Source organism: Salminus brasiliensis, chromosome 1 (assembly GCF_030463535.1).
Source record: "Salminus brasiliensis chromosome 1, fSalBra1.hap2, whole genome shotgun sequence".
In the NCBI taxonomy this organism is placed as follows: domain Eukaryota; kingdom Metazoa; phylum Chordata; class Actinopteri; order Characiformes; family Bryconidae; genus Salminus; species Salminus brasiliensis.
In genome coordinates this window covers 12,869,847-13,014,025 of record NC_132878.1, presented here as the reverse complement: position 1 = coordinate 13,014,025, position 144,179 = coordinate 12,869,847, and the positions used below count along the sequence as shown (strand labels likewise).

General features: G+C 41.6%; 4 protein-coding genes across 5 annotated transcripts; 2 read left to right on the top strand and 2 right to left on the bottom strand.

Annotated features, from left to right (window-relative positions):
* The first annotated feature begins 26 nt into the window (after positions 1-26).
* timm8b (translocase of inner mitochondrial membrane 8 homolog B (yeast)) lies at positions 27-2,859 on the top strand. Its single transcript, XM_072692796.1, has 2 exons — positions 27-251; positions 2,133-2,859. Exons 1-2 carry the CDS (start codon positions 135-137, stop codon positions 2,298-2,300), a joined length of 285 nt encoding a protein of 94 aa, XP_072548897.1. The 5' UTR covers positions 27-134; the 3' UTR covers positions 2,301-2,859.
* A 31,312-nt stretch (positions 2,860-34,171) lies between these two features.
* zbtb44 (zinc finger and BTB domain containing 44) lies at positions 34,172-63,629 on the bottom strand. 2 transcript variants are annotated; one of them, XM_072670041.1, is made up of 6 exons: positions 63,234-63,624; positions 55,083-56,178; positions 53,123-53,207; positions 50,356-50,507; positions 47,751-48,051; positions 34,172-38,335 (listed from the first exon to the last, which is right to left on the bottom strand). In XM_072670041.1, exons 2-6 carry the CDS (start codon positions 56,149-56,151, stop codon positions 37,948-37,950), a joined length of 1,995 nt encoding a protein of 664 aa, XP_072526142.1. In that variant the 5' UTR covers positions 56,152-56,178; positions 63,234-63,624; the 3' UTR covers positions 34,172-37,947. The 2 variants fall into 2 exon arrangements, with proteins under 2 accessions (XP_072526142.1, XP_072526212.1); XM_072670111.1 differs by having other exon boundaries at positions 38,226-38,335; positions 47,968-48,051; positions 63,234-63,629.
* A 5,833-nt stretch (positions 63,630-69,462) lies between these two features.
* adamts8a (ADAM metallopeptidase with thrombospondin type 1 motif, 8a) lies at positions 69,463-81,729 on the bottom strand. The gene is made up of 9 exons (XM_072669928.1): positions 80,663-81,729; positions 77,642-77,881; positions 76,328-76,460; positions 75,571-75,738; positions 73,492-73,790; positions 72,096-72,282; positions 71,720-71,892; positions 70,619-70,794; positions 69,463-70,525 (listed from the first exon to the last, which is right to left on the bottom strand). Exons 1-9 carry the CDS (start codon positions 81,335-81,337, stop codon positions 69,790-69,792), a joined length of 2,787 nt encoding a protein of 928 aa, XP_072526029.1. The 5' UTR covers positions 81,338-81,729; the 3' UTR covers positions 69,463-69,789.
* A 10,198-nt stretch (positions 81,730-91,927) lies between these two features.
* adamts15a (ADAM metallopeptidase with thrombospondin type 1 motif, 15a) lies at positions 91,928-119,316 on the top strand. The gene is made up of 8 exons (XM_072669804.1): positions 91,928-93,059; positions 102,260-102,392; positions 103,021-103,188; positions 106,575-106,861; positions 108,929-109,106; positions 109,898-110,073; positions 112,824-112,999; positions 115,367-119,316. The coding sequence occupies exons 1-8, from the start codon at positions 92,175-92,177 to the stop codon at positions 116,169-116,171; spliced, it is 2,808 nt and encodes a 935-aa protein (XP_072525905.1). The 5' UTR covers positions 91,928-92,174; the 3' UTR covers positions 116,172-119,316.
* Positions 119,317-144,179: the final 24,863 nt, after the last annotated feature.

The following is a 144,179-nucleotide window of genomic DNA, read 5'->3' as shown; positions in this document are numbered from 1 at the left end:
TGCTCTTATGTCGGACGTGACGTCACACACGCGCGCCCGGGATCAGTGGCAGTGTGTGGACGGTGTGGTCTTTTACCCTTCGCGGAGATCTGTCCCTCATATCCTCACACACGTTTCAGCTCCGCACACGAGCGATGGCCGATTTCAGTAGTTTTGACATGTCCTCCTCCGGATCCCCGGACAAGGCCGAGGCCGCGGAGCTCCAGCGGCTGTTGGCTGTGGAGCAGCAGAAAGCCCAGTTTCAGGCTCAGGTCAGTGAGCTGTCTGTGCTCTCACTAAGGTTACTCATCTGACCTCAGTGACCCACAACTAGCACAGCACAGCAGGGCATATTATACGGAGAGAAACACACGTGTGTGTGTGTGTTTAGTAAGTGCATGCTAGACCCCAGAGTAAGGTTTATTAATAGGGTGATCCTGCTCTGTGCTCACTAATTCCTAGAGTGCGTTGGGGTCAGTCGTGTAAAGTGGGACTGCTGTGTGTCCTACCATGACCTTGGACACAGGCAGTTAGCTACAGATGCATCCCCAGAAAGCGCAGAATGGGTTCCCCCATACCTTGCTTGTGGGTTGCTATGGTATACCAGGTGGTTGCAATGTCTTTTTAAGGTGGCAGTCTCGTGTGGTTGCTAGGTTGGTGCTATGGTGTTCCTGTTGGTTGCTAGGATGTTGCATAGTGTTAGATGTGTTAATACCTGCCAGCATTGCACTGCAGTGATGTGGGGAGAACGTGACATCTACCTACCCTTCACAGAGGAATAGCCCAGGGCACTAGTCCTGAAAATTGTAAGATTTTATTGCTCTGAAAGGGAACATTAGTGTTCCAGCAGAGTGCACGCATGACACACACAGAATCCACAGAAACAGGTGAAATAAAGTAAAAATACCACTGACCGGGGGGGTGAAGAACATTACAGTGGCATCTGCCAAGGCCCGCGATATGTTAGGCAGCAGACAACAGTCAGCTCTTGAAGATGATGTGTTACGAGCAAGGATCTGAGCGACATGGGTCAAATTGTGAAGGCTAGACGCTTGGGCCAAGACATCAGGAGGGTCTTGTGGGTTTTCAGTTATGCAGTGGTCAGTTTGTCATGGATTAGCTTGTCTTCCAGCATGACCCGCTTCTCCATGACCAGCTGGTCATACTGGTTGACTAGTTTGGTGAAGCTACTTTATCAGTGTGGTAATGCTGGTCTAAATGTTCCTGCTAGCTGAACCAGCTTGGCCAGCTTCGGCTGTGGAATAATACATTGGAGCTCAGAACTGTATGACCTGCATAAGGGTTTCTTCCTGCAGAGGGCAGGAGCAGCCTGCTGCTCAGTGTACTCCTCTGTCTCTGTAGTGTTTTATAGAACTCTCGGCAGTACAGTACTTGCATGCTGTATGCATGATATAGGGCTGCTATATGACTAAAAGATCGTTAAGTAAGTAATTGATTGGTTGATTAAACATGCACAATATGGACAAAAGTGTTGGGACACCTTTGGGACACCTTGCTAATTTGCAGAGCTCCAATCTGTATAATACAGATTGGTTTAAGTTATCCAATATAGAACTTTCTCATCGCCTGCTGTGATCTACCAAAATAATGCCCTACAATTGGAAACCCTTGATTTTTATACATCTGTAATCTGTGATCAGACATTTGTAATTGATCACTTACTGTCCACATTACTCTGATAGGATGCACCTGGATTCCTTGATGACAGTGTATTACACAAAAGACGTATTACATATTAATATAGTTTATTTCCCTAAATGAGCTACTTGACTCTACATACACAATATGGATATGGACAGAAGTATTGGGACACCTGCTCATTCATGGTTACACAAGTCAGAATGTTGGATGGTCACCCCACCACCCCATCCACAACTCATCTCAAAAGTATTGGATGGAACACTGTGTGTGTGCATCTGTGTCAGCAATGGGTGCCATTTAAAGTAACTGAATGCATTCATTAAAAGGGGTGTCCACAAACATTTGGACATATAGTGCATAAACTAATATGCTTTTTAAAAAATGATTTTTGTAATATGTGCATGAGTATGAGATCTGGCATCATTGCCAATGTATGAGACCTGAGAGATGTCAGTATGGCGTTCCCTCATTAAATACTGGCTGCTTTACAGGTGCACAACTTCACAGACGTGTGCTGGGACAAATGTGTGGACAAGCCGAGCGCCAAGCTGGACTCGCGGACGGAGACGTGTCTGGTGAGCTGCGTGGAGCGCTTCATTGACACCACCCTGACCATCACCAACCGCTTCTCACAGATGGTCCAGAAGGGCACGCACTGACCCACTTGAATGAGGACTACTAGGAGGAGGCATGTCCGTTCATCCACTTCATCTTCATTTTTACCTCAGATGCAGGCTGAATCTCAAATTAGCTCCGTTCTCCTCAGTGTAGTGCACTTAGGTCGTGGGCTGCTCGTTCCAGACTGTGCACTGTATGTGCAGAAGGGAGCCATTTGCGATTCAGGCTTGGGATTTGCTGTTTGGCGTCATGTGAAGGAAAAAGCCTAACCTTCTGCCTGGGACTCAGTGTTTGTGGATGGACACAAAACCCATGACATGTTGGTCATAGTTTTTTTTTTCTCTCCTCCTCGTTTCCTTTATTCATGTATGATGTCCCCAGCAGGACAGCTAGGGGACGCCTCCCAATGGACCCTGCGGTAGTAGTGAAATATGTCTTAAGGATACTCATATGATTGCAGGCAAGGTTTCCTGAAAAACAGTCTACATTTTAAAACAGTTATAAAAGTATGATGATAAAAATAGTGTTAATTATAAAACAGGTGATATGAGCAGTTATACCAGATCAGTTTATTAATAAATAAATGACTTGTCAAGTGTGTGAATTTGTGGATTTTTGCCATCACCCTCACTGTGTTGTCCTGATGCTGAAAGGGCAGTTCCAACAAAATTCCCAGTTTCTACCCAGTTCAGTCACTGAGATTAAACGAATGAATGTTTGTTGTTCTTTTTAGAGACAGTAACAGAGTCCATCTTTACAATAGTGGTGATGGGAACTAGAGATTGTGATGTGTATAAAACAAATTCAGCCAATTTACATTTACAACGTTTAGCTGACGCTCTTACCCATAGCGACATTTAGGTTGTGTTCGGAGTCTTGCCCAAGGACTCTTATCGGTGTAGCACAGCATAGTTACCTAGAACCCCGGCATCCCACATGGTATGGATGCTCACTGGCAGGTAGGGGTGTCATACAGTAATATTGATGATGGTAAAACACATTTAAGCCTGTGACACACACACACACGCACATACACACAAAAGTCGTTGGGCACTATTTGCCCTGCATGTACACTATATTGACAAAAGTAATGGGACACCTGCTTATTCAATACTTCTTCTGACATCAAGTTTATTAAAGAAAGAGCTGATCCTGCTTTTGTTGGAGTAACTGTCTCTACTGCCCAGGGCAGGCTTTCTACTAGATTTTGGAGCATTGCTGTGAGGATTTGATTGCATTCAGTGACAGGGGTGTTAATGAAGCCATGATGTTTTATGATCACCACCCTACCTCATCCAGAAGTGTTGGATGGAGCACCAACACAGTACCACTGCTTCACAGATCAATGCTGGGAGGCTTTATACCGCTCTAGCCCACGCCTAGCATTAGGCATGCTGCCAATAGGTTCATGTTTATCTGCTTCAGTAAGTTTTATTCTATTAGAAATACCTTTTCTATGGGGACTGGACAAACTGTGTGTTTGTATTTGCACATGTGTGTCAGCTGTGCAGCTAAACCTAGCTGAAAGCATTCACATTCATCTGTATATATAAACAGACATGATGAGATTAAAGGATGTACAAGCGAGCAGTAGTTGGTATTGTAGCATGGGGTAGTCTATTAAGTATATAGCATTACATGTAGCAGCAATATTATCAGTCTACAGTAGATAATGAAAGTGGGAGTGTTTTAACAGTGAAAGTGTGATCACATCATAGACAGTTGCTTAGATTTGAACAAACTGATAATTCATTGGTGCATTTAACACTGCAGAGATGTCTACATTTCTCTGTAATGCTAATCTACAGTCGACGGCGGAATTTTGCCTCTACAGTGAAACACACGTGGCTGGACACGTTCGCAAGGCGAACTTGAGAAATTTGGGCTGGAGTTCTGGGGGCTTTGAGCTGATTGGACCCAAAAGCCAGACCCCCCCCTTTGCCAGGTAGATGTTGAGTATAACTGGACCATCAGGAGGAGCAGGGCCGGTGGTGGGGTGTGTGTTTTGGCACCAGAAGGAGAAGGGAGAGCAGTGGTTTTACAGTGCGTAGTAGTGGAGAGGAGGAGTTTGGACGTGGTCCTCCTCCCGAACATTTAGTTATTACATAACTCCATTCATTGAGTGGTGCTATAATCAGTCACATTGTATCCAGTATTTATACAGCTGAACAGCCACCTGCATGCATTAATGACCTGTATGCCCCTACTCACTACAAATGTGTAGAATGTTCTAGATTGTTCTGTTTACAATGGATATTATTATCTAGTGAGTTAGAAAGAACAGACACTGCCACCTTGTGGGCAAATATGGTCATTTCACCAAATGGCAAATCAATATTAACAAACAGTCAGCATGTAAAACACCACCTGTTAATACCTGGGGATAGTTGGCTTTGTCAGGCCCCAGCTTCTGTGTCTGGAGTTAGTACAGTCTGGCAGTGTTACTGAGGACAGATTAATGCAAATTGCACACAAAGAACCAAGGCAGACCTGTCGTGTCTGTGGGTATTTGCACATTTTTCCAGAAAAAACAACAACAAAAGGAAAGGCAGACTGGTTTATGTCCGAACTGTGCCCTCCTTCCCCAGTGGCTGATTCCATTGCCGTGACTCTGTTCCTCCAGACAGTATTGTTCCTGGAAATCAAGACTAGAAGATATTTATTTGAGAAGAGGACCAGAGGCCTGTAGATGATTTCAGCACCAGGGAAATTACATCATCTGTGGTTTCATTAAACATGACTGGATACTGTAAAATTTACGGTTGGGGTTTGCGTTGTTTTTGGGCTCCACTGACTTTGTAAAAGAGGTTCAGTGAACTTTTGGGAAACTACAGAGGGGTCCTATTAAAAAAAGCCTCTGAACACAGAACATTGACAGATATACAGTTGAAAGAAAATGTAAGTGAGCCTTTTGGAATTGCCTGAATTTCTGCATTGATTACTAATCAAATGTGATTCGGTGTCTAGGTCACAATTATAGACAAACACAATCTAACTAAACTAGTAACACTCAAACAATGTTACCGTAAATAGCATGTTAGGGCAATGGTTAGTTCACAATGATTGTTAGGACACACCAGGTGATATAAATTGCAAACCTCCTCAAACCTTGTCCCAACAAACAAGCTGCACAGCACAGCAATGATGGAAGAAATGGAGGAGATTGGGAGGAGGTGTGTGTGTGTATGAAGTTGTCTGACACATGGTTGGACTGAGAAGCGGGGTATATAAAGGGTAAGAAGGAGGATTGTGGGCTGTAGTCCTTCTCCCAAAATGAAGTTACGGCATAACTCACTTAGAGAAGAGCAGAATTGTGTGAAAGAACACCTGTGCACCTGTTAGGAAGGTGGGTTGATCATGCTATGAGCTTATGCTGCAGCCAGTGGCACAGGAACATTTCACTGGTAGAGGGGAAAATGGACTTCTGGGAGCATACATCACCATGTGACACCAAATGACCATGTTTAAACCTAAATGGACTCGTAACTTTCTGCCTATATTAATATTACCACTATTAGCCATCATTACTCTCATTACTCTGACCATCACTACCATGACTATGTTAAGTTATACTACACCATGATTATTATATTATGATTATGATCAGAACAGTTCAACAGTTTAGATGGTTTGGTGACTTTTATCAATAATTTATAAATAGTTCTGACCAGAGGAGGATGGGTCGGGTCTCCCTTGTGAGTCTTGGTTCCTCCCAAGGTTTCTTCCTCCAGCTCTGAGGGAGTTTTTCCTTACCACTGTCGCTGTTGTCTTGCTCACTGGGGGTCATCGATCTTTCAAGTCTTCTTATGTTTTCTGTCTTTAACTGATTATGTAAAGCTGCTTTGTGACAACAACAGTTGTAAAAAGCGCTATACAGATAAATTTGACTTGACTTGATGACTCATCTGTAAATAGCTTAAGATGAACAGAGGGCTTCTACAGCAGGATGATGAAAGCCCCCTAACCTAAACATTATCAAAATATGTAGCTAGCACTGTATGCAAGGTGGCATAAGGATCTTACTCCAAATGTTTTGCAAGGAAGAACAGGTGAAAATTGAAAATCCCCCCAACAAGAACTGAAATACTCTTACCAGGGGTGTTCAAACCTTTGCACGTCATTGTGTATATAAAAGTATTCGCTCGCCTGCCTTCGCACGCATATGAACTCAATGAGTGGCATCCCATTCGTAAGCCATATGATGTCGGGCCACCCTCTGTAGCTATTACAGCTTCAACTCTTGTGGGAAGGCTTTCCACATGGGTTAGGAGTGTGTTTGTGGGAATCTTTGACCATTCCTCCAGAAGCACATTTGTGAGGTCAGACACTGGTGCATAGTCATGTTGGAACAGGAAGTTGGGAGCATGACATTGACCAAAAATCTCTCTGAAGCATTAAGAGTTCCTTTAACTGGAACTAAGGGGCCGAACCCAACTTCTGAAAAACAACCCCACACCATAATCCCCCCTCCACCAAACTTTACACTTGGCACAATGCAGTAAGACAAGTACCTTTCTCCTCGCAACCGCCAAACTCAGACTCATCTATCAGATTGCCAGAAGGAGAAGCGTGAAGCTTCACTCCAGAGAACACGTCTCCACTGCTCCACTGAGTTCAGTGGCGGTGTGCTTTACACCACTGCATCTGATGCTTTGCATTGCGCTTGGTGATGTAAGGCTTGGATGCAGCTGCTTGGCCATGGAAACCCATTCCATGAAGCTCTCTACACGCTCTGTTCTTAGGCTAATCTGAAGGCCACATGATGTTTCGAGAAAGTGACCTCCCAATCATTCCCAATTGCTTCCACTTTACCACTGCCAGTTGACTGTTGCAACATTTAGTAGCAAGGAAATTTCATGACTGGACGAATGGTGGCATCGTATCACAGTCCCACACTGGAATCCGCTGAGCTCCTGAGAGCGACCCATTCTTTCACAAATGTTTGTAGAAGCAGTCTGCATGCCTAGGTTTTATACACCTGTGGCCATGGAATTGATTGGAACACCTGAATAAAATTATTTGGAGGGGCAAGTGAATACTTTTGGCAATATAGTGTGTCTATATATATATATATATATATAGACATAATAAAATATATTTTAGCAACCAGTCCTACACAATCCTATGCTCTTCATTTTACATAATGCTCCAAATAGCTAATATGTGAGCTGTTTGCATTTCCTCCAAAATCAGAGCCACCCACAATATTTGAGGGTAAAAGTCCAGAGTGACGACAGATTAATACACAAATTTTAAAAGTATTCAAAGATTTTAAACGCTTTGAGTATGTCTCGACCAGTCAGACTAAAACTGATACAATAGAATTGATAACCTTCATGGTGACTTTATTAAAAGAATGTCATCATGATGCCACACATTTTGCATGGCATACCACTATTGTATTCCCAAAAAAATTAATTGCCTTTAGAAAATGTGACCTGGGCTTAATACAAAAACTTGGGCTGGACAAAGCTGGTTGCCAGGCTGGCAGGACAACACATCCTCCATCAGGGTCCATCAGCCCTCATAGAAATTAGCATATATTAGGTTTAGGTCATTATTAGAGTTCAGTGCTTCTTGTCAGTGTGGTTATTTTCGACCTTTTTTAAGGACAGTGACTGTCACGATAAATTACACAGAAAAAAAAACGTGCAGGCTATACTGGTATCACATAAAAACAATTCTGCAAGCAAAATATGCTCAGCAGATGTTTCCAAGCTCATATAATTCTGAAAAGTATTACATAACCCATAGGTATAATTTACAATCATTCTCAAGGAGGCTGAGTGTGGATTGATGGTGTGGATATACTGTAGCCGAAACCCTGAAATCCCAAAACCCACTGTTCTGAGCTGCATATGCTGCATGTGGATTAGGCCCAGGCCTAAGGAGGTCCACATCAAGGGCTTAGAGGCCGCGTCCTCTTTAGTTCCTTGGTGTGTTCAACACAAAGTGGCCTTTGACGGATTTCTGCGTGCATGTCTTGTAGGCAGGGTGTCTGTCAGCGGGGTTAATTAAAGGGAGGAAGCAGGTAGGTTAGCGTAGCACGCTAAGGCGATCCTTATCAGAGCATGCAGGAAGCTGTTAGACACTGAATCTTCACCACTGCCAACGCTGAGGGTTGATAGAAGCTGGCAAGACAACACACAACTCTTGGCTTTTTTTTTTTTTTTTTGGCTGGTCTTGCCGGCCAGCAAGATCATGAGTAGTTGTGTGTGTGTATGTGTGTACACTACCATTCAACAGTTTGGATCTGTTCTTCTGATTTATTTAAAAGCACTTTAATGCAAGTAAATATAGAACATTATTCTATATTTCATAGAAAGCTTAACAAAACTACACAAAGAACACTATTCTAATGCTGATAGGCCTTTGTTTTGTTCTCAAAACAGCATCAGTTTTTCATGGCATGGATTCCACAAGATGGCATGGATCCCTGGAGATTATTTAGGAGCACTATCATGCTGCAAATCTCATGTTCTGCCACATCTCAAAGGTGTTTCATTGGACTCAACTACATCCGGTGATTCAAGAGGCCACAGAAGAACATTAAACTGCGTCACAGTGCATTATCATGCTGGAAGCAGCTGTTAGAAGATGCTGGAAGTAACTATTAGAAGATGCTGAAGGTAGCTATTAGAAGATGGATAAATTGTGGCACTGAAGGGATGCACATGGTCAGCAACAATACTTAACTTGGCTGTGTGGTCTTACAGCAACAATATATTGCTATTGAAGAAACATTCCCCACACCATTACACCACCCCCCCACCAGCCTGGGCTGTTGACACAAGGCTGGTTGGGTCCAGTGACTCAAGCTGTTGGTGCCAAATTCTGACCCTCCCATCTGTGTCATCAGATCAGGCTACGTTTCTCTAGTCTTTTGCTGTACAATTTTGGCGAGCCTGTGCCCACTGCAGCCTCAGCTTTCTGTTCTTGGCTGGCAGAACCTGATGTAGTCTTCTGCTGTTGTTGTAGCTCATTCACCTCAATGTTGGACGTGTTGTGTATTATGAGATGCTTTGGCTGCTCACTACACTTGTACGAAGTGGTTATGTGAGTTACTGTAGCTTTTCTGTCTGCAGAACCGCTGCTCACTGGATGTTGTTTCTTCATTACATCACTCAGAGTGACTCTAGACAGTGCTGTTCTAAAATCCCAAGAGAACAGCCGTTACAGAAACATCAACAATCTGTCTGAGATCACATTTTCAGGCCTTTTCTGATGGTTGATGTGATTAGACATGATTGGGAGATTAGATTATTGCATGAATAGTAGTAGTAGATGTTTATATATGAAATTTTTCTGTGACATCAATTATTATTAATTTATCATATGATTAGAATATTATTATTAATTATTATGATTATTTATAAAAAAAAAAGTGATCCAGGTAAAATGTTTGATAAGGTTTTGTGGTCAGATGAGACACAAATGGATTTTTTTGCCAAAATTCAAACCCCCTTTTTCTGCTGAACACCTAAGAGCATTAATATGGTGAAGTATGGGGGTGGCAGCAACAAGGTAGGGACTGTTCAAAAACGGAAGGACAGATGGATGGTGCAAAACACAAGGAGATACTGTCAGATAAGATTTCGGTTAAGCTTGATAACATTTACAATTCAGCTGAATATGATCCCAAGCAAGGACGTGGGTTCAGGAAAAAAAGCAATCAGTTGCTGGAAGGTCAACCAGCAGATGTCATCATTTGGGGGAGTGAAGGCTGTGTTTACCTGTGTTTGGTTGCCCTGTGCCCAAGGCCTGGGTGTTTCTAGGTGTCAATTCTGGCAGTTGTTTTTTGCATTGTGTTCACAAATTTCTGATGAATGGACCAATGAATGTTTCACAATGACTTGGAATCAAATCTTTTTAAAATGACTTCCATTGACAGTCATTTGTTTGCGTTTGCGTTTCCTGTAAAGCTGCCATTTTTGAGGTAAGTGATATATTTTCACACTAGCATTTTTTTGAGAGTTTGGTACATTTGGTGAAGTATGAAAGCTGTTTTGTAATCCAGGAGTGGCAACAGGAACCGATCTCTGGTTCTCTTGAAATCGGTGTCAGGGTTTAGGTTTCGGTCTCTGGAGCGGTTAGCTAAACTAACCGCTTCTGCCGCCACGTGTGGGGTTGCCGGATTGGTTAATTTTGTTATGTGCAACATGCTTGTTTGCAGGTGATCCATGCCATGACACTACAAAGCCCTATTCTCCACTGCTTGAGTGTTTAGATGCAAGGACAATAAGGACAAATTTGTGCAAAAGCAAACCAGTGATGATGAGCCTCTCCCCCAAAACGAGCTCAGAATCGGTCCAGGGAGCGGACTGGTGTAGAGAACGCCTTAAATGGTCTAAAGTGGACAGAGCTTATTGATTTAGGCAGTCAGAGTAAACAAAATAATTGTTGTCTCCTGATGTCTTCATCTTCAGATGTACTGTATGTCTGACTGAAGTTGGAGAAGGGCCTATGAAGTTGACCTCGGTCCAACCCTCGGCAAAGATCTGCAGTGTGCCTCAGTTCTTACTTCAAACAATCCTTTCAAAAGAGGAGCTTCTGAAAAAATCATCAGACGCTGTTGCGGCGAGACAGGAAGACGAATGATCAAAGAGGCCTTTCGAAGAAGCCGACAAGAGAAAAGGAGAACTTTCCCAAATTGTTTTCCGGGGTTCTTGTTCTGTCTCATCTTAATCAGATTATGAAAATAGGCTATGCCTTGTATGTTCAATTATGCACTGACTCCTAATGTTTGTCGAAGTCATACTATGGAAACTATTTGCAATCCTTTGATCATTTTTTAAAGATGGCAAACAATATTAGCGACAGTGTTTTTGGGATGATACTTTCTGAATTAAACATGTGCCACATTTGTGGCCCCCTTTGTTGATATACGTGTGTCCGGACTATCCAAAAGATTTGCTTACAAAGAAGCATAATCATAAATGCTGCCTCCTTCACACGATGGCCATCCTGATGAAGACTTGTGTCCATCTTCATTAAGTCCTGGAGGCTTGTCCATTGTGAAATTATTGTTCTTACCTCAATGTAAAGATGGAGTAACATTATCTTACATCTTTCATATCCGTTTTTTTTTTTTTTCATTATAGAAGGAAACAGAGCCCAGAGCCTTTGGCCTTTACAAAGAAGCACTGTAAGCACCCAAGCCCCAAGATCAACAAGCTCTTAATTAAAACCTGAGTATAATAGGATCTAAACCTGGCGCAATATGTGTCTGTGTCCATGCCACATCTCTCTCCCTGCGTTCCCTAGAGAAAGGGCCCAGTGTCTTAAGCTCCAAGCAGATGCCGTGGACTGTGAGACTGACACCTGAGGGACAGTACACTCTGTGTGGGGGAACCGCTACAAAAACGCCGGCGTAGAAATCCAAACCCAACCGGTGGAGCTCCAGTGGCTTTGATTGATTCATGGGATGTGTCCTCTGAAGCTGGGTCAGTCAGAAACGGAGCTGTAAGCCAGCAAGGGCAGCGATTATTAATTAGCACACTGTATGTCTTCATGATGGAGACTTTATGGTGTTTTGGTGAAGGGTGACCTACTGTGTCTATTAAAAAAAGATGACATTAAGGGGAAGAGGTGCTAATTTGCACCGATGGGAGTGGCCAATTGGACACATTACAGCACTTTGCGTTTCAGTGAGAGTCTGGATTACAAATGATACTTAGATATTTTGTGTTGTGCAATATTTTATTTTAAAAGACTGACTCTCAAATCAGTCTTTATAGATGGTCCAACATACAGGGAAATATTGTAGGACAACCTACCTCAGTCTATTGACTGTCTACCTCCAAGCAGTGAAGTCCCTCAAAGTCCCTGAACGTAGCCCTTTGGACCAATTAAAACTGAGCCAGAGCTCCTTGATTAAGGCAAGTAAATAAGACATTACAAAAGTCCAGGCATGATGGCAAAATCATGAACAACGCATGTCCTGAATTGACAAAGAATGTTTCCTAATGGTACAATGGTACAAGTATTTACTATCAGCCTTGGTAAATTGGAACAGGAACTTCATTATTATATTATTCTCCCAGTATTTGTTGCTGTGAAGGGGAAATACTGTGAAGCATGTGAAGTAAGTCTGCAACAAAATAAGCTGCCCTTAAATCTTCTTAGAACTACACTTAAGAGCTAAGACATAGGCCGTCTTGGTAAGGCAAATTTTAAAGACTAGAGAATGAAGTATTTTCATTACCAGAGTAAATCCTAGTCTGCAGCAAACGTCTTAATGTTCTATGGTCTACACATGCAATCCTGAACTTTCATTACCATGAAGAAACCAGGACAACACACAGGGCTTTCCCATCACTGTCAGAACATGAATGTTTGGTACACAGTGCTACACATGATCATTTTTTTGTGTCCTCAGACAGTGGATGAGAGATTTACATCATCATCCAATCTCTCTGTCAACAAGTGACGGACATGACTCTTTACTGGGAGGTGAAGATACCAAAACCAGATGGCACAGATTCTTCGTCTCCTCTGCTTTAACACTAAATGCTAGCAGAGGAGCTTGGCTACAGCCAGCACTCGCTGTTTTTACATCAGCAACAAGCTTACTCACCAGCTGATCACCGTTCCTGTCAGGGGTACATTTGGTTGAGGTTGAGACACCCAAATCAGAAGACAGACACCCTATAAACCCCAATAGTAAACGCTAGCTAACTAGCAGCTGCTGTGTTTACTTCAGGGGCCGTGTCCTCCTAGGTTGTGCATGTCCTAGTATTGCAACCATCCAGCTAAGGGCATTGTGTTGTATGTGCGAGTCGTGTTTGACGTATGCATGGCCAAAAGACCAAGAACAGACTACATAATTCCTCTCCTTTGCAAGCACTGAGTCCTATAAGAAGTTCTTGATTAACTAGGAGTTGCTGTACTTGCCTCAGGCCAGGTGCTAGTGCCAGTTCGCTACCAGCTGATCAGCTTTTTATTCCAGGTGTATTTGCAGTTCATATGACCTCATAAGGGCAGGGAGATGAGGTGATGCCATCCTGAAGTGCCATCAGTTGCTGGAAGGCCACCCAGCAGGTGTCATCTTGTGGGGGAAAGCTGTGTTTACCTGTGTTTGGTTGTCCTGTGCCCAAGGCCTGGGTGTTTCTAGGTGTCGTAATGCCCCTCCCCCCCTTCCTCAGCAATATTAGCGTCATCTGAGATTCATCAAAGGGCAAAATGAGAGCTACTAATGACTTCATGCCTTTATACTTCAAGGGCTGGATGAAACAACCTTTGTTCCAGCCTGCTTTACAAGCAAATAATTAGACAATTTAACACCTTATTGCTTGTTAACATTTTAGTGCTGTAATAGTGCTGCGCAGTAATTAGTGCGGCTGGGAGTCTTAAGAGTTTTTCTCGTTTAGGGGAATCAAGAGTCGACGGTTTGCCCGCACCTATGTGCATGTAGATGTTCTCCTGTCACTGTCTGATTTTACTTTGGACAACATAAACATAAGCTTATGGCTGTAACATCTACCCACCCAAAGGAGCTGACCTGTGAGAATCAGGTAGATTAGTAGTATAGCTGGACCCTGTGCAGCTAGCATTGACTGATTTAGCTGCCCAAATTGTCAAATAGGTCATAGAATTAGAAAAGAGTGGGCAAGGTACGGTCTCATATAGATGACCTATATAGTGCAGTGCCAAGGTCAATAGCCCATTCTTAAATAGTCCTTAGACTGGTTTTATTTACCAAGCTAGGTGGTGTGACCACAGGAATGTTTGGTTACATATTACAATTTATAATATTAGAATGTTTATTTATTTCACATAATAATCATAAACCCAATACAATATAATAATAAAAGCTATGAAATACATTATTGTAATGAAATAACTATGCAGAAAATGAATAATTAAGGAACAGAATCAACGCTCTTCTTGAAAGCCTCTAGATCTACTGAGGTGGGACCACATTAAGTTAATACATCAAGATCCCTCCTCTTTCATACCATCAATCAAAACAGTTTATTATGCACCTAATTAATATTGTGCTTTTTTAGCCCCTCACTCCCTTGTAGTTAAATGTCCTAAGCCTAGGTTTGAGCTACAGTGGATGTAAAACTCCTACAACACCACCTCGGGGCAGCATTTCTCTTTTCTTCCTCTGTATAACAGGCCACCCCGATTGTAAATCCTTCTTCACCAGTTGTGTTGACAACATAATCCACTGAAGTTATGGATATTTAGATGGCAGACACTGCTCAGATAGGGACATCCAAATTGCAGACTATATAAGGCGGCCCATGAATCTAATCGCCATGCTAACATCAATCCCAGCTGCCGTTTTTCCGTTTTTCAGTGTGCTAGTCATGCTATTTTCCCCCTCATCCTGGTTATTTTCATTCGAGTAGCGTACCGTAACAGAATAACTAAGATCCATGCCTTAGCAGAACCGGTTGTGTAATGTGTTTTGTCCATGTTAATAAAACTTAATGATTCAGGATTTTGTGACGCAAACATTCTGGTCAACCAAACTCTCAACCTTCAGAGTCTAGCAAGTTCCTCAAGAAAGCTGGATGCCCACCAGCATGATATGCGCCTGTAAATGTGTTAATGATTTTGCTTAAGCCGTGTAAGTGCCATGCAGTCTGTCTGCCTGATGAATGCAGTAGCTGGAAGTAGCTGTTTGTGGTTAGTGGATCTTAAGGGCGTTTGGGTTTTAAATCCTCACATAAAGATATTTGCTGTCATCATGTCTAATTTTGCTCGAGAAGAAAAAGATTAACGTTGAGAGCCGTAAACACTGGGTTAGGGCAATCAGGGTTTTTTTCCAGGCCCTCCCTCTTCAAGTGCTCCTCTGTTCTTTTCCCCTCTCTCTCTCTCTATCAGAGTGAGCTTTTCCCCTTTGTAATGAATAATGCAAGATATTGATGGAAGACAAGGATATATGTGTCCAAGTTCGGAACATGGAAAAAATTGAGGGATGATATTTTCCCTAAATGGATCAGTCTGAACTTGTTTTTTTTTTTTTTTTCCAATGCACTTTACTCCATGCTGCTCGCAGAGCCATGCAGTGAGCGTGGGGGTTGGTGTCCAGATGTGGCTGGAACTCTTTAAGCAGAGCATCACCCACACTGTGTGTGTTTAGGAGTGTGTACAGTACTATGCAAAAGTCATTCGCTTTTTACTTATTTCATTTCCAGTCAAGTTATTCATTTTTCACCTTAATTTTTGCAAGAGAAAATGACAGCAGCACTAAGCAGATGTTTCAGTATTTAGCGATTCCATCTTTTGCCTTCAGAACAGCTTCCATTCTTTTCAGGAAACTCACTTTCGGGAGTTTTTTTTTTTTTTTGTACATCTCCAATGTTTAGTCAGTCTGAAGCCCCTTTCAGACATCTACAGTAACCCAGAAGTTTTCCGGATATTACCCGGAATACAATAAATTAGCAGGTGTCCCAATACTTTTGTCCATATTGTGTATATTGAGCACTAAATGGAGCCAGATTTTTGGGTTACTATTCAGTTTAAATCCAGTGAGGTGGCTCAGTGCTTAAAGAGCTTGGTTATTGCTTACGGGGTTGTGGGTTCGATATCTGGGTCAGGTCCACTAAGTTACCAGTGTTGGGCCTCTAAGCAAGGCCTGCTCCAGGCGCAATATAGCCTGGCAGACGCTGTGCTGGAATATGTGAAGAGAAGGGTTTTTGGGGGCAAAACCGGAGGCTCGCTGGTTTGATCTCAACCAGCTGGTGCTGGCGATTTGAAGAAACAGTGCTTTTTCTTTCTGCAACATTCATGGTAGGGGTGCCTAACCCCCAACTGTGCCCTGGGCCCTGGGTTGGCTGCCCACCGCCACACCACAGGGTGTGTGTGCTCACTGCCCCTAGTCACTGGAGTGTGGGCTTAATGCAGAGGCGAAATTCTGCTGTAATGCTGTGCAGTGGCGAGAAAGAGATGACCTCAAATCTTACACTTAACTCACACTTACTTGGAACTGAGCGATGTAAGGGTGAACCCCTCCCCACACTGCATACTCACCCGAAAGATGTCACATTTTACTGGTGAGAAGATGAGTCATGCACACACCATCTCTGTGTTTTCAATCATTCTTTAGCTCCATGAAACGTCTCAGCATCTGAGGAGCAGATGATAGTAGTGGGCTGAGTGTTCACAGAGAAAGCTACACAGTTCCTTTTTTTTTTTTTTCGTCTTTAAAAAGCAATTTTGGCAACCATGCTCGTAGACAGGACGTAACCTGCAGGCCTGATGGCAACAAACTTAATCCGTCTCCTCTGTCTTAGCTCCAGAATATGTATATGGGTGTCAGAAATGGGCTGTCTCTTACTACTATAATCATAACCACTGGAAGTATGGGGGCTGGGGGTCTGCGGCACCCCCCTGTCAGAGCTACGAATGCAGCTAGCTTCTCAGTACAATAAACTTTGTGAAGCCAAAAAGCTGATCAGCTCATATAACATCCAAGTACACTTTATGGACAAAAGTATTGGGACACCACTGTCTCTACAGACCAGGGAGGGCTTTCTACTAGATTTTAGAGCATCTTACATACCCCTCTGGCTTAATAGGCATTAGGCATTTGCACATCTGTGTCAGCAATGGGTGCAACTTAACGTAGCTGATTGCATTCATTAGAACATTTGAACATGTAGTTTATGACTGTAATATGTGCTGTATGTACAGTAAAGCAGTCATGTTTAGTACTTTGTTGCATATCTCTTGCATGCAAAGGCTGCTTGAAGTCTGAGATTCAGACATCGCCAGGTGCTGTGTATCTTCTCTGGTGATGCTTTACCAAGCCTCTAATAAAGCCATTTTCAGCTCTTGCTTCTTTTGAGGCCTTGTTTCCTTAAGGTTTCAAACAATAGGGAGGGCACTGTAGCACCATAAACTGATTATATTTTATTTAAGAACTCTCTGGTTACTGGTTGTGTTGGGTTTACTGTTTTATTACTGGCCTTTTACATTTCCTCCATCTTGCCTTTGTTTGGGGCGTGTTTTCTCTACTCTCATACATACGGCACACGCGAGTGTACTGTTCAGTTTGCGAGTGGTCCCTCACTGGTTTGTTGTTACCGTCGATACTATCGTCAGCATGCCCTGATCTCACACACACACAGACTAGCTGTAACTCAGTAGCTCTTGAACTAGCTAACTTCTTCAAAATACCACCATCATCGGTTCAGAGTGTGTTCAATCAGGGAAATTGCCGAAGCGGCAGCTGTAGGAAACTTTATCAGTTGTCAGATTCATCCAGAGGGGGTCTTAAAGGGTACGAGGGGTTGTTAAAAATGCAACAGAAATGGCAAGTGTGGTGTAAGAGCGTGAGATTAGAGCCAATTGCGTGAGCCTCATGGTCAGTGTGCTTTTGGACACAGAACTGGCCTCAACTTAGCCTTTTACTTGCTTGTATTACAGCCAGCGACAGCCTCTCTGTATTGAAAATACAGCTTATCTAGAACAGTGCAACAGATCCTGGAAATAATAAATGAGACAAAATAAAAATATGACATTTTTACTAAGAAAAGCACACAGATGTCTTTACTATTTTCAGATTATTATTTTTTTATTATTTGTAGCAGATGCAGCTTAACCATCCGGAAATCAGCGGGTGCTGCTGCCCCACTTCCTGTGTCCCTGATCTGACTTATGGGCCCGATGGCGACAGACTTATTCCAGCCATCTCCTCTTTCCTAGCCATGTTCTCTTTCTAGTGTTATGGTGTTATTTTCTTAAGGTCACGAGAGGCCTTTAACACGTCTCTGGAAAGCTGCTTTGTGACAGTGTCATAAAAAAGCCCTTTCTAAATAAAACCGACCTGAGCTGTTTACCCGATAACCAAACGCTAACGCTAATTTTGGTGTTTTCAGTGGCAGATGGGATCATGCCTGTGCAAATGTGCGAAAAGGGGCTGGAGGGAAGCCCGCTGGGCTGATGTTGATGTAAAGGACAGACAGGCAGAGGGTGGACTGAGGCTTAGGGTCCCGCACAGGGCCTGTGAAAGCCATCGCGGTGGCGCTCGGAGGCCAGAGAGGAAGCGCACACATGCTACTGTCATTAGCCTCTCTCATCCTGGTGGCTTTGCTGAGGCCTTTTCTGCTTCTTCAAACATTTTTCTTATTTATGATGGGAAGGACCAGGACCAGGGCCCTGGCTGGACGCCCTCCCTCCCCTCCCTCCTTCTTTAGATGGGTGGACGTGGTTTTTGGTCACTGAATGTTGCCACATTGGTGGGTCAAGCTGTACAGAGGTGGCGTCAATGATGGCTAGTACAGGATGGTTATTAACTTAAAGGAATGGGAAGGGACGCTTTCTGCATGTATAAAAATATCTGAATGGTTTACATGAGAAAACCGACACGTGTCGAGGCCGAAGCTGCGTAACAATGTTAATCAGGAAATTCTCAGACCGTTACAGAGGAGGCACCTATATGACTCATCACTTTTCGCTCGGTTGGGGGATGAGAGATGTATCTCTGATTATTGAATTCCGGCTGCAGAGCCGGTCAGGAATGCACTCTGGTCTTTCCAGCAGTGTGTGAAGAACGATGGGACGCTGGCCACAAGCTGTCCCAGAGCAGCGTTTGGCTGCCATGGTAACAAACTTTCCTTGGAAAGAACGGAGGATGCCGAGGCGGTTTACGTCAAAGCTGCTGGATCCCAGACGATCACGACATTCAGCCTTCCTGCTCTCGCTGAAGTGACCAAAAAAGAAAGGGTTGCTATAAGCCTACACCATTAGAAGTGTATTGTGCTGAATTATAAATTAAGCTGAGAAAAGAAATACTGTAAATAATAATGTAAAAATATTGTGTCAAAGTCACACAAAAACATTTTTTTCATATAGCAGTTGTCCTTTAAAGTGTCAACATTTTATAATTAAGGGACCACTAGAAATGATCCAAATTTCAATTATAGTTTATAATTATAATAATTATAATTTGTTGAGGTTTTGGTCTGACAGAGATGATATGCAACCTATATATCTCTGCTACAAAAAGAAATTGGAAATACATAATAAATACATCATAAATATCTGCATTGAAATAAAAATAATTAGTGAATAAAAGGTCAAATGCAGAAAATCAACAAAGTGGTTGGTGCAAAAATGATGGTTGGTGCTCCATCCAATACTTTTGGAATGAGTTAGGGATGAGGTGGGGTGGTGATCATCCATCATTCTGACCCCACTAATGCTCTAATGGCTAAATGCAACCAAATCCTTACAGCAATGCTCCTCCAAAATCTAATAGAAATATATAATTATAATAATTATAGTTTTTTGAGGTTTTGGTCTAACAGGGATGATATGCAACCTATATATCTCTGCTACAAAAAGAAATTGGAAATACACAATAAATACATCATAAATATCTGCAATAAAAATGATTAGTGAAAAAAAGTCAAATGCAGAAAATCAACAAAGTGAAGCTAATATCAGCACTTTAATATCTATTTTATTGCATGACATTTAAGGGATCCCCTACTTAACACACTGAAACTCCTGAAAGCCTCAAACTAATCATAATGGGGCTCCCTGGAAAGAAACTGTGATGCTATACTGTTCATTGGGGACAACTGACCCCATTCAATTTAGCCTCCAATCATTTAAGCCTGCTCTACCCTTAAAATGTCAAGCTACTGTTTTCTTGTTAATTCTTATCTGATTAGGGCTGTGGAATTTGTATGCCCGTGGGGGTGTTGTAGAGAGTTGATTAACCCAGTTTGATTTTTTTTTTTTTTAAGCAATGTAGCATTTCTAACTTAACATAATAGCTTCAATTACTGTAATTATCCATTGACTTGTAATAGGGAGAACAGCGATGCTGTCGTTGCTACTCTGGGCTCGACAAGCTGCTAACTGCACTATGTAACTTTGGAGAAGATGGCAGGGTAGCACTTGTGAGAATGGTGTAATGCTGCATAACCATAAGAGTCATATTTACATACACCCATCTCACACACCCATCCCACACACCCATCCCTCTAGCAAAAGCCTTTTTAAGGCCACACACAATACTTTAAGAGAATATGAAGGTGAGCCCATAAAAGCTAAAAGCTAATGCTAGGCCAACCCGGAAAAGAGAGATAGGCCAACCAAAGGAAGACAGAGGACCACTGTGCGCTTCTGGGAAGACGGTAAAACGAGCAGGTACTAAGAGGATGCCATGTTAAAAGCTAATCCAGCCGGCCGGCTACAATCTTTTCAGCTAGCTAACTGCACACTGCACCAAGACTCATAAACATAATAACAACAATATTCTTATTACAGTGCTAAAACCAAAGCTACACTATGGCATGATGTGCTAGTAAAACACTCAAACTGCAGGGACTGTAAGTGTTCATTTTACACTCCAAATAGCTCCACCCTCTAGACATTTAAACCTCTGCAGCTCTCCTACTGCTGCAGGCTGTGGATAATCTCTTTTGATGGCACCTCTGCGAGAGCAGCACAGAGCAAAGATCACAAAAGTAATACTTAAGAAGAAGAAAGGGTGATTTAGGGAGGATTTAGTGCTGTGGCATAATCAACAAATCACCATAGCGCTAAAATGCATGTTGAAAATGAGGTCATACAGACAGGGCAGGCTGGGGCTCCTTTCTTTTTGCTGCATTAACTAGTTTACGTCATAACCATGGCTCATAAAGCAAGGCATTACTGACTAGAATGAAACTAAATAAACTGTTTTGAGTTTAATTACAGGTTTGGTATGCAAATATCTGAAAGCATCTGAGAGTTCTTTTGCAACTCACGGCAAAATAATGTCCTCATAAGATACCTGAACAGCAGACCTTTTCTGAGAAGCGAACTCCCGCTAGACAATAATTACGTAATGTTGATACATGTAAAAGCAAGCAGTCGTGCAGTCATCTCATTGATGTGGAAGACCGCATGTAAAGTCACAGGCCCCCCCCTGCTTAAGATGCCTCAAATTGCACGTAATTTCAGGGAAGAACTTGTCCCCCTAACCCTCTTTAAATTTGTGCAAGTTTATTACTGGTTAGTAAGTATGACGAGCTAACTGTCAGGCTTCAGAGTTTGTCCGTTGTCTCAACAGCAGCCAAAGAGACGGCGGCTCTACTTGTAGGCTGGAGGCTGGTTTCATTCAGTTCAGGCCATAAATGTCAAAACTCTGGGGTAATGCTAATTTCTGCTATGGCCTCATGGATCTCTAGTAGTATGCTTGGACTAAGCTAACCGCATTGCACCTATGCTGACTTTAGGTCATATGGGAAATATAGTATTTACAAAATGACTGTGTGTCCAACAAGATTTGGAATAAAATTCATACCAAAATACTCACTTTCATATTCCATCAAAACTTTTTTGCTTCTCCATACAAACAAACCAAATAAAGACATTTTAGATAACTGTAAATTATTCTGAAATGACAGAGAAAGCTTCAGTGCATGGGGGATGAATTTACGGTATAATAAATGGCCAGAATGCACTGACTGAGTACCTCCTGAGATACCATAGCAACTGCCCAGCAACCACCAGGAATGCCATAACAGCCACTTGATGTGTTCTCTGGAATGATGGTTGATACTCTATCCAATACTTTTGGAATGAGTTGGGGATCAGGTGGGGTGGGGATCATCCATCATTCTGACCTCACTAATGCTCTTATGGCTAAATGCAACCAAATCCTCACAGCAATGCTCCTCCAAAATCTAGTAGAAAGCTCTCCCTGGACAGTAGATACAGTTACTCCAACAAAAGCAGGATAAACTCTTTTTTAATACCTTCAATTTCAGAAGAAACAATGAAGGAGCAGGTGTCCCAATACTTTTGTGCATACAGTTGCATATAAAATTAGTCAGTGCAAGTTGAAGTCTTGCTCCTCTGTTGCTGGAAAGACTAAATAAAAGCCCATGTAGGAAACATGTCTCTTGTAAAACCTCCTCATGACCATATAAAAACATCTTCTTCTATAACAGTCATCACACATGACTACTTCTGTATAGTCTCAAAGCCCATGTGTTACCCAGAGTTACCCCTGTGTTTGTGTCAGCCAGACTTATTTATGTGCGATGGTCTGGGTGTTTATACGAGGGTGAAAATTGGCCCAGTCTGGCGAGAATGTGGCGGCACAGTGATAGCTTAAGCCTGTGGATGTGTGTGTGTGTGTGTGTGTGTGTGTGTGTTTGTGCATTACGACCTTTACATCCACACTTCCAAAGAGGCTTGCGTTGTCAGTGGCTTCAGATTTGTTTCAAATATTTACTTCTGTATTTAGGCCAACACTGGAGTTCCTCTCAAGCCGCAGCTGTTTGAGGATGTGTGTCGAGGTACTTTATGGGAGATGCAGTGTTTTCACAAGAAACGGTGAGTTCCACACTTCTCCTTTGATGAGTCCAGTGTTGTGTATCACTCTTTGGTCATGGTTCGATTCTAGCTCTGCTATTTCAAAGTGAGTCGAGGACCAGCCACCCCCTTTTCTTGGAGGACGTGTACAACTGTATTACGTGGTTCCCCTTCATGCACTTAGACCTGCCTCCAAAATGTATGAAAGCTCACTCTGTATACCAACATACACTCTTAAAGGTGCCACAAATGGTTCTTTAAACAAAGCCATAGAAGAACCACCTTTGGTTCCATAAAGAACCATGTTTGTCATAGAGATAGTGAAGAGCCTTTTACCTCTTAATGCAGAAGGGCTTTCTATTCAGTAACTACAGAGACTTCTGTACAAACTGGTGGGGCTATTCTCTGGTAATAGGCGTTTGTAATAACACTTTCGGCGGGCCGGTGGGACATTGGCTTTTTAGGGGGTTAAAGGACCCTAAAAACTCTTTCTTGGTGCAACGTGGACTTATCAATTTAAAGCTCAGACCTCTAATAAATGATAAATAATTATTCTTTATGGAACAAAAGGTGGTTCTTCTATCGCAAAGGTGCGTGTATTGGTCATGTACAGCGAAATGTGTCCTCCGCATTTTACCTATCAGTGGTAGTGAACACACACACACACACACACACTAGTGAACTAGTGGCAGTGAGCACACACACCCAGATCGTTGGGCAGCCAACTCCAGCGCCCGGGAGCAGAAAAGTTGAATAGCCTTTCTCAAGGGCCCAACAATGGCAGCTTGCCGAGCCCGGGTATCGAACCCACAACCCACTGAGCCACCACTGCCATGCAAGGTGCATTTCTGAGGGGGCAACCAGAGTGTAATGTTAAAACAGGGTCAGGAACAGGTCACGGCAGCACGGCCTAACCAAAAGCCATTGTCTCTCTAGTAGTTTGACACCAGACATGAAACTGTACAGGTAATTATTATTGTTATCGCTATTCTGAAATCTTCAAGCGCTTCGAGCTTATTCCCGAAGCAGCTGACCGCCCTGCAGTCTGGAAAAAATCACCCTTATCGTGTTATGTTTTAAACTGCGTCTTTTGCGTCAGATTGGCTTTTCCAGCTATTCTCCGACATGGAAATGGAAAACTGCAATGGAAAGAAACTGGAATCATACACGTGAAAGAGTGGAACATTGATTAAAAAAACTATACGGCCTATCACTTATTTTCACAACACTTGGCTATGCATCAGGGACTCCAGGCAGCATGGTGGTTATGAGATACCTTATATTTAATAAGAAGAGAAAAGCAACGATGTGGGCCAGTGAAGGAGAAAAAAAAACTCCCTTTCTTTGTGAAAATGGAACACTTGTCTGGCCAGCAATTAATTACTGATGAGAGTGAGTAAGAGCTTTAAAATGAAACAGCCATTTTCAGACCTATAACTGCTCGAAGTCCAGACAGTAAAATAGTGCCAGAAGCCAATGTGAAAGGTCCACCATGACTTATTACATTGAACTTCGGAATGCCATGGAAGGTGCACGAGCCGAGTACAGTATTGTGCGTTTATTTTTGGTCAAGGCAAAGTGAATTATTTCAAATTGATCAATGTAGAGTGAAAATAAGCTGAAGTACGGACATACGGAAATATTTTGGGGTGAGATCATAAGGCATGAGGCCTGACAGAACTGAGGCAATGTTCTCCATAGGACACTAATAAATGTGTATGTTGGGTTGGTGGTGTGCCATACATGTGTCTCACTGTCAGGAGAGTCTGGAAGTCCCTGTTAAGAAGTATTGACAATAGACTAGGACTTTCTGGAGCAGATAAACATGATCCTATTGGCACCATGGCTAATGCTAGGCATGGGCTAGAGGGGTATAAAGCCTGCCAGAATTGAGCTGTGGAGCAGTGGACCTGTGTTTTCTGGAGTGGTGATGGTGCTTCATCCAGTACTTTTGGGATGAGTTGGGGTTGTGATCATCCAACATCCTGACCTCACTGATGTCTTGTCTCTGAATGCAATTAAATTGTCACAGCAATGCTCCAAATTCTAGTAGAGGAGCATTCCCTGGACAGTAGAGACAGTAGGATAAATATTTTGGAATGAGCAGGTGTCTCAAAACTTTTCTAAAAAGTTCTTGTATCTCATTCCACCTAATTACACATCCCTTTGTGATTAAAGCCTTCGATTTGCCTGTGTATCAATACACAATCTCAATCCACAGCATTTGTTTTGCTATATAGTAGAAATATGTCTCTGTTTGAGACAAACTGACACAATTGAAAACACTCTCTTAAACATAATAACGATACATATACTCACTTACAGGTGATCATATTCCCCATGTGTGTAGGCAAGTGTTACATTAAAATGTCTAAAACGGCGCTTTATCAGGAAAAATACTGACTCGACTGGACATTTTAACATCCATTCTAAAGCACCAGCAGGACACTGGCCAGCAGTGCTCAAAACTGACTGTCTGGTGTAAAACCAGATGCCTGGCAACCCTAGCGTCCAGTCCTATCCACAAAGGGCCAGCAGGGCTGTAGGGTTTCATTCCAAAGTAGCAGAACCCTTGCTTGATAGAATGAAGACCTACAGCCACCCCAACCGGGGATAAGACTGGACACTCATGCTCTAGATTGTTGTCCAGCATTCATTCTGGTTTATCCAACCTTCCACATTCAGGCCAAGTGAACTGGCTTGAGTACTCAGTGTTGTTTCTGGCTTAGCATAACAATAAACAACAACAACCAAGATGATGGATCTGAACTTTTGGAGAAACACCAAAAAGACTAGTTGATCTTGACTCGCTTTAGGCCAGACTCTCTAAAAACAACTCAAACTGGGTTACAGATGAATATGTACGAAAGCAGTGCTAAAATTTTATCTCCTCAATGAGGCGACAGTGCTCCCCATGCTCCTTTCACGGTTCCAGAATGGAATATGGCTTATCCAATGCACTTTCAGATTTTGTGAGAAGCACATGATATCTTTTTTGCATGAGGAAGACAGTGTGTTCATTTTGTTTATTTCGTACGTGATAAAAAAAAGAGAAAAGAAAATGATCTAGAGTCCAGTGTGCCCATATTTGGTGAAAATGAGGCTTTTTGAATATTCCTCATTATATCACACAGCTCAGGGTGTTGTGTTTGGTGTGTACTGTGTTTGTTAGCATATTAAATTCCAGTATAAAGCCGAGTAACAACATTAGGACGATTTGTAGGGGTTTATTTAGGGAATGTTGGGTCAGTCTGTACTGGGGTTTATTGTCTTACTGAAAAATGGTCCTTGTACAGATTTTGCCTTGGAAGCTATATTTACAATCAGCCAAACCTGATGCAATTCCTACTGTGCTCTGGAGTTTGCACTACATAGTATTGAACGCGCCATGCTGTGCCGACCAAAACATTTGGGGGGCCTTTGGGGATTATCTCAGTGGATTTAGGTGGAGGCATGGTCAAAACCATCATCATCTGTGTAGCAGATAAAAGAGAGAGGAAAGAGATGCAGTGTTTTTGCCTTTCTTGCTCGTGGCCCACGCTAAATCCCCTTTACCCTCTCTGACACGCTGTAGAGGGAGTACAGCTTCCAAAAAGGCTGCCACGTGGACTGTTTCCCAGGGAACGACCGCAAACATGAAACGACAGAGCAACTGAGTGCATGTAGCAGCCGACCCACATGTCAAGAAACTCATTCCACTGTCGTGGCAAGAATTATGACATTCTTGGACAAGGCAGGCCAAAATGAGTCATAGTATACGTTATCGGCCCACGGCCTTTCTCCGAAAATGACTCTGATGAGACAAGGTTAAAAAAAAAGAAAGAAAAAATCAGACTTCCATCAAGTTAATTTCAGAGATTATATTGAAGTTTACACTGGGCGCTCTTGTTATTGCTGAGCAGGTAGAAACGGGCCCGCGGATGATGGAGAGATCTAGAGAGATCACGGTATTCCGAGAGGCCAGACGCAGCCTCAACACCACATTGATGGGATGGGAAGGAATATTTGAGCGCTGACGGGATCCTCTGTTATCTTTCATTGCATAATCTGTTGCTTTAACACCCGATTCATCTGTGGCTCGTAGTTTTGGAAGAGTATCGTATCCCAAGCACTTAAATCAACATCCTCGGTTATTGAGATTCCACAGCCTGCCTGGTCTTAAGTTTAATTCGCTTGTCACTGCCGTTCCTTCACAAAGACGCTCAGTATTGCTGGGCACTAATCCTTCATATCTGCCAGTGCTTGACCAGAACTTGAACTTCGATGCGAAAAGGTCTCCTGAAGTGTGGTTTTCTTGAAGCATAAACCTGAGTTTGTTGTTCACGTGAACCTGCAGTCGTGGCACGGCTGCCTTTTTTCTGCCGAGGACGAAGCCAGTGCAAATTCTTCTGTAAAAAACAACAGTTATAACGCATGTCAGCTGGGAAGAGAAGCCATGGAGAAACAGATGGAGGCCACACACAAGAACAACCATCAAGATCAACTGTGAAGACCATTTTGGAAGACAGGCCAAAGTGTTTTTGCCAAAACGATGCATTCTCACCGTCAATGTATCAAACCTTGTGTATACTTCCCTGTCTGATCATCTCTCTTCTCATTGTTCTCCCCTTAATCCCTGGACAAACACAAAGCTCAGCCTGTTTCTGGACAAACATAAAGCTCCCCATTGCCTTAGCACCTCATTCGATCAACCACAAAAGAGTGTTTGTATTGACTGAAACCAAGCTGAGACCTTTGGGTTCGTTCTTTTTTTGGATGAACACAAATTGACCTCGGTTCTTTTGCCCCTTTTTGTTGTGCAAGCCTGCACGGACAAACCTTCCCACTCGTGTGACGACAGCTGCAGACTAAACTCAGTTTCTGCATTTATGGTAATAAACAAACTAGGAAAAGGCTAAGTATGCTCTGGTCTTCAAGTGACGTTTGAAAAACAGGCCTTTTCGGTCTTGGTATTTGCTGCGCTTGCTGGATCACTCGAGACGTCCCGGCATCTTTGACATTACATAAGCACTGTAACTTAGCCCCAGGGCCTAATCCAGCACAGGTGCATATGGGCATGTTCTTCGACAAAACAAGACGGGACTGCCAGCAAAATAACAACAGACAGCTAACGTAAGAGACAGCAATAGCGTGTTGGACTTGGGGTATGGGATACATACAGCAAATATCTCAAGAATATTGTTTAAAGCTAGTTATCTCAGCGGGGATGAGTGTTTGTTGTTTTTTTCCTGTCACAACACTATATAGCATTATAATAAATAACAAACATATATAATACAGTAAGTAAAGAATGTCTTGTTTTCAGTAAAACTATTTATTTGATGGGTTGAAGCACATAGTTGTAAGAACACAGGTTTGGTTCTTTATTGTGAACTCCAGCCACTGTATGGATTGGTTTAGTTCCACCAGCAGATCACCTGATTTACTTTAGCCATTTAAATGCTGTATGTAGGCCCACACTTTAGTTCTTCGCTCTCATCTTCACTTTCACTCTTATAGCTAGATTACTGTAGACCCTAAAATAGAACCCTGAGGTATGCCACAAAACATATGATTCACAGTAGTTTCTGTATTTAAATTAATAACTGAATCATGAACATAGGGTTCAAGGGGTAAATGAAGAATAGATTAGACACACTGTAAACTGGTCAGTCACATGACATGTGTCCATTATTTTCCTATTAAATAAGAGACTAAATACAAAACGTCACATTATTGTACAAAACCCTTCATTATCAGTGCATCAACATTTAATTCATTTGATGCCTCTCAAAATCGAACAATGCCAGGTGGTGCAACCATCCAACCATATATTCAGATTGAGTAAACTATTAGAAATGGTACTTTATTCATATCATATTCTAAATAGGATAAGTCAGGGTTCTGTGCTGGAATTCTTCAAATAGCTTTAAGTGTCTGATTTCCTTAAATGTCTTTAAGATTAATATCATCCGTTATAGCTGTTCCACAGAAGTACAACAGAATTTAGCCTCTGTATTTAATACAGCCTTAGCAGTGTACACACATGTTTGTGATCAGGGGTAGTGAGCACAAACGCACTGGAATGGTGGACAGCCACCTTAGTGCCCAGGGAGCAACTGGTAGTTAGGTGCCTTGAATGTTCAGAGGAGAAAGTGCTGTTCCTACACGCCCCCCGCTCCCACTTCTTTCAGGTCCAGGGGATTAAACCAGCAACCTTCCAGTCCAGAGCTTATTTTTTAGCCTTTTTTTATGCCACACCTGCCCATGTAATGTTAGTGTTGAACACAAAAAACATAATTGAAATGAACATGAAAACAAGCTGAAATTACATGACATGAATCAAGACAACCTTGGAGGTAGATGGTAATATAACTTAATATAACTTAAGGTGGTAATAAGATGGAGGTGATATAACTCAACACATGCAACTGAAGAAATTTGAATAATGATTGTTAAATGTAAATAATAGAAATGCAATTTTCTGATGAGGAAAAAAACACACACACTCAAACTCACACACAAAAGAAAAAACACTCCCATATCTATTACTACTTAATTAATTGCTACTACTTAATTTTGAGTATTTGGTTTGGTTTGCTTTTGATTGTTATAGTAAGGCCTTCAGTAGCTTCTTTACAATCTTTCTTTGATTCTTTGCAATACATCTACATTATGAGTTGTAGATGCAGCCGAGTCTGGGGGATTTAAAAAGATCTTAAAACAATTAGAAATATCCTAGAATGTCATCGGAGACCTACAGGTAGCTCTTACCAAAGTTCATATCAGTACCGCATCCACCATCAGACAGTTTGCTTTTTATGGGCGGTGTGCCAGGAGGAAATCCTTTATGTCTAAAAGGGGCAAGATTACAGTTTGCCAGAAGACACCAAGGACCAGGACTTTTGGAACAATGAGCTTTTTACATCCATACTTAAATTATTTGGACACAGTAACAAAAGACATGCGCAAACCAAACACATTTGCGCACACCGAAGTGGAAATGTCATTGATTGGAGCTGCTTTGCTGCAGCAGGCCCGGCAAGCTTTTCACTGGGGAATCCACTATGAATTCTTTTTTTGTATCAGAGGGCGCTTGAGGAAAATATGAGACCATCTGTCTGATAACTGAATCCAAAGCGGAGATGGACCATGCAACATGACAATGAACCAAAACATTCCAGTACATTCACCAAGGAATAGTGAAGGAGAAGGAAATGGAGAGTTCTGGAATGGCCAAGTCGAAGCTCAGATCTTAATGAGAGTGAGATGTTTTGGGTTGTGCATGCAAGAAACTTCTCAAACATCACACAGCTGAATGGACGAGTGGGAAAAACACTCTCCTAGTTGATGTCGGAGACATCTAATTGAGGTTCTTTGGGGAGGAAATACCAGCTATTAGGACAGAGCATATTCTATCATTTTTTCCACAATACAAATTGGCTTCTTTTTTGTATTTTTATTAGTTTATAAATCAAATTTTTATTTGATTTTAATTTTTTTGTTTTTGTAAAGGTGATGCAAGTCTACCACCTTTATCTATAGCTATTCCTAATAAGAAGATCAAATATTGGAATTTAAATTTTTATAAATGTAGAAGTAAATTTTTAATGTGGTGTCCTTTATTCACGGCTGCATTTCTGTACAAAAGGACTTCCGTTTTACCTCAATTGCAATTAGAGTTTTTCTTTCCTCGATTTTGGAAAAGGGGCTTAATACCGCAGACTGTAGGAGGCGTTTGTGAAATCCCTGGAGGGAACAATTCCTGAAATCCTGTCTGCAGGATATCGGTGTGTACGTCATGTGAAAGATTTAGGAGTAAGGAATCATTTAAAGAATGCTGCTTGTAAGACTCTTGTCATACGGGGTATGCTATTCTAAGGCCTCCTGGGCATTTTGAAGAACTTTATCAGGCAAATTAGATGAATTACGGCCCAAGCTGCTAACTAGGGCAGCAGATCGTAAGGTTGTGTGTCTCATGAATATCTACAGCTTTAACGAGTCAAAAATGTGTGCCAGAATCAAACAGAACACATATGGAGAGTATCCAGCGCTCACGGGGACTTCTGCTCGTGAGTCTGCTCTATTTAATAGGGCCTTGTTTGATAGAAGACATGATTTCATTGGCCCCTATCCTGGAACTTTTATTAGATGTTTCTAGCAGACTCTGAGGCCGCTTCAGACTGTTGTCGACAAACAAGCGCGGTAAATTAATCAAGGTGTTGAGGAGGCCCTGTTGAAAGTAGCAGTCACCGCAGCAAGAAAAGCTGTGGAAATGCTTATTCTGCAGCCTTTCGGGTTGGAACATTACGCAACAGAGGCAGCTACGGTGGTCAGCGTGTACCAAAGGTGGTACAGCATGTGCTTGGGCCTTTTGAACCTGCAGAACCACAGGCTGTGTGTGGAGTTTGTGGTTCTTTGGATATACATGGGGATGTCAAAGGGATGATTATGGAAACCTGCCCTCTTTAGGCAAGGTAGCACAAAAGCTACTGGACCATGTTCTGCCGCAAACCAATATTTCTTCTGTTCATGGAACAAGCTGTGGTAACCTGTTGCGCTGCCTCCTAGGCCATCACAAACAGTATCCAGCCAAGGAGGCAACCTGCAGAGTGGCTGCATAATAAAACTCCTCTTAAACCTCATGGAATTGGGCGGTTGGGAAGTGGAAAGCACTCACACACTTGTCTAACTGTCTGGTAAGATTTGGAAAATTCACTCAAAGGGGCAGTCGTCTTGCCACGCAGTATCCCATAGCACAGCATTGTTTTGTTCGGCCCTATCATTTTAATAGGATCCATAGCCCCGCAAAATTCCTGGTCTCTCCATCATTAGCTGGAGCTCCATCATTAAATTCAGAGGATGAGCTGCAGGCTATGCTTACAATGCATCTAAAGTAGATACAGTTGTGGCTAAAAGTTTACATCCACTCATAATGGACATGAATGTCACGGAAATGTGGGGCTTTTAATGACTTCTTTAAACTGTTTTTTATCCATTCTAAAGCCACCTCTAGTTTATGTTTAGGGTCATTGTTCTGTTGAAGCTTCATCATGTGGTCAGCTGCAAACTTGGTCAAGCTCAGAAGTGTAAATTCTAGAGCAGGAGCTTCCTTTCCGGACGGCTAATTATGCTCTCCTGGACTCCCAGCCAAGGATTCAGACTCATTCTCTGGCTACCTTTGGATACAAATGGCTGCTAGCTGTGTTACGTGCTTTTGTCCATTTTTATAGATAACAGTACGTCATACAGTGTCAGAAGTCACGTAAACAAGTCTATTTGAGATTACTTAACAACTTCATGTGGTTTGAGGCAAGCGTGTGAGGAGTTAGACGAGGAGTTTCCACTATGCTAATTGATGATCATAAGTTCCATTACTTATTAGCTACGTCGGCCCTGTAGCCCCAGCACACATCTAAACAAGCGAATTTCAGACACCAAACATGCCGTATTTTGAGGAAGGGGAACATTGTGCAGTTTTGTTTTTGCCAGACTACTGCTTTAAGCTGTCCTGTTCCAAAAGGAGAGCAAATGTATTCAGCTCGGTATGTATTTCAGCAGAGATTCGTCTCGATCTGGATGTCTTAAGGCTGTGTTCTCAAAAGATCCCAGTCCATAAGCTAATAACACGGCCTTGATTCTGGTACACAATGGAAATACTACTCCTCTTGTGCCTTTGGTTGTATAAAAGCATAAAAGTCAGATATCTGACATTTTTTAAATGTTTAAATAGCTTTCAAATAAAAAAGCTGCAATTTCCATCTTAATCCATGATAGATGGTATCAGCTACAATGAGTCATGGTCATTAATTCCCCTAATATAGCCCGACACATCATCTGATTCTAATTCTGACCCATTTTGTGGTGTTGACCCAATTTCTCAGCGTGCCGCCCTCCTCCTTCCCTTCCATCTCAACTCTCTGACGTGGGTCACAAAGCCAGAGGACACAAAATCACAAGCAGGTGCTTCGAGTCTGCGACCAACGGGCTACACAGTTTCAAACCTTATCTAGAAAGCCAAGGCAAACCTAAAGAGCTTATGTTTTCCCCCATCATGTGTTTGTGCAGCTGGGCAGCGTGCGGTCAGCATTTTCATGTTGGGCCTCTAACAGTCTGACCGGCTGTGCCTGTCCTAGACTTGAACCCCCTGTGCAATCACTGTCTCTCTCTCACACACACACACAGACACACATGCATGCATCACATGTTCATTAGGCTTCTGTAACAGGCCAAAGGTGACTGCAGAATATTTGGGGTTCTAAGCATCTTCTGGTCTGGTCTGAGTGCCAGGCATGGCCGAACAGCCTGAAGAGGATATTTTATGTAGTTCAGCAGATTTAAGGAGAATGTGCTTTTGGTTATCTTCTCAGATTCCCATAGCAACGTCACCAGTGTCATAATGTGCCTGCAATCGGACAGACATTTCTCAGGAATGTGGGAGGATTAGGGGCTGGAGCTCCCCCAGATTTTAGGATTAGCCGCACTGGCTTAATGCCATTAGGTGTAAATCTGAGGTTTTTATATTTCTATGCCGTAGCTGTGCACTGTTACATTTTGCTGCACAGTAGACCAGTGTACCACCACTTACAAGTCTGCTCAACCTTCCTAAAACAAATTTGAAGTCAAACAGGGGTTTGATTTGCCGTTCTGGCAACCCTCCAAGCCGTTTACTCGCATTTCGTAGACCTCAACTTGACCTGCACAGTACCTGTTAACAGCGTAAACTGCAACCTGTAAACAAATGGCCTTCTTCTGTTTTGGGGGCATCAATTATTTTGATAGGCAGCTGCTCAGAGACGTCTTTGGCTGCTGATTGTTGGGAATCAGGGTATTTAGAAGGCTTTGGGAATTTGAATTTCTTACAATGACTAAACAAGACATAGACCCAGCAAGCTAATTAAGGTATACAACCTTAGTAAAAAAAAGTTAGGACCGCTTAAATTCTGATAAATTATTTTCCCACTCAAAAATGTGGACAATAATCCACTAATTTTGCTTAAAAATGTTGAAAAGCAGTTTCATCTTTAACTATTTTGCCTTTTGGAGATGCTTCTACTTACTTCACTATTCACAATAAGATCAACATGCATAAACACATGACTAAGGGTGCTCAAACCTTAAGAGGTCATTGAAAATTATAATGAATATTTATGAATGGAGTAATCAAAAGCATACAGGATTATAAGGGCAATTTTATCAACCTGCTATTTCTTCTATTACTTTGTGGCCAAATATGAATTTGATACAGATGTTGAGACTTCTTTCACTTCTTATTTCTACTGCTGTGTATAACTCTTTATGCATTTAAGTTGGGTTGGATTGACTTATTTATATTTTGCATAATTGCACCAGATCTTCTACTGCTTCTCTTTGTGTTATAGTTAGCCTATGTGGTACATAAGAACACTCAAATGTACTTACTCCAATGAATTGCACGCAAGGGTGCTGAATATGAAGCCTGCTTTTTTATGAAAAATGTGTCCCATTAAGGTAAAGGGAAAGGTGCACATATTTGTCACTGTACAGCGAAATGTGTCCTCCACATTTAACCCATCTGTGGTAGTGAACTGCCTCAAAACCTAGATGAACAACTATAACAGTCAAAACAGTTCTGAGTGCAGGGTTAATAGAACGTGCCACAAATATGAACACCCAGTGATTCCAGATGGACAGTGAAGCTATATTTGGAGTGTTAGGCTGTAACCATTTACTTTCAATCGTTACTTGTTGTCTTTACAAAACATCATTCGGCAAATCTGCATTGGCATAATAAGGACCACTGAGAAGATACAAAACAATAAAGGTACATTTTGTCATTATCAAAATAAACAACAAGCACACATATTAAACCCATAGTATAGCACTTCCAAAAATATTTTAGGTTACTAGCTACATTAGAAGAAGTCTACCAGCATTCTGTCTACAAAATGGTATGAATCCATATCAATGTATGATTTTTTTTTTACCATTAAAATATACTACAGATTCAATATACAAAGGCACAAGATACGAATAAAACTAAACATGAAGAAAAACAAACAAACAAACAAACAAACAGAAACTCAGAGTAAATACCATTAAAGACATTGTCACAAAAGCGGACACTACAAGGCTCAAGTCAAATAACAATTTCACACTCACATCAGTATAAGAAATGTACAAAATTCACACTGTTAAGGTGACTAATAATAATAATCAGAATTATAATAATGCAGGATCAGAAAAAAGCTTCATGACCATCAAAACACCAAGTTTTTCGCTCTGTTGAAACATCAGACACAGAAGATTGAATAGTGTACATAAAAACCGCAGTTCCACACACATCTGAAACAACATCCAACAAAGAAAAATCAACCCATGCTATATTGATTTCTGCTCGGATTTCTTTTGTAGGATCACATGCAGGTACCACAGAAAGGAGGCCGGGAATACTGTATTCTGGGTGGGGGGAAAGAAAAGGAAAAAAAAAAAGAAAAAGGAAAAACAGAAAAGCGCAATTACAAACTCTCAGACTAGGAGACACTGGAGTTTTCTTTAGACCGCAGCAGTCCAGGTCAGGAGGGGAAGAGGGGTGGGGCTTAGGGGGTGTGGTTACGTATGTGTGCAGTACATATACAGACTTAAAACATGAACAATGACATCACATGCCAATACCCCGTCCCGTCTTTTGCATCTGTTCTCCATGTCGGGGTCCTTCCTTGGTAACTACTTTCTTTAAGTGCAGAGCTGAATTGGTGGAACTGGTGTTCCAAGGGCTTGAGTGGGGTTCTTACAAGGTCTGTCAGCATGTGGTCCACTCTGATTGCTCTCAACTCTGTCCTCCTGCTGACTATCAGTCATAATATTCGTTGTCCTTTGCAATATGTGTGTGTGTTAATATAGATATATATATTTATATTTATAAAAGAAACTTTTTCACATTCTTCAGTCAAGTTCTGAAAAACAAGGGTGTCATCTACAGAAGTTTGGATATTGCACAATGTCGCATACTGAACAAAAAGAACAGAAAAGAAGAAAACTAATGGTTCACTCGAAAACATCACATTGGAATGGAGCCGCTTCTGGCCAAATGATTGCCCTGTGCAATGTCAAATACAACAAGGGGAAAAAAACACACAGATTCTGAGGAAAACAGTGTGTTTGTTGAATGTCCAGATTGAGCAAGTGCTGTATAAACATTTAACAAATCCTAATATTTATTTTTGTTATTCACCTCATATTTTGCTACAGAGTCACAGGTACGAAAAAAACTGATATGTACTAGTATGGCACTAGTATGGAGAACAATTCCATATCCATAGCTTAGTGAAAATGGGGAATAGCAATGAGCACACCACCCCCACTTTACTTAAACCTGTGCCGTGAGTTCTCTCATTCTGTAGGGTAATGCTTAACCCAATGGCGTAGCACAACATTCTAGGACTGAGCTGAGGCGCGGTTCTCGAAGATGGACATCAGGCACAGCTGACAAACTTTAGCAGCACGGTATATACAGCAGGAAAACAAGGGGGAGAAGACAGTTAACCCCTTAAACTGTAAGGGCCCGAGCGGGACCCCACTTCGGTTCCTCCCACTCATAACTACATAGCTTACATATTAGTTTCACAGTAGTCCATTACTGTTAGTTACTAGGAATGCATCTTTTTGTGGAATATCTGGTAACTGGGCCAATAGGATAACCTGTAAGTTACAGTTTGTAGAGGTTGATTGCCATAATTAATACAATTACTAATATATAAATATATCTCACCGTATGGGAAGTACAGATATTTTGTTTTTAACAAACGAAGGTTGTACGAATGTTCAGACTGCTGAGCATAGATTTATAGTAACTTATAAATTTCCTGTATATTATCAGATCATATCAACTGTGGGCAAATCCCTGATCAGATTCATCAATGTATAATGTATAAATAAATAATTTTTTATCATAATTAATAAATGAAACAATTGATTTTAAGTGAGTAATTATGACAGCCATAGTTAAGGATCTAATCGAAGGGCATTGATAGAGCAGCACTGGTAATGTATGACTGAACCTGTGTGAGGTTAAATTCTGTGGGGCAGTAGAGTGTTAGCTGACGTTTTAAAAGTATCCGATCATAGCCTAAGTAAAGACAATATTTGCTCCAAACAAGCAATTTATTAATTTGATTTTGGGGTGATCTGTGTTGCAGCTCTTCATTTATTTGGTTGATGTAGCGTAGTGGATAATGGCATCGCCTTTGCCAGGGTGGAAGTAGGGTTTAATTAATAAGCTACACCAATAAACAGACTACACCAATAACAGTCTCTGGGCAAGACTCCTAACACTATTAACCCATCTTGTCAGATGATGTAACTAGTTATTTTGGGCTCATTAAGGGTCAAATAATATGTATACTATACAGATAATAGTACGTACTGGAAACATTCTACTGTGTTTAATAGGTTAAACAGGTCACACAGTGTAAGCTTGTTGTCCAGTTGCTTGAAAAGACATTGGAACCATTATATATAAAAAAAAAAATAATAAAAATAATCTGTAAATCCCTACTTTATAATAACTGAATAATAACTCAGTTTAAGGGGTTAACTTTTTGATTCCACTCCTCAAACGCAACTCTCCCAAGCTCCCTTACAAAATAGCTGGCACAAGATTCCTTAAAAGGAGTCTGGGGTTGCTTTACCAAATCTGGTTCAGTGGTGACCACGTCATGATTGGACTCCCACGTGCATTTCTGTTGCTGCAAAAGAATGCAGATGAAGTAGTAACACAGTCGTTTCACATTTGGAAGAACCTCCCGTCTGCAGGACGAGGAGAGCGACTTGCTACGGTTGAGGTGCTCTGCTGTGCGAGACTAAACAAATCTTGCAGGGGGTGGGGTGGGGGGGGGGGGGGTGGGGGTGCAGGGGAGAAGAGGCAAGACAAAAGAAATCCCAAAAAAACCCAAGACAGATCGATCTGCTCATTCACTCACCATCCAGTACGATCCAGTTCGACTGTGTAAGGCTAAGGCGGCACCTCAGTAGGTGTGGTTCATCATCTCACAGCTTTCGCACACACTTTGATTCCTTTGTCATAAAGCCTCGAAAGAGGATCATAGTATATTATATACATAATCTGATAATACAACAGATATGGGGTAAAATAACAGAAAACGTCCAGCCTCAAACATTTCAAGTTTAAACTGAACTTCAGAACAAACCGCTAACATAAAACTGTTCAGATTCAAAGTGAAAGGAAGGGAAAGACATTCACATTTCTCTGAAGAACGATTCACAACTGAACTTGAAGCTCCTGAAAGGTCAGCTACAACATGTTCAAAGCAGTTTTCCAAATTGCATTCCACACGTAGGGACCAGTGTTCACTTTTCTAGTTGCATGATCTTGCCTGTAACACGAATGACCCAAAAAAACAACCAAAAAGAATCAGAAAGAAAAAGAATACCCCTTCACTCGATTGTAATGGACACAAGCGCCTTCTTCTGCTTTCGTCCCTCTCCTTCTTTCTCTCTCTCGCCTTCCTCGGGCTCGGGTACAGAGGTGACAGCGGTGGTGGTCTTCGGCGGCTCCGCCGGTGTCCCCTCGCCCTCCGCCTCGCCCCCGTGAGCCACTCTGGAGCCCGGGATGTGGGGTGGGGGCGCTGGGGGCAGGGGGTCGTAGTTCATGGTGGAGGAGACCTGGGAGATGACGGGCGTTTGGACTGAGGAAGAGGAGGAGGAGGAGGAAGAGGTGGCGGCACCGGCTGCGGTTTCAAAGGCCTGCTCGGTCATTTCAAAGTGGGCCAGGCTCTCCTCCTCCTCCTGCATGTGGCTCAGGTAGTCTGGGAGGAGGAACTCACTGGAGTAGAAGAGAGAAATAGAGAGCAAGGGAGGTTAAATGCAGCCACCAACGGATGCCGTCTTCATCTTCTCTAGCTCAGGACAACTCATCAAGAAAGGAATACGGGACATTCCTAAAGCTCGCTCAAGCAGTTGCAAACTGGCTTCTGCTTGTGTTGTCTCTGGTAATCGATTGCAACCAAGACAGATGCAGGGTTTAAGCTAATTATCAGAGGATTCCCTTAAACTGACCTTAACCTTACAGACCACCACTAGCTCTGAGAAGCCACAAGTAAACATTTCAGACATGAAATCAAATGAGTGGTGAAAAAAAAAAAAGGGGGGGGGGGGGGGGTGTCACTGAACACACCTATCCCCTACAGGAATCATTGCCTATATAACATTTTGGGACCCCGTATCTATTAAAAAGAAAACATTCAAAAACCTGCAGGGTTGGGCAGCGTAACGATAGTATTTGTTGGTATTTAAAAAAGAAACACATTATGACACATTATACGGACAAAAGTTTTGGGACTCCTGCTCATTCAACGCTTCTTCTGAAATCAAGGGTAAAAAAAAAGAAAGAAAAAAAAAGAAAAAAAAGAAACAAGAGCTGCATTTGCATCCTGCATTTGCTGGAGTACGTGTCTCTACTGCCCAGGGAAGGCTTTCTACTAGATTTTGGAGGAGCGTTGCTATGAGGATCTGACTGCGCTCAGTGACGAGCATTAGTGTGGTCAGGTTCCTCATCCCACTTCGCGCCAACTCATCCCAAGAGTAACTCGTTCCAGAGAACACAGCTCCACAACTCAATAATGGGGAGGCATTATACCCCTCTAGCCCACACCTGGCATTAGGCATAGTGCCCTTAGGTTTAGGAATTGTATCCAGAGATTCTGCTTCCTTAATACTTCTTGTGTGCATTTGCAAATGTGTGTCAGCAAAGGGTGCAGCTCAAAGCAACAGAACAGAATTATTAAAAGGAGTGTCCACAAACATTTGGGCATATAGTGCAAGTAAATGAGCCCTGCGCCTCATTCCGAAAGCAGTCCGAACTGAAACAGTTCTTATAACTTCAGTGACAATGGGCGGGGCTAAACTGCAGAAGGTTGAAAACGCAGATGTATAAATACCGCAATTCTAATGCACTCACAAAAACAGTGACTTCAGAATAGTTTGGGGTATTTTAGGCAGTTTACTTTCTCTTCCCATATATGGCCCAAGTCGACTGAGGTGTGATTGTTTTTTAAACTAAAAGTGTTACTTACTTTTATTAAATACAAGACAAAACATATATAGTGTTGTCATGATCTAAAGGCTTCTTAAGAAAGTGAATCCGAACCCAACTATTCTAACTTAGTTCTGATTAGCATATAAAAACTAAATACTAAATGTGTGGGTTGAATCAAGTGAGCAGGGACTGCTGCTGTGCTTTGGAGGAGGGATACTCCCTCGGAATTCTCTGCCCATCATCAGCCTTCAAATTGCCTTTAGAGGCGAGACTTTACATTGTACATTAGATTGGTATGTTCCACTACCTTTCTCATATTCCCTAAAGAAAATCCAAAATAAAACGTAATTAATCCGCTATTTCAACTGACATTTATCCTTACATTTGTCTCAAAGCTTTATAAAAGCATTTGCATGACTTCTACTCATAATCAGTCCTTCCATTCACGGGTCCAAATCTGAGTGCGAGACTAATTTTATGTCCTCTGGCACAAGCGCCCAAATCTAAACAGAGGCTCTACTTACATATCTGAATTAAACCAATTGCTCCAAGTATTAAAAGTAATCTAGTGAGTTGAGCAATATACATTAAAATGCATTGTTCTATACATAGTTTGATGCTTTCAGATTATGAATATAAGCTATGTCTGACATTGTTTATGTGGATTGGGAATACCTAACAAAAAGCTGAACAGTGAGCTGGGAGAACCTTAGAGGCCTGAAATGCCCTTTATGTAAAAATGATCAGGCATCAGCTTTGCCATTTTTAACTCCGAAAGTTCAGCAAGTCCCCTGTTAAAAGAATACTCCAGCGTTTTTAAACTACCTAGCTCAACATACACAACATATGACTGAACACCACCAGAAAATACTCTCATCTTGTTTCCTGAAAGCTACAGTAAACCTGTTCACTCACACACAGGTAAATAGAAGCCAACTGGCAGGTTCGAATGCATCCTTTTAAGTACAGGGAAAGCATTGAAATCACTGTGGTCTGGGGTAACCAGATGTGAGAACTCAAGCTGACTTGGATTTTAGCAGTCCAATGTTTAATCAAGCTAAACGCTAGTAGTCAACAGTTAACATCTATTCTCAAGACTAAGGCTTTCAGAGCGAGATATAGTCGTAGCGAAGCGTAGCAATAGGCGTGATGCTAAATCTGATTTGATCTGTTTTGAGATGCTGAAGTTTCCTAATGTCTGTAAAATATAGTCTGATTCACTTTCAACTGGCCCTTAAAAAAAAAAAAAAAAAAAAAAAAATATATACACACACACACACACACACACACACACACACACACACACACACACACACATATATATATATATATATATATATATATTTATTTATTTATTTTTTTTAACATGCTTTAAACTGCATATTTTGACACTGACTGGTAGGTCTGTAGGTCTGTCAGTCTTAAATATTGTAGGTCTGTCAGTCTTAAATATTGTATTTAGTCCCAAGTCAGTGATCGGTCAATGTAAAAATATGCAGTTTAAAGCATGTTTAAAAAGTTAAAAAACAACAATTGTATATATGTTTTTTTTTTTTTTTTAAACATGCTTTAAACTGCATATTTTGACATTGACCGATCACTGACTTGGGACTAAATACAATATTTAAGACTGACAGACCTACTGACCACATAATGTAGATGCAGCTGATAGAAAATGACTGAATATTCCTTTAAGGGTTATAAGTAGTCCCGTTTCTCTCCTCCACTCCAAACCTGGGGAACACCTGGTTTCTGCGGGAACAGACAGCAGGGAGACGTGGGGTAGACAGCGTCTGGTTCTCATTATCGCAACAGAGAAACACGCATCAGAACACACAATGCAGCCACGTTCTTTGCCTGCCAGCTATCTCTCACTTTTTCTTTCTCTCTCTCTGTGTCTGTGCTTTTGAGAGAGTGCCAAACCATTGCCTCACTCCCGCAGGCCTGGTCAGCTCAGACGCTGTTTATTTGGGCTGAGCACACATGGATGGGGCAGAGAGAGAAAAAGCGGGTACATATGGGCTAGGAGCTTAAGGTTTAACATCTACTGGAGCTCTCAGACTGAGGGTGCACAAGTGTGATATCATATTGATTGTACACCAGATCAAGACTATTAGAGGTCATGTGTGATCCTTGTTATGCAACCACTAAGTCTGCAACTTAGCATACTTGTTCAGAATGCACAAGGACATCAGAATTTGGGGTCGACCAAGGATATCTCGCAGATAAAACAAAAAAACAAAAGCCTGCTTGTGGCTCTTTAACGCAGCCCCTACTGGTAGAAAATATTCCGGTTCAGTGTTCTGCCCTAAACCTTGCTGGACTGGTCAAAATAACTATGGTGAATCAATAACAACCAATCAAAGCTCAAGTAGTCTGCATCACTGCCCCATTCTAGTTTATTTAAAATGTATTGATGCATTCTACCCATCAGCATTTCCAAACACACACTATATGTGCAAATGTTTATGGGTTTAGTTCCTTGGGGTGTCCACAAACATTTTTTGTTTGTCCCATATCTCTCTATCTATTTCTCTCTCTCTCTCATATATATATATATATTACATACAGCTTATCTAGCCCCTGTACAGAAGTACTGCCAATAGGACTGAATCTGGAGAGGATAACATGCAGGCATGGGCTAGAGGGGTATAAATCCCTCCAGCACTGAGCTGTGGAGCAGTAGAACTGCGTTCTCTGAAATAATGGTGCTCCATCTAATACTTCTAGAATGAGTTGGGGACTTGAAGATGAGGTGTGCAAATTCAGCAGAACGCCTTCTCTGGACAGTAGACAGTTACTCTAACAAAAGGAGGATAACCTTTCTTTATACCCGTGATTTTAGAAGAAACAATAAATGAGCAGATGTACAGTGCACAATTCAGGACATTCAAAAAAAAAAAAAATATAATAATAATAAAAAATAATAATAAAAGGCATCAGGTTTCTCACAACAAAAAGCAGGTGCAGAGGCCACTGCAGAGTAACGTTTATACGTAGATTACTTAGTTACTTACTTTCGTGTCTAGATGAACGACAGCATTACAAATCACGTTAACTGAACGGTGCAATTATTACGTTCTTTTATTTGCAGAAGATTTAGCTTCAACTTTCGTGTTGTCACTGTGTTTGGTCTTGCGGCCTAAACTGGAATTTCTGATTTAACTATTTACCTTGGTTATGTTCCATACGGTGAGTTCACTCTTATGTAATCATATCAGTATTGGCAGATAATCAAAAAAAATAAAATAATAAAAATAAAAAAATTATTATATATATATATATATATATATATATATATATATATATATATATATATATATATATATATAAAAACCCCAAAAAATAATAAAAAATTGATTTTGCAGATATTAGATAAAGCTTTGTGCTACTAAGCTGCCTTTTCATAAAATTTACTGCATTTGTAACCTCTACAAATCGATGTTCCATTTCTCTGTAATGCTAAACAGCAGTGTTTATAACCGTCTATGTGTCAACACTGGCAGATATGACCTTGGATATCTGTGCCTTTCCAATCTAACCGTATGCAACTAATTTCTCTTAGCCATAGCGTCCACTCCGGAACAAAATACCACTGAGCAGATCAAATCTGGCAAGGAAAAGGAAAGTTTTCCTATGTTTACATGCACAACAATTGTTTAACCCTCTGGAGTCTGCAAACGAGCCGGCGTATCAAATGATGTTTCTCAAAGTGTCTATTAATAACAACACAGCACAGAAATAAAAGCTCTAGTGAAAGTTCTACCATGACACTCATAAGGCAGCATCACTATCCTTTAGCCGATCACCTGCCACCACCTGTGTTAAAAGACCTCTAATTACACGCTTTTTGCTGCTTTTCCTCCCAACTGCCACCAGTTTGGTCCCGATGGATGCCCGGGGTAGGCTCCACCCCCTGTCTCAAAATTTGTCCCGATGGTGCAAGACCTGGGCTGACCACGGGGCCTACACCAAAGACAATCAACAGTTCTAACTTGTTCCATCTCATGAATAGTCAAGAAAAAGAAATTAAGATTTTTTTCCTTTCTCCTGAGTCTACTGGTAGAAATACGATTAGCTGAATCTGTAGAGCCCACCCTTTCCATCTTGGCATCTTACTGCCAAATCGTACGTGACTCACATCCAGATTTACAAGGCTGTGAAGACAAGTCAAGATAATGCTCTTAATGTGTCCGTCATTTGCCCCCATCTGTAATTGCTGGATTTGTGCGTCAGTCTATGTTTTGGGTATAACTGTTCAATGGACAGTCAGAAACTCACCTCTTACTGTTTTTTAGACTGTTTATGTCTAAATACCCCCTGGGGTCCATGGCATATAGTCAAGGATTGGCTGTGATTTTAATAAACGTTATACAAGACGTGCCACATCATCACTGCGCTCTTTACTCTGTAGCGAGTGAACACTAATTTTAACTAGACAGGAACCGTGGGATAGATATCTGAACAGCTTAACAGTCAGATCTCAGAATATAAAGAGGCAGATGAAGAACCTGGAGCTAAGTCAACTAAATTTCAAACGCAGAATGATGTCTTTGTCAACTTTGGTTTTAGTGAGAACAGTGACGGTAAACCAAAATGTAATCTGTCTCAAGGTTCTAGCAAACAAGGCCAGGATGTTACCCAAGCTACAGCCACATGTGCTTACAAAGCACTGTCAGCAAAGCCATAAAAATGTCAAACAGGAAAAGATCATGAAAATTAAATCAATAAATAGTAATTTAGTAGCTCTGCAGATTCCCATTAGCAAAAAACTGCACAAACAACTGTGTTTTCATAAAATGTAGGGGCCAAGAATTGATGTGCCTTCTCCTAGCTGACAAAAGTTTGAGTCCCCTGTCTTATGCCTGGCGCACAGGATTTTTACAATCCTAACCGATGTTGAAAACATTGTTTTTTCTTTCTGCCCTGATTGAAACACCACACACTAAGATCATGCAGAACCAAGAGAGCAAGGGAGAATTAGTTGCAAACTAGATGTGAACAAACACGGTGAATGACCGCAGAACCACTGCAATGCTATTAGTGAGGTTTAGTAACGGATGCGGATAAAACCATGCTTTTAAACCACCATGATTTTAACTTCTTCCACACACACTGACTTTTTACGTTCAGCTCGACTCTCACTGCTCAACAGTCTTTGAGGCATGAGGTCAAAGGATACAGAGTCATAAATATTAAACTTGTCATATTTACGCTTCGTGATTGCTGTGGCCCCGACTGCTCTGGGAGAAGATCGGAAGACTAAAAGATTGGATTATAGACACCACACACAACAGGACTCTAAAAAGATCATAGTTAACGATCACTCTGAAATCTGAAGACCTTTTGCAATTGTTGGGAAGACCAAATCAGCCTCAAAATTATTCTGATTATCCTGTAGTGTAGACCAGGCATTAGAATACCTACGGACTTTCATCAGATATTGTATCAATTTTAACATAGTAAATGATGCTTATCCTAAATTATGGAAATCCCTCATCGTTCTATTATTTCAGCTTCGAAATACAGATCTGCATAAAGATGATCACCTCCCTTGCCCAACTCACTGCTGAAGAACATGCAGACTTTTTTATTAAGTGTTAGAAAGTCTACGTAATGTTTTGAGATATGAGCCACATGAGGAACATGTGTGAGCATGAGTTTCCAGGGACAAAACACCAGGATCACTCAAGGATAAGAATGTCTATCAAGCATCAATACAACGCATTAATGCATGCACTGTTTCACAGGGGCCTGCATCGGACAATAAATGCTCATAACTTAACATCATCATTAAATATAACTTGAGGGAGGGCAGTTAAGTCAAAGAGATTCCTGATGACAATGACAAACCTGTAGAACCTATGAAGTTCTAAAAAGCTGCCATGACCTTGTGACCACTGATTACACAGAGAACAAAATCTCTCAATGCTTTATCCTCTATATATCAAGATTCATTACTCTGTCAGTGTATACACAGTGTATATTATGGGGTGTAACGGGGTGTATGGGGTGTATTTGTCCCGAACCATCACGGTTCGGTGCACGCAGTCCTATGAAGAATACTCAGTATGTATGAGAAGTCCCAACAGTTAGCAGTGTGTTACTGCAGCAAGCACAGTGTGTGAAAGGCCACTTCTGGTCCGTGCCACAAGCTACCTGACGCTAAAATCCTGTCAAAGACAACCCTTTTTCCTGGTCATTTTCCGGTAACACACAGTAAAATGAATGTCGATAGTAAGGGAGATCAGATCAGAGAACAGCCGACTGACCCTGGCTCAGTTTCTCAAAATCTTTGCAGTATTAAGATCCACAACCCCCCATTGTACTAAACTTGTATTGAACCGTGATATCCAAACCGTGGTGTGAACCCAACGGTGACTCCTGTGTACCGTTACACCCCAAGCGTATATGTACATTAGGGCTGGCCCAAACAACATTACACAAGCTTTAGTAGGTGCTGTAAACACTCGCTTCCAAAAAAATGTTCAGTTGGTGGCAATAATGCTTTTAAAGTATATAGTGGTGATGGTGCAAATGAACTGAAATCAGCTGTGGATAAACACAGTATAAACATACTATCCATTTTCTGTCTGATTATTAAAACACTAGCATAATGTGGATGAAATGTAGCCTACCAGACATTACTCGGATAATGATTATGGATATTTTTACTTATGACTGATCAAACCTGTTATGCCTCCGCGGTACACACCTGCTGCGGTTGGAAGTTTATACCATTATACACTCAGTGTAATTATACACACAGGGTCAAAAATATGCATACAGCACACAACTAATTTCGGCAAAACTATTGGCTTCCTGGCACAGACCCAATTTCTAAGCACAGTCCACACATTTTTGATTGCGCTGAGGTCAGGCATTTAAAAAAGGCCATTAAAAAGGCTTTATCTATGCTTCATCTATGTCTGGGATCAATCCTTTGCTGAAGCACCTAACTGTGCCCAAGTTTCAACCGTCCATCTGATTGTTTGGTCTCCATTATTGCATCCACTTTGTACCAGGTCCATGGGTAGAAAAACAGCCCTAAAGCATCATGCTACCACCACCACGCTTAATAGTTGGTACAGTGTTCTTGTGGTTCAATAACTCACTTTTATTCCTTTAAATATACCACTGGTCATTTGCCAAGTTTTTCTAGACCTCGGCAAAGTGGCTACACCACCCAATAACTTGCATTTATGTACAACTGTTAAACAAGACTCCAAGAGACATTCCTGACTTGTGTAAGTCTGTCTCAGATTTGCACTGAATTTCTTGGACTGTGTGTTGGTCAATCCAACGAGTGCTGTGAAAGAAATCCTGTGGACAAAGATACTACCAGCTGTAGTCAGTCATGAATGCTAACAGGAAGTTAAGAGTCCCTGGCATTGGCAAGTTTAAAGACTTTAAAGTTTAAAGTAAGAAAATTAAGTACCTGATACTTTAAAGTGTTTGAGGCCTATTTGCTTTTTAAAAAGTGTAAATTCATGTGGAACGCGGTGTAGTTTTGCACTTTTAGGTGAGGTTATGTGAAAACCAATTATGAATTTCTAAGACATTACACCAGCTATTTTTCACCCCCCTCATATATAATTTTTCATATCAACATTAAATTCTGAATGGAGTCCAACGTAACGTATGCAAGTTTAAACATTCAAATTACTCAGGCCAGCCCTTATGTATGCATACCACTGGTTCACAGTTCAAAAGTTTGGAATCAATGTTTGAGGACACTAGGAAGCTGTAATTTAACACATCACACATGTTCAATCAAAATGAACAGTCTAAAAAACATTCTAATAAGAGTTAATAAAATAAAAAAAGAATTAAATAAAATTAAGATCCAAATTCCTAATATTTTAAAAGTGGCAAATAATTGAGCAGGAAATTATTGTTAAAAAGTCACTTCTTATTTAATCTCTCACTCTTCCTAGAACACCTGAATCAGTCGGTAAAACATCTAAAAACACCAGGTGTCCAGATTATAGTATTTAAGTCTATACTGTCCAAGTTGTTGAATAAAAAAAAATTATAATAAAGAATGATTGATAAGCCAGACGATTCCAAACTTTTAAACAGCAATGTACTCTTCATATCCCGCTTTAGTCACTGCCATCGTAAACCTAGGTGACTAACTAAGCCTGCATTGGTGTTCCTGTTCGCACAGAGTCATTTCTAATTGTGATCAGCTCCTCCTCACCTGGTCTGGAAGTAGTTTGCTAGCTCTGACGCCTCATGGTTCAGACTCCTCAGGTGTACGATTAAATTGCCGGAGTTGGTAAACATGGCGCCGCATGTTTTGCACTCGTAAATCCGAGGCTTGCGGATGATGTGGCGGGACACCCTCATATGGTGCTTATATTCACCGAAGGAAGTGAATGTGGCGCTACAGATCTGGCACCGGAAACAGCGTTTACCTTCATGCTTCAGCCGGTGCATCTTTAGGGAGTAGGCCCGTGTGAACTTTTTCCCACAGCGGTCGCACTGGAATGGCTTAATGCCTGCAGGGGAAACGGGTCAGAGGTCACACAGAAGTCAACAACAACAACAACAAAAAAACTTCGATACCAAACCAACTTATGCAGACCATTAAAGAGTGAAGTATTCAAAAGAGAACCAGAGTGCCAGCACAGAGGTGAACAGGCGTTGGTGCAAACAAGACAGATTATTTTGGCTGAACATAGAGTTTTTAACAGTTACGCATGGCTGAGGGCAGTTCATGTGGCTGTGCTGCACTTTCCATCAAATCAAGAACACCACTTTGGCAAAGCATGCGAACTAAATGTTGTACAATCTTATGCAAAAGTTTGGGCACCCCTGGTCAACATGTGTTGTTGATTTTAAGTGTAAATAAGTCACATCCTCAACAGCATTGCTGCAATTTATTTCCTAATTTAAACATAGCAATAAATAACCAATAACAAAATGCAATAAATATGGTGTGTCCAATAGCACATTAAACATGCTATGTTTACATTTATCCACAATGTATTTTTAATTTATTTACGAATAAATGTATACTTTATAATAAAATATAATAATGAAGAAGACAGTATATTGCTCCATTAAATAAAAGGGCACACCGAACCTTTTTGTATAATAGAACAAGTCCTGCATAGACAATGAAGATGGTGAGCTTAAGAAAGGGTGGGTGGACAAAAGCAATGTGATAACTGAAGGCAGCATTTCCCCTAGCATTAAAGCTGAAATTAACAGCTGCCTGGCTTGGAAATGAGATATAGACAAAACTAGCTGATCAAACATGCGTTATTCTCAATCTATCAAGCTCAAAAATCAGAGTTTATGTCTATTATAGATTCATTGATATTGATATAGCAACAGTGTCAGAGGCGAAGTATACTGTGATTATTGCTAATATTTAAACTTAATTTATTCCATTTTTATTTAATTATTCAATGCTTTCAAAATGAGAAGAGGCTGACTAAGAATAATATACACTAAGAATAATAAATTATTAAGCAGTAAAATAGGAATAATGCTATGTGTTAAATCCAATAAAACACTTTCCAGACAAAGTCTGTGGCTTAAATTAGACTAAAACAATTTCTAGTGGTGATTTTGCAGTAAGACTGTAATTTGGTCCAAGACTAAGTTTAATTTGTGGCCAGACATTTTTTAATTATAGAATATTTACTGTTTCGTATTAGAGCACTGTGATACTACAGCTGATATCAACTTCAAAGATCATCTAGATTAAAGATGTCCAAACTTTTTTTTTTTGGGGTGGTCAAAATGCAATTGGCCTAGGGCCCCGTTTACATCTGGTCACTTTATCAATCTTGAGCATCAGGATTATATCTGGAAGTTCAAGTGTAAACAAACCCAAAACACACTGCAGTGTAAACGCATCAGTCTCTTGACACATTCGACAACTAAAACCCCTCCCAGTACAACACCAGCAATAACTGCCGCACCACAAGCGAATTCGCATATTCCGTCCCACACAGGGATTTCTCACTAACCAGAGAGGCATTTGCGTAAATGCATGTGGCCAGAATCTTATCAGTATACAACCCAGATACTAGTCACAAAGTAACCAGGTGTAAACGGGGCCAAGGCATGTTTAAAAAATAAAAAAGTCAATAAGTCAATAATTAATTAAATAAATGTATTGTACCACAAATGTACAGTTATACATTACTAAAATATGTTTAAAGCATTACATGAACATAATAGGTATTAAATTAGTATAGTATAAAATATATGTATGGAAATATGTTGGGTGGGGTTAGTGTAACTTACCGATGGGCCAAATCAAACTAATGTCAGCTCTAAATCTAGAATTGTAGCAATGAGTGTCCACTCTTCGATAGAGGAGAATACCAGATGTGAAACTCAAGTGCAGCGTTTTGTCTACTGCAGTACGCAACCTCGTACGCATGACAACACTGGTAGCTTTAAAGAGTCTAACAAAATCTAGGGGAAACACTGCAAGTATTTTCATGATACACAAAGGGCATTTTCCACTGGTCTTTTTTTTTTAATGGTGCATGCAGTTATTCAGCGTTCCACAAGTGCAGACGATATCCACAATATACTCAAAACTACTGTAATTTATCACAATCATGAAAAAATAGCATATGGCCCACCCCAGTAGTAGATATCTTTCAAAGAGTACAGCACATAGTATCAACAATTCCTGACCTTCACTCTTAATGACAAAAGGAGCCCTTTAGATAGTGAAGAGAAATAACACCCAAGTCTCATGTGTAAAGAATAAGACTGCGGAGGATGATTTATACCCTGGTATAAACTGGTTATGTAAGTGCAGAGTGCTCCCTTACCGGAGTGGATGAGCATGTGCTGCTTGAGGTTCTGTATTCGGGTGAAGCGAACCCCACATGTGGGGCACTGGAAGGGGCGCTCAGGCCCATTGAGACCGGGCCGTGCGGAGGGGCTGATGTAAAGGTGATATGGGTACTGGACGTTTTCTAGCCTACAACAGAAGCGGAAAGGAGAGATGTTTAAAAAGCATATGTATATTAAAACAATGTGTTAATCAAACTCTCACCAAACATGAACACCAAAGGCATTCTGTGTCTAAGTCATTAATATTCACCCAAGATCAAAAAACAACAATCAGCAAGGTTCTTGAGACGGATCTATGACAAAAAACAAGGTTTGGCTATTTTGCTGTTGCCAAGCAGGCGGTGGTTTTCAGTGATTCACGTATTCAGTGGTCACCTTTTTTTCATCTGACCCATTATTAGGTTTCTGTACATACAAGGCTCAAGGTTATATTTACATTACAAGACTCATTGCCTAACTCCAATTCTGCCTTGTTGTGAATACTCAGGACAATGACGACACATGAATGAACCACGTTTATCACAAATGTCAAACCACGGAGCAATCCCCAATGGCCTGCTTTTTTTAATTAAACTGTGTCCAGAAGGGCTCTGTGTACATGGACGGACTCCCAAATGACCCTTTGTTAGACAAATAGTGCACTGTTTGGGTACAAATAGCACAATTTTCCTGATCTATGTTCAGAGGGGCAGAGCACAGACTGCCATTTGAGGTTGTAAATAGCAGAAAAAGCCATGGTTGCAAAGATCATCTTCTCTGAGCAGCTCTCAGCTGTTCATTATTCATGCAAGGCATTACATCTGTCAGACTGCACTGGGGATGCTCATATTCAACCTTCCAAAGAGAGTAAGAATCTATAACTTTACACTTACATGCAAAGCCTTCATCAGGTGAATGATACAGCAAATAAACAAATTAATCATTATTATTTTTAAAGACTTTTAGAGTAGCAGGATATATGGTCAATACGGCAATGTCACAATTATTCCACCCCTATATTATGTAGCCTGTTTCACCTGAAGTTGGGTTTAACCATGAATAACCCATTGTAAACTGTTTATATAAATACCACTCCGCAATGTGTTTAAGGTGTGTTGCAACCACAATGAAGACCAAGGAGCATTACATTTCTCAAGACACCATTGGAAACATTGCACTGAAGATCAAAATGTATGGTTAGAAGCTTCTGTATGAGAAGAACGGCCACCTACCCAACAGTGGTAATAACCACCCATTACACTAGCGAGACATTGTGGTATGGACTGTTTTAGGTACCACTCGCCAGAGTCGTTGTTCCCCTCTTGCATTAATGGGCACGTGGGGCACCACTATTATGCTATTGGGAATCACTCAATGTGCGAGAAGTCCATTCTCAGCACACCTTCTCTACAGGGGCTCTTTCTAGCTACCCCCCTAGCCCTGTATCCTATTATCATGCTCTTTTGGACATCAGTCAAATCTCGTCCTTTGCCCATGATGATCGTTTTGCACTGCTGCAACTGACTGGTGTGCTCGCTTATTTATACATGCAGCACACCCTGTCAGATAGCATCTGACCCACCCTGGGCCAAGTCTATTCCATAATATTCTGATATGCCTGTGACAGGGGGCAAAAAAAACTCTTAACATCACCTAAATGAATACATATCCAGCCCTAGATTCATTTTCACACAATTTTTTTGGCAGTTTTTTTCCCCCTTCCCTGTCTGCAGTTAACCGGATCCCCAACTCTTGTGGGTATTCACATCGTAAGATCTGTGTCGCATTAAGGCAAACAAATTGGATTTGTGACATGTCAATATGGTGATGTCAATTTAGAAGATCTATCTTGCAGATCTGTGGTTTCTACAATTTTCCACAGAAAACTATATAATTGTGTTATGTTTCAAGCCAGACATTTTTCTTGACCTACACAGTGGTTTTACCAATTACATAGGCAAACCTTCAAGCAGGCTCTGTTACCACTCTGTTCTTTCCTGAAACCCACTTAAATATAGTAGAAATGATCTGAACTAAATGACTAAATTATCTGAATCAAGTTACTTATGATTAACTCAGACTAGTTTAGATAGCCTATGTTGAGAGTTAGTGGGTTAGTTAGTGAGGGTGCCGAAAAAGCCAATAACAGACGTGCTTTTCAAATAACCTGAATATCTTCATGTTAAAATCAACTCAAGGTGACTTTCCATCGACTAGTGACTTTGAGGTAAATGTATTTGGAACATCAATTAAAGTCTTTAAAGCAATCTGGCTAAATATCTGCAAATTGCAAACTTAGCAATTCCTCTAGACTTGTTTTCACCACTCTCCACAGCTCCATGAAGATGCGTCCAGAGAGGTTTCAGACTAACATATAACAGGTTTAGTCAGGCATATCAAGTTGTCATATAAAAGTATAAACTCCTCTCTAGAGATGGACAGCTGTGTCTTTTTCTTCTCCTTTTGTTTTGCATCATGACACTTCAGTTTTCTTCCAGGATTCCAACAAAATTCAAGATCCAAGAAGTTTCCAGAGAGCCTGCCAACTAGCTTCTGGCCGCTTGGCAAGGAGTCACTGTCCTAATATCCACTACAATACCGCGTAAGCTTCCACCACTTATAAACCAGTATAAGTGAAGAAAGATGGAGACTGTGAGGATGAAAAATAATGTCCCGCCTCTGAGGGGCCTTTTAGTAAAATCGTAAAAGTGAGAGATCGTAAAAGGAGACTCTGTAAAAACAACGTAGGCGTAGAGCACCTACCTTTCGTCCTCCTCCATGTGGCCGGTGGTGTTTGGAGTGCCCTGGATGGACTGGAGACCCTCAGTCACTCCTTCATCCATGGAGCCTGAGGGGACAAAGAGTCACTTGTTTTTATTTCTTTCATGATAAAACAATCACAGCTAACCAAAGTAAGGCTGGGCAGTAAGGTTATTTATGCTCATGATGACAAGTTACATCATAACACGTCTTATTATGCTTTTCTGAGCATATTGTGGACATAGTCATAGACATAGTTCTAATATTCTATGAACACATAAAATATATTTATTATTTTAGCAGATATTTTGCACATTAGCCCAGTGTCTCATCTGAAGTTACCGTCATTTCATTTTTTAGGGGGGGTCTGAAATCAACAGTATAATATAAATCATGCACACGAGCCAGATTTTTAATTCTGTGATTCTGTATTTTAACCTGCCAAGGCCAAGGCCTATTAACTTTCTGTTAGTGATCAAGACTCACTACAGGAGGTAGCTTTTCTGTGCCCACATAAAAAGAGTTAGTTTGACAGCACTGGATTGGAAGGTATAGCCAATTTGCAGAGGCCCGTCACCCTCAGCTAAAAGGAATTTGGTTCAGTTGGCCAAAAACAACCCAGGATCCACCAAGACACAGGCCTGCCATGAACTAGAAGCTGCTGGACCACCAGGGTCACTGTCTATAGTCAAGCCAGTTTTACATCACCAAGAACTGAGAGGCTGTCGTCCAAGAAAGAAGCTCCTGCTCCAAAATCGACACCTTCAAGCTTGACTAAAGTTTGCAGCTGACAACACGGACAAAGAAAAAGACTTCTGGAAGTCAGACGAGACAAAAATGTTTGGAGGAGTAAAGGTAAGATATTCAACCTCAAAAACACTGTACTTACCGTTAAGCATGATTGTGTTCTTGAGGTATTTTAGAACTGGTACATTACAGTAGTTAAGAAGGCCTCCTCAGAATGTTCAGCATAATCTCATAACCTTGTCCAATAGGAGAAACACACATCCATGGACACCAACAATAAGCTTTTGCGACAGTCTGACATAGCTCTAATATTTGGGCTGGTCCAGATAATCCAACAAATTTAACTGAACTTGACCATTTCAGCCAAGAAGAGTGGTCAAATCCAACCAGAATTCTGCCAGAAGCTTGCCGATGGCTGCCAAAAGCATCTATTCAAGGTGCAACTTCCTAAAGGGACATTTAACCAAATATTAGGTGTGCTGGGTATGTAACTTTGACCAAGTATGTAGAATTTTGACCCTGTGTTGATTTCATAGCTCACCCACTCCCCAAAAATAAAAGTTGTGCGCCAATTTTTTTTTTTTTTTTTTAAAGATGTTATACACTCATTCTGCCCCAGAAACTGATCACTGATTCATGTCCATAATGAGTGTAAACATCTGGTCCTGACGTTGATCCAGAATTCGAATATTAATGCATTCCTAATATAATAACGCTCATTTAGGACTGACCAATTATTAGAAAAATGACCTTCAGAAGCTTAATCGACATTTTTGTTTTTTTTAATGCTGTTAATACTTCACCCTTAAAACATACTACCGCCAGCATTATAACATAACTCTGGCCCATCCGGTCTGCGACACAGAGGCAACACGAAGGAGAACTCAAACACTAAGCCAGCAGAGCAACTCAAGCAGCTTATATAATTGTTCATTAAACAATAAAATGTTAAATTAATCGTGATGCTGAGGTCATATCGCCCAGCACTACTATCAGTATTTAGTCAAACACAGTTGAGCCCCTTGAACATCACAATCTGAGCATTTAGAACAGATGATCTGCTGATTATCTTGAATATCTGTATCTCTCTGCCAAAACAGCAGTTCCTCTAGACCTCGTAACTACTCCTCTACGCCCATAACTAAATGCAATCAAACATCTACATGCAGTTAATTGTGTGTTATTATATAACTCAGTAGAATGAAAAACAGCACACCTATAGATGAAGACTGAGGGCTAATGAGCAGATCCTCCTGAGCATGCTCGCTGCCCGGAACAGTCTGCTGATCACTCAAGGAGCTGTGGGAGGCGCTGACCGGCTGTGAGGCCTCTTCATGCACCTCTTCGTCGCTCAGCCTTTCCACCTTCACCTGCACATCCTCCTCTTCCTCCTCCACTACAGCTGTTCCACCCACACCCATCCCCCTAGGGCCCTCACAGGAGAGGTACTCAACCAGCGCCCGACCGCCAGGGTCCTGCCCAGACGCGCCACCAGGCTCCAGGAGCCCCTCGGGTAGCTTGGCTTTCTCAGGAGCGAAGCGGCGTTCCACGCCGAATGGGTAGGTCCAGGAAAAAGCCAGCGAAGGCTCCAGAGTCTGCGCAGAACTCTCGGGGAACGACGATGAGGAAGGTGAGGGGTTGGGAACTTGTGGAGAGGAAGAAGAGGCTGGCTGTGGGCTTGCAAAACCTTTGCGCTTGCGGCGCGATTCGCGGCAAACAGGGATGGATCGCTCAACCACGCTGCTCTCCGAGGACACTGGGGAAGGGGAGAGGGCGTCCAGTGCAGCCAGGGCACAGCCGGTGGCACCTTCTGGTGCTTCTTGTGACCGGTGGAGACCGGCAGACGTTGAACTCCCGGTGGCCCCGGCAGCCGAAGCAGAGTTCCACAGGATGCTAGACTTCATGAACTCCGAGCAGGTGTTGGCAACTGCAAACATCTGCATGTAGCTGGCGGCGGCTAACACATCAATGATGTTCTCAGTGCTGATGGAAAGCGTGGAGGTGTAGGCGTATTCCAGCAGTGGAGCAAAGCCAGCCACAGTCACATGATGAAGGTCCAGCACAGGCTTGTCGTCCTCAGAGTCTTCCTCGCTGAGCTTTCCCGAAAGCTTGGCCTTCAGGAAGTCGCTGCAGCAGGCCAGCACCACCTTGTGGGCGGAGAAGAGCTGTCCCTGGACGCGGATGGTGACATCACAGAAGTGGCCTTCGCCGCGCAGGGCGTTGAGCTTGTCCAGCAGCTCCTGACTGTGACTTGGAGAGTTGTGGGTGAAGGTCTTTACTCCCATCCTCGCTGCTGATTGAGGATGGATTTCCTGTGGAGGAGGAAAACAATTAATAGGGCATCACAAACTTCATCACAGAACTTCACCAGTGATCAGTTTCAGTCCACATGACCACTGTTGGCTGATTTGTTTTGGTCAGTGGACAATTCTCAACCTACAACCTTTAAAAAAAAGGGTTCTTCAATGATTTGGTAAAGCTAATGGGCTAATTCTGGAATGATGATAGCCTGAAAAACAATGACTGAATGTTAATTCTTGGTCAAATGGTTCTTTTAAGATGGAGAATTTGCTGCATTTGGTTCTTTAATGAACCTTTTAAAAACTATGGTTCTATATAGCACCGAAAGCAGTTTCACTATTGTCAACCCAAGTCAAAGAACCCTTAGTAATAGATCAGTGACCCCTGATCCAAACAACTTCTTTTTGTGAATTTAGAAATTCAACAAAACATCTTAATAATGGAAGAAAGGTTTTTATGCTTGGGCTGAGGTGTTGGGCGGGTGTGGGTCAGGCCAAAAAAACCCAAAAAACCCAAAAAACCAAACCAGAAAAACAGATGTACACTAGGTTTGTCATCATAATTACATTATTGTTCATGAACTCAATAATTTTTGCAGACCTCCATATTGTCCATTGTTTTCAGTTTTGCAGGAGAAGGAACGTCATCAATATGTTAACCAGCCACACAATGACTAATGCATCAGTAACAGCACCTCCAGCAGACTGTGAGAAGTTATTGGAGGCTAGTAGTAGTATTTTAGGTATTTTCTGAAATAAATAAAAAATAAATAATTACTATGCAAAAAAAAAAAAAAAAGAAATTCATATATGTTGCAAACATCAGTATACACACACTATATAAAAGTCATTGCACTTTAAAGGGGCGTAATTACATTTGACTCTGGAGTGGTGGTGCACTTTTCTACTGTGCAGCGACTTCTGCACAAATATGATCTCAATGGAATCTTACTGAACTAGATGCTTTTTGCATGAATGAGCAAATCCCTCAAACAAGAACTGAAAGGGTTTTTTTTCTGGCTACAACAAGTGTTTACAAGCTGTTATATCTGCCGAATAGGGTGTTACTAGTACTGACCATGCAGTGTGCCAAAATCTTAACTAAAATCTACATGACTGCAGGTCATTTTCTACCTGCTCAGCTATTGATAATTACAGAGGTTTTGATCAGGGGTGCCTAAATCTTTGCCTGACACTAATGACTGCCTGCAACTCAACTGCCACTATAAAAAAACAGCCAAGATCCCACCCTTCGAGAATGAATAAGTGTTGTGGAATGAGCAAATTTCAGATGATGTGGTTCTCTCAAAGCCCACACATGCTTTCTACAATAACATGCCTAGACCCTCGGTTTCCCTGATCCAGATGACACCTAATTGAGCAATGAACAAAGACAGATTCGGATGTACAAAGCAGGCCTCCAAGCTCTCCAAGCTCCAACAGAAAGACAATCCACAGTCTCTGACCCATGCAGTTAAAAATGTACAATTAGGAGTTTCAGCTACGGCTGAGGTCATCCACAGCTACAGGAATCGCCAAATTCTTTTTGGGATTCAAATTCTCTGAATGTGTGGAAAGGCACGTAGCATTCCTTCATGGCAGAGCCTTTACAAGACACAGGGGAGTAACGGCTGGATAAAGCAGGAACAGAGTGGAGCCCCTCTGCTTCAGCAAGGCCCACTCTGGGCATCGAGTGGCTATGCTCAGTTGGACCATGAACACACTGATGCGAGGCTAAATGTAAGACCTAATGACATCTCTTTTTCCATGCAGGTGCCTCTGAAAAACAAAGGCCAACCTGCATCACCCTTGTAATGCCTCATATCTCAATCACAATCGGAATAACCTAAAAAAAAATCAGATGACAGAAGTTTATAGACAAATAAACACCACCACCGAAGTCCCAGAGCCTCTGTTCACTTAACTTAAGGCAGGTTTAGACTGGGTGATTTTGGTTAAAGCTGATGCAATCAGAAAAGCTCTAAAATTGTGATTTAGTGCTTTTGCGACCAAAGACAGTCAGCAATAAAGTTCTGGTAGTGTCAGACATTTTGGTCCAAGAGAGAGAGTGAGTGTGAGATATACTGAGGGAGAAGGAGAGGAAAAGGGAAAGACACAGATAGATCAAATTTATGGTAAAAACTATATATTAGCTAACATCTGTTAGCCTGGCCCAACCTTCGGTTCATATGAAGAAACAGAGCTGCCTCGAAATGGCAGAGCTAACCATCACTCAGTAGACAGACAAATAAGCCTACTGACCTCAAGCTCACTTTAGAGAATTGGCATAAGCCTTGGAACGATAAACAATAGCAAATATCGCAATCATTTAAACCAGTGACGATGTTAAGTTGGGCTTTATTGCCTTTTTTTAACTGTTCACTTTGTACAAGCATAATATACTATGGTAAACTGAACATTTAGTCCCATGTAACATGGACAAGACAGCATCTAAGTATAGATCACACATCGTCAATATAACTTTACCAACGGCCAACTACAGCTACAGATTCACTTTTTAAAATGCGACTTGAACAACTCACGCACCTCATGTGGCCTTCTCCTGGGTAGACAGAGCTTGTACAGAAGGATGGTGTCACCGCACCAGTTTGGCATTATGTTGGATTTTAGCATTGGACCCCCCCCCCCCCCCCCCTTTTTTTTTTTTTTTTTTTTAAATCAGACATGTGCATTGCCACTATTATGAAAACCAACATTAACTCTGTACTTCTGTAGTACTGTATTAATAAAAAAGCATCATTGGGAATTAAGCGGTAAAGAATTGTGCATTTGAATTGTTCTGTACAGTCAAATAAGCATTTGGTGTTCAGGCAATCTCACAGTACTACAACACTACTATAGTACTATTAATGGTACCACTACTAGGGTTGGGTAACAGATTTAAATATATCATGACATCTAAAATGTCTATTATACACAATGTCGGGGCTCCGGGACACTCTTCTAAGTCTTAACTGGCCCCATCATCGAGATGTTGTCAGTCCAATCTCCAGGTGATGCCCCAAACATCCATGGCTGTCCCAGAGAGTGCAACTGGCCTCGCTCCTTCTTGGTAAGCAAAAGGACACTACTTCTCTTCATTACTCTGCATGATTAGCTAATGTAACAGAACCAGCAGTTAGTGTGTTGGGCTGTACAGTGACTTTGGATACATGGCAGATCGAAAAGAAGCAGTGGCTTCACATGACTTGGAAAAAGGACATGCTAGCGTCTACCCGCCACCACTGGTCGTACTATTGGGTAGTAATCCAAAAGGACTCAAATTAGGGTAAATTTAGGCTAAAACAATGTCACAATGTTTTCTGTTTCTAACATCTGATAATGTTATACTGAAAAAAAGATAAAAAAGCGCTAAAGTTTAAAGCTAAAAACAACGAGAACATGATTTTTATTGAACATCTGTGCGCCAATAAATCAAATTAACCAACACAATTTATGCTCATGTTTACTGATGAATGCAGGTGGTCCACGTACCATTCCACTTCAGTCAAACAACAACAGATATTACTTCAGGGTGTGTACAGGCCGTCACACACCTGACACACACTGCTGCACAATGAAGGGTTGAAAGCGAGAGCGCCAATAACTTTAACAACACTTTTCCCCTCATTGTTTTCCATTTGTTCTCCCAATTCGCTACGGCCAATTAACCCACCCTTTCGTAACTCCTCATAGCTCTAGCAATGCTCCCAAAACTAGGAGGCTAAGGACTTAACACGCCTCCTCAGATACATCCAAAGCCAGCCACTGCCTCTTTTCAAACTGCCGACACAGCATTGCTGGGCAGCAGACAGGCTCAGAGTATTGAATCTTGTACTGAATGAAGTTTGTTCAAATCAGCACCTTTTATATTCCTTCTAAATAACAGTTGTTTGCTGTAGGGGAACTTCATATAGTGAGGCATTAAACGAGTTAAGCCATCTAAAACCGATGTGGATCACTGAGGGTTGAGAAATTCCTGATCTGTCAGCAATCACCCGCTGTAACTTTCCAGTCTCTACGGAGCCAAGCACAGACAGCACCTGTACAGGTACGGGAATACCATGGATCTGTTGGATCCCTTCTTAAAGCTGGCTCCTAAATGCTGAATACATACAGGGATGCACCGATCTATCTTTTTCGGGTGTGATACGATACATTGACTTGACACCGATGCCCAATACCGACCCGAAACCATTGTTAAATTAATAAATAAATATATATATATATATATATATATATATATATATATATATATATATATATATATATATATATATATATAACCATGTGGGATATGATATGACTTAAGGCTTTGATCTTTTTGAATTAGGATTGACTTAAATATTACTTTAATACCTTTGTAACACAAACTATAACAAATGAACACAGATAATAATGAACCCAATTTCTATTATTTGTCACTAAAATATAAATATAATAACTGTGCTTGACCTTGGCACAGTGTTGTCTGGGCTCTAATTTTGTTAATATCCGATCCCAGTATCGTATCGGTGCATCCCTAATATAAAAGAAAACGCAAAAGTTCTCTCTTCAGATCTTTTTCTGTTAAATCCAGCAACTGCGCAAAGCTAGCCATTTCCACTAGGGATGCACAGATACCGATACCAGATTTTCAAGTATCTGCTGATACTTGATATCAACTTAAATACCATAAATCCTGATATTCATAGTGCTCCACATTTTATAAGTTGTCTTATCCCTTATCTTATTCCCAATAAGACATAATAAGCTTGAAAGAACAGAATTTGCACATTTGAAAAAGCTATGAAAAAATAAAAAATTGCCACAATGCAGAAACATGGGCAAGTATGGAAGTGCAATCTTGCTTAGCTTCACCAAACAGCTTTTTAATTAGTGTTTAAAATTCACATTTCAGAGCAGTTTAGAAACACCACATGGAAACAGAATGTGCTGTAAATGCTCGTAAAATGTAAAAGTTATTTAAATGTCTGTTTAATGGTAATAACTATTTATGACTGTCTTTTTACTGGTTGTTTAAACGTTTGGTTTCATAATAAAGTATGCAATAAATAAATAAAAGTAGCGCGTCGGTTAGCTTCATGGTATCGATGCTCTCCACTGCTGATACCGATACTGTGTGTAAGTGACAATACAGTATCGTGCAGCACTAATTTTCACTTACAGACTTGTTACAGACCCTGAACTCTTTTAGGTAAATTAGTAAAATAATCCACATTAGATAAATAACTAATTGATCACAACCAACTGCTCTGGACAGGACACACACTGGACGAGTTGCTCTGAATAACAGGAAATATTTGTAAATACACATGAAGTGCAGTCATGTCAAATTACAGATGATATGCACACTTTGTGCGTGGTCAGGAACAGAGGAACATTTCGCTTGTACTAACAAACATTTTACAAAATTTACCAAAAAAATGCTTTTCTCCCCTCGTTTCAGGAATGAGGACCAATGAACACATTAAAAGCCTCTTCAGTATTAACTGATTTTACACACATGATTACTGGATGTACTATTAAACACCTAGAACTACATGCAAATCTTTTCCACAAGATGCAAATCCCTCTGTAGATCCTTTGGTGGTTTTCAACTGTCTGTCCACAGTCTCAACTTTTCCAGGATCTCGCGAACATTTCCAGAACTTTTCTAATTTTCCAGAAATTTTCACGACTGTAAAAATAGTCTTTAAAAAATTCCAGGTTTTCAATTATTCCAGGATGTGAGGGAACCCTGTTGACCACCATCCTGAAAGGTGTAGTTCCTTCACAGAGTGCACTCAAACACACTTGACTCAGAGCAGGAGCAAGAGAAGGGTTCCCACTCTTTTTCGGAAGACTTTTTTTTTTCAGGACTTTCATACATGATGACATACAATAAGCACATTAAAAACCTCTCAGTATAAACTGAGTTTACATACATGCTTACAGTCCTTCCAAACCCTCTGCAGATCATTTGCTGTTTATTCAAAGTGAGGCTGAATGTTCCCAAAGCAACAGGAGCTTAACACACTTCAATAACGGAGGATGGACAAAGACAGCTTGCCTGACGTGATGCTGGAGTAATATGCACCGTAAATCTACTATACAGTCTTATGAATGCATCCAGCTACTTTAACTTGCACCCATTGCTGACACAGATGTGCAAATGCACACACACACACACACACACCCTCCTTACTGCCAATAGAATAGGACTCTCAGGAGCAGACAAACATGAACCTATTGGCACGAGAGGGCTCGAGGGGTGATGGTGCTACCTCTGAGAGATGTTTGGGATGAGCTGGGGAGGTGACCATCCAACATCCTGACCTCACTAATGCTCTTGTTGCTGAATGCAATCAAATTCTCACACCAAGATAAACCCTTGCTTTCAGGACGATGTCTCAATACTTTTGTCCAAATAATGTGCCTCCAATAGAGAGAGAGAGGGGCTCCTAAACTTCAGCTGTTCGTCCTCAAGTCCACAGACAGCGGACCACCGACATGCAGGCCTCTTCTCTGGTTAGGGGAAAGTTGAAGGGGCGTGGCTCTCCGCACGAGTTGCTTTTGTTTACGTGCTCTGAGGCGCGCGCGCACGTTTAATCCGTTTAAAAACCCTGCGCCTCTGTGCAAAACATCTGTACCAACATCTGCATCAGCAGCTGCAGCTGCAGCACACTGCTGCTGCACCACACATTACACACTGGCTGTAAGGTCCAGCACTTGGTCTCCCGGGCTGTTATTGTCACGATCTGCAGAAGAGGCGCAGACGAAATTAAGAGCGAAGTCAATCCTCAGCCCTTTCCTCACGAAAACAGTGAGTTAACACAACCCTGAGCTTATAACTCGCTGTAACATCACCAGAAAATCCCCTCAAAACTGCCAAAAAAGACTCAAACCACACATTCTTGGAGAAAATCGGGCATTTCTGCCAGGCTAAGTTAGCACTAGCGGGCTAGCTGAACCGTTAGCTTGCTATGTGACGCCGACCGTCACAAGCTGAGCTCCGACGGCTCTCGGACATCGACCGGTTCAGAAAAGGGTAGCTAGCTGGCTACACCGACGGCTGTGTTACTTACCGAGTCTATTCAGAAGCGGGTAAATCCGGAGGTCTTGTGGAAAGCGACGCGGGCCTGAAGCTAGCCAGCTGTCCGAGTTAGCGAGAGCTAGCTAGCTTTGGCAGCGCTAGCACAGCACGCCGTCGGAGGCATCAGAACAAGGAGTTTCCTCCTCTTACAGACACACCGTCACATTCCGACCCCGCCGTTCACCGCGTCTGCCCCTCGGCTGGACTGAGCGGCCCAAATCCCCCCTGGGTAAGGTGATTCAGAAAGGCTGACGGAATTACTAATCTCGCCGTATCATATGTTACTGTTTGGGGCCACTGCTCTGACCCAGCATGCCGTTCGGGTGTGAGGGGGCGCTTTCTCCCTGTCTGCGCCTGATTGTTGCCTGACTGACCCGAAAAGCCTCGACTCCCAGTGGAGGAGCATTCCACTGTTACAGTTATTTGGCATATTGGCACATCTTATGACCATGATACCCCATTCCCAAATCAGATTTTTACATTATAAAACATAAAGCATCTCAAAATTACACGAAAGGATCTCGTATTAATTAGAAATAATTTCAAAATACAGAGGAAGTGCACCAGTGACTTTGTATATCAAAATATTCAGACACTATTTCAAAATAATGAGACAGTATCTCAAAATATTGAGGAAATATCTCAAAATAATGAGGAATAATCTCAAAATAATGAGATACTATCTCAAAATAATAAGAAAATATCTCAAAATAATGAGTTAGTATCTCAAAATAATGACTACATCAAAATATTGAGACAATACATCAAAATATTTAAGAAGTATCTCAAAATAATGAGACAGTTCATCAGAATATTGAGACAATATTTCAAAATAATGAAACAAGGTCTCAAAATAATGAGAAAATATCTCAAAATAATGAGACCGTATCTCAAAATATCGAGACAGTATGTCAAAATATTGAGACAATATCTCCAAATAATGAGACAGTATCTCAGAATATTGAGAACAAATCTCAAAATAATGAGTTAGTATCTCAAAATAATGAGAAAATTATTTCTCAAAAGTATCTCCAAATATTGAGAAAATATCTCAAAATAACAAAGTAGTATCTCAAAATAATGAGTTAGTATCTCAAAATATTGAGAAAATATCTCAAAATAATGAGTTAGTATCTCAAAATAATGACAGTACATTAAAATATTGAGACAGTATCTCACAACAATGAGACAGTTCATCAGATTATTGAGACAATATTTCAAAATAATGAAACAAAGCCTCAAAATAATGAGAAAATATCTCAAAATAATGAGACCGTATCTCAAAATAAGGACTTTCCCGGTAGACGTTTTTGGTTATTATGTGAACATACCATTCTGGTTCTTAAAACATTAAATCTGAAAGTTTTTGGACGTTCCTAGAGTGGATTTTGGAATGTAAATTTTTTTTCTCACAGTGTAGGTACTGCCAATTGACCCACATCTCCGTAGCTCCCCCTGGCATTAGCAATGCTCCCAACACTAGGAGGCTAAGGAATGCAATGAAGACAGCCCCCCAGTCATTCTTTCCAACTGCCGCTGACGCAGCACTGCCGGGCAACTGACATGCTCTGAGAAAAGTGTCAGGTCCACAGCTTTACCGCACCAGCTAACAGACACCTTCTCCAGCCAACATCGCTGAAGAGTGATGAGGGGAGAGAGCCCAACCTGGTGTGTTTTCTTGGACTCTGGCTGCAGATGGCAAAGCAGTTTAGTTTTTCATTTTCATTTATACAATCATGGCCGAAAATTTTATTTTTTTGTATTTTTTGAGTATTTCTCCCAGTAAATTATTGCAATCACACATTTTGTTATACACATGTTTATGTCCTTTGTGTGTATTGGAACAACAAAAAGGAAAAACTTATATAATTTCACACAAAACTCCAAAAATGGACCTTTTCAAAATTGTGGGTAAAAAAGCAAGTGATGCTTTGATGTTTAAACTCACCTGTGGCAAGTAACAGGTGTGGGCAATGTCCAAATCATACCTGAAACCAGATAAAAAGGAGAGTTAAGTCTTAAAGAGAGTTAAGTCTCTGTGTGCCACACTAAGCATGGAGAACAGAGAGAGGAGCAGAGAACTTTCTGAGGACTTGAGATCCAAAACTGTGACAAGTCAATCTCCAGAGATCTTGTTGTTCCTTAGTCCATGGTGTGCAACATACGCCTGTGTGTATCTAACAGGGAATGTTGTGGAAGAAACGTTCTAATAACGCTGTGATGCCAACCACTACTACGTCACATGGTTTTAGAACGTTCCTGGAACATTATTTCTGTAATGTTACAGGTTCACCTTTCTTTCAAAAACATCGCTGAACGTTCCTACAATGTTTTCTGCTAGCTGGTAAAGTCCTAATAGGCAAGTCTGTTCTCTCTGCGGCCATCTTTGCAATGCCATTGTTATTTTCAGGCATTTGAGACAAGGCTCCCATCGTTACGAATGAGAAAAGACCAAACTATTTAACACTAAGGGTCAAATTACCATTTCTAATTCATATTTATATTTTAAATCCCTGATAAAATCTGACAAAATAGTTCATTAATGCACAACAAACTTGATTTCTCTGCTTGTTCAGTCAGTGTAACTAGCAAGATCTGATCGTGGCTCGTTGTGTTGAAAGGCGGGACTTTATCCATAAACCGACGCCATGTTGACCATTACGACAACTCCTACAAACTGCACTTTTGCTATTCTAACCAGGGCTTGTACGCCCCCGAGAGGTTGGAAATTCAGTTCTGCTGTGTGGGTGTGTGGATGTGTGAGGAATGTGGAGAGGTGGGTGGCTTATGCATGTTGACACCGCCATTCATGACAGTGTTGTTTGTTATCCCCTCAACCTGCATTTTTCTAGGATGAGAGACTACTAGATATCGAGAGCAGATACTGCAACTGCAGTGCTACACCGGCGCTGCACTGATGTCAGTGGGACGATATCAAGCAGCGCATTAGCAAACTCCACAGCAGCTCGCGAAGAAGACATAAGGGTCACAGAGTACTGTGTCTGCCCCCTGTTGTGCCTGCCCCAACTGAGACAAAGGTGGCTGGCTGGGGAAGATGGTGAAGGTAACAGCACAAAGAGAAGAGAGAGACAGCCACGAGTGTTTGCCCGGCATCCCAATTGGACAGTGGAGTGGAAAGGGCTACAAGTGCTTCTGCTGGAGCAACATAACAACTTTGTGGCATTGATCGCAGCCCTTCAGTCACGTTTGGGATGGGTGCTGGCAATGTTATAGGTCAAACGGCTATTCCTGGAGAGGCAGAGGCTGAAAGCAGAGAGGATACATGTGAACTGAGCAAGCATACCCACCATTCGAGAAGGCTGTGTAGGAAGAGGTAATGCTGGAGTACGTCCTGAACGCATTCCTGCCTGAACAGTTGTATGGCATGTTCTGCTCGCCTAACCAACCGAAGCGACAACTTGTGCAGTGGCCCTAGAGTTGCTGACAGTGGAGCGTTGGGTGTGCTGCCGGTGTAGAAATAGAGGACACTTGAGCTGGAGCAGGTAGCCTCTGGAAAAGCAGTTCTTAGCATCAGTGCCATAGCTGAGACGATTGACCTCTACCTCAGAGTTTGGATGAAGTGCAGTGTATGGGGAGTCAGTTCGATGCCCTCATAGACACTGGCTTATTAGTGTTGCTGCTACATGGTGGGCAGGGGCTCTTACATGTGGGTTCGTACATGTGTTGCTGTTGGGCTTCCCAAATGGGCCCCAATATTTACAGCCCACCCGGATCTCTCATAGGTCCCATCTAGGTCCCATGTGCAGTGTATCACCCAGATGGGTCCCATGTTTAACCCCTCCTGGTCCCATCACTGACCCTAGTAGCCATCAAACAGTGGCTACCCAAACAGGCCCCACATGGGCATGTTATCTGGGAAGTGGCCTCCACCCATGCTAGGAAGCAGTTCACAGTTGCGGTTGGGGGGCTAAGCCAAGTGCATGAATTCTGGCTCCTGTCCATACAAGAAGCATGTTTACTCGGTATCTCTAGAAGATCTGGACATGCAGGAGCGTTTAGTGAACTTCTGGGAATGGGGCACACTGTCAGGTTGTAGGAGGCTGCATGGGTTGCTGGGAAGGTTGACACTTAAGGGAGGGCTGTTTAGGTGGGGGCATGTTTATTCAGACCTTGATACCTCCAGCTGTAGCTATTAAATTTTGGTAGATTCTTTCTTTATGTCTCTCTATATCTTTATCTCTATGTCTATAAGAGACAAGCGATACGAGTTGTCTGTATGCTGATTTTTAGAATAGATGCTTGTTCGTGTTGTATAACGAACACACCCTCAGCTTTCTTGCACTCTCATTGGCTGTAGCTAGTCGCTGCATTAGCTTTCAGTCACAGCACTTTTTACACTACCGGATTTAGAGTCGACAACAGGTCCAGATATTAACTTGCTAGATATTTGTCTGGGGCTTGTAAGGCATCAGCGATCACTCTTTGAGCTCTCCGACCTGAGGCTTGTTGTCAACTCAAAAATTGGGGCTAATATTATGTAGTTATACCTGTCAATAGTGGTGGCTCAAAACGCAAATTACACATTAGCCCATGAGCAAGAAATGCCAGTTTTTCATAGTGATGCTTTAAGTTTTTTTGAAGTAAAAAAACAACATCATTCATTCGAGACACAGTTTTAATGAACTATTTAAATTCATAACAGTTATGGAGGACAGACAGCAGCAACAAGAAACAAAACACAATTAGGTGTCAAAGTAGAAAAAAAATAAATAGCTTAAAAAGGAAGCTATAACAATAGCATTGTACAGACCTTCACTGAAGGGATAGAATGCTTTAGTTTCAGATCTCCATAATTTCACAACTTTTCTGTTTTCATTCAAAAGGAATGCAAATCTTTAGACTAATGTCATGTCTTTAAATTGGGGTCTCCAGATGTTCTAGAGGGTTTTTTGAGCTCAGGGGGGTAGGCAAAAACTTTACAAAATGTTCCAATTTCTTGTCTCTCGTTGACTTTGCTGTACATCTAATATACTCTATCTTCATCTCACACATCAAGTGGAAATGACTCTTATCTGATACTGAAAGACGTTTCAGTGCTCTTCTGCTGGGCAAGGATGTCACCCTGTCTGCTCTACTCTGCTGTGTTAGACTAGAGTTAGGAGAGAGTCTAAATAGAATTAGGTAAATATCCTCAGATATCACGGAGCAGAGGTTTCTTTCCGAACAATTCCAGGGCATTACAATATGAAGACGTTTGTAGGCGTGATGTCTAGAATGATCACTAAAGCTTAAAAGAAAGAAGTGTCCTAGATCTCTGTGTTATTTCCAGGAAAAGCTTTTTCTGGGGGTACAAATGATGCAATAGTCCACTGGATATGTACTTATATCCAAGCAGTTAAATAGACACTACTAAGCTTACATTTAGCAATAGATAATTTATTTCTTTCAATCCCTGGCATCGTTTGACTGTGATCCCTTTTATGTAACGTCTACCAGTGGATGTTGATGGAAAAGGCATAGTTAAGACCTGCTTTAGATGGTAATCACATCCTGATACTGTTGTTCATAAACACTGCGGTAGCTTGCCTGTGGTGAAAAGCAGCGTTTACCATCCAAAGGGAGCATATTTGCTGCCACTCTTCATAACAAACTAAAATGTGTCACAATAATCATAAGCAGACACATTTCCGAAGCCGATACTAAAAAAGTTAAATGCCCTCTACTGTATCCAATGACTCTCACGCTGGCCTACGTGATATCTGTTTTTAATATCACTCACGCCTGTGAGGCTGCACTTACAAAATGTTCCAGTGTTGAAATATGTAAAATATGTAAAATCTGAAAGCTTTCCAAGTGTAATATTAACCAGCATTAAATTATGACAATTGTTAACAGTTAACAAACGTATTGCTATAGAAACAAAAGGGCAAATAAATTAAATGTGTCAAATAAATCAGGTTATAAGAGTAGGTATGAAGAATATCTGCTAGACAGGCGTTTGGAAGCGGATATTTATAAAGAGACAGACCAACTTATGAAGTTGTGTCAATGTCTCAGGTAGCTCATACAATTTTTTGTCAGTTACATTGTCAGTCTGATGTGGTGTTGTGATATGATGCACTGTAATATGGAGGTATTTCACCAGTTGTATTTAAACAGAGCTTCAGCAGGTTTGTGCAAAGGTAATATTCCTTTGTGGTAAAGACTCCTCTTAGATAGGTAAAAAATAAAAAGCATTACAATATTTTTATAGATTGAGGTAGATCTCAATGGGGCAAGAAAAAAAAAAAACGTCAATAGTGGTTAGATGATTTAAAAGCTAAATTTGAGAATATGAACAACGAGAACTGATCGGTCACATAAGTAACACCCCATACTAAATGCCCTGGTTATGCTTGACAAGTGATTTCTGCACCCATGTTGTAGGTTAGAGTTTCTTTGCTTACCTTTGAAGCATGGTCAGTTTGCCATTCAAAAGGGAAGGGTGCTGTTGGGTGCTAATAGCTCTCTCATCCTCTACCTATCCTATGGATCATGCTTCTGCTACCACCTCCCCCTGTTTTCTAACATAAGGCACACTCTTAGTTTTAGCAGTCCTGGTAAAAACACTCCCCCGAAACAGCCTCTGGCCTCTTATCTGGGTTGCACTTTTCTGGTTCCACAGTCTTGCCGGTGTAGTCCATGCAGAGCACGCTTCGTCTGCGCTCTCCGTGACCACATGTCCGCGAGCACACTGACCATGGCCCCATCTGCCACACGGGGCAGGGCAGGTCCCCGCATGGCTGGATGTCGACTGGCCGCAGGTCTGCGTCGCAAAAGTAGGATGGGGATCCTGCCCTGTCCTGACACTCAACGCTTCTCCTGGACCAGCCAGCACCACAACTCTTGGAACACTCTGACCACTCACCCAGGACCCAGTTGGCTCCCCCGAGTGGAATAATGACGTGCGGGGAAAGGCTGCTCTCTGTGTCAGGTTTGCTGAAGGGCACATCCCTGGCCAAGAAGAAGGTGTATTTGATCCTGGGTGGAGAGGCATCGCCAGCTGTGGAAAGTAGCTGGATGGTAATGGTCTGCTTGAGCTCCTGAAAGCTGAGGAGCCGCTCAAGGGTGGTGGAAGAGCCACTGTACCGAAGGACGGCACCACGCACCGGAATGTCCTGTTCAGCTGTAGACACTGAGAAGTTCCCATTCAAGATGTAGGTTCCGTCTTCAGCCTTCACTGCTAAGTAATTGCCATCGTGTTTGATTCCACGGTGGCTGCGCTGTTTGACATCGATGTTGGTGGCCCCAGCAGGGATAGTAACAACGTCATTGTAGCCAAAGCTGTAGAAATATAATAACAGCTTTGAGTACCTACTCAATAAACAAAAGTGAAAGAACTTTAAATCTGTTACTAGTTTGTCTTTTCTCACTTACGTAGCTTTGTTCAGAGAGCCACTGATTTTTCTACAGCTTGTCCCATCTCCTCCACATACACCACACTTGTCCAGCCTCAGGTTGGAGCCAATAACTTGGTCACAGCCAGCCTTGATGCACTGGCCCTGGACACAGATAGATGTGGTATCTGGACCACAGGTTGTACCATCCACCACCTGGTCAAAACAAAAAAGGCCAAAGATGACACACAAGAACATTAAATGATGTGATGTGAGGTCAGAAAGTTCTGAATCGTTCACTTAAAAAGTGAAGCAGCTGTGCAGTTTAACCACATAAAAGAGAAATGGGGGCAAAACCATTAGGCCAGTGACGCAAAACCAGCTACGATCAGACAGAGTGAGAAATATCAATTTCAGGAAAGTGCACTGAGGAGCTTAAGGCAAAAGTCAGACTGTGGGGTTAAGGAAGCTCGAATTTCACCTTTTACTACAGAGAAACTATTTCATGCTCAAGAGTTTAGTGGCAGGGCAATGATATCATCAGGACTGTGGAAAGAGAGTGATGTCATAAAGCATTCAGCTGTTGAGCTTAAGCCTATGGCGAATGTAGAGAGAAAAAAGTGGACAATGTAATTCACATACTCTATATGTGTATAACAGTACTGAGACACCTGCTTATTCATTGTTTCTTCCCAAATCAAGGGTATTAATAAAGAGTTCTCCCTGCTTTTGTTTGGGAGTAACTGTCTCTACACTAAAAGGAAGGCATTCTACTAGATTTTGGAACACTGCTGTAAAGATGTACTTGCATTTAGCAACAAGAGCATTGGAGAGTCCAGTATGTTGGATAATCAGCAATCCACCTCATTCTCAACTCAAGTCATCACATTTCAACTGCTCCACAGCTCAATGCTAGGGGCCTTTATACCCCTCTAGCCCATGCCTGAAATTTGGCATGGTGCCAATAGGCTCATGTTTATCTGCTCCAGAGAGTCCTATTCTATTGGCAATACTTCTTGACAGGGACTAGACAAGCTGTGTGTGCGTGTGCACCAATGGGAGCAACTTAAAGTAGCTAAAAGAGGTGTATCATCGTGTATCATCAATAGGTCAGTGGGAAAGACATGCAATGGATGAGCACCTTGGCTTCAAACACTTTAAATTCGTTGCTGTGCTTGGCTCTGCAGAACAGTTTGCACCGGTCCCTGGGCGAAACTCCAGCATACTTCGGGATCCACTGCTTTATGTTCCCGTCCATGTCCAAATAACGGTCACTGTTGTATTTTTCACACTGTTCCTCTCTGAAGCTCTTACCTGCAGAATTTAAAAGGGTCACTACTGAATCACGGCAGATCAACAATCAGCGTCTAACAAAGGTGATGGGAAACTCGCTAAGTGCACTTCTGTGCCTATAACTGGGAAAACAATGTGAACTTTGACCTAAAACAACACCTCTGCACTCTGGCCTCCCCAATAATGTGACCTGTGCCTCCCAAAGTATAAATATAAACTGTTACCATGGTCTCCTGGGCAAGTCTGGATGTTGCAGGACTGGTATTTGACCCTCTGGCCGACGCAGTAGGATCCTCCGTTTTGTGGCACTGGGTCTGTGCACTCACGGCGGGAGAACTCAACCCCACCGCCGCAGGTCCGAGAGCATGGGCCCCAGGGGCCCCAAGCGCCCCATCCGCCGTTCACAGGAACCTAGAACACAAGCAAGGATTGACAGGTTCATACCTTATTGTTGTGAAAAGAGCTATTAAGTAGGAGGCTTTCAAAAAGACTGGATAGAGTAAAAGAGGCATGTTCTCTGATGCACACAATGAGTGAGTAACCTGTGTCAAGTACCATGCAACCTGACGTTCTTTGTGCCAAACTGAGTCTTCTCTTAAATGACCGAATTACAGTATCAACTACCTAAAACTATACGCCTCTATGCGCACTGTTTTTTCTGTGTTTCCAGAGGTGATATCAGCTGTTCAGTGCCAGCGGTTCAGAGTTTCTGGCTGGCACATCAGGACCTCTGCTTTAACCAGTCGTGTAAAGGCCACACAGACATCGGCTGCTCTCTATGCATGGAGCTCGTGGCATGTGCAGAAATACCACATTTCATTTATTCCTTCTTTTTATGAGTTGGCTGTGAGATTCCTGCTCACAGCCAGGCTGTCTGGCATCACGGGTTTACGTTTCTAGCAGGCCGGCCCCAAATATAATCTTGCCTATTTAGGAGGCTTTACTGAATACAATGTGACTACTTCTTAAATGGAAGGTCCAAAAATAATTCAACTTTTTAAAGACTCTTTGCAAATGAACACTCTCTCTCTCTCTCTCTCTCCCTCTCTCACTGTTGCTCCTTCTCTAACCTCTCCCTCCCTCTCGCCTGCTGCAGGAGAAGCAGCCAGTCTGGCATTTAAGAGAGGGATTTGAAGCAGATTGATTATTTTAAGCACCTCAGAGAGGGGGCCCAGTCAGGGTCCAAGAGGAGGAGCTGGTTGGATTTCTAAAGGTGAAAAAAATTGGACTGTCTGACAGTCAGGCGGACTCGTCCAGAGCCTTAAAGAATGTGCTCAGAAGAGTGTGTCCAACCGAACAAACAGTGATAATTAACGGACAAAGAACGTGAAAGGTTGAATGCAACTGAGAGAGAGATACACTTAAAAAATGTTGCTGGCATGAGCTGCTCTTTTGGAATGGACCTCCACGAGCGGTAAACATAAAGGAGCCATAAGCACAATGCAGCAGAAATGCCGTTTTCCAAAGACAGCATTGGCCATTAATCTGTAGAGACGCATTTACTGGCACTTTTTGTTCTTGCCCAGCATGTTTACATCCTGATGGGTGAAACATTCCAATAAATCAAACTGAGGTGACGCTCAAACACACATAGCAGTCACATCAGTCTTGTGCACATACCTCCTCTTGTCCTGCCTCCTCCAGTGTAGTCAACATGCACATGCCTCCACGGCAAGTCTTGTCTTCCCCGCAGGGTGTGCCGTCAGCCCAGGGAAGGCTTCCATTTCTGGTAGTGCATTGCAGCTTGCCTTCCTCACGGCACCACAGCTGGACACAGGCCTGGTCCTCTGGGGCGTTGGGGCAGCGAGTGAACTCCTCGCCGAACGCCTGCTGGCACTGCCGGTCCAGACTGTACGTATGACCCGGAGACTCGCCCTGTAATGGGATGGCCTTGTCAGGGGCGTCCAGCAAACAGTCACCTTAATGTGGAAGACATAACGTGAACATGTTGGGAGACTGAAAACATGATGTTTCAGTTATTCACACCTTAAAGTGCTCTCATATCTACATGACTTACACAGAATTGCAGAACGGGATAGAAAGAGCAGCAGTAAGGACGATGTTTAATGTTTAACTAAGCATACTGTACTAGGTGTCATGAGAGACACCTTTAATTACAGTCAGCAGGAGTGAATTGCTGTCTTCCGTCTCGTCTTGACAGATGGCGATGCTGCTGACGTTCGAGTTTGCTGAAGCAGCCTCTTATTTTGAGTAAACAGGTGTGCACATTTGTAGCTGGAGGGAACTATTTTCATTGCAGAGAGATTTCTCTGGCCAAAAACACCACCCCCCTTCACCCTTATGTGCGTAAGTCAGAATAGTCTCCCATCTGGAGATTTCCATTATGCAACCTATTATACTGCAGCTCCAGTCAAATTCACTTCGGCTCAAAGACTTCAAGAATCCATAACACACAAAATGACTATGTCTACCTCTGTCTCTTTTTTCCTTCAGTATCGTTTCAAATGTACACAAATGTCAGCTTCTCCTTTACAAACATTTTTGACTTTTAAATCTGCCTGGGTTTAAAATGTGGGAAATGTGGTTTGAGGACAGCTTCAGTCGTTCGCTATTTGGAGCCCTTTCAACAATGTGAGGCAATCCTTTTACAGTTTGCATACTTAAAACTGTTTTATGACTTTGCAACAGCGGAAAATAACTGAGCCTCGCAGCCATATCAGTGCTCATGTCTACCTGTGGCAACAGACAGCATGTGCTTGGCAAGGCTGAGCATATGAGTGAGGGAAAACAGTTGTTAAAGCTGGAATGTGTTAGTCACTGAGGATGACTCAGAGGAAGAGCAGGAGCGGGAGAGCGTAGACTGAAATATTGACCAAGATAAATCAACGCCTGGTGAAAATATGTCTGCTATTTTTCAACGGTGATATTTTTGCAATGTCAATGCTCTCTCTTTTTTTCAGGCTTTTTGGAAATGCTCTAGCGAGGCCTAAGGTGCCTCTCCGAAAGACAGTAGCGTGAGCAATCGTAGGAAACACTGGACAGATTCCTGTAGCAACCTCAGACACGCCTTGTGTGTTCTGTTCACCTGAGTATATTACGCCCAAGCTAAGGCAGCATACCACCCAAGAGAGAGAGAACAAGAGACAGAAAGAGAGAGAGAGAAAGAGAGAGCGAGAGAGAGAGGTCTAAAGAGAGTGCATGCTTTACATAGGCTGTCAGTTTTGACATTCTCAGCAAAATTATACAGTGCGGTTTTGCAGGTCTGTTATTAGTGGTTAGGGAGCGAGTAGAGGCAGAAGTGTATTGTAAAAAAAAGTATGATAGAGCGAAAGAAAATAAACTTATGAAACTGAGGCGGCCATATTACGGGCAGATTTTTCACCGCACTCTAAGTTCAAAATTACATAGTCCTTCTCCTGTGGCACATTTCCATTAACTATATAACGACAGCTTGATGATTTAGGACAACTGTCTCAAAAATGTTATTGAATAATATTACTTTTTGGTTTGGTTCTTGGGGGAATAGAATCTGCTTTTGCGCCAAAACCAAATGAAAACTCAAGACCTTGTGTTAACAGAGGAAAATCCAGCTGTCAACAAAAGATGTCCAGTCTTTAAAAAAGTTAATTTGCTTATTTTTCCCAGTGTGCTTATATACCGGCTGTTGAACTCTCTAGACAGTTCTTACAAACAAGCTTCAGAGCAATACTGTGATGTACAGAGGTAATTAGGTCATACCGTGCCCATTGTCGAAGAATTCAGTAACATAAAGGGCGCTGCATGGAGACCAGGGAAGGGTTTTGTTGAGATGGACAAAGAAGGGAGCCATCATGTGGTGTCCATCGATATGCCCAAAGAATTTCTCACAGTTCCTAGAATCATCGTGCGGCATGCTGAGAACGTGGCCTTGGAGGAGAGAAAGAGGGAGTCAGTGTCAGGGTGACAATGGCACCATGTGTTGCACCAAGTTATTTGACAGTTGTGCAGAAGTGTCTTCTCTGTAAACTGTGCAAAATGAAAAACACATGTTATTTCATCAAGTAAGTTGAGGGTGCCCAAACCTTTGAATATATGTGTGTGTATATATACATATACACACACCTAAAATATTACCAATTATACTTTAATGGACATATATTATATTTCCATGCTATTTATGTTGACAGACTCTCAACTGGCACAAATTGCAAGGAACTTAATTCTAAATGCTTTGCAATTAAGATGATCTAATGGAATAAAAATATGCCCTTAAGTCATTACAGTTCGGCCATTCCGTAATGCTACAAATATGACTATGGAAACTGTTCAAGTGAAGCTGAGAAGGTTCAACACACATTAATGAATGGCTTGGTCTAAATATGGGGCATCCACTCTGGTCCAGACACTCAGTGGGGGTGAGATGTCAGCCAGAGACATGAAGTGGAGTCTGGTGGCATTCAAGCGCGTGTGTTTGTGTGAGTGTCAGAGAGAGAGAGAGCGTATATGTGACCCCTACCGAGCTCATGTGACACAGTGAAGGCTGCTTGGAGGCCGTTGTCCTCAATGACTGAACAGCTTCTTTTGGGGTCACACATGGTGCCCACATCAGCTACACCAAGGGTATCACAATGCTGATGGCCACAAATATCCTGGAGGTGCATAAGCAAGAGAAAGAGAGAGAGAGAGAGAATTGGGGAGGAAGGTGGGCAGATTGGGTGAGGAACCAGAAGAGGAGAGGAACGAGGGAAGGAAAGGGTTAGACAGAAGAGGAGAGGGGGGACACATTTCAGACACTGATATCCAGACATCGCTCCATTAGTTCCAGACAGACCTTTTTTTTCCCTCAAGTAGGCTCTTGCCAGCAAAACATATTTGTCAGTGTTTCCATCGTAAAATGAAGCAAATACATGGCAGACTGTGTGCTAGAATGAAAAAGGGAGGGAATTTAACTGTGTGACGGCCGGACCACATGGTACGCTTCCAGAGCCTTTCAGATGGCTTGCGAGAGCATGTGTCGACCCTGACTTGAGTGACCCTCAATGAGAAGGATGCGTCTCATGAAGGCTCTCAGAGACAAGCAGAGACGCCCTGACCTCTGCTAAACAAAACCACCTGCGTCTCCATCCAGCCCCAAAGCAGCTGAGACCACCAAGAGTTCTGGTGTGTTACCCGCCCCAGGACGTCTTGCCAAAACTCAGCTGGGGATGCGAGTTTGGCTTGTGTACTGCCCTAACCTTATGTACTTGGCAGTAGTGTGGAGTTTGCACTCGCTGTCTGCATGACTGGACAAGGGGTTCCCTGATGAGTCGTGTGGTCACGATTTCCCATTTTGAAACATCTCAGGCGTCACGCAAACAGCCAGGTCTATTTAATCAAATGACTGAAGTGATTGTATCTGTCCACTCCGTCTTATAAATGTGTTGTTGTGTCCTTGTACAGAGAATTGTTGCGGAGACTTGCCTGCAGCGCTCTTCCCAACAGTTTAATTAATCAAATGACCCAGATACTTTTAATCTTAATAGTGAATATGGGATTAGGTGTTCCACTCCTCACATTACCAGGACCTTTCACAAGTCCAAAACTAAGCCTGAGCCAAGACTAGCAGACGAAACTTGAGCGCCACTGAAATGATAGCATCATTATTACCTACAGAATAAGTCAACGATTAAGGAATTAGCCCGAACATAATGTTACACATCCCCCTAATAAATGCAACATGGGGCACCTTCTACTTCCTAGAGAATGTCCTGGCCATCCAAGCTGTTAATCAAGCACTTGGGGCTGTTCTGTTCTGAGATCGTGAGTGTGGTTCCTGTGGTTGCTGGCTCACCTCTCTGGTAAACAAGATGGCGGTATCGTAATGCTCAGGATGGCGCTGGCTTGAGGGGTTGAAGAGTTGCTGCCAGGCGCAGAAGTTGCGCAGGGCCATGCCTCCATTGCTGGACAACTCGGGGCCCAACTCCTCGTCCTCAACTACCAGCATCTTGACCACCACAAGGCTCACTGCATTCTTCAGGCTGGGATGGGCATACAGTTGAGCTGCCATTCCCATCAGGGTCAGGAGGTAGTGCTGCAGAAAGAATGAGAGAGAGAGAGAGAGAGAGAGAGAGAGAGAGAGAAGAAGGAGGCATGGAGAGAGATTAGCTATAATTCTGTTATTTAGAAGCTGCGAGTCCAACCGCAAACCAAAACTGCAAGTCCTACGCACAGCTGGGAATGTGACTGGCTTTGGACTGGACAGCGTGTTTAGCTCAAAACGACATTCAGGACAACATCCAAGCTTAAGGCTAAAGGATGCCTCTAAATCTCACCCAGTGGAGAGTTTCTTTCGCCCTAAAAGCTGAAACAATGACGCACAAGGGACTCTTTATCAATCTTTAAATTACAGAAACATGGAAATGCAGCTCTGTTTGCACATGTTCACAACTCATCCTGGATGTATTGCTGTACGCTGCTTTTATATTTGAAACTTATGTAATCCCTCTTGGTTGAATTCCCACCTGCAGATTTTTGCATATGCAGATACGACACAAAAATTGTGCTTCCGCGAATAAGGTGACTTCCCTCTTCATCAAACCTGAGGTCTACCCCCCTACAAAACACGATGGCGGAGAGAGTTGTGGGACGACCCAAATCTATAAGCCTCTGGGACTCAAATATTTAAACATTTGTGTTTTTCTTTCCGTCAATAAAATGGGTGGAAGGAGCTCAAAAACAAACTCCTCTTGGCCTCCTCTCTCTTCCAGATGGTGCTAAGTCAAACTCAAGCCCCTCATGCCAGCAGTTTTATTTCATCCATCTTTCTCTCACTCTCCTTCTCCCTGTCTTTCGCCCATTCCCTCGATGCACCATCACATGCTCTGAGACGGAGAACGTGTACATTTTAACAGTGTCACATTTCAGATACATCAATATATTATAGCAGAGTTGGCTTTCCAGCCTTGCAGTGGCTTCAGACCACACGTTTAGCGAGAAAGCCAGCCATAGACCACTTCTTAAAAGCTGGTGGTCTGTGTGGTTCGTACTGTATTCCATATTTCATGTGTTTCAACAGCTTCAGACGACCTGAGGCCAGCTGATGATATTCGCTGTTAGTCTGAGGCTAATATGAGAGCTGGAGACAGTAAAAGGGGTAACCCCATTCCCATTTTTCTGACCTCTATTATTCCTTCACAGTCTGAAGTGTTTGAAAGAACTGCTGCGATCTGGCAGGAGGAAAAACAGCTACTATAATGGAAATATCATATGACACGTACAGTTTCCTGAATCATCCTTCTCTCCTGAAATTCCAGTCAGTGTTTTAAAAGCACATGTGTTCCCTATTCGATTAAAAAAAAAGAAAAAAAGAAAGAAGACGGAGGTGGGGGGGGGGGGGGGGGAGAAGGTTTCAAACAGGTCTGGCAGCTGTCACCTTCAGTAAATTATACACCATTGAAAAGTATCAACAGGATAATCTTAAAGAGCTCCCTACATCCTCTGTTTACGGAGGGACATGCCACGATCAACAAAACATGGAGAGCTGTAAATATTTGTGGCCACTCAAGATCCCAAAGTAGCCAACATGGCTTGACTGTGTGGTTTCATTCATTTGGAGGAAGGCAGTAAAGCCAGTTTGTGCACTTAGTAAGCGGACATTTATGATATACACTCATAGAAAAGACACGGAGCATCCACCCCTACAAATCAGCCCTGTTTGCTTAGTGAGGCATTTCAGCACCAAAAGGAAATCCATCAACTGACTTGGGAGATCAAGTGCAGGAAGGTACAGGAAGCAGGTTAGATGTTTACATCCACGGCCACTTATTTTCCTTCGAAAGAGGTAAAGTGTCTGCCATATGTGTTATTCTTTGCCAAACCAGAGACTTGACCGAGGAATGCTGGTGGACCGCTATTTGGGATTATGGGGTTGCGCACCAGTCCACGTTCACCTCACGCCGCCCACGCTCACGTGAATTCGTGGAAACCCTGCTAAGGCCGGATCTTATTCAGGAAAGCGGAAAAACACTACTGTGCATGACGGTGAGTGAGTGACACATTTATGAGATAAGGGAGTGACAACAGAATTAGGACCAAACACGACCCACATGTTTGGTAGCCGACTGTATACACAGACGAACCCACACAACTGAGAACTGTTGGTCTTGGTCTGCTTTGTCTTAAACAGTGGCTCTCAGACTTGGGCCAGCCAGTCAGACCTTCCTGAGCTGAAGTGGATACGCTAGAGGAGGAATGGAGACACAGTACAATCTAATTTACAGTTTCCACCTCATCCCAAATGTGCTTGATTGTCCAAGACAGGGTTTAGTGTCTGAACTTCGCAGATTCACTTGTTTAGTTTTGGTCTGGAGCTTCAAAGCGACTGTAATAGATAGAGTCACAACCTCCTATCTTTATTTTTGACATTTTTAACATGCTTTAGCTTTGAATGTTCTATTTAATGAGAAATTGAGTATTGGGACACCTGTTCATTCCTTGTTTCTTCTGAAATTAAGGATATTAAAGAGTTTATCCTGCTCTGGTTGGAGTAACTGTCTCTACTGCCCTGAATTGCTGTGCGGATTTGATTGCATTAAGCAACAAAAGCGCTTGTAAGGTCAGGATGTTAGATGATCACCACCCCACCCTAATCCCCAACTCCCCTACTCATCCCAAAAGTACTGGACGGAGCACCATCCATCATTCCAGAGAACACAGTTCCCCTGCTCCACAGCTCAATGCTGGGGGGCTTTATACCCCACCTAGCCCACACCTGACATTAGGCATGGTGCCAACAGGTTCATGTCAATCTGCTACAGAGAGTCCTAATCTATTGGCAGTACTTCTCTACAGGGACAGTGTTGGTCACATTTACCTTAATCTCGTCTCCATAGAAACGAGTCATCGAGTAGTCCGCCACCACGAGCGTCTCGATGTACCTCGCGGATGACACGAATCGTTTTTCCCGCCGTTTCCTGTCATCCCTCACCTCCTCGTCGCCTCGTGCTCGGTCAAACTCGCTCTTGTTTGCAGCGACCACCCGTCTTCTGACGACATGGAGCTCGGAGGAAGACCCCCCGCTCCCGTTCTCGGCGGGCTGGATGAAGTACTCGTCCCCTCGTGTGACGAAAGTTCCCCGGATGCCGCGGCAGAGGCTGACGGCGACCACCGAGTCCACGTCGCCGTTCACCGAGCCCGAGTAGAAACAGCCCCTCAGCTCCTCTCCGCGCTCCCGGTTCTCGGACACGTCCTCGTGAACGCGCTCGGGCTCCTCAGCGCCGTTTAAGGCGGCCGGGAGTTGCTTAGCGTTGATACGCTGAATGCGTAACGTCGGGGCTACGAAACTGCTGTCCGGCTTCAGGTCGAGCGTGAATACCTGCCCGTACGCGGAGACCTTAAACACCTGCCTCTCCGCAGCCTCCTCCATCCGCAACCCGCCGCGTCTGGGAGTGAGCCTCACCGGTACGGTCTCTTCGGACTGTACGGACTCACACCTGACGGCTTCGACCGCCAAGAGGGTGGCCAGGACCAAATGTATGTGGCAAGCCATATTAGGCTAGATGTAAATAAAGCGAAAAGGAAGAGAGACACACAACACTACTTTTCTGGAGGCGTGTGTGAACTGAGATGTCCAACTCGACCTTAAACAAGTGGTTTCTGTGTGTTTGTCTATGTTTGTAGGCCTCCTGAAACGGGCAGAGCTCAGCGGGCAGTTTCCCCCTTACAAAAAATAACGCGGTTGCTAAGGCGACCCGAACTCAGAGCGCGAGAGAGCTTGTCATGGAGAGGTAACGACGCGAGAGCGAGGAACAGCGAGGACCCGTGGGCTGCTAGCTGCTCTCCCGGCGGTTAGAGCGCGAGCGTGTCCGGCACCACTATTTATACGCTCGTGATTCCGCTCGAACGTGCGGCGCGCGGTTTTTTATTTTGGATGATGTTCACTCCCCCTCCTCGTGCCGCGGAACGCCAACGATTCCGCGACTTTCCCGCCACGCCCCCCTCGCCCCCCTCCCTCCCTCCCTCCCTTTACGAGTAGCACAGGTCTGACTCAACAGCCTGCCTCAGGCCACGCCCCTCCAGCGCTAGGATTGGTTGGTAGTGTCCCAAGTTCTGCGCTGGTGGGCGGAGTTTGCCTGAATACAGGTAGGAAAAGAAACGCACAGCAGCGCTGGAGCTCAGTGAGGTCTAGCTTACTGTGTGTGGTTTACAGGCTTGCTGGAAATAGAGTTAGAGGTAAAAGGGGTTTACAAGTGTAGTCTTTCTCAAGTTGTTGTTTTTTTTTGTCAGGTTTCTAAAACTTAATCAGTTTTGAGCTCCATGTTTATTTTTCCTCATTTTTGGGGTGAAAATTATTATTATTATTATTTTAATTATTATTATAGATTTTGCTTATGCCTGATCCCCTCCCTGTCTATACAGCGTGTATATATTTACACGCAAACACACACACACACACACACACGCATATATAATAATATATAATATAGTATATATAAATATATAAACACCTGCTCAAAACTGTACACCTGTACACTATATATATATATATATATATATATATATATATATATATATATATATATATATATCAGAATTAGTTTGCATATATCTATCTATCTATCTATCTATCTATATATATTTATATAGTGTACAGGTGTACAGTTTTGTGCAGGTGTAAAGTTTTGGTCTCTGCACTACATGTAATGTTAGATTACTCTAACAGGAGGAGACAGCTTCCAGACACACTGTGGTCTCTTATGAAGTATTGAGTTGCAGTTTCTAGGTCATCCACTAGGTGGCACTGCTCTACCGTTTTTGGTGTCTGCAGTTGGACGAAAACACATTTCCAAGATTTTCTCATTCTAAATTATAGTACATGTAACTAAAATGTAAGTAAATTACATTTAGCTTTGTTTTTTTAGTAGATGGCACTGATATTAGGATAAACTCAAATCAGTACAAACATCAAAAACACAAAACATAATATTTGTGTGTCTAAGTTGTGTCTGAACCACAATGACTATGAATACAATTCATAGAACAGTCCACGTCTATGAACATCATGCAGAATCTAGTAACACTTTAGTGCATCAGTAAGCCTTAGGCACCCATGACCCTGTCTCCAGTTCACTGGTTATGTATATATATGAGAATATGAGGGGTGAGAATGGGAGATTATTGGAGATGAAGGTGGAAGAGTGAGTGCAATGTTTAGAAACACACCACTGTTCTTTTTACAGTATTTACGTACAATACTATGCACTTTATATTTATTAAAAATACAAACATTGGAATAAATTTAAATGAAAACATAAACAACACAGAGTGGTTATTTTTTACTGTGCTGAAATGTGCTGTTATTAGAGGATCCTTTTTTGAATACAACCAAAACAGACCGAACGATGGTCAGATGTAGAATGCTGTGTTTGACTTTTCTTGTTCCCACCAGCTGGTGGAGCTCAAGGATCTTAAAAAGACTTTTTCTCAGCCTGCCTCATTCAATATTACAGAGTTTCACAGGGATGAAATTCAGTCTTCAGCCCAATCGTCTCCTAGATTTCTAACACCGTACCCTCCACATCCCCTTATTACCCATCACTGTACCCTCCACATCCCCTTATTACCCATCACTGTACCCTCCACATCCCCTTATTACCATCACTGTACCCTCCACATCCCCTCATTACCCATCACTGTACCCTCTACATCCCCTTATTACCCATCACTGTACCCTCCACATCCCCTTATTACCATCACTGTACCCTCCACATCCCCTTATTACCATCACTGTACCCTCCACATCCCCTCATTACCCATCACTGTACCCTCCACATCCCCTTATTACCCATCACTGTACCCTCCACATCCCCTTATTACCATCACTGTACCCTCCACATCCCCTTATTACCATCACTGTACCCTCCACATCCCCTCATTACCCATCACTGTACCCTCTACAATCCCTCATTACCCATCACTGTACCTTCCACATCCCCTTATTACCATCACTGTACCCTCCACATCCCCTCATTACCCATCACTGTACCCTCTACATCCCCTCATTACCCATCACTGTACCCTCCACATCCCCTTATTACCAACCACTGTACCCTCCATATCCCCTTATTACCAACCACTGTACCCTCCATATCCCCTTATTATCAACCACTGTACCCTCCACATCCCCTCATTACCCATCACTGTACCCTCCACATCCCCTCATTACCCATCACTGTACCCTCTACATCCCCTCATTACCCATCACTGTACCCTCCACATCCCCTTATTACCCATCACTGTACCCTCTACATCCATTTATTATCCATCACTGTACCCTCCACATCCCCTTATTACCCATCACTGTACCCACCTCATCCCCTTATTATCCATCACTGTACCCTCCATATCCCCTTATGATCCATCACTATACCCTCCTCATCCCCTTATTACCCTTCTCTGTACCCTCCATATCCCCTTATTATCCATCACTGTACCCTCCACATCCCCTTATTATCCATCACTGTACCCTCCACGTTCCCTTATTATCCATCACTGTACCCTCCACATCCCCTTATTACCAACCACTGTACCCTCCACATTCCCTTATTACCCATCACTGTACCCTCCACATCCCCTTATTACCCATCACTGTACCCTCCACATCCCCTTATTATCCATCACTGTACCCTCCACGTTCCCTTATTATCCATCACTGTACCCTCCACATCCCCTTATTACCAACCACTGTACCCTCCACATCCCCTTATTACCCATCACTGTACCCTCCACATCCCCTTATTACCAACCACTGTACCCTCCACATCCTCCTATTACCCTTCACTGTACCTTCCATATCCCCTTATTACCATCACTGTACCCTTCACATCCCCTTATTGACCATCACCGACACCACCAACAATCTCCTTATTACCCCTCACTTTACCTAATTTTCTCATTACCCTCACCACATCCTCTTTTTACAACTCACTGTTCCCTCTCCCTCTCCTCTTTACCCATTACCATCTTTATCACATCTTCTCATTATCCATTGCTGTCCCCACCCTATCCCCGTCCTGACCACATACCCTTATTACCCATTGCTGTCTCCACCCCACCCCGTTATTACCCTCATCTCCTTTTAGCCTGCTAAACAGGTTAGGTTCACTCTGGTAAGGCTTGCTTTACAGATGACTCCAGACCTGCTTTTTTTGGCTTTTAAAATGGATAGAAAACAGCATCCTGTCTGCTAGGTGATCATTAGGCACACCTGGCCATATGTGGAACACACAGGAAACGCTGCTAAATGTGGCTTTTTCGAATTTGCCAGTCCACCTTAAGTAGGGTATTTACCTTAAATGGAGAGCAGACGTCAGGTTGTAACTGCAGCACCATTTAAGGTGGAATGGAAAAATTGATTAAAAACCTAAGCCAGATTTAGTTCAGTCTAAAACTCTGAGGTAATGACTGATTTTAAAGCAGTTTGATAGCAACGGTTGCTAAGTACTATTTGAGGAAGGAAATAAGATATGAGATCAGTCTGTCAGCGATTAAAAAGCCTATGGCCTGCCGGCAGACTAAAAGTGTTATTACAAACTTCTATTTCCAAAGAATAGCCCCACCAGTTTATACAGCGGTCCCTGTAGTTACTGAGTAAAACACCTTAGTGTGTAATAAGCCTTTCTGCATTAAAGGGTTAAAGATGAGAAATGAATTGTAAAGAAAATGCCCTTTCATTATCTTTCCCCTTGAAACACTGTAGAAAGTAGTCCCATTCCTGTGCAGCTCTTTATCCAGTGGGCCTACCTGCTACTTGTCAGTATTGTAAAGGGATGCGACTCTGTGTTGACAGACTAGATTTCTGCTCTTATTCAGACTCTTTCATTTTGTTTAGTGGTGGTGTAATGAAATTGATTACCCAACAGCACTGAATGTAAGTGCTTACCTCAGTGTTCGATTAGGAGTAAGTAATCATTCAGAATGTGCAGAATGGGACAAAAGCTTTCTGGAAGAGCTCTTTCTCCAAATGCATTGATTACTGTAAAACCACAGACTATGCATGACATTATGGACAGATGACATGATGGTATTAGACAGCACACATGTTGGAACAGTGTTACGTAACTCTACAGAACTGCTTCCCTACATCTGGCCAGTGTTGATAACGCTCACTATTTGGATAACTGGGTCTGAGATCATGTGTTTTATGTTTTAATGAAGAACAAGTGACACTGTACGATGGGGCGGCTCATATTTGTGCTCACATGAAATACAAACAGTGTAAAAACCCTTAAGAAATCACGTTTATTGTTGTTCTAACTTGTCCTACTTGATCAAGCTATCTTTTCCCAGATGTTATTTATCCGTCCATCCATGTTCTAACCTGGAATCACGGGGGGACAAGGCAGGAACACTCACCAGTTCATTGCAGGGTACCACACACACCTATTCAGTGATACCTCAGAACCTCTGGGGCACTTGAGCAAGGGAGATGGAAATCTCATCCCCGGGCCCACACCACCTGCCCCCATTAAATGTAATCAATAAGCCAAAACATGTCCAGTGTCTGAAGTTTGCTTCCGGTTCAATACTGAAGCTATGATAGTGAAGCTATAATGTAGCAAACAGCATTTCTAAATCATCCCACGCTCACCTCCTCAAACCACATCAAGGTATCTTACACAGACATGATTCTTGACACTGTGTGATGAGCTATTAGAGCTAAAAACAGACCATTTGAACTTCTACATCTGGCACTAGAGGGCCCACTATACCTCACACCAGGAACAGAAAATTTGACGTCATGTTATTTCTTCAGATTGGGATCAAACCTCATTGCAAGGCATCTCTAGTATATTTGGACAGCATTAGTACCTGCATATTATAAATGGTAATTAAAAAGCAACACTGACTGCTTTTACCATTTTTAGAAACTTTTGAGAACTGCTTGTGCAAAAGTACCGCTTTTATTTCAGCTGCCACCATACGTCTTCATATGAACCGCTTTTTTGGGAAGTGCTGTTTAAACTCGTGGTTGATGACGTCAGACATGACACATTTGCTTTTAAGGATTTTCTAGGTGAGCTACTGGGGAAACACCCACTCTGAACAGCCTCTAAACTGCCGCTGGAGGAATCGGTGATTACTGGATTCCTATTTTGGTGTTTCTGTTGTCAGTGTTTTTGGTGTCATTTTGGTAAATTCCCAGTGAAGCATGATGCCTTCAAAATGCAGAAGGACCAAATACAGGGTTGAATGACCATCTACGGTGTTGAATGACCATCTACGGTGTTGGTTGACTATCTGCAGTGTTGACTGACCATCTACTGTATTAAATGAACACCTACTGTATTGAATAAATATCTACAGTGTTTAATGACCATCTAGTGTTGAATTACCATCTACTGTGTTGAATGACCATCTAGTGTTGAATGACCATCTACAGTGTTTAATGACCATCTAGTGTTAAATGACCATCTAGTGTTGAATAACCATTTGCAGTGTTTAATGACCACCTAGTGTTAAATGACCATCTACAGTGTTTAATGACCATCTAGTGTTAAATGACCATCTACAGTGTTGAATGACCATCTACTGTGTTTAATGACCATCTACTGTGTTTAATGACCATCTTCAGTGTTGAATGACCATCTACTGTGTTTAATGACCATCTAGTGTTGAATGACCATCTACAGTGTTGAATAACCATCTACAGTGTTTAATGACCATCTAGTGTTGAATGACCATCTACAGTGTTTAATGACCATCTAGTGTTAAATGACCATCTAGTGTTGAATGACCATCTACAGTGTTGAATGACCATCTACAGTGTTTAATGACCATCTAGTGTTGAATGACCATCTGCAGTGTTTAATGACCATCTAGTGTTAAATGACCATCTACTGTGTTTAATGACCATCTTCAGTGTTTAATGACCATCTACAGTGTTTAATGACCATCTACAGTGTTGAATGACCATCTAGTGTGTTTAATGACCATCTGCAGTGTTTAATGACCATCTAGTGTTAAATGACCATCTACAGTGTTGAATGACCATCTACTGTGTTTAATGACCATCTTCAGTGTTGAATGACCATCTAGTGTTGAATGACCATCTACAGTGTTTTATGACCATCTAGTGTTGAATTACCATCTACAGTGTTGAATTACCATCTACAGTGTTTAATAACCATCTACAGTGTTGAATTACCATCTACAGTGTTGAATTACCATCTACAGTGTTTAATAACCATCTACAGTGTTTAATGACCATCTAGAGTGTTTATTGACCATCTAGTGTTGAATGACCATCTGCAGTGTTGAATGACCATCTAGTGTTTAATGACCATCTACTGTGTTTAATGACCATCTACTGTGTTGAATTACCATCTACAGTGTTGAATAACCATCTACAGTGTTGAATTACCATCTACAGTGTTGAATGATCATCTACTGTGTTTAATGGCCATCTACAGTGTTTAATGGCCATCTGCAGTGTTTAATGACCATCTACAGTGTTTAATGACCATCTACAGTGTTTAATGCCCATCTACAGTGTTGAATGGCCATCTACAGTGTTGGATTACCATCTACTGTGTTTAATGGCCATCTACAGTGTTTAATGCCCATCTGCAGTGTTAAATGACCATCTACAGTGTTTAATGCCCATCTACAGGGTTTAATGGCCATCTGCAGTGTTGAATTACCATCTACTGTGTTTAATGGCCATCTACAGTGTTTAATGGCCATCTGCAGTGTTTAATGACCATCTACAGTGTTTAATGACCATCTACAGTGTTGAATTACCATCTACTGTGTTTAATGACCATCTACAGTGTTGAATTACCATCTACTGTGTTTAATAACCATCTACAGTGTTGAATTACCATCTACTGTGTTGAATGACCATCTACAGTGTTTAATGACCATCTAGTGTTGAATGACCATCTGCAGTGTTTAATGACCATCTAGTGTTAAATGACCATCTACTGTGTTTAATGACCATCTTCAGTGTTTAATGACCATCTACAGTGTTTTATGACCATCTACAGTGTTGAATGACCATCTAGTGTGTTTAATGACCATCTGCAGTGTTTAATGACCATCTAGTGTTAAATGACCATCTACAGTGTTGAATGACCATCTACTGTGTTTAATGACCATCTTCAGTGTTGAATGACCATCTAGTGTTGAATGACCATCTACAGTGTTTTATGACCATCTAGTGTTGAATTACCATCTACAGTGTTTAATAACCATCTACAGTGTTGAATTACCATCTACAGTGTTGAATTACCATCTACAGTGTTTAATAACCATCTACAGTGTTGAATTACCATCTACAGTGTTGAATTACCATCTACTGTGTTTAATAACCATCTACAGTGTTTAATGACCATCTAGAGTGTTTATTGACCATCTAGTGTTGAATGACCATCTGCAGTGTTGAATGACCATCTAGTGTTTAATGACCATCTACTGTGTTTAATGACCATCTACTGTGTTGAATTACCATCTACAGTGTTGAATAACCATCTACAGTGTTGAATTACCATCTACAGTGTTGAATGATCATCTACTGTGTTTAATGGCCATCTACAGTGTTTAATGGCCATCTGCAGTGTTTAATGACCATCTACAGTGTTTAATGCCCATCTACAGTGTTGAATGGCCATCTACAGTGTTGGATTACCATCTACTGTGTTTAATGGCCATCTACAGTGTTTAATGCCCATCTGCAGTGTTAAATGACCATCTACAGTGTTTAATGACCATCTACAGTGTTTAATGCCCATCTACAGGGTTTAATGGCCATCTGCAGTGTTGAATTACCATCTACTGTGTTTAATGGCCATCTACAGTGTTTAATGGCCATCTGCAGTGTTTAATGACCATCTACAGTGTTTAATGACCATCTACAGTGTTGAATTACCATCTACTGTGTTTAATGACCATCTACAGTGTTGAATTACCATCTACTGTGTTTAATGACCATCTACAGTGTTGAATTACCATCTACTGTGTTTAATGGCCATTTACAGTGTTTAATGGCCATCTGCAGTGTTTAATGACCATCTATAGTGTTTAATGACCATCTACAGTGTTTAATGCCCATCTACAGTGTTGAATGGCCATCTACAGTGTTGAATTACCATCTACTGTGTTTAATAGCCATCTACAGTGTTTAATGCCCATCTGCAGTGTTAAATGACCATCTACAGTTTTTAATGACCATCTACAGTGTTTAATGCCCATCTACAGTGTTTAATGGCCATCTGCAGTGTTGAATTACCATCTACTGTGTTTAATGGCCATCTACAGTGTTTAATGGCCATCTGCAGTGTTTAATGACCATCTACAGTGTTTAATGACCATCTACAGTGTTGAATGGCCATCTACAGTGTTGAATTACCATCTACTGTGTTTAATGGCCATCTGCAGTGTTAAATGACCATCTACAGTGTTTAATGACCATCTAGTGTTGAATGACCATCTACTGTGTTTAATGACCATCTACAGTGTTGAATTACCATCTACTGTGTTTAATGGCCATCTACAGTGTTTAATGGCCATCTGCAGTGTTAAATGACCATCTACAGTGTTTAATGACCATCTAGTGTTGAATGACCATCTACTGTGTTTAATGGCCATCTGCAGTGTTAAATGACCATCTACAGTGTTTAATGACCATCTACAGTGTTGAATGACCATCTACTGTGTTTAATGACCATCTACAGTGTTGAATTACCATCTACAGTGTTTAATGGCCATCTGCAGTGTTAAATGACCATCTACAGTGTTTAATGACCATCTAGTGTTGAATGACCATCTACAGTGTTTAATGCCCATCTACAGTGTTGAATGGCCATCTACAGTGTTGAATTACCATCTACTGTGTTTAATGGCCATCTACAGTGTTTAATGGCCATCTGCAGTGTTAAATGACCATCTACAGTGTTTAATGACCATCTACAGTGTTGAATGACCATCTACTGTGTTTAATGACCATCTACAGTGTTGAATTACCATCTACAGTGTTTAATGGCCATCTGCAGTGTTAAATGACCATCTACAGTGTTTAATGACCATCTAGTGTTGAATGACCATCTACAGTGTTTAATGCCCATCTACAGTGTTGAATGGCCATCTACAGTGTTGAATTACCATCTACTGTGTTTAATGGCCATCTACAGTGTTTAATGGCCATCTGCAGTGTTAAATGACCATCTACAGTGTTTAATGACCATCTACAGTGTTGAATGACCATCTACTGTGTTTAATGACCATCTACAGTGTTGAATTACCATCTACAGTGTTTAATGGCCATCTGCAGTGTTAAATGACCATCTGCAGTGTTTAATGACCATCTAGTGTTTAATGGCCATCTACTGTGTTTAATGGCCATCTACAGTGTTTAATGACCATCTACAGTGTTGAATTACCATCTACTGTGTTTAATGACCATCTGCAGTGTTTAATGGCCATCTGCAGTGTTAAATGACCATCTACAGTGTTGAATTACCATCTACAGTGTTTAATGGCCATCTGCAGTGTTAAATGACCATATACAGTGTTTAATGACCATCTAGTGTTGAATGACCATCTACTGTGTTTAATGGCCATCTACAGTGTTTAATGACCATCTACAGTGTTGAATTACCATCTACTGTGTTTAATGGCCATCTGCAGTGTTAAATGACCATCTAAACAATCTAGTTATACCCCTCTGGTTCACGCCTGGCATTAGGCATGGTGCCAATGGGTTCATGTTTATCTGCCAAGTCATATTCTGTTGTCTATTTTTCTCTACAGGAACTAGACAAGCTCTAGCTCTTTATCAGCAATGAATGCATCTTGAAGTAGCTGAATGCATTCATTAGAAGGATTGTCCACATCTGGACATATAGTTTAGGTGTAGTATATAATAGATAAGCACGTGAAAGACTGAATGAATCAGTCAATGAAACGCAGACACACGTACACTTTTGCGCTCCAGTGTGGGCGTACTCGTGGCGCGCGCGCATGAGTTGACGACGCGGAGTACGAGAGCAGCACAGCCGCGCCTCCACCCAATCAGCGCGCAACCTGTTTACACATGACGCGAGCGCATAAAGGCCACGAGGAGCCAAGGAGTAGAGGAGAGGAGGAGAGGCGCGCAAGCACACAGGTGGAAACAAGCGAACGCAACGGAATGGATCGCGCGCACCGGTGGACTCGGCACTGAGGCGTACGCGCACGAGCGAGTCGCGACTCCACCGCGTCCTATTGGATTACCACAGTACTACAGAGAGACCGCGCGAGAGAAAAGACAACTGGCCGCGAGCGCTTTCCATTGACTCGGACCCCTTTTTTTTTACCCCCTTCGTGATAAATACATCTACCCCGCAGTCATGCGCGTGTCCATCAGGACTGCGATCCATCTGCTCGCGAGCGTTTTCCTCGTGGAGTGCGCACCCGAGATGCAGCTGTGCACGCCCGTGCGCTTGGACACCGAGCAGACTGACTTCTCGGAGTTCGGCACGGTGGGCGCGCAGCCGCCGCGCGCATCTTTTCGCGTGAACGCATTCGACCAGGACCTCGTGCTCGAGCTGCGCCCTGACTCTGCTTTTATGGCACCGGCACTGGAGACGCGTGAGCACCCCGGCGCCCCTGACCTAAGCCGGTGCTTCTACGCAGGGCACGTGAACGAGGACGCGCTCTCGTACGCGGCGCTGAGCTTGTGCGGCGGCATGCGCGGCGCGTTCGGCTACGGCGGCTGGGAATACTTCATAGAGCCCGCGGAGGGCGCGCATGTGATCCGGCGGCGCGCTGACGGCGAGCGGCGGTGCGCGGTGGACGGGGACCTCGGCGGCTCGAGCGCAGCCGTGGCGCGCGCCCTGGGCAAGCTGCAGAAGCGCGCGGAGGAGGAGAAGAAGGAGGAGAACGCCACGGCGCTGAAGAGCCGCGCCAAGCGCTTCGCCTCGGTGCCGCGCTACGTGGAGACGCTGGTGGTGACGGACGAGTCCATGGCCGACTTCCACGGCAAAGACCTCAAGCACTACGTGCTCACCCTGATGGCCGTGGCCGCGCGCCTCTACAAGCACCCGAGCATCCTCAACCCCATCAGCATCGCCGTGGTCAAGTTCATGGTCATCGGCGACGAGGACAAAGGGCCCAAGGTGACCGGCAACGCGGCCATGACCCTGCGCAACTTCTGCACGTGGCAGAAGAAGATGAACAAGAACAGCGACAAGCACCCGGAGTACTGGGACACAGCCATCCTCTTCACTAAGCAGGTAAGTAGGGGCTAGCAATGCCAGGGCGCGCCGATAGGGGACGATCTACCACCTAGTGAGCTGAACCCAGGACCTGTGGGAAGATGTGGGGACACCAAGGCAGCTTGCAGTGCGCAAAAACTCCCAAACAGCTGGATGCAGTTTATATATCCAACAAACAAACAGGCTGAGGTGCTGGTGATGTACCTCCAGAAAAGAGCCTTATCTAAAAACAACTAACCGAGCAAGCAAACAAACCATGTGAATTGGCGCAATGCAGATTTGTCCAGTGAGGGGTTTGCTCTTCAAAAACACTCTTGCATGTAGTTCAGGTCACTGAATCCAGAAATCCTTAGAAAAACAACCAACCCAAGCACATCAAACTGGTGCATTTGCTGCATTTGTAAAGCTACACACCATAACAGCTACATAAACCCTTCATAACCACTATATAACCACTATTTTGTCAGTTTTAAGGTCAGTTCACTTTATAAAGAGTATAACTAATGCTTTATACGGCTTTGCATCACAAAGGCTCATGTAGTTGCTGTGTAACCTTATGAAAGCCACCCGTTACCAAAACAACTAGACAACTGAACAAAAGCAAGGTCACACTGACCACTGTTGTATCTTCTCTCTCTCTGTCTCTCTCTCTCTCTCTCGGACTGTGCAGTGGACAGGCTGCAACAAGAGGAGCCTCCTCAGTTAACCTCCTGTCCCCCCAGGCATCACCTTGGGTTCACGAGATGTTGTTATAGTCAAGGGTCAGAGGCTATGTCCAGAGGCGAGTGCCCCCTGTTGGCAAACAAGAGGGAGTAAGAATGTGCGAAGACCTGGAGAGAGCCACAAATCACCCAGGCAGCATAACTTACTGAGCTGAAGTCAGCTTAAGTGGAGTCACTTTGAATGCTTTAGGTTAGGGCATGTTTGGCTTCGGCTGAAGAAGCGTTATTATGTTGTCAATATAAGCTTGACTTAGTACTGTGCTGTGTAGAGTCTAATGTACACTCAGTCGTGCACAGGCAATTGACTGCTTACGACTGGTCGAAGTGACCAGACGCTGGCCCAGTGTCAAGTGCTTTCCTGCTCTTAAAAAGCCCACCACGTTTCCTTGCCTTGATCTTCAGCAATGGCACGGATATGTGGACTCGAAGCCATCATAAATCACCTCCCCACCGAAGTCTGAAATGCTTAGTTTCATGTCATTGCCAGTCCACGTACACAGCAGCAGCAGCAGGCACAATTACAGCATGGCAAAACAAAGCCTAGCCTTCCACTTTCTCAACCTCGAACACGTAGAGAAACACCAGGCTTTGCACTGATTCACCCCAAACAAACTCAACTGAACTCAACTGAGCTTTCTCCGTCAGCTGTTGCTCGGGAACACCCACATGTGCGGACGCCCTGCCAGCCCCTCACACGCCAAATGAGCGAAGACTTTTTTCCTCCCTAAAAGCTCTTTAGAGTCACACATGGCCATCTCAGCTGGTCAGTTCTCTTGGGACCACGCAGTTCTCCCGCTCCAGGCCAGTGGCTCCGGTGGGAGTCGGAGGTTTAGCCTCACTTTCCCTGCCTGCCGGCAGCACAGCGAGGTGTGGGAGCCAGAGAGCGCGGTCCCTCCCTGCATTCTTCAGCTTATTGCACTCATTACTCTATGAAGAAGGAGAGGTGGACTGACATTTTTTGGAGTGCAGAGAGCCACTGCAGGCCAGATAGGGGGTGGGGTTGGGTGTGAGGAGTCAGGAGTAGCGGAGTGTTATGCTTCCAAGTGGGGCAGATTGAGGGTAGGTGGGAGGGGGGGCCTTGTCAAGTGGAATGGATAGGAGGGTGGAGATGGATGGACGGACATACGCTTTATGTCCAAATGTTTGTGGACACCTTTTGTAGTGAATGTATTTAGCTATTTTATGTGGCACCCATTGCTGACACAGATGTGCAAATGCACACACACACAGACGTATTGCTAATATAATAGGACCCTCTGAAGCAGATAAACATGAACTTATTGGCACCATGCCTAATGCCAGGGGTGGGCTAGAGGGGTATAATCCCCCCCCCCCCCCCAGCACTGAGCTGTGGAGCAGTGGAGCTGTGTCCTCTGGAATGATGGTGCTCCATTTAAGAATTTTGGGATGAGTTAGGGATAAGATGGGGTGGTGATCATTCAACATTCTGAACTCACTTACGCTCTTGTTGCTATATAAAGTCAAATCCTCACTGCAATGCTCCTCCAAAATCCCAAAACGGCAAAAAACTATGTACATCAAGGGAGGCCTTTGTGGCATAAAGCAAGACAGCACTGGCATGCATGTAAACAGGATCTATTAATGAACTAGTCTTTTTTATACCGTTCTTGTGAACACCTTGAATCAGTTAAAAATTAGTAGGGAAAATTTGTGCATGTAAACAAAGTGTCTAAATCTGAAATAGCAATATAATGTAACTAATATCAGCCTGGACAAGACAGATAATCGGTCCAAGCTTAGCCTGACTAAGACCTCAGTCTAGCTTAGTTACCCTATCAGTCGCAGTCAGACTAATATCGAGCCGTTGGTGTGCATGTAAAGGTAGTTACGTGAAAGCACCTCCAAAACGTCATATTTTGACGACTCCTTCAACATCTGTAAGTGTAGCGCAGCTTCAAGCATATCTGATTCTGCATCAGAATCCACAGAGCAATGTTAATTCCCCCCAAATTCTGCCCTGAGGTATATGCTTGCGAGCTCAGATTACTCCCCTTCATGACTTTAACAGACAGAGAGGCAAGCTCATTTGGCCCAGCCTGAGACCCTCAGAGAACCCTTGACATGCAATCTGATCAGAAAGGCTGTACGCCCCCCACAGCAGCTACCGCCTTATGTCATTCCGATGATGTCACGGAAAAGGTTATGTCATGCCATGGGTCTTGTCATGTTTGGGACGTTTCTCACGTCGGCAGTTTTATGGCACTGAGAGCGAAAGGCTTTATACAACCACCTACTGCGGGAGGAAATTGCAATAGCCATTGCAGAATCAATCACATAGCTAATTTGAAGGAAAAGGAGAATTACGGCTCAGGTCCTCAGTAACACGGGCCTGAGCAGCTCTTATGTTTCCATTTCTCCCATGCGGCTGAGAAGGAAAGGGCCTTAAATGCCGCGTTATAACAGATGAAACAAGAAGAAATGGCCAATTTCTGCGGGATCTTCCCTCAACCACACTTGCAGCTGGGAACAATCTGACTTTCCTCTCTGCGCTCTCCACCCATCCCTTCAGAACAAGCCTGTTTCCCATTACCACAGAGGGAAAGAGAAAGAGGGACCCCCGTCACCCCCCCTACCAAATCCCACCTCGTCAAGGCCCACCTGCTGCATAAGGCCCTTCCCAGCTGCAGCCTCGGGAATGTCTCTCTCTGGGGCGCTGCAACATTGCTTCCAAGTCGTTCCTTTTCCCCATTCCAGCACTTTCCGCTACAACCTCCTTCCTCATACTCAACAGCTCTGCTGTCTCCAGGATGTGCCCTCTGCACTCAGGGAGCTAGTATGGTGTGCGGTTTCCGCCTTCAGGTCTTGGCAAGCGCAATAAATTCCTAATAATCCATCTAGACGACTCACATCACCTCTAATTAAACTAGCATCCACTTTGAACCGCTGTGGATCAGCACTTCTCCTGATGCTCTTCCTTGGTCAGAGCCAATTGCTAGGTCCATAGCTTTGGGTGAACCACAGGCCAGTATACACATTGAGGTATGACCTTAGCACCTACGGCTTTAGCATGCAGTAAACTTTGGAGAGCTTTGAAAACACCAGCATAACAGAGCACTGTTAGCTTGCGTCGCTGAGCTTGTGTCCTCTTCTACGATTGGTTAAGAGTCTCCCAAGCATGGCCAGCACTTCATATGATCCATCACAAACCATGTCATGCAATCTTGTTTTTTTTTGTTTTGGAAAAAAAAACACAACAGGAACTGTAACCAACATACTGCATGGGCCTGAGTGAGGACTTCTATAGTGATTTTGAGAGGCCTTGTAGATCATTTACTGAGCTGAACATGCAATATGGAATAACTTACCATCACAGGCTTGACTCACAGCAGATTCTCAGAGCCACGGGTCCAGCAGTGAGCTCAGACTACCAACAGGTTTGTGTAAAGGCACTGTCGACACATTGACGCCTGAATGACAATCTATTGCTCTTATACTTGTGTAATAGGTGTGTTGCCAGTTCTGTTGATATACAATGAGGGAGGTTAAAAGGAGAGGGCTGGAGCGGGAGAAAGGAAAACAAATAGTCGAATAGCGAAAAAGCAGCGAGAGATGCACAAACGGAACAGTTTGTATTTTCTAAAAGGAGTAATGAAAGTCATATGTTTTCTCCATTGGGTGCCAACTGGGTCAGGAGAGGAGATTGTTGCCCCCCTCCTTCACGTCCTGCCGGTAATGGAGAGGTTTTGCCAAGACCTGGAGGAGATGACTGGGAGCGAGAGAGGCGTTACACAATCCCAGAAAAGCGTCTGATCTGAGCTCAGTGCTGCCCACTGCTCTCCAACCGCTGAGGTTAAGAGGGTGTTTGGCCGTAATTTACTTCGTGAACTTTGTGTCAAAGCCGGTCACACCCTATTAAATTCCGACTGACACCCAAAGCTAAATTAGAGTATCCATAGCTCATTTGAGGAGTATAATATGTCACCAGACACTGGTCTGAAGGAGGTATACTTTACTGACTTGGCTAGCCTCTTCTATCTACACACAACCGCAGGGCTTCACATGGTTTGGTAATGCAATTAGTTAAACTTCTCTTTTTGAATTGTTTTGTATATTCTTGTTACCAAGACTGTGGGCTGACTCATTCGTGCATACAGTTGGAGTTGGTGATGGAAACACCCAGAAGCTAATGAGGCCAGAGCTGTGGTAGGCATTAAAACCGAGTGGGTGCACACTTACACACACAATCTCACACCATCCCTGGTAAAAACCCAAAGTTTAAATATTGGCACAGCGTATTCTACCGTTTCTATATAAAACCATCACATTATGTAGGTTCTTGGTTTGCAAAAACGGTAAGCAAAAAGCTCAGCAGCACCTTAATTAAGAGCAACATTTATAAGGCTACATAACTCCCACACAAGTCTTTGTATACACCAAAAACAACAATGAAAGGGCATTGAAAAGAGTTTATCCTGCTTCTCTAGTAGATCTTGGAGCATTCCTGTAAGGATTTGATTGCATACAGCGGCAAGAGCAGTAGTGAGGTCAGGATGTTGGATGATTAGCGCCCCCACATCATCCCCAACTCACCTACTTATTCCAAATGTATTGGGTGGAGCACCATCCATCATTCCAGAGAACACAGTTGCACTGCTCCACATCTCAATGCTGTATACCCCTTTATACCCCTCTAGCCCGCTCCAGGCATTAGGCATGGTGCCAATAAGTTCATGTTTATCTGCTCCACAGATTTTGTTGGCAGTACTTCTCTACAGGGACTAGACAAGATGTGTGTAAGCATTTACACACTGTGTCAGCAATAGCTGGAATCTAAAGCAGTTAAACACATTTATTAGAAGGTGTCCACAAACATTTGGGCATGTAGTGTGCATAAACATTTATAAAGGCCTTTATGCTGTCATGAAGGCTGATATCAGTGTCCATTTATTTAGTTATGATATCTAACGCTTGTTGGAACTCTTTATAAAGGTCTACACCAGTGGTTATGAAAGGCTAGTAAACTTATGAACACTGTCCTTCAGTAAAGTTTTACAAAACATGAAACCTAAAGAGTTCCTGTGCTTTGGGCCCTAATCCAGGTCCAGGAGGACCCTTGCCCTGCACACTTGAAGGTGGTGTGTTAGAGCAGGGAACCACTAAAATGTGAAAGGCAGGGGTTCCTCCAGGGCAAGGGCTGGGAGCTACTGCTTTAGGCCATGCACATGTTTGCTTAATCCTTATGTATGGCCTGGAGAGCCTGGAGGACCTGCTGAAAACCACCAGAAGTGGTTCTACTACAGAAGCTCTCCAAAGAACCTTGTATTTTATAAAGAGCTGACATTCACGCAGGGCCATTAGTCTCTTATCTTTGATTCCTTACCATGCAGTTTATCCAGCCCCTTCCGAACCAAAAACCGCAGTTAATAAGACACAGGAAGAGAGTCTCATCTTGCTCCAACCCTTTGCAGAGTCTTGCACTATTCCCCCATGGTTCACTGGAATGCCACAAGGCTGTATCTGAGTATCTCACTGTGTGATACTTGTGTTAATCCGAACATAAAGGCATATTGTAACACAAGGGTTTTCTCGTAAATTGGGTCCCAGCTGATTTGACCTGGTGCACTACACACCACAGCTGCTGTGTAGGTGTGCAACTCCTCCAAAGTTTGACGAAACTTTGATCGCTCGAAGTTTCGTCCCAAGTGTGGCAGGGAGGTTGTGGAGGACAGGCCCTTGATCCTTTGTAGAACGTTTCCACCTTCTATCTACACCACCAAAATTAAGCGCACCCAGGGCAAAGTGAGAGTTTGCTCAGTTAACTCACACAGCTGCAGTTATCTGCAGTTTGCTGCAGCAGCTGGATCCACACAAACTAAAAGAGGAGGTATAGCGGATGTAAGAAGTAGGTCACAGTTGAAAAACACAAGCTTGTTTCATAAAAAAGAATTTTTTTTTTCTTCCACCAATTTTTTGGTTTCACTCAAGCTGTCTAACGCTTTTTTGTTAATAGCCATTCCCCCTCTCACATACCCACATCTGTTTCGGCTTTTCAGCAACTGCGGCACATAAACAATTTGTCACACTCATTTGGGATTTCGGCGTAGATACCGCTCTTTAGCGTTTTTCTGATGCTGTCAGTGTGTTTGGCTTGGGAATTGAAGCCTGGGATAAGAACATATAGCTATAAAAGGAATCCCGTCGCTCTCTTCACATGGCTCGTCTATGTGCTAATCTACCCCCGCCAAGCATCTCGGGAGATCCGATCTGGGAACACTGTCCACATCCCTGTTCTTATTTCATGCTACGAAGGTAGCAGATCCCGGAACAGTATGGCTGCAGAGTTCCACGTGGACACCGACTCGCAGCATTGACATATTATACGCAGCAGTGCCAACACAAAGCACCAACCTTTTCTGTGCTCATATCTGTCTACCAGCTTAAGTCCTTTTCTGTGGGGCTGGTCAGCGAGGATGTCGCACCCTGGGCTTTGCGCTGACAGAAAACCCTGTTATTATGAGGTACAATCGACAGGGATCAACGGATATTTCGGGCAAATGTGTTTTAAACAGTGCGGTAAGAAAATATAGGTCAGCTGGAAATTCTTTCCCTTGGCCGGAGACACTGCATTTTAGGATCAACGGTTACCTCATGTAGCAGCAAAAAAAAAAAAAAAAGGGAGAAAAAAATCTGAGAATTTTTAACAGGGCATCTGGAATATCTCTCAGTGAATCAAAAACACTTAGGATGAGATTCCAGAAAGAAAAGGAGATTGGATGGTTGGCTTCTCAAGATGCTTTATGGTCACTTCATCAGCAGCCTGTTCTAACCACAACTCAAGGATGATTTTTTGGCCCGTGCCACAGCTCCGATAATGCCTTGCGTATGAGTCGGGATGAAGGAGACCTTTTAGCGGACTGGAATACTAAATCAGGCTTCTTGAGTGCTTTCTTTGTGTGTTTGTCATTATTCAATTACACCTAATTGCGTGATTGGTCACAAATCGCTCAGCTTATAAAATATGGACACAAACAAGGAAGTAATTTGCCCTGAATCAAAGAGCCCAGCCTGCTGAACGCTTTCCTGAAGCCTGTTTATCTTCATGCAAGCTATCTCCTAGCCAATTTGCTCTCATTCTTGTGTCTCATTCAAAGCTTAGAGCAGCGACAACCATATGTTGCATTCACAGCATATTTCCAATTCCTAGGAAAACTGTGACCTAAGCTCCTAAAAATGAAGGTGCTTCAAATGGTGCTTTGAGCAAAGCCATAAAAGAACTACTTTTGGTTCTATGAAGAACCATGTTTGTAATGGAAATGTGTGAGTGGGAAGAACCTTTAAACTGGTAAAGAACCATTAGACATCAGGTGGTGAAAGGTTATAAACATTCTTGGTTCATCGTGGTCCAAAAGTGGTTCTTTCGTGGCTTTGCTCAAAGAACTCTCTGTAGCACCTTTATTTCTAAGAGTGTAGGAGTGTATATTTCTCCCAAATCTCAATATTATATATAATTGCTGGTTTGACTCTGCCATCGGACCATGTCGGAAGTTGGCCGGTGGTTGCGCTGGGAGGCGAGAAGTCTGAAGGGCCAGACGGAGTGTGACGCGAGAAGTGCTCTCTGCTTTCTATCCTCTTACAAGTCAGATGAAATCCTTCAGTGTGGTTGGCTGACGAGAACAAGAGAGAGCTTGTCACTCCACCCTTCACCCAGGAAATTTGGCGGTGCAGTAGGCTGAGCACTCACTCGCTGCTGTCCTGCAGTCCCGGTGGCACTCCATGCCTCAATATAATACAGTACATTAAGGAAACCTTTTCCTAAGGTCAGGTTAGGCTAATGGTGTCACCAGTGGTTATACCTCAAAACACTCTCAAGTTGTAGCGAACATACAGTGAGGTCCAATGGTCTGGGATTTTTTTTCCAATAAAGAAAAGTCAAATGAAAACCATATAAAATGAAGATAAAAAAAAGAAAACACTGACTTCCATTGAAAGCTAAGATTTTATTAACTTCTGTAAAGTTGACATTTTAGAGATACAAGGTTTTTGTGTGACAGCAGCGATACACAAGATTTTGGTCATGTGTTCCATGTTGAGAAACCACTATGATGCCAGTTCTGTAAAACATTTCAATGAGGGAACATACACCTCTGCGACTAAGGGGTCCTGGATACATATACATTGGATACATTGTAACTGATGAATCTCCAAAAGTTCCTCAGGCTTCTCTTATACTTTTAACAGTGATAGGGAACACTTTGTTATATCATGGCCAATGCTGACCAAGTCATGGGTACTGTAGTGCTGGAGTGGTTGGAGTGCTGTTCAACTAACCCTTTGTTCTTTCCCTGTCTTCACGCCAGATGCTATTCTACATGCAGCCCTCCAATTACCAATCAGTTTCAGTTAATAACACACTCTGGGCTAAGGTTTAGCTAAAGTTTCCATGCGGTCTAGGATCTGTGTGGTCTGACAAATGGCTTCCATGCACAGTTCTCCGTAATTCTCTTTAATTCTTTTCATTTTCCCTGTCTGATCCAGGATCTATGTGGGTCCTCTACCTGTGACACTCTGGGCATGGCAGACGTTGGCACCATGTGTGACCCTAAGAGAAGCTGCTCGGTGATTGAGGACGATGGCCTACCATCTGCGTTCACCACTGCCCATGAACTTGGTTAGTATGTTGTGGAGCAAAGGGATGCTTGAAGGAGTAAACCACCTGTGGCTGCGGACCGAGGTTGAGATAATAGAGGTTTCTAAGGAGTTAAAGGGGACATATCCAAAGTCTTTGAATGGGTCGCACATGAGTGCTGAGGAAAAAGAGTTATTTTTCAAGATGGCAAAGTCGGCAGGGGCATAAAGTCACTCGCAATAAGCATTTTTGAGTTAACCAATAACATGCAACATGTGTCTCCAGTAGTTTCCCAAATATCCCAAAAAATGACATTCGATCATCTTAAATTAGGTCTTTGTTGAAATATATGAGCCATGTCAGGCTGTTTTGCAGAGATTCAAGAAACAGCTGAAGTAAGATGATTAACTCTGTTTGCTGTGCACATGGGAAGCTTCAGCTCTGGTTTTGGTAAAGCACATTTACAAGGCCAGGGAAGCCACTGGAGGTACTGGAGGAGTGACTCACATAGCTGTGGCATGATTGCTGACAAGATAATTGCCCAAGTCGAGTAGAGCAGTGATCAAGAGGGCAAGAATCAGAAGTTGATTCACTTAAGGCATGTAAATAAGTGATGCACACTGGCAGAGAAAAATGATTGTGAGGTTTTTCTCTTCTCTACATTTCCCAGGCCATGTCTTCAACATGCCTCATGATAACGTGAAGGCCTGTGAGGATGCATTTGGAAAGTTGCAGGACAATCACATGATGTCTCCAACACTCATCCGGATCAACCGCACCAGCCCCTGGTCTCCATGCAGTGCAGCCATCATCACAGACTTCCTGGACAGTGGGCACGGTGAGTCAGATCGGAATAGTTGCTCTATTTTCACTGGGTCTAGACTCAGCCTACCAGCTACCAGATTGTGGTTGTCCAGTTTCTCCTGCTTTGCTGACTGTGAAGTTCAACTTGGGCTAAATCTGAGGCTCAACTGGACTTAACTTGAGTCTTAACATATTGTTTTTTTTGCATTGATGAAGTTCAACTTGAGCTTACTTCAAGAATCAGCTTGAGTTTTGGAGTTAGCAATGCAGGAAAAACTACACCACCACCACAGTTCACTCTTGTTAACTCTAAAGATCAACTGGTGCTCAATCTGATGCTCCACTTGAGTCTTAACTTGTGGTTGTGTAGTTTATCCTGCATGACTAACTCTAAAGTTAAACTTGAGCTAACTCTGAGGCTGCCTCTGAGTCTCGAATGTGTGGATGTTTAGTTTTGTCTAAATTGCTAACTCTGAAGCTCAATCCGTGTTTACTCTGAGGTTTAGCTCGTCACAATTATTTGTCCCAGTGGAGTCAGGCTGGAACGTCTGTAGGCCATTGTTAGTACTTTAAGGGTTTAACAGACATAGCAGCGACAGGTGACTCATTCCTCAGGGTCATTCGTGCGTTGGACACACTCTATACTGGGTGTAAATACACATAGACACTCTATCATCATACCAAACTATGCATTTAGATGTCCCTTGGATGGAAGCCATTATCTTACGAAGTTCCAGGGTGAGCCCTAGACCACAAATCTCAGGCCAATCAGTGTAAACCACTACATCTGCCTCCGAAAAAAATAGCAAATGATGGTTCACAAACTCACTGCAGTGCTTTGCAGGCAGCCATCCAGACCACTTGTCTGAAAGTAGCCTGGGTTAGGACGGCCATTTGTGGTCTGGCTGTCATTGTCTGTAGGTTTCAGGCAGCCTAGTTTTCCCACACAGGTTGAAATAGAAACTCCAGTCAGGTTTTCCTCTTATGATCTCTCTGAAGAAAAAAAGTGTGAAAAGGCTCCTCTAGTCCATTAGGAGCATGAAAGACAGGCAAGGTAATGTGAGTGTGCATTTAATATCAGCATGTCATACATAATATAGTCCTGGTGTATAATCCCAAACCACAGAAAGGAACAGTTGTGTAAAAATTCTAACTTATCTCAGATGTGGCCTTTTAGCCAAGACATGCATGGTGTCCAAGGTATACTTCTTTAGTTTTGCACTAGGTATATTATGCTAGAGTAGATAAAACATAGGGTAAATGGAAGTGTATATATATATATGAAACCTATATGTATGGTGGTTTCTGATACAGATATCTAATACCATGTACAAAAGCATAGACAGAATTCCAACTTCAGCATAGGATAAGCATTCATATATTTGCTGAACTACGCTTTTAATATATCAAGATTTGTGAGCAAGTATCTTTGAGTATTAACCCCTTAACACTCCAAAGCTTATTACACAATAAGGCGTTTGACTCAGTAACTACAGGACTTGTGTACAAACTGGTGGGGCTACTCTCTGGTTCTAGTTCTAATCTCTAGGTCTTTTAAGGGGTCAAACTGGAAAAAAGCTAAAGGCAGGCTGACATAGACAGATTAGAGAGGAACTGATTACAGGGCATTTCAGAGTTAAATCAACTTAGTTTGGTTCTTCTTACATTTTAAGTTCAACACATTTTGAGTTGGGGGTCAAATAGATTACCAAATAAATGGCATTGGAAATTGCTTAAATACTGGGTCATATTTTTAGTCTGTGTTCTTCCATCCAAGATGTTAACTATTTATTCCCATCTGCATATTAGACATTTACAGACTATTACATGATGTTCCCAAACTGGAAGACTATTGCACTGGAGCACTGAGCCCTTGCTGGGATTTGAATGGATTTATGACCTCTGCACACTTGATGAGTAGGCAGTTAGACAAGAGTGCCACTCTAGAGCTATTCAATTCATCCCATTGTCATCATCCCAGACTGTTGAATGGATTGTTCTGGATTAAGAGGCTCATAATGAACGATACAATATGACATGCTGTATCGTTACTCTCCTACTCACATACTTAGTAGGCCTTTAAGTAAGCCCCTCAAGCCATGCACTTTACAGGCACACATATGCACACACACACATACCGCAAAGTGGTGATCACAGTGTGATGTACAACTGTGTGAAAGGAACAAGGGAAAGAGCAAACAGTGCTGACTCAAGTGTTTGTGTGAGTAAGGGCCCAGCGTGATTTCACTGATTGGGTGGTTTACAGTAGGCTCTCTAAAGCCCGTAAAGCTTTAGACTAATATTCACACTCTCTCAGATTCCCATCATTCTAAACAAATAAATGCAGACATGATGAATCTAAAGATGGGAATTAGGCAAACATCTCTGAGTCATAACCCAGTCATTTGGTCAAACGTTTCCCAGAGTAACGGGGCCAAATATCAACAACATTAATGAAAGTGTCTGTATTGCTTTGGTGTGATGACTAATGAGTATGATGTTTATCTTTGAAGCTTTGAAGCTTATTTTTCTTCTCAAATAAAGGCATTAAATCAGTGATTTTTCTCATTAAATGCACCTTGTGTAACCACTTTGATGTAAAACAGTCATAAACTCTAGTTAGTGTTGTAAATCTGCTATGCTTTTGATATACATTACAACATAAATTTTTGAATTATTGATTATTTAATGCATCAGAAAAGTTTTCTTTTCTACTTATGATAAATATTGTACTGGAAGTTGGAACTGAAATATTTGCATTCAAAGCTGAAAATGAAATATTAGATTAAAAGTTTAAACTGAAATATTGGATTAACAGTCATAACTAAAATGCCAAATGGAAAGTTGGAACTAAAATAAATAGTAATGAAAGTTAGAACTGAAATAATGGATTAAAAATTGAACCTGAAATACTGGATTAACAGTCATAACTGAAATGTTAAATTAAAAGCTGGAAATAAAATATTGGAATGAAAGTTAGAACAGAAATAGTAAATTGTAAATGTAAATTGAATGTTAGAACTGAAAAATATCTGACTAAAAGTTAGAATTGAAATATTGGACTGAAAGTTAGAACTAGAATAGTGAATTAAATAGTCATTTAATTGTGTTGAGAGTTATACTGAAATGTTGGACTGAAAGTTGAAACTGAAATTTGGGATTTAAAGTTGGAAACAAAATATTGGAATGACAGTTAAAACTCAAATAGTGAGCTGAAAGTTATTGAGATTTGGAACTTAAATATTTGACTAAATGTTGTAACTTTTATCTTAGGTTGGAAGTGAGAAAAGAAATATTGGATTGAATGTTTAGATGGCAGTGATCTGTGAAAAATCTATAAAATGCTAACAACTGCTACATAAGCCCAAGTGACACTTTCTAAAATCAACCGTGATGTAACACAACACTTCATTCCTGCAGGTGAGTGTTTGCTGGACCAGCCTCAGAAGCCTTTGGCCTTGCCTGATGGTCTTCCCGGAGTGTCCTATGGTCTTGAGAAGCAGTGTGAGCTGGCATTCGGGATAGGCTCTAAACCGTGTCCACTCATGCAGCCTCATTGTCAGCGGCTGTGGTGTACAGGCAAGACCCGCGGGCAGCCGGTCTGCCAGACACGGCACTTCCCCTGGGCAGACGGCACCAGCTGCGGGGAAGGCATGGTCTGCATGCGTGGAATCTGCCTAGAACAAGAACAGGTCACCAAAGTAAAGGTGAGAGACAACACAGACATAAAAATAGACACTCAACCAGTCAAACATGAGGCTAAATCACATAAAGATGCACAATGCAAGAATGCCAGCTCACAAGAGGTAGCTACTAAAATATGTAGCTATTGTATCTCAAAAAGTATGTAATATTTCTCCAGATGTACATTATATGTCCAAAAGTGTGTAGACGGTAAGTCTCTGAGCTGCAGTTCGAATCTGCTCTCTTAGTCGGGAAGAACTGGTTGCATTCAGCCGTATAAACATTAGCCAGGTCAAACGTAAGAAGTTCAAACGTAGGTTATTTACAATGTCAAAAGTTTACTAAGTACAGTTTTTTTGCATGAGTGAAGCAAAACTGGGTGCAACACATACACAAGTTTTTATTTAAAGGTTAAAACTGTAGTTATAGCATATTTACACCTCTCCCTGTATGTGTCAGCATTGGGTGAACCAAGGCCAAAGAGGCCTTCTAGGTGTTGATGTTCTGATATGTTCATTAGTCAGAAAATGTAAAATATGATTAACTTCACTTTAAAAATTTTCCAAGGAAATATCAATAATGAACAATCCAGAATTTTTTTTGGTCAGTTATCAAGTTAAAAATCCTAAACATTAGTCTTTGTCTGGATTATTTTTCTATGCAATGTGCAAAGTACTGGCAGTATGTTTATTGATTAGTTCTGAACTTGCCACTGAATGTATTATTAAAACAAACAAACTGCTGTTGGATAAGGACTTAGTAAAGACTTACGCGTAACTTGTGTAACTCAGCTCTGGAACTGATATTGGATGAACAGTTCTGGATTACAAATACTCTTCTAGTTGATGTTGGCATTCTATTAACAATGGTTTTCAGTGGTTATCAGTGGTTTAAAGGATCTAGTTAGAAGTGGTGTCTAGACACGTTCGGACTAGGTACTAGTTGCTAAGGCACTTTTGGTGTCTGTGGTTCACTCTTTAAGATTTGCACTGGAGCTAAAAGCTAACGTTGCAGTGAAAAAATGCAACGGAAGTGGAAACAGATTTTTATTACATTAACTTGTAGCTCCAGAGCACTACTAAAGCAGCCACAGGCAATCAACTACATTTTGAAGGAGGAGACATTTGAGTTTTCCATGAAGATTTCTGTTAAAGTGGGACTCTCACTCTCACATTCCATGATACACATTATTATCTCTCCAGGAAGTCTCACCCTGCTGTGATAGGACACATGAGTTCTGACATTTGACATATTATTGCAGACCTGTTAAAATACACTCCCATGCACCCTTTCCATTGCAATGTTATGTTGCTAAGTAACATAGTGATAAATAAGTACAACTGTATTGAAGTTTTTAGCTACTTCTTCTGTGTTGTGTCAAAGGGAGGACATCACGCCTAATCCTGCAGATTAAACCTCTAAACTTAAGAAATCATTTGGAAGTGAACACACTTACACACTAGGGAATAGGTCAGTGAAAACACACTCACCACGCAGTGGGCATCAGCATCCAGGGAGCATCTGGGGGTTAGGTATCTCGCTCAAGAGCTCCTCTATGACTCTTGGGGTTAGGAGTCTTGCCCAAGAGCACTTCAGCATCCAGGGAGCATTTAGGGGTTAGGTGTCTTGCTCAAGAGCAGCTCAGTGCCTGGGGGTTAGGTCAGGTGTCCTGCTCATGCGCACCTCAGCACCTAGGGAACATTTGGGTATAGATATCTTGCTCAAAAGCTCCTTAGTAACTGGAAAGCACTTGGGGGTTAGGTGTCCTGCTCATGCACACCTCAGCATCCTGGGAACATTTGTGGTTTAGGTGTCCTGCTCATGCACACCAGCATTTAGGGGTTAAAAATCTTGCTCAAGAGCACCTCGGCATCCCAGGAGCATTTGCAGGTTGGGCTTCTTGCTCAAGAGCAATTGGGATTAGGTGTTCTTGCTTGGGACAGTACCTCAGGGAGGAGAAAGCTCTGTTGCTTCACCTGTCTGATGCCTTTTGTCACACCACATCTGCTTGTCTAATAATTGTCAGTCATTGAGGGCAAAATTTGTGTGTTTGACACACTCTCTGCTTCTCTCTCACATAATCTCTTCAGGTGGATGGAAAGTGGGGCAAATGGGGTGCATTCGGGACTTGCTCTAGGACCTGTGGTGGTGGGGTGCAGCTGGCGAAGAGAGAGTGCAATAATCCAGTTCCAGAAAATGGAGGCAAATATTGTCAGGGAGTGAGGGTCAAGTACCGATCCTGCAACCTCACACCATGCCCTGACACTGGTAAGAACTCATACTACCTAAGACTATGATGGACAATACATTCTGTCATAATTAATAATAAATAATAAATTCTTGATTTTTTTTCAGAACAATTAAATATTTTTAACAAGATATTCTGTTTCATAATTACTTAATACACGAGTTTTCTGACATATTATCAAGTCATTTTCTTATAATTTGCTTGGCAGCAACATGCCATCATACAGTAGTGCATTGCACAAACTGCAGGCCACTGATATCTGCAAACATTTTTACATTATCCACTAATGCTTGTATGACTAGTGTTACCTACATTAGCCTTGTGGCTGCAGTACAAAACTAAAGAAGAAAACCTTGAATACCAAACCTGTTTTGGCTGATTCTGGCCAACAGTTGCTTTTAAATAGTGATCCAGATGGGCAGTTTGGACAACAATCCATAATTGAAATAGGAGACTTGCACTCATAGTAGGTTTGTCAATGTTTCTTATCCTGGAAATCTGGAGTCACTTAAAACCTTTATACAACTTCAATATATAATACAGTGACGTCTGGATCTGCTCGAGTTCCACTCTGGAGTCCACATATTTAGGGAAAGGATGTATGTATGTATGTATGTAACCTGCATCCAATTTTATTGTTTAAGAGAACAGCCAGTGATTTAAACTAGATAAGTAGGTTAAATGTTCTCAGGGTCACTTTCACCCTGAGATTTGTTCACCTGCAAATCTGGTCCATTTAGGGAGATTTAGCAAGCACTCTAGGGGCATTATCATTTATTAATTTTTATAAATTAACTATTTTTTTACACAGGAAAGAGTTACCGTGAGGAACAGTGTGAGGCCTTCAATGGCGTCAGCCTGAACACCAACCGCCTCGCGCCCTCTGTAGTGTGGGTTCCCAAGTACTCAGGAGTGTCTCCTAAAGACCAGTGCAAGCTGATATGCAGGGCTAACGGAACTGGCTACTTCTACGTCTTGGCACCCAAGGTGAGTAATACAAGGCTTTAATTAGACACTCATGAAGAGGCGAATAAATATCTGACCTCAGCAGAGCGGCAGAGCTGAGGACCCAGCAATGGCTGACTTCACATGTTTCGGAGGGTGCTCCCTCCCACTGTCGAGAGCATTGCTAGTGCTGAGGGAGTTACGAAGGGTTGAGTTAATTGGCAGTACTGCATTAGGAGAAAAGAGGGAAAATTCAACAAAAACAAATTAGAAAGAAAACTCACATGGTGTGTTGTTGTGGGACTGATCAAGTTATGGGAAGAGGCTTGTCAAAATAAATATATATTTTAACCTAAATATATTAACCTTCAGTGCAGGTAAACTGACCCCTGCTCCTAAAGCATCCTATGGCTTTCATGCAGTGCAGTCAGGCTTGGCGTAAGGGGAATGTACAGCAGATGAACTTCACTGGAACTGGCTGTAGAAAAAAAGCATAGATGAGCCATAGCTTTTCAGTCTAAATGTTTTTGAGGAAATAGTTCATGTCTCATGAATCAGGAGCTCCTCTCTCTTGTGATTTAATCTTGAGTGGTTTACGAGAGTGCATTAAGCACATTTCTCTTCGTACTTCATACATCTTCCCCACAGACACAAGCTGTCCGGTAAGCAGATCATGATGTATTAGAAACAATGCACCTACAAACCTGAAACAGCTTCAGAATTTTACTTAAAATTCAAAGTAAAATTGATGCTAGCTGATATACCAGACCCTTTCGACAGATATTAACAACAAATGTTAATAAAGGGTGGTAATCAGTTCTTTTAAGTAAATTATATGACATGGAATGTGGTCATTAGTGTGGGTCCCACGGCTACCTTGTGTTTCTCACAGCTGGTGTGGACATATAGAAGACAGGGAGGAAAAGAATGATGTAAAGTAGGCTGAGGAAGGAGGTGTTAATCTGGGTGAGATACAGAGGTGTAGAGTGAGTCTCCACAGAGACATGAAGCCCTAGATTAGCGCTTCAATCAGGCCTGAAATGGTATCTGACTGCCACCAACCAGAGACTCCAAATATGAAAATTAACATCTATCATTTTTTCATTTTTTAAAAATGTAATTTATATCATTTAAATCTTTGAATTTTTACCCCTTTTTTGTTTAGTCACTGGCAGTTCCACCTGCATAATTTCACCCCATCACAAATAATTGCACCTAGCTAGCAGTGAAGGCCAGCACTTACTTCCGCCCAAGTCATGTGAAGCATTGCCAAATAAATTACCACTTTAATGAATTTATTCAATCATCAATCAATACCTTGTACCTTAGTCCCAGTCTTTTAAGTCTGGATAAACTTTACAGGATGTGTTGTTCTAATGCAAACCTTCTGGACCTTGGAGAACTTCGCTGCCAACCACAGGAGTGACTTCAGTGCAGAAGATAAAAAAGAAATAGATAAAAATCATTTAAGGTAATAAAGTTAAGCAGGGTTTACTCCAAGCCAAGATCTTTCAAAGGTGCTAGACGAGCTAGGAGGAACCCAGATGTGAAATCTGAACTCGACCCGAGCATGAGAAATATTTGAGAAATGATCAGAACTCGACATGAATAGTAAAATAATTCAAACTCTAATCAGGACCAGTTTATTCAGGATTCATGACTGTTTAAAAAGTTTGGCATGTCTACTTTGGGAGAGCTTCAGAGACCAACAAATACTGCACTCAGATCAGTTTCATGTGGACCATAGCATAACAACTAATTTATCAGAACCAAAATATGAAGGTCAGAAAGCAAAACATTTGCTAATGTGAAATTAAATGAAAAGTTGGAAAATTAAGTGTTGGAGACAGACAAACCTCTAGGTTTGGTTCAAAAGGTTAGGTTCTTTTACTATGTGTTAAATGTTAGATATTCTCATCAGTTTTACTGATAACACATTGTTCTTCATAGTGCATGTGAGCTAGAATAAAAGATGCTTTGTTGATGAATTTGGTCAGAGTTGATAATAGGGATGCAAGTTAGGGGTAACTGTATAAACAATCATGATACTAACATTACAGTTAGGTGCAATCGTGTAGACTGTACACAGTGGCCTATTTGCAAAAATTGATCAACATAATGCAGAGCCATTTTCACTTGGAAACCTAACTTGTAAGCTGTTAGCAAGCAATCAACATGCAACATGCCATGCTAAGCAGAGCTCAAGCTGATTGGTGCCTGACTACGGCAAGTACACATGCCACACAGGAGCTAGGAGAACCACCTGCTTCTTCACAGAGGTTTTTGTGCTATTCAGCTTTGTAGCCAATTGTGACTAAGCCTTGTTTTATTACAAACTTGTAAATAAATGAAAGGAAGCTAGGGCCCCTGTCAATCACAGGCCCTTAGAATCATCCTACCTATCTCCCTTCACCCCTATGGCGCCCCTGGTCCAAAGCATGGTTTCCAAACTGTGGTGTGAAACAACCTGTGACTTCTATTTGCTGTTACACCTTTGAGTATAATAAGAAAATCGTGTCAGAATTGGCAGGCAAATGCATCAGACTTATTTTAAGCTGATATGATAATGTATGTATTGAAGTCTAGAAGACAAGTTAAGGTGATGTTGGACTACTGCACTAAACTTTCTACATTATATTCCTTTTACTTCACTAATTAAAGTGGTATCCCTCCATAATGCAAATCCAGGCAGATGATTTCCCATTTTACATGTATCTGCTTGGACAGATTACTTCATAACACACAACTGAGCATGACTTATAAAGCTAACCCTCTCTGTTGTTTTGTTGCAGGTTGTGGATGGGACTCCATGTTCTCCCGACTCTTCGGCGGTCTGCGTCCAGGGCAAATGCAATAAGGCAGGCTGTGATGGCAAACTTGGCTCCAACAAGAAGTTCGACAAGTGTGGGGTGTGTGGAGGAGACAACAGAAACTGCAAGAAGATCTCAGGCCTCTTCACAAAACCTACGTAAGCCATCTCAACCTGAAGCACAGACACTTGAAGATGAACAGAGGCCCACATTCCGATCATACTAGCTTGCTGTTCCCTAGGACATACAGGCCATACGTGGCTATTGTAGCTGGCAAAAATCTTCATATCATAGCAACTTATTAAATTAAGGTTTTATAGGGCTCTGTCAGATAACAAGTCAGTTCATGCAAAACAAGTAAACTAAGGCCCAGTTCACGCCTGGCATTAACCCCTTTGGCCTGCTGACAGGCCAAAAGTGTTATTACTTTTCTATTCTATGATCAAAGAAAAGCCCCACCAGTATGTACAGAAGACCCTGAATTAACTGAATAATATGCCTTAGTGTGTAACAAGCATTGCTGCCTTGATTGGTTAACATGCAGGACGGCAGTACAAAGTACAGGTGTGAACAGGATACAATGCGTCTCGAAGACACATTGCAATCGGATCACTACAACCACTTTCAGAGGTGGTCAGAGACACACATGGCCGCATTATTCTTGTAGTGTGAACGCCAAAGCGCCTCCATGCGTCCAACAAACCAACAAACTACAAATCGTTCGCCATTTCGCTGTCGAAACAAAAACAGCAGGAGAATCAGAAAATCTGTGAGAAATTTAATCAACAATCCAACAAGGTGTGAACAGCGATGTGTTTTGGAAGTCATTTGTGCTCAGATCACCCAATATGCATTTTAATACCAGATGTGAAGTGGGCCTAAGAAAGTCCAAATGGGTGGTAATAAATGCATGAGTGACAACTGCTTTTTTCTATAGCGATCATAATTAAAACATATTTTTTTTATTCCTTTGGCTATGAATAACTGGAAGAACTGTTTAATATTAGGAAACCTACAGATCCAAAGAATTACCACAGAAGATTGTGTCGTGGTGAAGGTTTATTCATTTACATGGCCTTTAATAGGCTGTTGTTCTATCTTACATTGCAGCTTGAATGTTTGTAGTGGCAATGTCTAGAGGGTATCTATGAGACTCCATTATCAGTGCAGTTTCATAAATACTCTTTAATGGCAATAAGGAAGTTATGGCGCAAACGAAAATGTGTGTGTTGTAGCTGGCCTAAAGCCATGTTGATTTTAAGATGAAAGTATTATCAACTGTCCATTAACTCTACAATAGCTTAACATTCCAGGAGATATAGTACATGTGCCTTTCTATCATTTGGCAGGCCCTCTTATCCAGAGCTTACAGTTTACTCGTGTTACAGAGATAGGCGAATGTAGCTTTAGGCTTTAGTCCTAATTTAGGAGTTGAACCCCAGCATGTTGCAGGGCAGCTATATTACCCTCTAGATTCCAACCATAGTATTGCCTGAATTTATTTAATGGCCACAGCTCTTTCCTCAGCGATGTCTGTCTGGATAAATGTATTCAGCTACTTTAAGGTGCACCCATTGCTGACATGCTGAGATATGCAAATATACACAAACATCTTGTCAAGTCCCTGTTAAGAAGTGCTGTCAATAGAATAGGATTCTCTGGAGCAGATAAACCTAAACCTATTGGTGGTATAGCGCCCCCAGCACTGAGCTGTGGAGCAGTGGAGCAGTGTTCTCTGAAATGATGGTGCTCCATTCAGTCTTACAGGGATGCACTAGGCCAGAAATCAATATGTTGGTGATCTAGTAGAAGGCCTTTCCCAGTCAGTAGAGACAGTTACTCGGACAAAAGCAGGATAAACTCTTTTTAATACTCTTGAATTCAGAAGAAACAATGAATAAACAGGTGTCCCAATACTTTTTTTCTGGAATGATGGTGCTCCATCCAGTACTACTGGGACAAACTTGGCAAGGCACCAATATGTTCATGAGGTGGGGTGGTGATCATCCAATACCTCACCTCACTAACAGTCTTGTCGCTGAATGCGATCACAGCAGTACTCCAAAGCCTAGTAGAAGGCCTTTCCTTGACAGTAGAGACAGCTACTCTGACAAAAGCAGGATAAACTCTTTTTAATGTTCTTAAATTCAGAAGAAACAATGAATAAGCAGGTGTCCCAATACTTTTTTTCCATAAAGCAACTTACTTTAGGGAAAATGAAAGCTACTGTTTGTCATAGCTAAAGCTAATGCTACTCGCTACAGGTTTTCTTTCATAGTCTCTGAGAAGTTCTGTATGCTGACAGTACAAACAACTTGTTAAGACAATTAAGTTTTGCGTTCTAATTAAGTTTTGCGTTCTAATTAAGTTTTGGTTTCCATAATTAGCTTTAGAATAAACTGTATAATTGTTCTCTTTTTTATATCAATACATTTACTGGTGTCTATGGCCAAACAAGCCAATATGTCCATGTTCACATACTTAAGGACCAATGCCCTAAACACCACCCTTCTTTCTTCCCTCAGGCACGGTTACAACTTTGTGGTCATGCTTCCAGTGGGAGCTTCCAACATTGACATCCGCCAGCGTGGCTATAAGGGCATAGTGAGCGATGACAACTACCTAGCTGTGAAGAACGGCCAGGGCAAGTACCTGCTGAATGGAAACTACGTGGTGTCAGCTGTTGAAAGGGACATCATGGTGCGAGGGAGCCTGCTCCGCTACAGTGGCACAGGCGGACAGTCCGAGACCCTGCATGCCATCAAGCCTCTGGGGGAGTCGCTCACAGTGGAAGTGCTGTCTGTGGGCCAGATGACCCCTCCTCGCATCCGCTACTCCTTTTACCTGAAACGGGAAAACAAGGAGGAAAAGGTGCTAAAGAAGGAGGCAAGGGAGCGTGCAGAAAACAGCGTCCTGGACGAGAAGGGCACGATCAACAGGAAAGAAGGCAACCTCAAGGAAAAAGTTCTGCCCCCTTACATCAAAGACGCACCGCTCCCTGGAAAGTGGTCGGCAGGGCCGTGGGATGAGTGCTCTGTGACCTGTGGGAATGGCCTCCAGAGGAGGCTGGTGCAATGCCTGAGGACTGATGGTGGCCCTGGGACGGACTGTGACCAAGCCAAAAGACCCAACGCCTTGCGCGCATGCGGGGACCCCTGTCCCATGTGGGACATGGGCGAGTGGTCTCCTTGCTCCAGGAGCTGTGGGAAGGGCTTTAAAAGACGCCCTCTCCGTTGCACCTCCCAGACTGGTATGCTGTTGCCGAGAGAGCATTGCGTGGGCCTGAAGAAGCCACAGGAGCTGGACTTCTGTTCCTTAAAACCCTGTTAATGCCTCCAACCCCCAACTGTCCACTTCCGTGATCTTGTTCCATGGACTTTTCGCTTTGTCAGATGATACTCGACGAGACAACCAAACAAAGAAAAAACAAAGAAAGATAAACGATCCGGAACTTTATTCGTTCTGGTGCATTTTGTTCTTTATTGTAGAATTTGTGTTTGCTTTTTTCTGCCCGCAAAAAGGAGAAAGCCATGAAAAAGATGGGAATTTACAAAACCGTATAAAGAAACCGTCTCAAAAAAACAAGAAGGAGAAAAAAGGGGTGGATTGACAGGGTTGCCCACAGTTGCAGACGGTGTTCTACCTCTGACTGTAACCAAATGAATCAACATTTATGTGACCCAGCTCACACAAAATGACAAGACGTCATCCCAAATAACTGCCCTGGCTTTGCTGACGTAGCAATACAACAGAAACATATATACTCACCTCTTACTAGTCCAGTTCTGTTGAAGTTGCTGCCAGTTCAGTTGTTTTTACACTCTCATGTGGGCATACGTAAGATGTTTCTTTGCCAAAAAAAGAAAAAACCCAGCATGTTTCAGTGAGCGATTGATTAATGGCCACAGTGACACTCTTTAAAGAATATTTGCCATAGAGGCCAACCCAAACACTGACAGTCTCCTGGGTCAACAGGAAACATTCCACAGCTAGATAGGAAACTAGCACAGAAAATGCCCTTGTACTGCATGAAACTGGCTGCATCTGTCCTCTTTGAGTCCTTCTTATGTTAAAGGCACAGACATGGTTAAGAGAGAGGCTGGTGAGACTTAACTGGGGTCAAGTTGAAAATGAACAGGGTCAAGAGAGCTACACTTGCCTGGGGCATATGCCCAAGATGTCATCGGTGGTGTTTTCCGTTATTTTATCACACAGTCCTGTTTTTCATGTGACTGTTCTGCAGAAACATTTGTTTCAGGAGCGCCTCCAAACTACACAGATTGTTTTGATTACAGCCTGTGTGAGAGATGTTTGGCTAAAGATTAATGTTGCTACAGTATCTCTCATGTGCTTGAGCCAGGGGTCAACTGTTGGTTCATGCCTGAATTTGTGGGTGAACAAATGTGATAGAAATTCCGGTGCCACAATTCCATACCATTCCATTCAAAACCAGCCTTACATGGGATGTTGTCAGTTCTTGACTGAGCTTGAGTTATTCTGATCCATGTGAATCAGCCAGTTGGGAAAGAAACAGTGTCCACATAGTTTTGGGACCACATAGGAAAGAAGTGGTGCAAAAGTTTGTACACATTTCTTATGTCACAATCATGCAAATAAACAGGTGGCACCCAACCATCCACATTGGGCACCACAGCAACCATTTGGCAACATCCTAGCAACCTCCTGAGACAGCACTGCAAGCAGAGACTCTTTTGCACTTGAGACACCATTGCGACTGCGTAGCAACACTAAAGCATCCATTTACCAACTACCTAGCAACACTTAAGTAATCATCTTTGGTACAATTGCAACTGCCTAGCAACACTAAGCAAACCTCTGGAATAGGATAGTAGCCACCTAGCAAAATTATTGCAACCACCTAGCAACAATCTAGTAACCCACTGACAACCTAGCGAAACGTTTTTACCTTAGAGGCTTTTTAGCACCTGGGATACCATTGCAACTGCATAGCAACACTACAGCATCCATCTACTAAATACCTACCAACACTATAGTAATCATATTGGATTCCATTGCAACTGCCTAGCAACACTAAGCAAACCCCTGGAATACCATAGTAACCACCTAGCAACACTGTAGTAACCATAACAACAATATAGCAAAACAGTTTTACTTTAGATACTCTTTAGCACCTGAGATACCATTGCAACTGCATAGCAATACCACAGCATCCATCTACCAACTACGTAGCAACATTTTAGTAATCATCTTGGATACCACTTCAACACTATGCAACCACCTAGCAAAATCACTAGTTTCTAGTGACAGTGTAGCAGCAGCCTAGTTTTAAATGTGGGAATTGATGAAATGCTGGGTACAGGTGTTGTTTGCTGTGGTGATGCTGAGGGCAGCAGTAATGTACCATAAAGCTGCACACCTGGCTGACAGCACACACTGGTCTTCAAAACATTTTCCTCAGTTATTTTCATCAGTTAACTACATACGAGCATGTTGAGAGCCATTAATGTGTAACTTCCATCTCTATTCATACAGTGTTTGCAAATGCAAGCAAATCGGCGGTACTGACAGCACCATTAACTGTGGTATTTTGCTATGCTTAGATCCAAAGCGCAACTACTTGCTTCAGAGACTGACAGAAGTGGCACGCTGGAAATGTAAAAAGTGCCGACAGGAGACATAAAATGTCAAAAGCTGAAACGGAGCCAAGAGTATCCTCTCAAGGCCGCTAATTCTCTCAGAGAGCATGTTAGCTTTTCTTATTTCCAGACACTTCCAGACACTTTCCCTCCCAAAAGCAGGCCTAGATCACCAGACCACCACATTCACTCTATCAGCTGTGCCCCAGAAACAAGTTGTTCATCTCGTTTCGTCGTCCAGCTCGTACGTCGTTTGTTTACTCGTTTGTATTTCGTTTCAACCGAGTCGTCCTCCACTCTTTCCATTGAGCCAGAGGTGCAGCTGCTACGATCAAGCCCTGTCTGGTACAGTTGCCATATTAACTAAGTTATTATTACTATTAGAAATCATTTTTTTGTTTGTTTGTTTTTTTTAAAGAAGTTGCAGCTCATGGAGTCAGGTTGGTGCGGTTTCTGGTGCCAACCTGGTGAGCTGGTCTTTGTACACAGTTAAGAGTAAATTCCTGTAATGCATCATACAGCAAACACATATATGCGCAAGGTTCTTCAGAGCGAACATATCGTCCATCTAAAAGATGGTTCCTGTATTACTTGGAATGTTCTTATTTGTTTTGTTTGTTTTTGTTGTTGTTGTTGTTTTGTTTTTCTTTTGCGCTTTAGTACAGCAAAAGATTTCAACGTCCTGCATGGGCTGCCTTGTATACCATGTATACATCCATCTGGCTGTGCACAAATAAGTCGTGTAAATACCTTTTAAAGTCTTTTATTGTTTTATATATATATGTTTTTTTAACGCTGGCATTTTGAATTGTCATGACTTCAAAGGTATTTATTCCAAATAAAACATGTTACAAACATAGGTTGTTTTGTCTGCATCTGCTCCAGGTGTTTACTCCCCATCTCAGTGAAAAAAGTACACTGGCATTAAAGGCCTTTCTCTGAACTTAAAACAAGAAGCAAAATCTGTGAGGGTGTGAGTGCTTGGCTTTGTAAACATCTAGACTAAAATGACTGATGAAGTCAGCCTGTGGCAGCTTTTTTATGTTTATTACCTCAATCAATCAGCCTTTATTTTCACTTGGAAGTACATTGAGGGTGCCCCTTATTTTCAATGTAGCCAAGCATTTGCAATGGACAGATATAAAGAGAAAATACTAAATAAAATTAATATTTAATAGGTGTAAACAGAATTCAGCAGAAGAAAATAGAACAAAAATATTAAAGCAATCAAGATAACTTAAGATTAAGGAAAAATAATAAAATAAATAAAAATCATAAATAACTGATTAGTCTATTAATTGAAATTTATAAAGCCAAAAATATGCAAAACTTTAAAAAAAGTAAACTTTAAAAACTTTAAAAATATCAATTTAAAAAAAACTTTAAAAAAAAAAAGAAATTAATTATTAAATAATGAAATAACTAATCAATAAAATAAAATACAAAAAAATAAATAAAGGTATAAATAGTGAAGAAATAAACTATTTAGCTAACTAAAATAGCAAGTGATAAAATTATCAAATAATACAATTCATTAATAGTTCATCAATAATACTACTACTACTACTACTACTACTACTAATAATAATAATAATAATAGTACAACTAAAATAAAATAAAATCAAATCAAGAACAAAACTTACAGGCAGAGTAGAGGATTGAAATGACAAGTTTAAAAATATGGCATGACACCAGTGAGTTGAGCTTTAGTGTTTCCTGCAGTGGCAATAAATAAGATACCTTCTACTTTCTTCTAGCTCAGCTTTGATGGACCGAATGGCCTTTGTGCTTTTCACTTTCCATCAAGTATCTCCCAAACTAAAAACTGTCCATAGGACACTGCTTAGCTGCAAGAGAAAGCAGAGAGGGAGAGAGGGATGGAAAATAAGGGAAAGAGCATGTGGACCAAATTTCGAATGCTAGAATGTAGCAGCTGTATGCTCTCTGTCCCAGGCCTTATAAGGCAGTGAGACTTCATTAGGTGATGGGTATATATATAGCCATTGGGAGAACAGTGGCAGGACCAAGAGCAGACTGGGAACATTACATCAAGCAGAAGGCATTGCATTGTCAACAGCTTAAAAATGTCAGCATATATATATATATATATATATATATATATATATATATATATATATATACTGACTGACTATATCCTTTTCACTCTGCCCTATCTATAATTTCATATCTTTCTTCTCTCTCTCTCTTTGGCCACTATCTGTCTCTCAATACACTGACAAATTTCTACTCTATACTTCATGTTTTTCTCTCCCTGGCGCTAACACACATTCATCTGCTGCTTGCCTGAGAGGCTGCAAGTTATAAGCAATCTCTAGAAGGTATAAGCACTGCGGTTTCTGAAATGTTAGAATTCTGGCCATCTATGTAAACCCTTCCAAGAGAAATATTCACACTGCAGGTCTGGTACAAAAACCAGAGGCCAGTTGCATCATACCATTTCACAGTCTCCATCCATTTCCAGGGGTAATGCCAGTGCCCTTACACAAATAAGCTACACTATACGGACAAAAGTATCTCTTAATCATTAAATTCAGGTGGTCCGGTTGCTGTAATAGGATGCTACCCCTGCAACAAGTCAGTTTGTAAAATTTCTATCTTCCCAGATATTCCAGAGTGTTATTACGTGGCAGACCACATGCTGTTATAGAAAGGGGAGGGGAGGGGGGTTCCGTAATGGGAATGGGATGTTATAAAAGCTCCTGTAGGTGTAACGTTTAGGTGTCCCATTACTTTTGTCCATATAGTGTATATGAACCTTACAGTACTATAGGTTACAATAGCATACTACACATGTACTTAACCTTTTACAATACTTTCCACAAGGAAAAACAGTATTTACAGTTTCTTTCCAATACCTACTGTATTTAATCAGTCAATTACAGTAAAATAGGTGATCTGAACTAATCCATACAGTGTCTGAAGTTCACAGAGAAGTCAGCAACCAACTGCATTTTTCTAAGCAACATATTACAACTTTTTGAAAAACAATTGCATTTACTATACATATATACTATACTTTACTATATTATACATTTACTATACTGTACTGTATTTGTGTTTATTTGTATTTATTGTGATCTTATATATTGTTTTATAGGCAAAATGCAATTAATGCTTTAGAACAATATGCCAAGACTGCCTGTGACATTCTCTGCATATCTGGACAATAAATATGCATTGTAACATCAATTAGGTTTGGATCATTGTCTTATTGCCTGACCCAACTGCACTTCTGCTTCTTATGCATCCCCTCTTACAGGGAGGAATTCTTAATTTCTTTAATGGTAGCAATGCGTTTAGGTCCTGATACAACACCACCATGCTTTACAGATGGAATGAATTTCTGTCCAGAACTCAGGAGGTCACCTAGGTGTTTTTTGGTGAACTTAAGACAAGCATTTATATAATATATATTTATATTTTGTGTTATTCTGGCCCTTATTCTTCTTCTGAGGGTTGATTTATGAACACTGACATTAGTTAAAGCAAAAAAGGCTTTCAGTTCTTTAGGTGTAGATTTAGGGTTCTTTTCACTTGTTAAATAACTTTAAGCCTCGCTGTTAAAGAGATTGTGAGAGGGTGTCCACTTCTGGCAGGACTGACTACTGTTCTAAGCTTTCTGGAAAATTCTTCTGGAATTTCCACAAATATGCAGGTGCCATAAGAGGAAAACCTTTCCTGAGTGCTGACCATGATTTTCAGCCACAGAACATTTCAAAGGAACATCTCAACAAGCCTCAACATTGCCTACTGCCTTTTTTCTTTTTTAAACTAAAAAAAAGAAGGCCACTCATCAGGTTTTACTTATACTACCTTTTACATTACACTTGTATTTCCATGCCAATGTAACAAAAAATATGAACAAATACATACATTCATGTCAAGTCAGATAAAATCAAGCTGATTTGTGTTTATTTAACTTTGCATTCTATTTTTAGGCTGCGTGCAATCAGCCATGGTGAGTAGCAGATTGACCAATGGTTGATGTAAATGCAGCTACATGTAGACCAATAGTGGTGTTTAGAATGTGGCACCTAAGCAGTTTGACCGATGGCTGCATGTAGATGTAGATACCTTTGGGCCAATAGTGGTGTTTAGAATGTGGCACCTAAGCAATTTGACCAATGGTTTATGTAGTTTCAGATATATTTATGTCAACAATGGAGGTGAGGATGCAGGACCTAAGATCTTTGAGGAACCTTTGAAGTTCCTCAAAGCACCTTAAGAGGTTCCTCCACAGTTCCAAACTAAAGATTCCTTAAGAATCTTATACTCTTAACAGTGAAGATGCAGATACATGTTGATCAATAGTTGCGGCAAAGAAGACTAAACGTATACAGGTGTTTAAAGCTGTAGAAATCCACAAACAGGCTGTAGAAACAAACACAGATGAGAAATCAATGTTTTGCACAATTTAGAAATCCCAGTTCCCAGGAAAAAGAGGAGGTTTGGTCACCCAATGCCAGCTAGTAAGCTGCATGGCTTGGCTGGTATGTGGTTTTCTATGGGAATTAGCGAGACAAGATGTAGGATTCCCTACCTTCATTCCTCACTTCACTTCTTCCTCATAACTACCATTGCTTTCACCATGACCCAGAGCATTACTCATACCCAGAGACAATGGGAAATGAAGACTCGAGCCAGAACACAGCTGCCAGGGGATGACAGGATGGAAAGCGGGGAAGGCACTGAATGGGAAAAAAAGGAAAATACGACCTCACTCATGCCGTCCTGTCCCGTATTTCCTGCTTGAAACAGCCGGGTCATAAATCTTGTCTTCCTCTTCATAGTTGAGAGATGATTCTTATAGCTTTGTGAGAAATCAAAAGTACGAATTTCCATTTTACCAGGATCAAGACATGCTTCATTAGGACAGAAAACATGTCTTGGCTGACTGACCACACGTGGAGCAAGAGGAAAATGGTACAAATCGTGGTAATGACCCCATTTCATTTTATTTCACAGGCAACAAGGTGCTTCTGGCCAGTTTCGGTCATCTTACTCAATTGGCAATTATTTTCCATTGTTCTAAGTGTCCTGCACAAACTGGAAAATCCTGTGCAAATCCAGAGGAAAACACTACCCAAGAAGAAAAACAGAACGAAGGCGTTTGGAGTAAAAGAGACTAAATCTCAAAGTGATCTGTTCACTTTAGCTTGGGGATCCTCAGCAGGTTCAGAGCTCCATAATATTTATCCTTTTTTTAAGTGATCCGAACTCAGCCAACGATAATCTTAGCTTTGTAACTCAGATTTCAGATTTGGTAAAAAGGCCACAGAGTAGCCTCATAACTTTGGAAATGATTATGGTCGGTAGTTCCTCTCAGGTTTTACAAGGGAGAACCAGAAGAGAACTTCTGTTTAAATTTATAAGATCAAATCTAAAGGTTTGCTCCGTTGATACACAGGTGGCCAAACACTGGTGACATTTTCATGTGGTCCAGCTTCTCGCTCGGCTTGGTTTAATAGCTCTTCCAAATGCCACTGGAAGAGTAAAGGCTCAGGAAAGAATGAGAAGAGACTAATGAAGCATCATTCATTAGCCCTGACGTCTGCCATAATGGGTACCACAATGATGCATAGTCCGGGTTCTAACGGATTACTCAGAGTAGTTCCTTATTACTTGCAATTACAGTATTTAGCGATAAAGAACTATTGTGAGTAATCCAAAACAGTATCGGGTCTATGCATCACTTGCTTACTTGATTTTTACGCAAATATGACTTACTTATTTGAGAGCAATATTGGCAACACTTTTCTACAGGGACTATACAAGATGTGTGTGTGCGTTTGCACATCTGTGGTAGCAATAGATGTAACATTTAATAATGTAGCATGAAGTTGTTAAGTAGTGCTAAGAGTTAAGAGCTAACACGGCTACACATTGACCTGACATTACAAGACTGCAAGCCTTGGCACATGTTGTGGTTAAGTGGCTTTGGCACTAGTAGAGTACAGACTTACCTTCACACATCATTTCATTGTCATTTATTGTCATTTATTGTCATTTCAATGTGCAGAAGTTAGAGGTTAGCTTGCAGTTAGCATTGACATAGCATTCTCATCCTTCATATTTACTTTCCTTTATGACATCATTTTTCAGAGGATTCAAAGGTGACTTTCACATGGAAAGTGTACACAGGACAAAACAGACTGGGTTTGGAATCTTTTTGTTTACCATAGGGGCAATAGCTGTGATTTCTAAAAATGGTCTTCAAGCTTAGACCCAAAGTTCCTAATGTAAACATACCATATACTACCAAATGAACATGTTTGCCTTCACTTGTGTGTAATGCATCACATAAGAAGCTCCTTTCTTCCTGGAACAATTCCTCCAAGCATTAGCGGGGGCAGTGGTGGCTCAGCGGTTAGAGCTCCGGGCTTTCGACAACAGGGTTGGGGGTTCGATTCCCGGGCTCAGCAAGCTGCCACTGTTGAGCCCTTGAGCAAGGCCCTTGAGCAAGGCCCTTGAGCAAGGCCCTTGAGCAAGGCCCTTTACCCTCTCTGTTCCCTGGAGTTTGCTGCCCACTGCTCTGGTGTATGTGTGTGTACTCACTGCTCCTAGTGTGAGTGTGTGTTCACTACCACAGATGGGTTAAATGCAGAGGACACATTTCACTGTGCAGTGTACACTGTACAGTGACAAATACATGCACCTCTACCTTTTAAGGAACCCTTATTTTGTAGAGTACATTATGGTATTGATTTAACATCTCTATAAAACATTCTTTCTTGCTATTAGTGGTATAAGTGGCCAATTGTGAATTTTAAAATGTAATTTTTTTATTGGTCATAAAGAATGATAGGGGCCAGAGTTTAAATGAATTAGATGTTAATTATTCTAAATGAAGCACTTCAGTATTGCCAGAATTGGTGATTTTAGCGGGGAAGCAAGGGTATATACAGGGGCATCACCCTCTCAACGGTATCTTCCCATTCCTTTTGGTTTGAACACAATAGTTTTAAGCACAATGAAATTAGTTTTTCTCATTACAAATAACTAGGATAGTTCTCCTAAATATGTATTGTTACTCACACTACAGTGGTCAGGGACTTCCTAAACTTCCTAATTTCCTAAACCTCAGACAAACGGAAAGGTGTGGGATTGGCAATAAACAGTGCAGAAAACTGTGCTGCAGCAAACTATACTGCACACAAAAGGATTGGATTGAGGGTGGCTGGGTATAGGCCCCCACCTCTCCAAGCAGGATGTCGATTAGGCCCCAAAATGTTCAAAAACAGCCCTGACTGTTAGTGTTCCTAGTGCTTTATGATCCCACTGTTATGGAAGCAGGGTCTGTAAAGATAAATCGACAAGACCAAGCACAAATCCCTCCAAACCAAAACAGACCAGTTTGCCATTAGCAAAAGTCTTTTCTGATCCTGTTTAGGCAGTGCAGGGCTTGGACTTCCCAGAAAGCTCACCAAATGAATCGATGCGGGAGGCGCCTCAAGATCTATGTCAATTACAGTGAACTGCCGGTGGCTCTTCTTGGCTTTCCTGCACTTGGCTCAAGGGATTTCCAGCTACGGTTCCCAACTGGCCTTGCAGAACGGCTGACCTGCAGGAAATTCCCTTGGCACAGGGTCACAGCCCTCATTTGAAACTTCACATGTGTGTTCCAAAAACAAAGAACAAACTGTGCATCGGACCGTCCAGAATGTTCACCGCCTCGATGGCAGCCTGGTTTAGAACTCACAAAAAGATGAAACACAATGGCTTTACAAGTGCCTCAACAGTGGTGGTCTGCAAACAACAAGAGAGGCAAGTGAGAAGATGGTTTTAATGGACAGTGTCAGCAGAAATCAGTCTGTTAAGTATTGACTTGCAAGATATTAGGAAAGATATAAAAAAATAATAAGCAGTTGTTGCTGAGTTGCTGTATTGGCTGAGCAGTGGTCCAGGTTGACAGATTGAAAGAAAATCGAAAGTCCCCCCCCTTCCCCCGTCCCAATTTGTTTTTAAATATATAAAAAATATATAAAAATATGTTAGCGAGTAACATGCTATTGTAATCCCGTATTTGTACAGTTTAGGAAAAATGAAGATTTAACAAAAAAATTGCAAATTTGCAAAAATATTTCATATTTCTCTGTAAAGTATGGTGTGTAGGCAAAGTTCTACATGACTGCAGTCAGGTCCATGAGTATTTAGACTGTGACAGAATTTTGCCATTGTACATCACCTTAATGTATTTGAAATAAAGCAATCAAGTGTGTAAACTTCCAGCTTTAATTCAAGGGGTTTAACAAACATTCTGCAATAACCAGTTAGAAATTACAGACATTTGTTGAAGAAGTAATTGGACAGCTGAAGCAGTAAAGGAGATAAAAGGGGAAGAGTTTAAAGTGATTTGAATTTGCTCTCAATATGTGCCCCAATGAGGTATTGGTGTATCTCATAAAACCTAACATAGATAGTTGTTACGTTCCTGTTAAAGTTCTTACAGCTAGGGGTAGTGAGGAGGTAACATTAAAAATGTGTATGATAAAGGAAGAGTCAACCACAGCAGTTGGGGTAGATAAATATAGTGCAAATGACATGATATAGCAACTTAAATTAGTAAAAGGTGGACAATGGACAGTGCTAAAGAAAAGAACAGAGCAAAAAACATAGCCTGCCAATCCTAAAGCTAAACCTGACACAAATACAGAATTGGCACCCGCCCCTAATCTAGTGTATAAACATTAATACAATGACTACAGTGAATGTATACATGCCTGTCCATTTTTTACATTGCTGCAGCAAGAAAGAGAGGGAATGGGCAGTAAAAGTGTGAGAAAGCACTGAGAAAACACTGAATAATATGACAACCGGCAGCAAACAAAGTCACAGTCTAACTATAGTGCTCTACCACACCAATCTGCATCCCAATTGGTCCCTTCAAGACCCGCCTCCTCAGACACAGCAGACACTCTGGGTTATTGTAGTGCAGAGCAGTGAGCTTCTTTTCTTTGATAGAAAAAAGAAACAAAATGTTCACTACATGTAACAGTGGTAGAACATTTTCGAGAGGCCAAATCAACAATTTGTGGCTTTGCACTGAAAAGAACTCTCACAAAGAGGTAAATGCATAAAGGTCAAAAGCACTGGTAACACTTAAGAAAAAAAGAGAGATGAGATTAGACTGATGTAGAACAGTTTATGATTTAAAGCATCTCACACCATCTGTTAAACATGATGGAGGCACTGTTATGGCTGCCGATGGAACATTGTCCATGTGTTTATTGGTGACATGGCTGCTCATAAAACTAGCAGGATGAATTCTGATGTGTATAGAGCTCTACTTTCTGCTCAGATTCAGTCAAATCCTGCAAAGATGATAGGATGCTGCTTCACAGTACCTTCAGCTTTAATTTAAAAGGTTTAACATAGATATTGACTTAACAATTGATTAATTAAAGCTATTATTTTTTACAAATAATAACTTATAAAAGCATTTTTTATGATCAATTGTTATGTTATGTATTCGACATTGCTGCACATGAAAGGCTCATGGATATGCAGTTCATAGAGTGAGCATTTTATGAGTCTGTTTTAGAGTAACATGAGCTAGCTCTACTTTGTTTGGGAATAATATGTGTATAATAATGTAAGACATTGTCAGTTTGTTGCTACATTAAGATCCAGAGTCCAGTTAACTCTCACTCTAAATGTATTCAAAGCATTTGTTGAGTACTCTTCCATGTAAATACATCATCATTATTGGTTCAGCGATGTTAGCATCTTAATGTTAATAAAAACAGTTTTAGATAAAAGCTAGTTTTATTGGAGGCAATAAAGTAGCCAGTTCCAGCCCTGTAATAATGATGTTTTAGATTTAGAATAGTTCTACTGAGAGGAAGATTAGTAGTTTTTTAAATAGCATTTAAATATAATTATCATAATTACATTTCTGGAGCTTTTTCCTCAACCGCTACTCTCTTGGTTCCACAAACCACGTATGTAAAAGAGGTATTTGAGTGTGAAGAACCTTTACAGTGGTAAAGAATAACAACCAGCAAACTTTTAATAGGTTCTAATACAAGCATGTTTTTTGTAGAACCCAAAGATATTCTTGTATAGCATCTCTCAAATAACCATTTGAAGCACCGTATTAAGTGTGTGTTGGTTGTTAATCTAATGCAGATCAGCTCATGAAGGCCGTCGCAATAGTAGAGCTTGTTTGACTTGGACTGATAGATTTTGATTGGACAAATTTCCTGTTTGGGCTTGAACACAAACATGATTCTTCGGAATAAAAGTGAACACAGAATTACAGATATTTTTTAGTTCCCAGAAGTCAGTATTTCTTCTCTGAAGGCATGAAAGGCCCTGAGGGTTGTTGCCTGTATGTATTTGTACTCTTTCTGTGCAAAAATGTGATGGAAATAGCAAACCATCATCAGTGTTTCTCATTTCCCAGGGAAGTCAGGCATGATTTTAATAAGCGACTTGATTGATGACATATTGAAAGTAATTATTTTCTGCCCTGTGAGTGTTTACGATTAAGGATTGCTCTGAGAACGTGTTTAGGAAGGCGCACCACTTTTACAATTATAGCTTGGTTTGTCAGATGTTCTTTGCTAGCCAGTTCTGGTTCTACTTTGTGGAAATCCATAATATTGCGGTAGTGCTGGTAGTATTTATTAAGTACAGCAGATATAATACTTTACTCTCGAGTCTCTATAATCAACAGTGATTTATTCCATCCACTGTTAATGGGCCTCGGTTTGGTTTCACACTCATTCACAAAGCATTTGTGGCCTACAAAAGAAATCGTAAGAGCCTAAAAAAGAAAAAGAAAATCATGAGAGGAAGTGAGGAAGCAGTTTCTCATGGAAACTGGATGGGATTTGGCTCCAGCATTACCAAATCTTCCCATCCTCCATCATAACAAAACCAACTGCGAATCCCTTGCGGTCATCAATTTTGTATTGAGTGAGTGAAAAGCTGCTCAATTGTGTAGAAGTGACTGACTGCCATTTAAGATCATTCCATTTCTTTGCCTTAAAAGCTCCTGGGTTGCTTTTGCAGTATGTTTTGGGTCAGTATCTATCTGTACTGTGAAGTGCCATCATATCAGTTTTACATGATTTGACTGGATTTGAGCAGAAAGCTTAGCTCTACACACTGTAGAGTTTATCCTGCTACTTCTATCAACAGTCACATCATCAATAAACACCAGTAGCCCAGTTCCATTGGCAACCATACATGCCCATGTATAATATGGGATATGATTTGGAAAATTGTTCTATTTAAATAGGCAGGCATTTATAAATGGCTTCTATCAGTCTGAATCTCATCTTTCTGTTCTTGAGAATTACCAGTGGTTTACATCCTAACTGCGTAAGTACATGGAAAGAATTAAAAGATAGATAGATATATAGATAGATAGACAGATAGATAGATACATAGATAGTCAGTAGCGATTACACAATACAGTACAGTAATACAATACAATAATTACAATAATAACAATGAATAGAATAAATGTAAAAAATATGCATTTGAATCCAACCAGAGAGGCGTTATTCCTAAGTTAAGTGAGGAAAAAAGCCAGGAACAACAAGTGGTTAGGAGTTTAAGAGGTTAAAGTAAAACAACTCATGGAACCGATTGATTGTAGACTTTCATATGCCAACCTCCTTGAGAGTGTTCTTGGAAGTGCATTCTTTCTTCTTAAGAATGTACCAAACTGTTGGTTTCTGTTTATGATATCTCTCTGAAAGGTTTGTTTTGGCCATGAAAACCACTTATCAGTCAGTTGTCTAATTGCAATTGATTTCTTTGTGCACTTGGTTTGAGCATATATGAAAGATCTGCTGTCAGTTCCATAACTATTTGAACAGTGACACATTTTCTTAATGTGATCTCTATACCACCTCAGTGGCTTTTAAACGAAACAAGCCAGATGTGACTGAAGTGTCGATTTTCAGCTTTAATTTAAAGGGGTTAAATTAATAATTTAGGAATTACAGCCATTTTTACCATAGTCTTTCCATTTTTACAGGCTTAAAAGTATTTGGACAAACTAACACAATTGTAAACATTAGGACTTTTTGATACTTGATGCAAATCCTTTGCAGTCATCAGTTTTGTCTTTAGTAAGTAAAATATGCTCAATTGGGTGGAGGTCAGGTGAATGAATAACTGTCATTCCATTTCTTTGTCTCAAGAAACTCTCAAGTTGCTCTTGCAGTATGTTTTGGGTTAGAATATCGGTATGACATGATTTACCTAAATCTGAGCTAAACGAAATACAGCTCTATACACTTGAGGGTATGTCCTGTTACTTCTATCAACAAACACATCATCAACAAACACCAGTGACCCAGTTCCTTTGGCAGCCATACATGCATTTGCCGTGACAGTGCCCCCACCAAGTTTGACAGATGATGTGAGATACTGTGAATCATGGACTGTTCTACTCCTCCATACTCAAGTTAATCATGATTTCCTTTGCCTAAACAATCTTGTTCCAGAACTGGGCAGACCTTTTAAAATGGTTTCTATTAGTCTAATCTGATCTTTCTGTTCTTGAGTGTTACCAGTGGTTTACATCTTAAAGTAAACCCCCTCTTGTAATACTCACGGAGCCATGGGTCCCTTGCCTGTACATATTTATCTTTTGAATAGGTGAGTTTAATTGTTTAATACTTCAGCCTAATGATGTCCTCATTTACTTGCATCAACACCTTCTTGGACTATATATTGAGAACTCCCATGAACAGCTACTAAATGCAAATTCAACATAATAAATTCTCTTTAATCTGTCATGATATAACAAGGAAACAGCCAAACCTGGCCATGAAACTGCTTATGAGCCCACAAAAATGAAGAGACTATGTAAATCCACTAAGGTGGTGTACAAAAGTACACAAATTGTGACATATATGTCCAAATATTTAGGAACCTAACTGTATAATCAAGTGCATATAATTTCTCTGGAGCAGCCCTTAAAATGGCACTGGGGGTTCCCTCTAGGAGGCCAAGTGGATGATGGCCTGTTACAGTATAAACATAATGGAAACACCATTGTGGATCATGCCTGTGGGATATATACTTATTGTGGCTGTAAGTGGCCTTGAGGTTTGGAGCCTGGCCATAAATAAAAAAAAAACTCTACATGTGCAGCCGCCTGCCTCCCCTTACAGTTACAGTTGTGTAGAACAATGGCAAAATAAATGGCATGCTTTATTGCAGGCTGCTCTTTTCCATAAACAGTGATGTGTTCTGTCCTGTTTCAGAATGTCAGCGGTTCTGCGGTGTGTGGTATCCATAACAGTTACAGTACAACCGTGACATCATGCATCACGCTCGATAAGAGGACACGGAACTTAACTGGAGAGAACTGTGCGTTGTTTCCTTCGACAAAGTGTTAAACCACAAAAATACAAAAAACCCGACAACTCAACAAAAGAACAACAAAAAATAACAACTTGTATCTGGCAGTTGCCCTGTATAGTGTATCCAGATTTTGTGATGAATCGACCAATGAAAATGCTCCTAAATGGCTTGGAATTTAAGGGTATCAAAAAGAGTTTATCCTGCTTCTGTTGGAGTAACTGTCTCTACTGTTCAGGGAAGAAGGCTTTCTAGTAGATTTTGATAGTACTTCTCTACAGGGACTAGACAAGATCATTAGAAGGGGTGTTCACAAACATTTGGGCATATAGTGTACATTAGTCTCGTAGCTCCAGTGCAAAACTAAAAACTGGGTAATGTGGCTGGAGGGGAAAGTTATGTAAATTGTGCAGGCCGAGCCATCACTTTACCCAGGAGACACTTATTTATGCAGCAGGTTCTTTTCATCAGGCCACGATTTGGTTTCTGAGTCGATCTTTCCCTTCTCTGCACTTTGCACATAAGTTTTGTGAGAGACAAAGCGTGGGAAATAAAAAAGGGACGTTGAAACTACGTCAGTAGCAATCTTTCCCAATGTTCAATAAAGGCCCAGGGAAATGACAGGCCACACACACATGGCCTTCCACAAAAAGGCTGAGTTTCTCAACTTCCCTGAAGGAGACAGTTGAGGTAATCCGGGGCTTAATCAGAGATTTTCCTTTCTCCGCTTTCTCCATCACTTTTATCTCTAAAGGTGTTGTCTTACTGGCGGCAAGCACCCATTCATGCTAATGTCAATTACCTCACCCAGCATGCTCTGAAAGAAGAGCTCCATCAACACACAAAGCTCACAGATGCTCTAAAGGGTTCTGTGTGGCTGAAGCTGAAATGTCAGACGGGGGTGGGGGGTGGGGGGAGTATGAGAGACAGAAAGAGCGAGAGAGGAAGTGTCTGTGCAAGAGAGTGAAGAAGAGAGAGCATAAACAACACAAGTAAGATAAAGAGAAAATACGACAAGCAGACCTTTATTAGAAACTGCTTTAGTGCTCAGTAGAGCACCCTTTTGCTGTTATGACCTGCTGCAAATGTGATTCCTATGCTTGGGATCACTGTCCTGTTGAAAAGTTCAATGACGCCCAAGCTTTAGCTTCTGGCATTTTCCCTTAGGATTTCCTGATACTAGATTGCCCTTCCATACGCTGCAGGTTTTCTGTGCCAGAGGAAGCAAAGAAGCCCCAGGGCATCACTGAGCCACTGCCATACTTTACTCTAGGCAGGGTGCTCTATAGGCATGGAGACCTCCAGCATTTAGTTTGCTGTGCAAACTTAAACCTCAGTGCCTGCTGCCACCATATCTTGCTGCAGGTCTTTTGCAATAACTCCAAGGTTTTTGACCACCTGCCTCCTCAGGAATATCTAGTAGCCGGTAATGTAGCCAGTGTTCCTTTAACTTTAAACTTGTGAACTGTGCCTCCAGCTGTATCTCTAGGACCATTCAGAGCCCTTTTTGTATCCTTTTCCTTGTTTATACAGAGCAATGATTTCTTCTCTAAACATTTTGGACAACTCTCATGAGCCATATTTATAACATGCAGTCAAACGTCATAGTTAGCAAACCTCTAGCCAGTCTAGATATTTGTTGTGTTGTATCTTAAGAACACTTGCAACTAATGAAGCCGTTGATTTGCAAAAGTGTGCTCTTATGAGGGGTCCTATTTAGGAGGTTGAATAATTCCAAACTGTTGTCGTCATTAAAAGTGGCCTGTTGTGTTGAATTTGGAAAAAAACATTTGATATATTAGTTGTGTTGAGCTATTTAAATTGCTTTTGTTTGATTGTTGTATTGCAACTATTTTACTAATAAACCTAATTTGCAATGAAGTTTAATAATTTTGATTCCAAATGTAAATGTGAGCGAGAGACAGAGAGATAGATACAGAGAGAGAGAGCTAGAAGGAGGGAGTGTTTACCTCATGCTCATTTGGACCACCCCAACCCACTTTAGCGTTAGCATGAGCTATATTACTATAGAAGTGCGTGTATGACAGGATGAAGACCGGCCATATTTGGATACGTGCAGTGCTGCAGCAGAAGGAACACACTGGCTAATGACAGCATCATCTGAACCACTGCAGCTGTGAGGGAAAACAGCTGGACAGCAGAGGTGGTGCTCTACCATGTGGCCACCATCACTGATTGAGCAACAGTCTAAAACACTGCAAACCTTCATCTAGAGTGATCATGTTCATGAGCCTGACAAAACCTGCACTAGTGTGTTCCTACATCTATTTCAGTCTCTCAGGTTCTTCTGTGACCAGAATAAACACACTTTGTGTTTTCTCTCAACATGCACAGCGGAGTGAAGACAGCCTCTGCAAAATGTAAAATGTCCAGTTCTGTGGCCAGAGACCAGAGCACACATTATCTAAGCGTGTCCAAGAACAACGCTGACAGCTTTCTCTCCCCTAAAAAGAACATTTCAACCAAAAATCTCATTTACGCAATGTTCCCTTCAGTCTAAATGTAGCCAATCAGCCAAGATCAGCCAATATTTGATTTCTTGAGTTTGCTTCTTTAGAATAGTGTGCAATTAACCAATCAGCGTGTCAGTTGTCATTCCCTTTAAGAGCCAGGTGCGGTCTGACTTTGGCGGATTGCTATTTCAATGGCGCATCGAATTCAGTCCAGGAAGGCTTGCTGAAGAGGTGGAGCACCTCACCTCTAGAATGATGGTATTTTACTTTGTTTTCTGTTGTTAATGTAAATGTTTAAATGAATGTAAATGCGCTATGAGGTTGTGCACTACAGCGTAACAAGCGGGGGTGTACATGCTGTGGGCACTTGGCGGTGTTGACAATTCACTGCCAAGATAGCAATGAACATGACTGTTCATGACTGTTGACGTCTGGCTAGGTTGTTTTCAGTCAGTGACGAAACAAACAATTTTGCTGAATAAACATCAATAGACTGAAAATAAAGAAAAAACATAAAACATTGTGTTAACCAAACGTGATTCCTGTAAATATCATATGCTTATCTTGCATATTGTTTATTTTAGCAGAACAGTTACAAAAACAAATAATTTTTTTGCAAATTATTAAAATTCATCAAATACATTAAAAGTAATTCACATAACAAATTAATAGATAAGTAAATCCGCAAATATTCCCCATATATTTATTCTCTTTGATGACTGCTTTTCTTCTTTGGACTGTTTGTGTGTGTTTTATTATTAGTGTTTGTAACTGCACAGCTGTATCTCTATATTTATATCTATATCTACAAACAAGGCGTAATCTCACAACTAACCTTGAGTTAGGTTCAGTATCTGGTGAGGCTGGAAGGGCTGGAGTTACAGTGGCTGTTGCTGCCTTTAACTGTTGTCTAGGCCTTGTCTGCTTTTCTTGTCATCTTTTTCTTTCTTGATGTTTCCCTCTGTCTGAGATATCCAATATTAGTTTTCTTTTATTTTTCTACGTCTCTCCTGTATTTTGCTTTGTGGCCAGGTCAGCAGCCCTATGTTCTGGATCTGCATCTTTACACTTGCTATACAGCCTCTGTCTCTCTGCTGCACTCTGTCTGGCCATACCTAGCTATGATAGCAAAATGACAAAATAAGCATTAACAGACTTAAATACTTACCAAAATGTATTATTTTTTAATTGAAATACTGATCATGATGTTAACATTAGTCACTGGTGACATTTTGGTAAATGTGGTAAGACATTTGGTAAGAGATGAGATAATGAGACCATGTGCAACTACTTAAAATCCATGAAAAAAAATGACTTAATGGCAATATATTTGACCAAAAAAAATAAATTATTTAACAATTAAAGCACATAACACCAGTGACACATAGATGTTATGTGCTGCCTGATAAACAAAATTATCATTAAACAAATTGAACAAAATGAACAAGTATGGACTTGACATGCTTATTCTCTTACCTTATGACCTCTGACCTAGAGAAGTTAAAAACATCTGATAAAATATAACATGTCTCGATAACACCAGTGACCAAAATCTTTGTGAACATAATATTTTTTAAATGAAGTACATATTTCTTTATGTAGTATGATGTTAATAATGTATATAGTAAATCTGGATCTGTTATATAGTTTCTTAAATGAAACCTTTTTTCTTTACAAAAATTGGTGTTGGAAATTGGTTACATGACAAGCTATTTTTCAAATGTAAAGTGACTTTCATATATTATATAAAAAAGGAAAATCTAAGAAATCATAAGGAAAATGTGTTTTTAATCTTAATTTTACTGTGAGAATGTATGTACGTGGAACTGTGTCTAATATTTTAGGCTTCTTCTCTGTTTTTTTAGTCACATATGTAATGAATTTCTTTGGACACCAGGCTGCACATTGCTTTTTACAGATAGACACTTGTCTGATATATGAGTTTTTTGAATGTAAGTGGGATGAAGGTGAAGGTGGTGTGCTATATGACTGAGATATTAAGCTGCTAAGCAATCTCACAGACCTGCTGAGTTTCTGACCGTGTATAACAGAGTGGGATTTATAAAAACAAACAAACATGTAGAAAACAAATCACTTTAAGATGGCTACCAATGTACTACTGTATTTAGTGATGTGACATACTGTACCAAAAGTGGAGCTGAGTGACAAGTATCAGTATCATATACAGTTCATATCCCAGATACAAGTTCTTCCAGTTTAAAGAACCAGGGCTAACCAGTGAGAAATGGTGAGGAGCCAAGATTAGATATATTAACATATTCAGTAACATTTCAAAAGGAGGAGCCAAGGGACAAGAAAGGTTAATGGGTTGTGGAAAGGGAGTGATATAGGGAGAGAGAGAAAAAGTGTGTGTGGGGGATGATTTTGCATTTGGCTCTCAACTACAAGCTCTGAGCGAGAGGCCAGGCCATGACTGCATTTCTCCTAAACTCTGGGACCTCCACCAGAACACTCACTTTAAGTCACCTTACAGGAGAGCTGGCTTCAGATGTCCCAGTACAAGGGGGTTTTCAGTGTGCTCCTTGGGGGCCACCAACCTGTCTGCATTTTCATTTGATTCTTTTAAACTAAGAGACATGTTAGCAGCATTTTACATCCTTTCAGTATCTGGCCCACATGTCTGTGGTCATATTGTTTTATGTGTACTGTTTTACTTTGGTTTCTTAGCATTTAAAGCAACACTATGTAGCATTTTTACCTTAAAACAATTAAAATATTTGTGTAAATCCAATTTTCTCATAATGCTGCTTTAATTAAATGGTCTTTGGTTTCACCTCTTCTGTTTTGCTAATGCATTTGTAATCTGTTGCCTGGGTTTCAGCAGGAACAAAATTGGTGATGGGTGTATTAAATATGTACAATTTCACCCACTAGCTAGGATTACCCCTATGATTCCAGTGCTAGGAGGCTGAGAGCTAGCATGTGCTTCCTCTGAGACATGTGAAGCCAGCCAACCACATATTTTTGATCTGCAGTTGATGGATCATCATTGGACAGCTCGTCGTTGGAATATTAACTGCCAGTTCTGTTCTATTAGCCAACAGACGTCCATTTGGCTAGCATCACATTGAGCGATGTGGGGAAGGAAGGGCCTTTCTACCCACCCAGATGAAGAGGGAGGTCAATTACGCTTTCTTGGACTGCTGGTAATAGATTGCTGTTGCATTGCTGGGGATCGCATGCTAGACTATGAAGTACTTACAGTTTGCAGTGTTTTAATAGCTAAAACATTGATGGTTAACTACATTATTTACACCACTACTGCTAGTGGGAATGCTACTTTAGGCTTGAGTAAGTAGAAAACAGTTTACTCAGTTAAAAATCAACTAAAAACCTACCCATGTTTTGGCTTTTGACCAGTGTTCTTATGTAGACAAGCATAAGGAGTCTGAACTGTTATTGTTAGGGTGGGGAGCTTTCTATGTGGAAAGCAGCAGTGTTACACACTAAACTATACACTGCATCATCTAGTTAAAGCAGCAGTATGCGAGAATGGGCATTTCTTGCTCCTGGGCTCCCCCCTAATTTGCAGTATGAGCCACCCCTGAAGGACACACTTTTCACATGCATTTCTGGACAAGCCAAGAGATACGGTACTGTCACTGAAAGTAAAAGAATAATGTGGACTGATGCAGTAGAGTGATATTACAGGATTTTACACAATATGACTACAAATAAGGTTGCACAGCATTACACAGCTCTTTTGAACGTTTTCCTGCCCATTTCACCAAAGTGACAAAGTGCAGTTTCTCACATGCTGAGTCCAGAGCAACAGTAGCAGTGCTAGTCTCCCTATTTCAGTCAGTGAAGCATCAATATGTATGTATGCTATTGTTGTAAGGTTGAAATGTTACATAGTGCAGCTTTAACTTGTTGCAAGATATTAAAATGTGTTTATGCCCAAAACAATGAATACTAGTTATCACCATGGGCACCAACCTGGGTTAAACATTACTAATACTAATCAACTGATGTGTCCACATTCATATGGTTATAGCTGTTTGTCAAGATAAGCAATATTTAAAAAAAAACTACAAATCCAAACATTGCTGTCCAGTGATAAACATGCATCTGTATTTTGTCCATTTTCAGTTTTCTCCATTTATTTGCACCCTGTAGCTGCTCTGTACACTGTGCAAATAATTCTGGATGAACAGACCAATTGATTTTTACATTAACTATGTTAATAAGTGCCTTCTCCTATAAAGTCACTTTTTTGGTAATACATGTTTTTCATCCGTCAGAGGGTTGCTAGAGGTCTATTTGCTCCATTATTCATGGTCTCTTGCACAGTACTTGCACGTCCCCAAGAACCAGGCTGAAAACCCCTGTCCAAGGATCAGTCATGGTGAACCATTCTATGTGTATATATTCATTAAAGGCATTGCCTTCCCTCAGGCCTTCAAATAAACATATGTTCTGCAGCTTTGTCAGTTTGCAAGCTTGCTTTCTGGGTTTTCCCCTGCACCGTGGCTTTCTGCAGCTCATGGGCCGTGCACTTTTGGGCTTTGGCCACATCAGTCTGGCCTGCCAGTCCACCGAGACTGACTTCATTATTCCGCAGGCAAAACATCTTGAAGGGAGGGGAGAAAGAAAGCAGGCAGGAATCCCCCATTTGTAGATCAGAGTAAAGTTTGCTCCTGCAGAGCTCTAAGTTTGCAGGATTTATAGTGTGACTTCATTGCCCACCACCCCTACCATAGCACTACTACTCTGAAATGGGAAGAAAACATGCCGTTTTAATTTGTGTTTCTGAGTCAAGCAATTTTATGAAGCCCAGCAACCAGGCGACTTCATTAACCCTTAGACGTCATAGCAACACACTACTGAAGGCAACAGTCATAAGGATATGCAACACCAACATAAGCCTTCTAGAGGATCTGGCGTAAACTTATATAAACATGTATAAAAGCTTATTCCAAAAAGCATCAGTTGCCACAACACTTTCTGCACTTTTTGACATCAACACTGATAGAAAGCAGCATTTATGATAGCTCAAGCTCAGCTTTTTTTGAAGCATGTAAATGTAGATGTCGTACAGCCTTATGAATGCTGCCCTTCCTATTGCAAAAAGCAAGTTTTCTCTACTGTATGTCATTCAAACAAGCAGTGCAAGCAGTGTAAGCAGTGTTCTTCTAATTGCTATTACTCCTGGCATTTTGTTTGCATACTGAATTAGTGCTGTAGTTTGCTTAAAGGTGCCCTTTAGGAAAGCTGCATTTTCCTTGACATAGATAAATAATGAGAGTAATGTAACAGTCTTACATTTACACCCACAAATGTTACATACACCCCTTTGCATCCATACAAGCCCTTTGCATCTTAAGATATCACTTGGTCAAACACAACACCAACCTTGGGAGATTATGGTGAGATTATGGTACAGACTGGTTTTTACATGAACCAGGCCTTGTGACTGAATCTGTTCCTGTGCCAGAAGAGTAACTTAAACTCAGCAAGCAAAGAAGCTAAAGCCAGGGAAGCAAGTGGGTAGTACTAGGCTAAAAGCTAACATTAGACAACTGGATTCAATCGCTTCAGCCAGCCAAAAGCACACTGCACACAGAGAGGACACAGAGAGGACAGCAATACTGTCTGGCAAGAATAATTCCAAAACATAATTGCAAAATATTTTTGTTGCAGTGCTAAAACCAAAAAAGTATGCTTATGTGCCATATTATGCTAATTGGGTCCAATGAGCTGTTGTTGTGGTGGAGCCCATAATGGGCCTGCCATAAAAGGAAAAACAGGAAAAAGAGTTTTACCCTACGTAAAATAAGTTTTAAATAGGTTTGTTAAACTGTTGTTAAAAAGCTATCTAAGCTTTTTTCAGATGTATGTTTAGTTCTCTGTGTTCTCAGCTTAAAGAATTAGCTTTTTATATTTGTTCATCAATTTTTTCCCTTATACTCCCAATTTGGTACTATCAATTAACCCACAATGAATTACCACATGTCTCCTCCAATACATGTGAAGTCAGCCACCAAACAGCCACTGATGCAGCATTGCCAGGCAGCTGACATGCTTGGAGGAAAGCGCCAGGTCCCTGGCTCTGGTCTTCTGGACTCCTGTTTCAGCCCACATTATTTAGGAGTGATGAGGGGAGAGAAGAGTGCCATTCATTGGAGGCTTAGGTGGAAATTAAAAAGTGAGGAATCTTGCTTTCATAAGTCTCTTGTCTCTTTTCTTGGATTGCTGTCCTAAACTTAAGCAACTCCTCCTTTAAAAAAATAAAAATAAATAAAGTTTTTTGCATGGAAAGCCCAAGTATTGATTAACAGTTTAGAGGTTTGTTGCTCTTCCTCTCTTATGGTGCTGGAAATGACTTGAGGACATGACTTGAGGACAACTCCTGGAGGTTTAATTTTTTTTAGCATGGGTATCCTACGGACTGATTAACAGCTTAGAGGCTGGTCTTGATTTGAAGTAAAATTTTGTTCAGTTTCGGCTGCAATCCAGTGGATGAAAGCGGTAACTATGATTTTTGTTTGTGTGTGTAAAACACTTTAAATTGTCACTGTATATGAAAGCTGCTATACAAACAAACAAACAAACAAACGCACCTTGCCTGGTCTTGCCTTGAAATGTAAATGTAAAGTTTAAAGTACTATTAAACTAAATTTATTTTGCATTTCTCACATTTGAATGTAAATGTCATTTATCACATGTCTAATTATGAAATGTAAATGTGCAATTACATTAAAAATGGCAGTAATAACTGTGGGCTTTTATATGTTGAAGTGGAAGCACAAGGGATTTAAGGAACACATAATAAATCAATCTAGCCTGACTGAGGCTAAGACCATTACAGCTCAGCTAATGTTCCAAACAAAAAAATAAAAAGCAAAAAAGAGGGATTAAAGGTGAAAGACAGACAGGCATATAGATGAATAGTCAAACATACATTAACCAATGAAGAAAAAGTAGTTCTCAGCAGAGTTAAGCTCGGTTCTTGGTCTTACGGGAAAGAGAAAAAACATGTCACAGGTTGTTGAGGTCCTGTGGAAACTCCTACTCACTGCAACTATCTAATTATGAGAATTAATATTGTAGGTGGTCTCTAATCTATACCAAATAACAAATGATTATTCTTTGGCCAATAAGCAGCTTTGAAGCTAGGTTTCCAAGCACAACATCAATCAAGACGAGGATTGAACTAATGTAAACCTGCTGTACTCAAACACTCTCCAAACATTAAAAACGCCATGGAAAATACAGCACCCATAATCCATCATAAAAACACACAAATTGAACTTGTAATACTCAATTTAAGCCAGAGGGATATGAGTGTATATGTGGGGTTGCAGTAAAACACACCACTATGTAATGAATGTACTAAACATGCAGGGGTGCACCTTATAGGTTCAGTAAATATCTATATCACGCACAGGATGAGTCAGTGTTTCATTAAGGGGTAGTTTGTTTAGAGGACTGAGAAAAAGTCAGCTGTTTGAATCATTAAAATACGGATACTTTTTAATACATTAACAATTTATTCTGCAAATATTTGACCTTAATGTCAAAATACTATTATTAGTATTTATATTATTATTTATTTTCCAAAAGAAAATAAAAACAACACTTTATATTGTTTCAGATTTTTAAATATCACACACTGAAAAAGCTGGTTTTAAATAGTTTTACAGTTTTACAGTTCTCTGAAAAAATATTAGCCCCCTATTAATTCCATGTATTATCATCCAGTATATGGTTTGGCCAATCAATGCTAAATTAAAGTGTGCTTATGGTGGAATTAAAGAAATCTGGACAATAGATGGGTTCCATCGAAGAAAAGTATGCTATATAACATGCCAATGCAAAAGTCTGTGCACCCTTGAAAGGATGACACATCTTGTCCATTTTTAATGTGAGAAGTAGTGACCTACTCACTTACCTCTGTAGCTAACCAAATATAAAACAGTATTATCAGCAATAATGCACAATCTATATATATATATATATATATATATAAAAACATCTACGTGGCATGTTCAAAGGTTTGACATCGTAAGCATTTCAAAAGCAAATTAGGACTGAGGCATGTCATCAATTGGAACTCATTATTTAAGCTGAATTAAATTTCCAAGCTTTATAAATTCTAACTCTTTCAACCTTGTGCTAACACTCATCCAACTTATCAGCTGTCAAATGATCAGAAAATGACAGTAATCAAATTCCACAAGGCGGGTGAAGGCTCCAAGAAAAGCCAAGCTGTTTCTACAGTGAAGAATGTTATTAAGAAGTGGCTGCTCCCAGAGACAGCTGCTCATATGCTGGTAAAACAGGCAAATCAGACCCTCCTAAAAATGTCAGTAGCCTGCATCCACTGTTCACCTGTGTGCAGCGCTGCTCGCACAAACATATTCTTAATGGACGACTCATAACAAAGAAACCCTACTTGCGACCTCATCATAAAACTCAACATATCTTCAAACACAGACTGAAGACCCACCTCTTCAGAGAATACTTAGAGAAATAGAGTACTATGGTCACCTTATTGTCTTGTGTTTAGTAATGTCTAAGCTTAAAGGTATCTTTGAACTATTAGTCTATTCTAACTAGCTAAGGCTTTTCTTGAGTAAATAGCAAAGCACTTTGTAAATCGCTCTGGATAAGAGCATCTGCTAAATGCCATAAATGTAAATGTAAATGTCTTACAGAACATCTAGAGTGGATACTGCTTATAATTTGTAGACAGATCTCAGACCAGCTGTGCAGTATGACAACCCAAGGATATCTCAGAATTTGAGGCCTTCTGTTAAGAAATGCGAGAAAAATTCCAACTACAAGAATGAAAAGACTTTTTGCTGCTACAAAAAGCTCCTGACTCTGTAAGGTACCCAAACTTTTGCACAGGTTACAATGATTTTTTTTTTTTTTTTTAGTATGAAAGGCCGAGTGACTGTGCATGAAGATCTGCTAAAAAGACATGCTTGATCAGCAACATAGACTGTGTTATAAATATGAACAAATGAGTCATTTGGCCTAGGCCTAAGCCTGAGCCTTTGCACAAGACTGTATCCATGTCCATGGTCCAATCCAAAGTGGAAACATGAAACATGCTTGGCCAAACTGCACAGCCAGAAATCGTCCTCTGATCTGTGGACTTAATGCTTCGGTGCATTTTAATCTGTCTTTAATCAAGTAATGTAATGCTCACTTTGTGACTTGTGTATGGAGCACAAACTCCAAATAATTGAGGCCAGAACTTCACAGAATGGCTGGAGAGAAGGAGGCGTAAGGAAAGCTTAATTATTTTCAGGGCTATTACTCATGAGCAGAATAAAGAAAAAAAAAAAACACTTGAATTTCATTTCAGCATGTTAGAAAAGCCTCAAAAACCAACAGGAAATCCTCCTTTTGGAGTTAGTATATGAAATAAAAAAAAAAGAAAAAGGCAAGCTAAGCAAATCTACAAATCATATAAAAGGACAGGGAGGGGTCTCCTTCCTTCGGGTCTCTCAAGTGGAGCCAATGACCTGGCTTGCCTCAGTCACATTTGCATAGAATTTAGAGCATTTATTAATTCCAGATGATTGTGCATGCAAATACGCCCTTTGGCTTCTCTTTTAGGAAGACTTTTCTGTGTGAGGTCACTCCAAATTATTGGAAATGCCTATTCACACAGAATATTAGCCCACAGTGAAGACAATCTAGGGATTCTAGGGATGCAGTGAAGTTGAATTTCTGGGCCAATATGGCCAATGACAATGGGCATTATAATTTGTTATTTTAATGTTTTCCATTTGTTTATGTTGACATTTTATCTAAAGTCATCCACAGCAGTGGGTAAAGGTAACATTGGGCCTTGCCCAGCTGAAAGGTTGGTTTACAAGACAACAAAACAAACTTTAATGTATTAAAAAAGAAACCTGTAT

Excerpts from the sequence above, each read along its gene's own strand:
- adamts15a (XM_072669804.1), top strand. The coding sequence starts at position 92,175 with ATGCGCGTGTCCATCAGGACTGCGATCCATCTGCTCGCGAGCGTTTTC. Across the intron at positions 103,189-106,574 it reads CTTCCTGGACAGTGGGCACG|GTGAGTGTTTGCTGGACCAG; the intron begins GTGAGTCAGATC and ends TCATTCCTGCAG. Across the intron at positions 106,862-108,928 it reads AACAGGTCACCAAAGTAAAG|GTGGATGGAAAGTGGGGCAA; the intron begins GTGAGAGACAAC and ends TAATCTCTTCAG.
- adamts8a (XM_072669928.1), bottom strand. The coding sequence starts at position 81,337 with ATGGCTTGCCACATACATTTGGTCCTGGCCACCCTCTTGGCGGTCGAA. Across the intron at positions 75,739-76,327 it reads CACTGTGTCACATGAGCTCG|GCCACGTTCTCAGCATGCCG; the intron begins GTAGGGGTCACA and ends CTCTCCTCCAAG. Across the intron at positions 70,795-71,719 it reads TTAAAGTGTTTGAAGCCAAG|GTGGTGGATGGTACAACCTG; the intron begins GTGCTCATCCAT and ends TGTTTTGACCAG.
- timm8b (XM_072692796.1), top strand. The coding sequence starts at position 135 with ATGGCCGATTTCAGTAGTTTTGACATGTCCTCCTCCGGATCCCCGGAC. Across the intron at positions 252-2,132 it reads AAGCCCAGTTTCAGGCTCAG|GTGCACAACTTCACAGACGT; the intron begins GTCAGTGAGCTG and ends GCTGCTTTACAG.
- zbtb44 (XM_072670041.1), bottom strand. The coding sequence starts at position 56,151 with ATGGGAGTAAAGACCTTCACCCACAACTCTCCAAGTCACAGTCAGGAG. Across the intron at positions 50,508-53,122 it reads CACATGGAGGAGGACGAAAG|GCTAGAAAACGTCCAGTACC; the intron begins GTAGGTGCTCTA and ends CTTCTGTTGTAG. Across the intron at positions 38,336-47,750 it reads GCAAACTACTTCCAGACCAG|TGAGTTCCTCCTCCCAGACT; the intron begins GTGAGGAGGAGC and ends CTTCTACTCCAG.